This window comes from Rhododendron vialii, chromosome 2a (genome assembly GCF_030253575.1).
Source record: "Rhododendron vialii isolate Sample 1 chromosome 2a, ASM3025357v1".
Lineage (NCBI taxonomy): Eukaryota > Viridiplantae > Streptophyta > Magnoliopsida > Ericales > Ericaceae > Rhododendron > Rhododendron vialii.
The window spans coordinates 36634268-36777817 of record NC_080558.1 but is presented as its reverse complement, the minus strand read 5'-3'; the positions used below and the strand labels follow the sequence as shown (position 1 = coordinate 36777817).

The 143550-nt window shown below is 40.0% G+C and overlaps 9 protein-coding genes, 2 long non-coding RNA genes and 1 pseudogene across 16 annotated transcripts; 5 read left to right on the top strand and 7 right to left on the bottom strand.

Moving 5' to 3' along the window:
- The first annotated feature begins 9738 nt into the window (after positions 1–9738).
- On the top strand, positions 9739–11059 carry LOC131317495 (receptor-like protein 9DC3). The gene is made up of 4 exons (XM_058347043.1): positions 9739–9785; positions 9991–10188; positions 10257–10703; positions 10786–11059. Exons 1-4 carry the CDS (start codon positions 9739–9741, stop codon positions 11057–11059), a joined length of 966 nt encoding a protein of 321 aa, XP_058203026.1.
- Positions 10658–13214, top strand: LOC131316440 (receptor-like protein 9DC3). The gene is made up of 2 exons (XM_058345801.1): positions 10658–11925; positions 13047–13214. Exon 1 carries the CDS (start codon positions 11222–11224, stop codon positions 11831–11833), a length of 612 nt encoding a protein of 203 aa, XP_058201784.1. The 5' UTR covers positions 10658–11221; the 3' UTR covers positions 11834–11925; positions 13047–13214.
- A 5893-nt stretch (positions 13215–19107) lies between these two features.
- LOC131317494 (uncharacterized) lies at positions 19108–19827 on the bottom strand. Its single transcript, XM_058347042.1, has 2 exons — positions 19649–19827; positions 19108–19549 (listed from the first exon to the last, which is right to left on the bottom strand). Exons 1-2 carry the CDS (start codon positions 19825–19827, stop codon positions 19108–19110), a joined length of 621 nt encoding a protein of 206 aa, XP_058203025.1.
- A 10517-nt stretch (positions 19828–30344) lies between these two features.
- On the top strand, positions 30345–31007 carry LOC131317493 (uncharacterized). Its single transcript, XM_058347040.1, has one exon. The coding sequence runs from the start codon at positions 30345–30347 to the stop codon at positions 31005–31007; it is 663 nt and encodes a 220-aa protein (XP_058203023.1).
- A 24485-nt stretch (positions 31008–55492) lies between these two features.
- On the top strand, positions 55493–61982 carry LOC131312266 (protein PEROXIN-4). 2 transcript variants are annotated; one of them, XM_058339935.1, is made up of 6 exons: positions 55493–55649; positions 56056–56128; positions 59325–59444; positions 59513–59641; positions 60745–60874; positions 61668–61982. In XM_058339935.1, the coding sequence occupies exons 2-6, from the start codon at positions 56123–56125 to the stop codon at positions 61754–61756; spliced, it is 474 nt and encodes a 157-aa protein (XP_058195918.1). In that variant the 5' UTR covers positions 55493–55649; positions 56056–56122; the 3' UTR covers positions 61757–61982. The 2 variants fall into 2 exon arrangements, with proteins under 2 accessions (XP_058195918.1, XP_058195920.1); XM_058339937.1 differs by lacking the exons at positions 55493–55649; positions 56056–56128 and having other exon boundaries at positions 59319–59444.
- Positions 61983–70570: 8588 nt separating this feature from the next.
- LOC131312240 (26S proteasome non-ATPase regulatory subunit 11 homolog) lies at positions 70571–75207 on the bottom strand. 2 transcript variants are annotated; one of them, XM_058339934.1, is made up of 2 exons: positions 75017–75207; positions 70571–72024 (listed from the first exon to the last, which is right to left on the bottom strand). In XM_058339934.1, the coding sequence occupies exon 2, from the start codon at positions 72003–72005 to the stop codon at positions 70734–70736; it is 1272 nt and encodes a 423-aa protein (XP_058195917.1). In that variant the 5' UTR covers positions 72006–72024; positions 75017–75207; the 3' UTR covers positions 70571–70733. The 2 variants fall into 2 exon arrangements, with proteins under 2 accessions (XP_058195917.1, XP_058195916.1); XM_058339933.1 differs by lacking the exon at positions 75017–75207 and adding an exon at positions 74875–75012.
- Positions 75208–76862: 1655 nt separating this feature from the next.
- LOC131316733 (uncharacterized) lies at positions 76863–83209 on the bottom strand. 2 transcript variants are annotated; one of them, XM_058346163.1, is made up of 14 exons: positions 82837–82975; positions 81473–81530; positions 81294–81370; positions 81134–81211; positions 79369–79497; positions 79198–79284; positions 79058–79111; positions 78820–78910; positions 78675–78745; positions 78480–78549; positions 78045–78097; positions 77811–77904; positions 77561–77658; positions 76863–77204 (listed from the first exon to the last, which is right to left on the bottom strand). In XM_058346163.1, exons 2-14 carry the CDS (start codon positions 81486–81488, stop codon positions 77118–77120), a joined length of 1005 nt encoding a protein of 334 aa, XP_058202146.1. In that variant the 5' UTR covers positions 81489–81530; positions 82837–82975; the 3' UTR covers positions 76863–77117. The 2 variants fall into 2 exon arrangements, with proteins under 2 accessions (XP_058202146.1, XP_058202145.1); XM_058346162.1 differs by lacking the exon at positions 81473–81530 and having other exon boundaries at positions 82837–83209.
- Positions 83210–94903: 11694 nt separating this feature from the next.
- Positions 94904–96313, bottom strand: LOC131316737 (uncharacterized). Its single transcript, XR_009197256.1, has 2 exons — positions 96056–96313; positions 94904–95394 (listed from the first exon to the last, which is right to left on the bottom strand). It is a non-coding gene; the product is annotated as an uncharacterized LOC131316737 (long non-coding RNA).
- Positions 96314–96510: 197 nt separating this feature from the next.
- LOC131316738 (uncharacterized) lies at positions 96511–97854 on the top strand. The gene is made up of 2 exons (XR_009197257.1): positions 96511–96624; positions 97074–97854. It is a non-coding gene; the product is annotated as an uncharacterized LOC131316738 (long non-coding RNA).
- A 4256-nt stretch (positions 97855–102110) lies between these two features.
- LOC131316734 (3-dehydrosphinganine reductase TSC10A-like) lies at positions 102111–111221 on the bottom strand. 3 transcript variants are annotated; one of them, XM_058346164.1, is made up of 5 exons: positions 111153–111220; positions 110334–110908; positions 108823–108970; positions 105963–106254; positions 102111–102608 (listed from the first exon to the last, which is right to left on the bottom strand). In XM_058346164.1, coding segments are annotated over exons 2-5 (972 nt in total). In that variant the 5' UTR covers positions 110865–110908; positions 111153–111220; the 3' UTR covers positions 102111–102607. The 3 variants fall into 3 exon arrangements, with proteins under 3 accessions (XP_058202147.1, XP_058202149.1, XP_058202148.1); XM_058346166.1 differs by having other exon boundaries at positions 110334–110915; positions 111153–111168; XM_058346165.1 differs by lacking the exon at positions 102111–102608 and having other exon boundaries at positions 103246–106254; positions 111153–111221.
- A 4772-nt stretch (positions 111222–115993) lies between these two features.
- LOC131317492 (uncharacterized) lies at positions 115994–122150 on the bottom strand (annotated as a pseudogene).
- Positions 122151–124666: 2516 nt separating this feature from the next.
- Positions 124667–129649, bottom strand: LOC131316732 (L-gulonolactone oxidase 3). Its single transcript, XM_058346161.1, has 3 exons — positions 128880–129649; positions 126516–126771; positions 124667–125854 (listed from the first exon to the last, which is right to left on the bottom strand). Exons 1-3 carry the CDS (start codon positions 129573–129575, stop codon positions 125028–125030), a joined length of 1779 nt encoding a protein of 592 aa, XP_058202144.1. The 5' UTR covers positions 129576–129649; the 3' UTR covers positions 124667–125027.
- Between the last annotated feature and the right edge of the window lie 13901 nt (positions 129650–143550).

Genomic DNA, 143550 nt, shown 5'->3' with positions numbered 1-143550 from the left:
CCTTTCCTAAGTGCGCTTTGAATTCCAAAATGATTGAAAATCGACATTCAAACACAATTAGAGATGGACATGCGATTATTCACCTACACTACAAGTACGTTTATTGAATGGTGGGGATATGGGCCAAAACTTGCTCAAAAACTTACTCAACACTTAAACCATTCAATTTTCAACTAAGCATGCAAATTAAGAAGCACAAAATTATTAAGATTGCTACGAATTCTTGCTAACTAACAACGATTGAGCATGCAACAAGTCATGAACAAAACTAAAAACTATGACAAAAGGAAGGAATTGCAAGTAAAAAGCTTTATTTATTTTTTTTAAAATTTTCAATTTTCTCATGTTTTTGGATTTTCAATTTTCAAATGTTTTTGAATTTTCAAAAATTTTCGCAAAATCAAACAAATAGCACATAAGCTAACCTCTCCCCCCAACTTAAAGCGATGCTATGCCCTCATAGCATTAAGAACAAGAGCGAAAAGAGGAAGAGTGCGCGAATGTACCGTCCAAGGGGAATGTCATCCCCTAAATACCTCAACCAAGTAGGAGGATTTCATGTCAATGCCTTGATCTAGCCAGATTAGATGCTTCCAGGGTTTACTCCTTTGGTTCTACCAACTCGGAACCATAGCTAGTCACACTGGGCCATATCCAAAGCTTTATCGGACTAACAACCGCGGCACTTAGCCGCACCCATGCTTAGGGCTCCTGAATGCCTCACTCACTCCGGCTTTAGACCCAATCCACCAAGGCTGGTGTGGTAGCAAATAAACCCTGCAGAAGACTTGAGAGAACGACTTTCCACAAAATAAATAACATTAGAACCATTGGCCCATGTTATCCGGCTTCAAACCAAACCAAAATTAAAAGACAGAACACAAAGAAAATGCAAAGAACAAATTAAAACATGCAACACATAATGAGCACCACCCGATCATACGAGTCATACTTTTCTTCCCATTCCCTATCGGTGGGGTAAAAAATGGATGGCTATACTAGACCGCTGAGAGAGAAACAGAAAAGAGAGAAAGAAAAAGAGCGTTCAGCCACACAAGAACTACGAACATTTAGCATGCCATTAATAACTATTAGAAGAAACAGAGCACTCCAAGCTACACACTTTGCCAAAAATTGAACTCGACCATGCCACAAGATAAGGTACTTTGAGTAAAGCAATTGCCGAATTCGTTTTAAAAACTTAAGTTCCATCAAGTGCATAGCCCAAACAAAATCAATTTTCAATTTGTTGACCAGATCTACAATATAAGGATGATAAACCACAAGAAAATTGTCAACACCAAGAAAATCAATTGGTTCTATGATTGGTAACTTCTCAAGAATAGGCTCACTTGCATCTTGCTTTTCTAACAAAGAGTGTGAGAAATCTACCTCGCCATCCATTTCTTTAGTAGTGAGAGGATCAAGGCACGAAGAATTCAAAGGGACAGTTGTAGCTTCCATGGGCTCTAACTTTTCAAAGATTGGTCCATAAGCATCTTGTTTAGCCAACAACGAATACAAGTAATCCACTTCGGCATCCATTTCCTTAGCGGTGAGAGGTTTTTCCAATGGATCTTCATAGTAGATGTCCAACGTTTCAAGCATGTTCATCTCGTGAGCAAGGAGTAAGTCCTCCGGGGAAGAATCAAGATACGGGAGATCGAAAGAGACAACTTTAGCGGTGAGGTGTTTTCCTCCCGGATCATCATATAAAGGGGCATCCACAAGAGAGGGAAGAACCTTCTTCTCTATTGGGGGTAGTTCTTCAAACTCTTCAAATTTTGGAGTCCAAAAGGTCATGGGACACGCTTCATCCTCCTCATTGAGCAACGCATGCAAATACCTCACTTCGGAAGATTCAAGAAATTCGGCCTCCTTGGCTGTAAGAGCAACTTCCAAAGGATCACTATAGAGCAACTCGTCCACGTGTTCTTCTACAAGAGTATCAATAAGACTCACTTCATTCACGTTCTCGTCATCTCCCATTTGACTACCTACATTAAAAACATTGACCTCCATCTTCATGTTACCGAAGGTCATATTGAGAAGTCCATTTCGACAGTTGATAACTGCATCCGCCGTGGCTAAGAAGGGTCTTCTAAGAATCACTGGAGTAGAAGCAGCAGAAAAGTCAGTCGGATTTGTATCGAGAATCACAAAATCCACCAGATAGACAAACTGATCAATTTGGACTAGAACATCTTCCACTACTCCCCTTGGTATACGAACGCTTCGATCGGCCAATTGTAGTGTGACACGAGTAGGCTTCATCTCCCCTAAACCAAGCTCTTGATAAACAGAGTACGGAAGTAGATTAACGCTAGCACCAAGATCAAGTAAGGCTTGTTCGATACGCTTTCCTCCAATTGTGATAGCAATAGTAGGGCTCCCGGGATCCTTGTACTTTGGAGCGATATTCGTTTGAATAATAGAACTCACTTGCTCAGTAAGGAATATCTTCTTTTGAACATTAAGCTTGCGCTTCCGAGTGCATAGATCTTTAAGAAACTTGGCATATGACGGAATCTGCTTAATTGCATCCATAAGAGGAATGTTAATCTTCACTTGATTGAATAACTCATGCAACTCCGCATTGTAATTTGATTTCGCCAAAGCCTTCAAACGATTACGGAACGGAGCCGGTGTTGGAATAACTTGAGGGTCCAATACACTTTCCTTTGCTTTGCCTTTATCCTTTTCTTCTTCTTCAAGAGTCTCATTGCTTGCTTCCTTGGGAGATTCCCCAAGGATTGGAATTGAACGTTCGATAGGAGAAGGTAACAAGGTAGGTTCCGGAGGCATCACTACTTGGTTATCCACCGTCTTGCCACTTCGAAGAGAAATAATAGCCTTTGCTTGCTCGGGGAAAGTCACCGAAGAGCTAGCAAAGTGAAGACCTTGAGAAGTCGGATTAGAATTCGGTTGCGGATTAGGTTGAGGTTGAGTAGGAAATTTCCCTTTCTCTTGTTGTAACAAACCCACCGTAGTTGTCAACTTGCCCAACTGATTTCTAATGTCATTCATCATCTGAGTTTGTTGCTCATTAATAGCAGTTTAACCTTGCAAGAGAGCACTGAATTGATCTTCCCAAGAACGCTTTGGTGGTTGTTGGTGGAACTGAGCAGGTTGTTGTTGAAATTGGTTTGCATGTGGAAATGGAGCAGAAGGAGCAAAACCAGGCGGACCTTGAGCTTGAGGGAAACGGAAAGCATTCTAAGGTTGCTTCCAAGGCATTTGAGGAGCTTGCGGTGGAGCTTGAGAAGAACCCCCCTCAACAAGTTGACTCCAACGGAAAGCCAGATGTTGCCTTGTCCCCGGATTATACGATTGAGAATAAGGGTCAAAACGTTGCACGACATGTACTTCTTCTGGAGCAATTCCATTAATCACATTCTTAAGAGCAGGAATATTGGGGCACGCTTCGATAGAATGGCCCACAATCTCACAAATAACACAAACTTCCTCCACTTGACGCACTGCTTTCACTTCTTGAGATTGAGCACTCTTTAATTCCAACTTGTCAAGTTTTTGGGCTATTTCTTCCAATCGGGTTTCAAAAGTTGTATGCTCTGCAATAGAGAATTTCCCTGAACCTGAAGGACCTTGATTGAACATCGCTCTATCTCCTGGATCTGCAAATTGCCAAGACTGGATCTTCTCAGCTAGTGACTCATAGTAATCCCAAGCATCCTCCGGTGTCTTTCCCATAAAATCATCTCCACCCATAGTATCCAAAAGCTGTTTACTCTCTTGAGAACACCCTGTGTAGAAATAGTTAACTCTGAGATACAACGGAAGGTTGTGATGAGGAACCGACATAAGCAAGTCCTTGTAACGCTCCCAATACTTGTGGTAAGTCTCTCCATCCCTTTCCTTGAAACATTGAATCTGATCGATAAGTAACTTTGTCCTACTGGCGGGAAAGAACTTAGTAGTGAAAGCATATCCTGAACTTCTCCCCAGTTGCGCAAAGATTGAGGCTTCAAAGAATTGAACCATTGTTTCACCTTATCTTTGAGAGTGAATGGGAACAACTTCAGGCGGGCTTGATCAAGTTGCCCTGGAACTGTAACAAAAGAGTGTAGAATATTCTCGAACTCCCGGATATGCAAATAAGGATCCTTCAATTCTCGCCCCCGAAACTCTGAAATTATCCGAAGATACTCAGCCTTGAATTCAAATGTATTCCCAGTGGTTGGAGTCGGAATAACGATAGGAGATACTTGAGGAGCTCTTTCTGGATTCAGATAATCACGTAGAGTACGAACTGGAACTTCTTCGGCCATTAAGCCTTTGCGATTGCAATTTAATTTGCGAGGCGGAGAGTGGGCAGGATACGCCCTGGCAATGCTACGGATTCTTGGCGGCGAAGAAGAACGGTGAATCCGATTGGAAATTGGGCTTCGGTAAACACGCATACACAGGCAAAAATACTAACTAACTACCAACAAACTACCTTACAGAAGGGGCCATCCCGCCACCTCAACTCAGTAAACAGAATATGCGAGGGGTTATGCCACCACGTCGGCTAAGCAATGCAATCAAATTTAAGCTAACCAACTAAATTAATTACGCTAAACTAACTAAGAAACAAATTCGATATTTAGCCTGGCTTCGTTACACCTCAAGTTTAGATGAACTAGGTTAGAGGTATCCACCAAACGAAATACGAACTACTAACACATGAACTACTAAACTACTACTACTAGACGAAAGCGGGATACTTACAGTGGTTTGTCGAACCTCCAAGAAAGCCATAATAAGAAATCCCCGGCAACGGCACCAAAAATGCTTCGTTTTCCAAGATAATGTGGAATAATACCCCAAGCGTAGGGCTTAACGCGTCGGTTGAAGCATAATAAACCGGAAATCCGGGATCGTACCCAAGGGAATAATTATATGACTTGGTCGGATTTGTAGATGCAAGTAAGGGCTTTCAGCTTTTAGACAGCCAACTTTGTTTTACTTTAAACGGTGGAAATAAAAGGCTAAATTAAAAAAAATGAATTAACTAGAGAAAAGATAGGCTAGGTCTAGGAATTATTAACACCCAAGACCCGAGCTAAATCACACTCTTCACCCAATTACACAATTTAAGATACTTGATTATAGTTCTCAAATCGGCAGATAAAATGATTTGAGAACCAAGCTAGCTCTAGAATTCATTTGGCAAATACCTCGAGCGACAGAGCTCTAAGCATCATGTGTGGTGGGTAGGCGATGCTCCCACCTACACATGATCAAAGAGGTTAACACCTCGGTAATTTGTCAAACAAACCCGAACCCCACATCAATTTTCAAATCAAAGTTTAAAGCTTTATTGGGTGCAAAATGCAATTTTCGCCCGAGCCATGAGATGCTAATCATCCCATGACCTAACCCTTGAAACTAGTCACCCATATCTAGAGAGATAGGAACAAGCAAAAATCTAGCTAACATAATGAAATAACAAGACTTGAAATAAACTAGAGATTAAGATAGATCGGGAGAAAATAAACAACTTTAATTAAAGCGACAATATCAAAAACTAACAACTAAAGGCAGAAATTGAAATATTTAAAACTGAAAATGAAGAACACACAAGAACAATTTGAATTGCAATGAAATCTAATCCTAGATCTAGAAAATTGTACTATTGAATCTATCCTACTTGTTTGTACAAAATGATGTCAAAAGCTTTTATACTCCGGGGATCCGCGCCTGGAATATTCCCAAGATGCTCTGAAAATCCACCTCTAAGCCCCTCGGCATCGATGGCAACGGCCTTAGAGTGCTCTACTATGGGGCTCGGCATCGATGTAACACAATACATCCCATCGATGCCAAGATGGTTAAGGGATTGGACCACTAAGGGGCTCGGCATCGATGGACTATAAAACTTGACATCGATGCCGAGCTCAATAGCTCGATGCTTGGCCGTCATCCTCTGCCTTGCTGCCTGCCTCTTGCTCGGGCAAATCGGCTTCTGCTCGGGCAATTCAGCTTCTGCTCGGGCAAATCTACTTCTGCTCGGGCAAATCAGCTTCTGCTCGGGCAATGACATGCCTTACGCCTCGAAAACCCCCCTGTTTGGCGATTCACCTATAAAATAGAACTAGAACACTCTACAAGCAAACAACGTTAACAATAACTAATTAGTAATTAAATTAAACTAAAACTAAACACTAGCGCACCCTCCATTACATTCTCGGGTGCTTATCACCTAGTTTCAATCAAGAACAATCAAATCATACCCAGTCCTTTTTGAGTGAAAACCGAGGGTTGCTGGAGTGAAAGCAAGGATCCCTGAAGGTTGGAAAGTGCTCTGAGGTGGCTGTCGGTGGTCAGCAAGTGCTCTAAAAGAACTGTTGGCAGTTGTCCGGTGGTGTACGAGGTTTTCCGGTAGTAGGCGATGGCTAGATGAGAGTGCAGGGTTAACTTACTTCGAACGTTAAGATTGAAACATAGAAAGAAAGCCAACGAGTTGTACGGTGTCGGAAAAAAAAAAGATCGTCGGAGGACGTATAGCGTCAAACGCGAGTTGTACGGCGTCGGAAATCCATGAGGATCAATGGGTGCAAGCGAATAGAGTGATCGATGTTGATTGATGAAAGCCGACCAGTCAATGACGATGAACGAGGATGAACGGAACAGTCCCTAGGTTTATCGTCTTGCTCTGATACCATGTACACTTGTAAGGAAGAGAGAGACGTGGATTGGGAACCCAAATAATTAGGGTTATTTTTCTCATTACGTTAGAGTTACACTAGATTAAGAGAATAATTACACTGAGACCCTTAACTCCTAATCTAATTACACAAGGGTTCAATTACACGCTAATTACATATACGCTCATAACTTAACAAAGTTAGATGCAGTTTTTTGGTAAGTGCCTTGATGTTTTGATGATTGCTTTTCAAGTGTTCATCCATAAAATTGTCGCAAAGTCATTCTTATTTCAACATTTTAGTTGGGTTCAAATCATTTGCTTGCTATTTATAGGATAAGTAAGAGGTTCACAACAAACAAATGAGTTTTCGTTTGTATTCAATCCAAATTATAACTAGGGTAAAAATCACTTACACCCCTCATCTATCGCTCTTTATTACTTATAAGTTATACCCCCTCATCTATCCAAAAACAGGGAAAGGGGTAACTCTGTTAATGATAATAATAATATTACATATTTACTATCAAACTTCATCACAACTCCACCTAAAACTAAAACTACTTTATTAACAGTTCAAGTTAGAATACTACATCTGTAAAGGAAGAGTTAGATCACTAATACCACTACGCCGGATTTTGGCTGGAAATTAAATTTCATCCAGAATCACTGGTTCCTATTCTGCATTCCAACCTTTTCCATTGTCCTATATGCCCTTAAAAGACTAAATTTCTCTTCCCTAAACCTCACATCATAGACCGCTTTTGCACTGAGTTTACTGCACTTTTGCCCGAAGATATTCTCAGAATTTCAAAGCCATGAGGGATTGGCATCGAAGTAAAATGGACTTGAAATATATTAACATGATACATAAATTCAATGAAAACCATGGTTCACATGCAGTACGGATGGGGAAAAAAAAATCAGTAACAATAGCTCGACATTAACAGCCCCTTTGGCTGCCCAGGTGAGAAAGGGGAAGAAAGGGGAGTGGTCTCCCTTAGTAGTGAGAGAAGAAAAGAAAGGGGTGTGGTTTCTCACCAATCCATCCAAACACACGTGAGAAATCAAACTCTCACTCCCATCTCCGGCGACTGGTCTCTTTTCCCGCGACTCTCTGGCGACTTTGAACTCTCCTCTCTCTTCCCCGGCAACTTGAAACTCTCTTCCCTCTTCTCTGGCGACCGCACAGCCACTGGTCCGACAACGAAAAGACGCCGGCGTAGCCGGCACGCGCTGCCGGAAGTTGAGCAAGTGAGATTTACCCTCACTCACGCTCCCTAGTCGCCTGTCTCTTCTCTTTTCTCACGGAATCGCACCAAAAGTGACGAGAAACAGAAACGGGCAACGATGAGACTCTAGTCTCCCACCCTTCCTCATCCTCTCTCGCCTTGTGGATCATCCAAACGTAGGAGAGATTGAGTTCTCCCTCCTTCCCCTTTCTTTTCTCCCGAAATCGCTCGATCCAAACGAGCTGTAATAGAAAGAGCGAGAAACGGAGAAATTAAATCAGACACAAAAAAGGAGAAAAGGAAGTAAAACAGGGACGCGGAATGTATAAATCCAAAAAAAAAATTTAAATAAAGACCAAAAAAAAAACCAATTGGCTTATATAGCCGAAAGATCCCGCGGGTTTTGCCCATTTGTGAACATGTTTTAACCCATATCGGGGAAAGACAGTGGAGAAGAAAAAGGAGGAGGGAGGGGGGGAAAGGAAAGGAAAACGGGTCGGGTTGGGCGTGTTTGGGTTTGGCTTGACCCATATTCGACCCGACCCGTTTCAACCCGTTTATTATTTGACCCACATTTGACCCACGACCAGTTTCAACCAGCCCAGACCCGCCAATTTGCCTCCTTTAATCAAGGGGATGATGATTGAATAAATGTATACTTTAAAGTCTAAACCTTCTTCCCGACAATGGAATGAATTACACGTAGTATAACCAGGTAATGCCTAACTAATAAGAAAAAACTTTAACTACCCAAGAAAACAACAACAATCAATGGAGTGAAGGTTAAGTGATGTACCATCGCCTACCTCAGTATTGTCACCTCCGTAGTATTTGATTGTCTTTCAATTCTTTGTGGTTCTCCTTGAGTCAACCTGAACATTGTTTAAACTCGTTTTCATCTTTCTTTTCTGTACTTCAGGGTGTCTGGACCAGTTTACGCATGCCTCGATTAATCCGTGAGACAAAGTACCGAATGGACTGGCACCATAGGAGTTGATAGCACCTGAGAGATTTCTAACCGGAGACCTTAAAAGAGAGCAAATTCTAAGTCTACATTCACCACAAGGCCAGCCCTTTGTTGTTTTTAAACTCGTCTTCGTTACTAATGGCAATTACGAACACCGGTGATTTTGTGAAATGAAGGAATAAACTAAATGAGGAGTAATTATATCTGCTTCTTCTATGGATTATTCTAAAGGGCTCACTTAATGGTTTCCACTGTGGTTTTTTATCAAACAGGTAGTGGCTAGTGAGGTATTGGACCCCTGTTCTGAAACAAACACTTCTCGTTAGTACTCATTTTATAGAAAACTGTGACCTTCCATTCAAATCTGTACTTGCAGAAGATTCGAATAAAGCATACCTTTTTTTTTTGTGACGAATGACCAGCCCACAAGAGGGCCACTAATTGGACCGATCTGTACAGTGTAAACCTCCAGACAACCCGAAGCAACCACCGCCCCGACTCGCTAGGTAAATCTTTGTTGTGAGAGGAGTCGAATCTTGCCCACTTCTAGGCAAGGGTCTTCCCCTGGGCTAGTGTAGCTCAACTTATCATTTTCAGGTAAAAAGCAAGAAAGTTGGCTTGGCGTGCATCTCGTGCTTGTTGACCATATGTCTCGAAGGTATAAAGGAGGAATTAAATTTGCTTTTGAAATGAAAATAGTAATCGGGAGAATGATTCATGAAAACTGTAATATTATTTTAGCATTTGTACAACTTGGGCTTCGAGCCAAAATTGTAACTTTTGAATGTGACCTGAAAACGGAAAAAGATATGCCTTTTCGGTATTATCGGTACTACAGTAGTGATATCATTTATTGTAAACGATTATTATTTATGTTGAAAATCGAAGGCATGACATCTTTAACAGCTCTAGACCTATCATCGACAAGGTTGCAGGGGTACTTACCTAATAGCGTTTTCGACCTACCAAACTTGTAGAGGCTCGTTTTATTTGACAACAGTGATCTTGATATCAACTTGCCAAAATCAATTTGGTGTAGTGGTAATTCTTTAAGGGATTTGAATCTCTCTTACAAATTTGTCTGGAGAACTACATGAGTCAATTGGTTATCTCAAGTCTTTGAATTACTTGAATCTTGCTAGGTGCAAATTACGGGGTTCCATTCCTAAATCTCTTGGGAACCTTATGCAAATCAGTAAACTAGATTTATCAGGAAATGGTTTCACCGGTGAAGTCCCATATACTCTCTCAAATCTCGAGGAACTCACTATGTTAGATCTTTCTTTCAACAACTTCCCAGGGATAATCCCGGTTCTTGCTAAGCTCATAAAGCTGGAGCGGTTGGATCTAGGGTTTAACAATTTTATGGTAGATTTCCACTCTGGGTAGCAAACTTGAAATCACTTAGTTATCTAGATATATCTGGTAATCAACTCACAGGTCCCATCCCCTTCAATTTAAGTGGTCTTCAAAATCTACGTGAGCTCTACTCAGCTTACAACTCTCTTAATGGGGAAATACCTGCATGGTTGTTTACTCTTCCGTCATTGATAAAATTACACTTGGGATCCAATCATTTAACTGGTCAAATTCCTGAGTTTCAGCATCATTTACCATTGGCATTTATTGTCTTGAGTGACAATAAACTTTGTGGCCCCATTCCACAGTCAATTTCAACTCTTGTAAATTTGACCAAGCTCTTTCTTGAATCAAATGGTCTTACTGGAGAGATTCCTTCATTGATTTGCAATGCGAGTTCCCTTGATACTCTTGATCTTCATCCCAATTTGCTTCAAGGACAACTTCCCATTCCACCACCCTTCCTAGAAAACTTTTTCATCTCAAACAATAGCTAGTCTTACCGGAGAGATTCCTTCATTGATTTGCAATGCGAGTTCCCTTGAGATTCTTGATTTGTCTCACAACAAATTGAGCAGTACGATTTCACATTGTTTGGGTAATTTTAGTAGTTTTCTCACGGTGTTAAATCTGCGCTCCAATGAACTTAAGGGAACCCTTCCCTTGGCATTTATGAAGCCCAACCAATTACGAAGTCTCGATTTGAGTGGAAATCATTTTGAAGGACAACTGCCAAGATCTTTGACAAATTGTAGAAGCCTGGAGGTTCTAAACGTCGGAAACAACAAGATTAATGACACATTTCCATATTGGTTGGGAACCCTTCCTGAGTTGCAGGTTCTTGTCGTGTGATCCAACCGATTTCATGGTCCTATAAACATTATGATGAGGGAATTTTATTTTCCTAAGGTTCGAATTCTTGACCTTTCTTGCAATGAGTTCATAGGCCATTTGCCAGGGAGGTATTTCAAATTTCGAGCAATGAAGAACAATACCAGGCCTAACGAACAATAAATGGGTGATTATAATTATCACTATTCTCTGACAGTGACAATGAAGGGGAATGAGATTGAATTGGTGAGAATTTTGACTATCTTCACAACAATTGACCTTTCATCCAACAATTTCAGTGGAGAAATTCCAAAAGCCATAGGAAAGCTAAATTCCCTCATTGTGCTTAATTTTTCTCATAATAGTCTTACAGGCTATATTCCAGAATCTTTGGGAGGCTTGACAAGCATTGAATCATTAGACATCTCTTCTAACCACCTTACCGGGAGAATTCCAAGCCAATTAACAAGTTTGACATTTCTCGTGGTCTTCAATCTTTCATGGAACCGTCTCCATGGACCCATACCCCATGGTCCACAATTTAATACATTTGAGAATAGTTCATATGCTGGGAACATAGGATTATGTGGGTTTCCCTTGTCGAAGGATTGTGAAGATAATCAAACAGAAGTACAACCACCGATGTTACAACAGGATGAAGATGATTCAGATGTTGATGGATTTACTTGGAAAATTGTGGTGATAGGATATGCATGTGGAATGACACTAGGAATCTTTCTGGGATCTCTCATGTTTTTAATTGGAAGACCTAAAATTCTTTGTGAGATTTGCTGAAATAAAAATGCCTAAAAAGGTGACAAGATTGAGGAGAATGGTTGGAGACACAACGGGTAGGAGAAAGTAGCAAACATTGGTGGCATTTTCAGGTATGAGCTGCTAATGCTTTTACATCTCGTGATTGTTGGATTAGTTAATAACTATATTGCCTAAACTTTTGTGTGTAGTCAAGTCTGTTACATCGAAATGGTCCTCCTATATGGACTAGTATTTTTTCTGGCATTACCTTTTGTAGATATATTCATGTCTTTTTCGAATTAGACCTAATTTCTTCCAAGTTGCAACCAAGTAGAGGGTTCGAACGATACTTTGAGTTCTCACACTCACTGCAATCATAACCAAAATAAAAACCATTTTTGTGAATCATTTGAGAACCAGTTAACAATTAAATATGTTCATTCAACTAGTTTGTAACCCGCTTTTGTATGTAAGTGAACTAGGAACAGAAGTGAACTAGAAACAATGATTTCGCTGGAAGTGCAATACGAATCACATATGAGCTCTCTCGGCTTTCTTTGTTTAGCGCAGAAGGAAAGTATGTTTCGTATTTTATATTGTCAGTGGGTTTGAACTCATCGGTGTATCCATTTTTGAGCTTCAGTAGTTAGATTTTGGGTCTCATAATCTTGATATGTTAAGGGCATGTTTTCGGGAGTAAATTATTTTTAATTCCTGGATTGTAGATTATAGAATTGTTGATAATGTGTTTTGGAGGTGATTTTTAACTTCTACGTTCTCATGTTTAATTTGGATAATGATTTTTGACAGAATGAATTAAACAACACTCAAGATTAAAAAGTTCATAATTATTTGTAAATGGAATTACGCCCCCAAGCAGTCCCTGATTAACTTAAAATTCCCTTACAAAAAATTTCAATATAGCATCCGATATGTTTATTGTGCTGTTTGAATTGTTTCCTCTGTTTCGCGTGGTACATTGATCAAATTCTTGTTTCTCTCATTAGATACCCGTAAGACTTGGTAGTTGTTCACTTAGGACATTGCTATGCCAATAAGATATATGATTGGATCACAAAGCTCATAAACTTCCATTGTACGTACTACCTATCGCACAGAATGTGAGAATGCAAAAAGTTGGATGGGTGGTAATAGTAAACCAAATGGGCCTGTAAGTCTATTGAATTATGGGAATTTTGTGATTGAACTAGCTAACATGTTTTTCTTTCTCTCTCTAATATTCCCGTGGCAGTGAAATATGGAGAGAACTCTTGTGGCTACTTGAGATAATGTTGGAGTAATGGACAAGAAGATGAGCAAGAAAATGACGAGTTTGAGCCACATTTCAAAGAATCGTTGTAAAACTTCTCGTAGTATCAAGTGGGTGTTAGTTTAGGTGACTAGCTAGTGGTTGTTTTTTATTTTGTATTGCATCATTATGGTCAGATGATGCTCGTGCTTTGCCCTTTTTGTTATCCCATCCTTTTTCGAAGTAATCCAACTGTGCTTTGGTCTTGGAACAATTTAGCAGACTGTATTCCTTTGTATGCTCTTTCTACAGTTTTGTGGATTTTACTTTTGATAATTTAACAAGTTGTGGGGCAGGGATGGAGGGAAATAATAACTCGCCATCAGCGATCGGGTTGAGTACAGGGATGGGAGATAGATTCCAGGATTTAGGACGGAGATTTTGATACTCATCCCTGTCTCACCGTTCCCAACCCTAGTTGTGTTATGTTCATTTTTTTCATCCTATTCTGTTCACCATTTATTGCTAGCATAGTACTCCATGGGCAATCATAGAGAGCCACTTGTGTATGGTTTCCATGACATACAGATCCAACGCTTGAGCTATGCACGATTGAGAAACCGACATCTCCCTCCTCGACTCCTTGGCTACTCAGAGAAAACACGCTGCAGCTAGCGTCGAGTGACATGAGTTGAACATGGACCGAGCTCTCTATGACGCTCTGTTTGTATTACTGAATTGCATCCATTTTATCTCGCGATTACCAGATATCTTGACCATTTTGCACTTGCCACCTAAGGCCTTTGGAGAGGAGATCTCTGCCATGTAGATTGCTCGTCCCATCTGGGCTCCAGCTATGATGCTCCCGAGTAGTTTGGGAGTATCATTCTCCCAAATCATTTTTTCCTTATTCTATGGTAAGTATTGTCAGTAATGTGGTAAGTGTTGCCAACAAGTATAGTAAGTACTGTTTCTTAAGGAAGTGTAGCCTGCCATGCAACATAGTAACTGTGGCCTTAATGAATGGTATATAAAACTTGTTTCTGTGATAAGTAATATTATGTTTTTTTGTTCAAAATTTCTTAAAATCATTTCATTTTTAGCAAGGCCAGTGATTTCGGCGCTCCTGTTTTCCACACTGATGCTCCTCTTTTTGGCCTTATTAGGGAAAATTTCTAAACTATCCTTGTACTTTCTTCTGGGTGTCCAAATTACCCTTTTTGATTTTATTTACTCCCAGTCAGAACATCATCTTCTTCAGCAACACTTTTTGGGTTAAAAGTGAAAACCCATTTCACTGATACCCATATTCTTCATCTACACACCGTCCACTCCGATGAGGGCGGAGTTCAGTCGTTTCAAGCAACTATGGGATTTACGGATGAAGATTTTTCAACAGTGGAGGGTGAGAATCAAGATATTGGTGGCTTTCAAGCAACCATGGGATTTACGGATGAAGATTTTTCAGAGCTAAATGATATCGTAAATCTCACAGCCACAAACAACATTGAAGAAATTTCGGAGTTCTACAAATCAATCTACTCTACAAATGATTCTGGTAATTTCCTTTCCTAATATGCCTGAGATACTAAATCTAGGGTTTATTTTCTATAAATGATTTTGGTAATTTTCTTTCCTAATATGCTTGAGATTCTAAATCTAGGGTTTATTTGTATACTATGGAAATGGTAAAATAGAAAATGTAACATGTGGTAGTCATTTGTGGCATGGTACGTAACAGGGAGTGTAGAAGAAAAAATGCCAGTTTTGGAGAATGGTGAGTCTAGAGAACTATCATCACTGTTAGTGGAGAATTTTTTAACTTGAGAAGAGCTCCTAGATAGGGTTCGCAAAGTGACATTAAAAGAAGGTTATGTCACAACAATTAAAAAATAAAAACAGGGCTGTTATGTTATTATTGGTTGCGATAGAGGTGGGAAATATTGAGGCACTAGTGTTCCATTGAACGAATGGAAAAAGATATCGGGCTCTCGCCTTATCAACTGTCCTTTTGAGTTGCGGGGAAAAAAGAAAGGCGGTGAGTGTTGGAAGGTGGAGATAAAAAATGCCTATCATAATCATGAACCGTCAAAAGATATGTCCGGACATCCGTATTGCCGTCGTTTTTCAAATGAAGAGGTAGTAAGTGTAGGGAGGTATTCCCGAACAGGTAAAATTGGGTCCCAAACACGTGGTATGTGGGATCACGGAATAAATACGATAAGATGAACCACTGTATAGAACGGTAATCGGCGATATGGGCTAATGGCATGAAAAGTCATTGGTCCAAGCAGTTTGTTCGGCAAATAAAGACAAGACATGAGACGATGTTGGTCCAAGTTGTGAATAAAAGACCAATTACATGTGAGGTAACTGGTCCATGCAATCTGTTCGGCAACGAGATAGCCGAACAAGGAAAGAACTCCAATCAAGAGCTAGAGCAGAGGGAACACTCTAGAAGGGTCCAGAAACAGTGGTATTCCGTTAAGGAATAAGATCCCAAATATATAGGATCTAGCAATAGCTACCTTTCGTTTGAATTCAGTTGGAACAGCTATGGCCAACCAAGCCAAAGAATCTGCATGAGAATTCTTTCCAGAACTTATCTGCTCGATGTATACTTTCTCGAAAGTATCAAGCAAGTCCTTGGCTGCTTCCACATTAGCTGCCATTTTCTCATTTCAGGCTTCGTATTCCCCGGACAATTGATTTACCACCAGTTGTGAATCACAATATACCCTAATTCTTGTTACCTTCAGGGTCTTCGCACTTTTGAGGCTAATTAGGAAAGCCTCATACTCTGCCACGTTGTTCGATGCACTGAAACCCAACCGAACAGACAGCTTAATCATTAGTCCCTCTGGGGCAAAAAGTACAATTCCCACCCCTGAACCGGTATTACACGCTGAACCATCAACAAACATCTTCCATTCTGGGGGATCCTATTAGGCTAAGACTTTATTGCCCTTCTTGGCTAGCGGCCCAGTCACCTGCTTTTTTTCGTAGGAGGCAAGGGTGCTACCGCTAGCGAGAACTCTGCCACAAAATCAGTCAACACCTGACCTTTGATTGTCGTACGTGGTTGATAGTCAATTTCATATTGGCTTAACTCTACGGACCAAGTTGAGATCCGCCCTGAGAAGTCTGCCTTTCGTAGCAATGACCTCAATAAGAACTCTGTATAGACCACGACCTTGTGGCTCTGGAAGTAATGAGGTAACTTTCTTGTGGCTGTCATTAATGCTAGGACCAGCTTCTCAAGGGGGTAGATATCTCGTTTCTGCGTCTAGCAATGTTTTACTCACATAGTATATTCTGGGATTTGTTTGGATCCCTTATCTCTTAACAGAACCGCACTAATAGCATGTTCAGAAACTGCTAAATATAAAACCAAAGACTCACTTGGTTCTGGGGTTGACAAAAGGGGGGCAGAAGCCAAATATTTCTTCAAATCCTGAAAAGTTTGCTCACACTCTACTCCCTATTTAAATCCTTCCATTTTCTTTAACAGTCGGAAAAAGGGCGTACACTTGTCACTGGACCAGCTAATGAATCTGTTGAGGGCCGCAACCATTCTACTTAGCCTTTGGACCTCCTTCGTTGTCCCTGGGCTCTGTAGCGTTTGTAAAGCTATTATCTGATTAGGATTTGCCTTAATCCCTCTTATGGTCACAAGGTGGCCTAGAAATTTTCCAGAACCAACCTCGAACGCACATTTCAAGGCGTTGAGTTTTAACTTGTACTTCCTCAGGATTTCGAAGGCTTCCTTCAAATCTATGATATGTCCTTGTCTGGTTTTACTCTTTACCACCATATCGTCTATGTAAACCTCCATAGTCTTGCCTAGAAGCTTTTTGAACATGATGGTTGCCAACCTCTGATATGTTGCCCCTGCGTTCCTCAGTCAAAAGGCCATGACTTTATAATAGTACAACCTTCGTGGTGTAATGAAATAAGTCTTCTCCTAATCAGGACCAAAACATAGCTATCTGATGATATCCTCGATATGCATCGAGGAAACTCATTCGCTCGTATCCAGCAATTGCATCAACCAACTGGTCTATTCTCGGGAGAGGGAAGCTGTCCTTTGGGCATGCCTTATTCAAGTCTGTGAAATCCACGGAAACACACCATTTCCCATTCTTCTTTTTTACAACCACAGTGTTGGATAGCCACTCCGGATAGTAAACCTCTCGTATCGCCTTGGCTTCTAATAAACGATCGACTTCTTGGATAACAACATCCACATGTTGCACGGTTGCCCTTCTCTTCTTCTGAATGATTGGCTTATGTTGAGGATCAACGTTTAAGTGGTGGCAGATCACATCTGCGTCAACTCCGTTCATCTCTTCGGGTACCCATGCGAACACATCAACATGTTCTTTTAAGAAATCTACCAATTCAGCCTCCTTGCTGGCTGACAATGATTCTCCAATTAGAAAACACTTTTCAGGATTAGTCTCGTTGATCTGTACTTACTTCAGGCCTTCCACTACTCTTGCAGCTGGATTTCTTCCGACATCCTCGATAGTTGGTCGTTTCGGTGCTTCTACCGTATGCACCTGGTGAGCCTTTTGGATTTTCTTAACTACGGAAATCAAGCACTGTTGAGCCACCTTCTAGTTACCTTTGATTTTTTCAATCCCATTGGATCCCAGAAATTTCACCATTTAATGATAAGTTGAGGAAACTGCTCTCATTTTATACAGCCAAGTCCTCCCTATAATCGCGTTATAGGAGGATGGAACATCCACAACCAGAAAATCAATTCTTAGTACCACTGACCCTGCCCAAACAGGCAGTGTCACCTTTCCTAAGGGCCAAACTGCTCTTGCACCAAACCCAACCAAGGGTGTCATTGATTGTTCTGGGTCCGTCTAGGCTAGCCCCAACTTCATAAACGCATCGTAGTACAACACCTCTGTACAACTCCCCGAATCTACCAAGATTCTTTCAATGTCATATTCCCCAATTCGTAGGGTTATGACCAAAGCATCATTATGGAGCACCTGAACTTCTTCCAGATTCTCATCTGTAAAAACTATGCCCTCGTTGCATATGTTGCTCTCTTGCCCTCTCTTGTTTTCCAATCGCATAACATGCTGGTCGTGCTTGACTTGCCTCTGGAGCAATCTAACCTCATTCTCGTATAACGCGTGGCCAACCCATGTATCATAAGGATTACCCCTTTAGGATTTTGCTCGTAATCCATCTCCATGGCTTTCCTTTTATCTTTAGGGTCCTCCTGGATAAATTCCTTGAGATAGCCCCGAGAGACTAAGTCATCCAGGTGTCTTTTGTACATCTCACAGTCTTCGGTCATGTGGCCCCAATCCTTATGGTAGCTACGGTGCTAATTCGTAGCACGTTTTGCATATTTATCTCCTCCTAAACTTAGGGGCCATTTGAAGTACGGCCGATTCTTTATTCGATAAAGAACCCTGTAGATGGGTTCCTTCCAAACCGTGGTAATAGAAAAGAAAGACCTAGGGTCAGGAGCTTGCTTATCTTTGTATGGCTCTCTTTTTGCCTGCCTGTACTCTTTCCTCTCCCTGTAAGTTTTGGGTTCTGGCTTATCCACCTTTTTCACGGGCGCCTTCGGCTGTTCAGCTACGATCTTACCGTCCTCCCGGAGTATGTCATCCTCCATCCTAGCATGTTGCTCTATTCGTTCCATCAGCTTAGCCAATGTTGCTCCCAGATGCATATTCAACGACCGACGTAACTCTCCCCAAACAGGTAAGCCAATTTTGAAGGTTGCTATGGCATACTCTTCACTGCAACTTTCAATCTTGTTGAAAGTCTCTCGGTACTTCTTAGCGTAATCCCTGATCGGCTTGCTTTCCGCCTGCTTCATGGTGGAAAGGCTTTTGAATGTCTTTGGGGCTCTTCTGCTTGTCAAGAACCGGGCAGTGAATTCCTCGATCAACTGGCTCCATCCACGTATGGAGCGCGGGGCCAATTTATGGAACCAAGACAAGGCCACCTTCCCGAGGCTTGAAGGGAACATCTTGCACAAGATGGCATCATCCCCATCATGCATGAACATAGCCTGCTGATAGTGCTATATGTGAGCTACGGGATCCGCGTTTGTCTCGTAAAGAATGAATGTACTGTGCTTCACTCTGCTCGGCAACCTGGCCTCTTGTAGCCTCCTTGCAAAGGGGGAAGCTGCTATGTTGCTTAAGGCCTTCCATGCTGCTTCTCGTGCAGTCATCGTTCTGTCTTCAAGTTTCTTGGTTTTTCGAGACGTAACCTTGGCCCAATTGGCATCAGACCTCTCGTACCTATCCCGGTGATGTTTTCTGGTCTCCTCCTCCTTGGTGGGACTTCGGCTTCTACTTCTCCTTTTTCGTGAAAAAGCCCTTCGCCTCTCTGGTGTTTGGCTTTTACTTCTGCTCCTCCTTTTTCGTGGAGAAGCTTCATATCGCCTTGGGGTGGGACTTCTGCTTCTTCTTCCTCGTGAGGGAACTTTTTTGTGGACTACCAGAGCCTGCCTGTCTCCCCTGGAATTCCATCGTGAAAGTCCAGAATCTTCTAGGTGTTCTTATACCCATTGTAGCTCTTGAATCTCATACTCTCGTTTTTTGATTAAACGAGCGTACTCCTCGATTTCTTTCATCCTTTTATCGAGGATATCTTCACTGTTGTGTATACTCTGTGAATGTGCAACCGACTCTCCTCTTCGGTGGGACTTGCTTCTTCTCGTAGAGCCTGTGGTTGTCCTTCCCTCTCTGTCTTTGGAGTTATCTGGGAATATCAGAGGGTCATCTCTGCTTGTCATTTTCCTGCCATGTCTACCGGTGAGCTTTTTTGGAGCGCCTAGTGGGAACTTATCTCCTCCCTCGCCTAACTAGTCTTTCGAAATAAACGGCGTGACTGGATCTTCTTTTACTATGGTCGTTTTTCAACAGGGAATTCTTTCATTTCCCATAAACGGCGCTAATTATAGGGGGATGAAAATAGTTGGTGCTTAGAACAACACTAGATTGCAGTAGCTACTCAAGCCTATTCATCGGAACCCTAATCTGCAAAACAGACAAGGGGTGAGCGCACCTTTGCCTCTCGTGGCAAAGGCCCTCCAATGCCTAAATTAGTATCACGTACTAGCAATAAACCCCAATTATCAGTAGGAAAGTAAAGGACAAGAGCAATTCTCTATGTAATGCGTACCTTTTACCTCTAGGTTAACCTCGTTTATATAGGCATACGTATGCTTGCTGCCCAAGTATCCGTGTTGCCGTATGACTCCTATCTCGTATAGGAACCCATGATATTTTGGATTCTCGTTCCCTTATCAGCTCATTACCTTAGTCTTTTCAAGACTCTTTTCCATAACTGGCCGAACATCCCATTCATGTTGGGTGTCTTTTTACGAGATGAAATGCTCTCCACTGATAAGAAAGAGGCTCATAAAATTAAAACCAAATCTGTAAGGTTTTGGCTGTCTCCAGAAGGGAAATTGTACAGACAATCCTTTACTGGACTGTATTTACTTTGTGTACACCACGAGATGGTGCAAAAATTCCTTCATGAGATTCATGAAAGGACCTGTGGGAGTCACGCAGGGGGTAGGTCCATTGCCCACTGAGCAATAACCCAAGGTTACTGGAGGCCACACATGCAGGAGGATGCGAAGGTATATGTAAAGATTTGTGAAAAGTGTCAAAAATTCTCACCAGCTGAGGATCTGGTGCCATTGACTAGCCCCTGGCCGTTCACTCAATGGGGAATGAACATCGTGGGTTCAATCCACAAAGCAACTGGGAATAGGAAATTTCTGCTGGTAGCAACGGATTATTTCACGAAGTGGATCGAGGCAGAGCCTCTGGCCACAATAACAGAATCTATGATAGAAAGGTTTGTTTGGAAAAGTAAAATTACTCATTTTAGGGTACCCTATTCTTTGATTACAGATAACGTAGCGCAGTTCCAAAAGAAATTCAAAGCTTTCTGTTCCCAGTATGGGATAAGAAACTACTATTCGACTCCAGCTTATCCCCAAAGCAATGGACAAGCAGAGGCATCCTTTAAAACCATTTTTGATGGGATCAAGAAAAGGTTGGATAAAGCTAAGGGAAAGTGGTCTGACGAGTTACCACTGGTACTGTGGGCCCACCGTACAACACCTAGGAGGTCTACGGGAGAAACCCCCTATTCATTGGCGTACGGAACAGAGGCAGTTATACCCCTAGAAGTTGGTCTTCCAACCAACAGGACTGCATTGGTTGAGAGTGGAGGCAATGACAGGGCCCTCGAAATTGAGCTTGTTCTCGCCGAGCAAAGGAGGGAAAGGGCCTTGGTGCATCTAGCTTCGTACTAGGAACAACTAATGAAGAGCTACAACAAACACGTTCACCCTCGAGAGTTTGGTGTTGGGGACCTTGTACTACGAAAAGTGCTCGACAATACCCAGGTGGCCAATGAGGGCAAGTTGGGGGCCAATTGGGAAGGCCCATGTCGAGTAACAGAGATAGTGGGCATTGGGGCTTATAAGTTGGCGGACCTGGACAGGAACCCGGTGCCGAGGCCTTGGAATGTTCATAATCTGAGAAAATTCTTTGTTTAAAAGAATTTAGTTTTATTTCATCATGTTTTAGAGTACACTATGTGACTGTGTGGGAGCTACAAATAAAGCTCCTTTATTTTTTATTATTAGTTGCAAAGGGTACGAGTAACACCTCCTTGAGTTTCAAAGATTATGAATAAAATCCCGTATTTTAGTAATTCTATTTTTTGTTTCTCTTTTATTTCAATACGAAATTGATCTACTTTGTCCCTCTGTCATATTGGGGAGCAGGGACTGGGTACGAATGCCTTAGCTAAGTATGAATAAACTTGGGGTGCATACGAAAACATGCACTATTATCTAAGTACGAATAAACTTGGAGGACATATGAAAAATATGCTAGATTGAGTAACTGGTCTAAGAACAAGAATACTTAGCCTTTGTTTAAGTATGAGATACTTAAAGTAGTTACCAAGTATGAAACACTTGGGCGTATACATGATGAGATTTGTTTAAAGTATGAGATGCTTGGATACTTGTATACATTTGAAATACGTGCATATTCACCAGATTGAACTGTACGGCAATCATGTAATGCATAACGCTGAGTATGAGAAACTATGCCCTTGTTTCTGTCTGAGTACGAAAAACTTAGAAACATTTTTCCTAAGTACGACATACTTGGGGTCAATAGACAACGAGGTCTGTCTTAAAAATATTAGACTAAGTATGAGAGATTTAGGTTAAGTATGAGAACATTCAATTACACGAGTATGAAATATATGCAAACTGCTAAAGTACGAGAATATTTGGGCTTCTGTCAAAGTACGTGAAACTTAGGATCAAACAGAGTAAGAGAAACTTAGACATGCATACGTACATATGCATGGATTACTAAGTACGACAAAAACTTAAACTTTTTTGATCAAATTGCGGAGCACTTATAAACAGTGGGATAAATAAACAACTATGCTGAGGCATGAGATACCCAGTGGATTGAAAAACTAAAACACAAATGTATGGCCACGAAAGGCCAAGCAAAACGAAATAGCCACGAACGGCTACACAAAAGAAATGTTACGCCACAAGGGGCCGAATACCTATATTATACAAACAGTATAAAACTACAGGTGTCACGCAAGACCTGCAAATTGTTCTGAGAAGCTAGAAGGAGTATTCACACTTACCAAACTAGTCCAAATCTTTGACCTCTAGAACAGGCTCGTTCATAGCTTCTGCGGTAACCTCAGTGTTGGTACCATCACCGTTAGCATTCTCCTCAAGGTTGATGGGATCATTGGTCCCCTCCCGAACAGGTGAAAGTTCAGCAATGGCTCCAAGAGATTCATAAGGTGAACCTTCATCAGCTTCAGCAAACTCGTCAATCTGTTGTTCGACATCGTCAGTTTGTTGTTCCATAGGACCATGAGATGCGAGAGTGCGGTTGCTCGGAAGGTCATTTTCAATCCACATAAGAGAATATTCTGGGACACCAACCTTTGTCAGGCATGCCGCCCAGATTTGATCTTGAATGGTTGGCATCTGTTCGACATAACTAGAGGTTGTAGCATCAAACCCTTTTTGGTACCCGTCGTCATAAGCCGCCTTCTTAGTACCGTCAATTTCGGACAGTGCTTGGTTGAGGCTTTCCTCAGCGATTTCAAGCTTTGCTTTAGTTTCATCCGCTTCCAGTTTCGCTTTATCTCTCTCTTTCTGTGTCTCCAGCCTTGTTATTGTTTAAAGCAGCCTTGTGTTATCCCTTAGAAGCCTGTTTAATTCAAGTTCGATCTCCTGTAACTTTTGGCCCTGTGCCACCATCTTTTGGATAAACTGAGAAAGTCCAAGTAGGATGGGAAACATTAATATGATAGCACGAGATGTTATGACTTGACTGCAGGTATCAAGAATACTTTACCTTTATCCCACTGACAAGACCAGTGGAGACAAGCCGATCAGGTGGAGATCCGGATTCCTTTTGCATGTCCATTGGAAGAAGCAGCCCTTGAGCAAGTGCAAGTGCCATCTCTGAGGAGCTGATGATCCTCAACATGCACAGGACGATCTCCCCTAATGAGAAAGGGAGCCCATGTTTGGGGAAGGACTTGAGTAAATGGTGATTGGGGCTGATCGGTGTCAGCATTAGCCTGTGCGGTGGAAGTGGTTGGGTTATCGGTCCTAGAACGCTTGTCTCGGTGGGCATCTCTGGCCTCGAGAATGGTATCGGACCCACGAGGAGATGAGGTAGACCGATTAGAGCCCCCCTGTTGCGACGAGGTGGCGGGGGGGGCGTGACCAGTTGAAGCCGCACGACCAGTACCATGCCCCCGTGCGGAAACAGTAAGGAGCGAACTTAGGTTCATAGGTTGACGAGTTATTGTACCTGATAAAGGAGGCGATGGTGAATATCCAGATGAAGAGGACTGGCTGGTATCACTGTTAGGGACCAAATGTTCTATTTGTTGGTGTGTGGATCTTCTCAGTCTCAAACGTGGTAATGGTACACCTTCGAAAATTGGTACCTCACCTGGTTGCCCAGCGACAGTTACGCTGGCGCTTGACCTAAGGTTTCTTGTTTGGGGAGTAGTCGAAGTTGAGGCAGCACTAGTACTTGGGTTGGCAAGCCGCCTGTCGATGAAACCTTTGTAAGCAGGATCGTAGCCCAACAGCATGTTCGCGTCACGACCCCGACCAGTTGTCAATGATCTAGGTTCTCTTGTGTACTTGAGAATCCTGTTGATTTCTGCTATTCGGACATAACTGGGCTCGCGTCTTGGACGCCTGTTAGAGTTGTCCGCTACAGATTAAAAACATGAAGTGTGAGTCAGAAACATATAGAAGCCATGGGAAAACAGTAAACGAGAATTACGAAGTGAATTAGGAGTATACGTGGGTAGCCCCATATATGGGGGCAATGAAAGCCCACCACTTGACTGTCCTCCCCTGTTGGCTCGAAACCTCCAGTGACGTAGAGGAAGTCAATCTCATGATCACGAGCAGAATCTGGCAGGTTTAGCACGAAATGTTTTTCTGCCTTCCTAACTTTGAAGTAATAAGTGTCGTACTCAGGATTTAGCACTATGCTATACCACCATTGGATATCCCAAATTCCTAATTGGGTCCCTAGGATTCTGTTTGGAGCTACAACACCCATTACGAGTCGAAAGAAATTGGTAGACACTTGCATGGGTGTAAGTCAATACCAGTTTAGGATGTGACGAAGTAATGGATCAAGGGGGAAACAAACTCCACCCTCGACGATGGCTATGATGGGGATACACATTCTATCCCATGAACCACCATCCCTATCCGCACCTAGGGGGGCAAGTTCGAGCCCTACATTATCAGGAACGCTATAATCAGCCCTAAAGGCCGTTATAGTAGCGGGAGTTTCGCAAAGCTTTCTAAATTTACTGGGTTTAAGGGCATTTTCATTTTCATCTACCATGAGTGTTGTAGAAACTCCGAAATAGAACACAATCTGAAAATGGGTACAACTGAAACCCTAGAAGCAACAAAGCCTCAGATTGAAACACGAAAAGAAGAAGGAATGAAAGGGCTTACGATATTGATTATGACGATTTTTGAATCTACAAAACAGAAAGTTGCAGACGGCGGTGATGGCGGTTGAAGCTTTCGCCAAGTTTCTTAGAGAGAGAAGAAAGGGATTGGAGTTTTGGGTGGAAAACCCAAAAAGACCCCTTTTGGAGTTTAAAGTGAAAGAGACAGAGGTGAAACATCGGCCCCTACACTGTTACGAGAAAAGTAACGAAAAGAGGGCTTCGAAGGATGCCGTTCTAATGTCGTTTGGCTGGAACGTCAGTTCGAAATAAATGCAAGGCGTACGAAAATACGCCACGTAAGGTCACTACTTCGAGAAAATGATGACTAAACAACCAAAACATCAAAAGATGTAGGTACTATATCTGCAAGGGACCAAGGAGCTCGGCTCAAGGTCTACTTCTAGCTTTACCTGTAGCACCCAAACCGTGGCAACCAGCAAAGCTGGGGAGCAATTATAGGGAGGTATTCCCGAACAGGTAAAATTGGGTCCCAAACACTTGGTACGTGGGATCATGGAATAAATACGATAAGATGAACCACCGTATGGAAAGGTAATCGGCGATATGGACTAATGGCATGAAAAGCCATTGGTCCAAGCAGTCTGTTTGGCAGATAAAGACAGAAGACATGAGACGACGTTGGTCCAAGTTATGAATAAAGGACCAGTTACATGTGAGGTAATTGGTCCATGCAGTCTGTTCGGCAACGAGATAGCCGAACAAGGAAAGAACTCCAATCAAGAGCTGAAGTAGAAAGAACACTCTAGAAGGGTCCAGAAACAGTGGTATTCCGTTAAGGAATAAGATCTCAAATATATAGGATCTAGGAAAGACACCCAACATGAATGGGATGTTCGGCCAGTTATGGAAAAGAGTCCTGAAAAGACTAAGGTAATGAACTAATAAGGGAACGAGAATCCAAAATATCCTGGGTTCCTATACGAGATAGGAGTCCTAGGGCAACACGGATACTTAGGCAGCAAGCATACGTATGCCTATATAAACAAGGTTAACCTAGAGGTAAAAGGTACGCATTACATAGAGAATTACTCTTGTCCTTTACTTTCCTATTGATAATTAGGGTTTATTGCTAGTACGTGATACTAATTTAGGCATCGGAGGGCCTTTGCCATGAGAGGCAAAGATGCGCTCACCCCTTATCTGTTTTGCAGATTAGGGTTCCGACGACGAACTAGGGTTCCAGTGAAGCTCGAGTAGCTGTTGCAATCTAGTGTTATTCTAAGCACCAATAAGTTTCATCCCCCTACACTAAGTATAAAACGAATGACCACAGCTAGTATACCTCCTTGACAAATTCTTACTTTATTGCGGCAAAGTAATCCCAATCGCAAAGCAATAGCAAGGACAGTTTATAATGCAAAAGGCTAGCATCACAAAAGTTGTATTAGCGGGTCGTACAATGATTCAAGCATTATTTGATTAATTGGGTCAAGGGGACTACACTTTTGATATAAAATGTGATGGAAATAGTCATTTGACTCATTTTTTCTTTGCACATCCTTCTTCAATTGCGTTAACCAAGAGTTATCCTTATGTCTTTGTGATGGATTGTACTTATAAGACAAACAAATATAAGATGACATTATTTGATATAATGGGAGTTTCAAGTTTCAATGGATCATTTCATTCTTGTTTTGCTTTCATGCAAAAAGAGGAAGAAGGAGACTATGTGTGGGCATTGGAAAGACTCAGTTAAATTTGGGCCATGACTAGCAACCTTATGTGATTCTATCAGATAGGGAATTAGCATTGATGAATGCCATTAAAGTTGTTTTTCTGGAAACTGCAAATATTCTATGTGTGTGGCACATTGAGAAAAACGTTCTCTCAAAGTGTAAGTCTCAATTTGAAAGAGGAGAAGATTGGGAGACTTCTTTATGGGCTTGGACTAATTTAATTGAATCTCCGGATGAAATTTCCTTTGATGAAGCTAGCTTGGCGTCTTCTTGAATTTGAATACAAAGAGAGAGAATATGTTCTTAATTACATCAAGAATAATTGGCTCCCTTTCAAAGAGAGATTTGTACATGCATGGACAGGAAAACATCTACACTTTGGGAATCGTGTCACTTCTAGGGCTGAAGGTGCACATAGAATGCTCAAGAAATATCTCACCATTTCCACGGAAAATTTCAATGAAGCGAGGGAAAAGATTTGTCTTGCAATTAGGAACCAATACAATGAGATCCAGGCGAAGATTGCTAGTGAAAAGCTTCGAGTTACATATAAATTTCGAATTCCCATTTTGAAGAAACTTGTTAGTCATGTTTCCAACTTTGCTCTTGGAGAGCTTTTCAAACAACATGAGTTGGCGACATCTTCTATATTGGGTCCTTGTAGAGGTCATTTTTCAAAGACCATGGGTCTACCTTGTGCACACATGATAACTAACAAGAAAGGTGAAAGCTTGCTACCTAGAGATATACATCCGCAATGGAGAATTGATATAAGGTCATTCACCAATGTGGATGGTGGAGTAAATGGAAATGGAAGCAAAATTGAATGTCTTCTCAAAAATTGTCAAGATAAATACAAATGCATGCCTCTTGTTGAAAAGGAAGATAGCCTCAAGCAAATTGCTCAACTTATTGATGCTCCAATGCCATTGACTCTTGAACCGAGCATTCAACCCCATAAAAGACGACCATCGGGTTCTGTAGGGGGCCGAAATATTCGAAGGTTCACAGGGTTCACAAGGTCCGATGGGGGCGAACAGGTTCACACATTATTTAACCCGTCGTCCAGTTGTCTCAGTTCATCTATGGATTAAGATGAGCTTAGTCGTGATGTATCGTTAATCTTCCGAGGGATAGACGGATCCCCAGGTGCTTCACCGAACGTTGTACGTCCATCCGAGCGTACATAAGCTCGAGTTCGCTCGGTGATCTTATCTTCTGCCTGGGGACGTTCTCTTGTTTGGCGAAGTTGTTCTTCGGTGAGCATATCAGGTGCTCGGAGCAACTTCGTCCGTTACAGAGAGAGTTCCTCCGGGTACCGTCGTTTATGGAACCTTCCAGAGGTCCCTATGGATAAGCAAGCTATCTTTTCTGATATTCGAAATGACATCTCTAAGCGATGTAACCTTTCTGACACCGACCCATGTGACTCTGCAAGTTCTGGGGAGCGGCGCACATTAAATGGCTCTGCAACATGACGTCATCCAAGCATGGCTCGACATGTGGAAAGCAAAACTAGCTTGTTCAGCACTCAACCTTCTGCCTATAAATAGAAGGACACTATCTCTAAGATGATAATCAGAACTTCTTCTCAACTGCACTTTCTCCTCTCTAGTAGCATATTTCTTACCAAACTTCTTTTCTTCTCCACTTACTGACAAGTTCGTCGGGGCTTCTTCCCGGAGGAACATCCTCCTTCGGTTCTGCAGGTACTCCTAAATCAACGCCATATCCCATGGTCCAGCAAACGAAGAAAGGTTCATCGGAAGGATCATGAAGAAAGCGACCCCCACAATTGGCGACTCTGCTGGGGAGTATTTACATTCTTCGTGTTTTTCATTATATCAGTTAGAGGGCCTGATTCGATCCCAGTTCAAATTCTGTCCTCCCCTCTCATTTGAGAGGAACAAATGGCGCAGCGCCTCCCACCTCCGGGTCCAGAGAACTTCACCCTTGGGTTGGAGGGTTATGGGTCTATCAACCTCGAGCCCCATCTGGCAACTAGGACGGTTCCCCTCGTGGCACCCCAACTTTCTTTCCCACCCACAGAATTAGACATCGCCTTGGCGAAGCAGAAACATCAAGCGGCGGTCATTGCCTTGCTTCAACAACGGCTGGAGAAGAGGGACGGAGGGATGGCCATTACACCTACTCATGGCATCCCGCCGAACCCAGCCGATCGAAGAAGCCGCGCAAATGAAGCAGAGCATCTCGCCCAGCCCAAACGACCGAACTCGCCACTTCGGAGCGTCGAATTGTCTTCGAGCGCCTTGACCAAGGATATCAACCCCCAACGGCTTCACGTCCTCAGCTGACGAGCATTATTCGTGCTGAGAACTCACAATCTTCGGCTACAGGCTCCATAGCCGGCACCAATAAGGGAGGCGCGTCAGCCCAAGCACAACCTCGTTCTGAACGGTATCCCAGCCCAATAGGTGGGAAAAGGCCCATGGATTTAAACGATCCACCTCGGCGCATCCACACCAGCAGCAACCGAGAATACTCGGCGCGATCCAAACACGATTTCGAACGCCAAGAAGGGCGGCACTCGGCTAGCTCAAGCAGACGCCAACGAACAGCCGACCGAGGAAACCATTCGGAACATGATAACATGATTGTCCTGTACAATCAATTTACGGGCTTGCCAACCGTGTATCAACCCGTCGACGCGGGTTTCCAGCCTCGTCATACTCACTTGGCAGGTTCGAGGAGAGAAGCGCGTGGCCCTTCAAAAAAAGGAACCCAGAAATCGACGGAAGGAGACTGGCATCACCGGCACCACCACCGAGAACACAGGAAGACCCACGAGTCACACGTTGTAGTTCCGCCTCTTATCGTTCCGTCAACCCCAGGTCAAGAAGACCATTCGAAGCTCGGGAAGGCAAAAGCTTCCCCCTTCGTGGATGCAATACAACGGGAGCAGCCTCTGGACCTATTCGTTATGCCGAAGCTTAAACGTTATGAGGCAAAGGAGGACGCAGTCGCGTTCGTTTGTCATTTCAGACAAACTATGAGCCTCCATAACTTTTTCGACGCCCTCATGTGCAAGATCTTCCCTCTCACATTAAGCGAGCCAATCATGTTATGGTATAATCAATTGAAGCCTAAGTCTATCACTTGCTTCAACGAGCTGGAGTTGGAGTTTACTAAACGCTTTGTAACCAGCAACATTCAACCGAAGACATTGTCTATGTTGGTGAACATGCGAAGAACGGCAGGAGAAACCTTACGGCTTTACACCGAGCATTATTGGGAAGTTTATAATCTTATCCCAGATTGTGATCAAGGAGTTGTGGCTGAGTCGTTTATGAATGGATTAGATCCAGCCTCGGCCATGTTTCGTGACCTTTCCCATAACCCACCGAAGACAATGGGGGAGCTCATGACCATAATCGAGAAGGATTGTGTTCATGAAGAGGCCATGGCCTAGCGACATGCACCAAAGGCTCCCGAACCTGCCAAAACACCAACTGCTCCGAAGAAACAAGTATTGAACGTTCGCTTGGGGCAAGGAGGCCAGGGCAGTTCAGGACAAATGACCAACGAGCCGAACAACAAGGGTCGACCTCCGCAACATCCTCAGCCACAGTCGTGGCAACGAACGAAGAGAGAACCACGGCCAGACGAGTATGTGGCCGAACACACAGCATTCACCGAACCTATCTACAAACTCCTCAACATCATCGGTAAACTACCATTCTTTGTGTGGCCAACGGTACTCTTAGGCACCGTCGGAAGCGGACCTGGGATGTGTACGTATCACAAAGAGCAAGGCCACTACACTACACAGTGCCAACCTTTTAAGCGGTACCTAGAAGAGCTCGCAGCAGCAGGGCATCTAAATCAGTGGATTGATGTTCGGCGAAATCCACTTCCTCCACCTCCGCCGATCATCGGCAATATCGTAAGCGTTATACAAGGACTAGTTTCCAAAGAAAGAGCAGCCGAGCTTCGTTCAGAACTTGATAAAGCCATCGCCTCATTTCCCGTTTGCAACGTTGGCACCTCGGGAAAGCAAAAATTGGAAGATCCGAGCCTCGGCAACCCTATTACTTTTACCTCTGACGACTTGAAAGGTGTGCAACTCCCTCACATGGATGCCCTCATTGTTACTGTTACTATCAATAGGTCCACCGTTCAGCGGGTGTTGATAGATCAAGGAAGCTCGGTGGACGTAATGTTTTATTCAACATTTTAGAGCCTCGGATTATCACCCACTCAACTTCGGACAGCGTCCACTCCTCTTGTCAGTTTTACTAGAGCCCCGGTTTGGCCACTCGGTCTAATCTCGCTCCCTGTGCGGGCGGGATCACGGGCTCTTGAGATCGAGTTTGTGGTGGTCGCTTCTCCCAGTCCATACAATGTAATACTCAGCTGAACCTGGCTGCACGAGATGAAAGCAGTCGCTTCTACTTTCCATCAGGTGGTCAAGTTTGTTGGGTGGAGTGGTCGTCAGGAAAGCCTCCGAGGGGATCAGATCCAGTCGAAGAAGTGTCACATTAGCTCCGTAACAAACAAACAGAGCTTCATGGAAGTACAATGCGTGGCAGCCGCTGTTGTCCCACCAATTGAAGATATTGGTGTGCCAGCCGAGCAAAGATCTACGAAGGAGTTAATACGATTTCCAATCACCGAAGATGGAGGAAGATATTTTCTTATTGGGAGTTCTTTGAGCGAGGCCGAATGCAAGGAGATGTTTGACTTCCTAATGCGAAACATAAAAGTATTTGCTTGGACCCCGCAAGAAATGCCGGGTGTGGATCCCTCGTTCACCGAGCACGCATTGAATGTCGATCCAAGTAGGCGGCCGGTGGTGCAGAAAGTCCGACGCTCGTCCACCGCACACGTCGAAGCCGTGATGACAGAGGTGGATCAACTGTTAAAGGCTGGCGCCATCCTGGAAGTTTTATATCCCACCTGGCTTGCCAACCCCGTGGTCGTGCCGAAGAAGAATGGGAAACTGTGGGTTTGTGTTGATTACACAAACCTCAATGACGCCTGTCCTATGGATCGATTCCCCCTCCCTTAGATTGAGCAAATGGTGGACGCAACAGCAGGATGCGAACACCTAAGCTTTATGGATGCATACCGGGGCTACCATCAGATAGCTTTGGCTCCAGAAGATCAGGAGAAGATGGCCTTTATTTCTCCTCAAGGAACTTACTGCTACAAGGTCGTGCCATTCGGCTTGAAGAATGCAGGTGCTACCTTCCAACATTCCATCACAAAGATGTTTCCTGGTATGCTCGGCAGATTACTAGAAGCTTATATTGATGATCTGGTTTGCAAGAGCACATTCGCTCGGGACCATCTTCAGGATCTGGGTGAGGTCTTTGCTGTTTTGAAGCGGCGGCAGTTGCGCCTCAATGCTGAGAAGTGTGCGTTTGGAGTGAGCTCGGGGAAATTCCTTGGTTACTAGTAAGCCGCTGAGGAATCGAAGCTGATCCCACACAGCTCTTGGCGGTACAAAATCTTCGAGCTCCAACTACGATTAAGGAGGTCCAACGACTTACTGGAATGGTGGCTGCTCTGAATCGTTTCATCCGTCATTCGGGCGATCTTTGCCGTCCGTTCTTTCGAGCAATCAAGACTAGCCGACGCCAATTTGTATGGACCGAAGAGTGTGAACAGGCTCTGCAATCCTTAAAACAATACCTGTCCCACGCTCCTCTACTCGTCAAGCCCCTTCCCGACGAAGATTTATATCTTTACCTTGCCGTTTCGGATCATGCTACCAGCGCAGTGCTTGTTCGGAAAGAAGGGATGGAGCATCAACCAATCTTCTACTCGAGCAAAACGATGACGGATTCTCAGACGAGGTATCTGCCAATAGAGAAATTGGCATTGGCCCTCGTTTCAGCCAAAACGAGCCTCTTGCCTTACTTTCAATCCCATAGGATTGTGGTCCTCACTGAGTTTCCTCTCAAAGCTGTCCTTCGGAAGACGGACACGTCAAGCCGGATCCTGAAGTTCTCTCAAGACCTAGCCAATTTTGACATCCAGTTTGAGCCTCGGACGGCCATCAAGGGTCAGGCCTTAGCCGACTTCTTGGCCGAGCTCACTCCTGGATTGTAAGATGAAGCCAACGCTTTGGCCATTGTCTCGGAAGAAGCTCGGATTCAGGACGAAAAAGTTTTGGAAAAACCATGTAGCCATCCCACGGAGCCCCTCCGCGATCGGTACATCCTGGGACAAAAGAAACCAAAGCGGCAATGGAGGCTCTTCTCTGGCGACGCTTGGCGAATGACCGTCGATGGAGCCTCGAATGTTCATGGGGCTGGTGCGGGCATCGTCCTTGTATCTCCGAGCGGGACTGTGCATGAAAGCGTGGTTTCGATTGGGTATCCGGCGATGAACAACGAAGCGGAATATGAAGCTCTGATTGCAGGCCTCAAACTGGCTCTTCAGCTTGATGCAGATTCGGTTCACATCTTTTGCGACTCTCAGCTCATCATGGGTCACTTAAACGATGATTATCAAGCCAAAGACCAGCGTATGAATGCTTACGTCAGCCATGTGCTGACCTTGTTCCGAAGATTTGGCCGAGTGGAAGTGGAATGGATCGCTCGGGAACACAATGCGCATGCTGACGCCCTTGCAGGTCTTGCTTCGGTTTACCAGACCTTGGGCAGTCGCACTATTGTCTTTGATGAAGTCGCAATACCGAGCTTCGAGCAGTCATGCCACTTGGTAATGGCAATTTCCCCTAGACCGAGTCAACTAGATCAAGTAATTGATTATCTGAAGAACCAGGTGTTACCGCCAAACAAACGCGACGCACACAAACTCCATTACTGAGCAGCCAATTACTTCCTGGATCCAAACGATAACCTCTATCGACGGACTTTCACTGGCCCAGATTTTCGAGTCATTCATGAAGATCAAGTGGAGACCGTGTTGGAGGAACTTCACTCGGGAAGCTGTGGGGCGCATTCCGGAGGACAGTCCCTTGCACAGCACACGCTGACGCAGGGCTATTGGTGGCCAAAGATGGTCAAACAGTTGGAGGGGTACGTAAAGTGATGTGTTCGGTGCCAACAGCAGGCGTCTCTCATCCACCAGCCTGCATTCCCCCCTTAAAATGATCACTAGTCCATGGCCGTTCGCGGTTTGGGCTTTTGACATAGTTGGCAAGATGCCGAAGGCACCTAAAGGATTTTAGTATAGGCTCACAGCCACAGATTTATTCACTAAATGGGTTGAAGCTTCCCCCTTGATCAAGACAACTGCAGGCGACATGGAGCGCTTCATTTGGAAGCATATCATCTCACGGTTCGGCGTACCTTATGCCATCATTTCTGACAATGGCTCCCAGTTCGTCGCGTCAGCCATCAAAGCTTTTTATACTAAGCGCCACATTGCGATCCATAATTCCTCCGTGGCCTATCCTCAGGGCAATGGACAAGCTGAAGCTTCTAACAAGACGATCACTCGGGGGCTTAAGCGCCGTTTGTACCGAAAGCTCGGCTTATGGGTGGAAGAGCTTCCACACGTTTTATGGGCCTATCGTACTACCCCTCGGCGGTCTACCGGCCGTACTCCGTTTGCTATGGCCTACGGCATGAAAGTTGTCCTCCCCTTGTCTATTATGATTCCAACAGCCCGAACGGAAAATTTTAACCCTGTGGATAACAATGCTATTGTGGGGGCCGAGTTAGACTTTGCCGAAGAACTACGTGACAATGCTAACCTTCGGCATGCAGCATATAAGCAAGAAGTAGCCAGGGGCTACAACAAAAATGTCTGCGCTCGTCCGTTTAACGTTGGAGACTTAGTCCTTCGGATGGTCACCAAAGCATCAAAGTTGACCAAACTGAAGGATTCGTATGAAGGACCCTACCGAGTGGTGGAGAAGATTGGACATGGCGTCTATAAACTCGCTGAGATGGATGGAACGCCAATTGCTAATCCATGGAATGCTCAAAAACTTCAAAAATTCCATGGCTAGTACTGGCATCCTCCTTTTCCCGTTTTATTCTCTTGTACTTTTAATTTTTGTTCGGAATGTACGCCTTTGCATGTCATTTATTCAATGAAAGCTTCCTTATTTATTCAGTTTTTCTTTTTCACCTGGGTATCTTATCTAGCCCCGGGTTCGTGCTCTCGTCGCGTAGGTACTTCCTCCCCGTGACCGATACACTCGGTATGGATTTCATTTGTTTGGGCGAAATTCTCGTAGCCCTTGGTCATTTCTTCGTTTGGGCGAAATTCTCGCAGCCCTGGGTAATTTCGTTCGAGCGACATTATCGTAGCCCTCGGTACATCACTCGTTTGCACGTCCTACGTTCGGCTTTGTTTACCCATTCTACTGCCTTATCATATTCCCACGGCAATACAATACGGCAGGGGGCTACTATATGGGTAAACCCGAATACATTTATTGAAACTCCTATTCATATTCTTATTCACCAAGTGAAAAGACTTGGCAAGTATATGATGTGTTTTCATTCAACAAGCATTGGTTAAGTTTAAGTGTTGACACAGAAAAACACTCATAACTAAGACTTCCACCGAACAAGGAAACATGTAGATTTTTTCCATAAAACGTAAAAGAACTATCATTCAACAAGGTGTGGCAATGGTAAATCGTCCGGTGCCACCCTCAAAACTGCATCATTATGTCGGTGGACAAATTCAAGTAGTGCTTTGATCAGCACCAGACTGTAATGGCTTCTCGTGCCTCTTGATCGGATCCCTAATTCGTCGTCGGAACCCCTAATCTGCAAAACAGACAAGGAGTGAGCGCACCTTTACCTCTCGTGGCAAAGGCCCTCTGATGCCTAAGTTAGTATCACGTACTGGTAATAAACCCTAAATATTAATAGGAAGTTATGTATGAGTGCAATGTATTGCGTACCTTTTACCTTTAGGTTTACCTTATATTTATAGATTCATGGATGCTTGCTGCCCAAGTATCCGTGTTGCCCTAGGTTTCCTACCTCGTATAGGAAACCCATGATATCTAGGATTCTCGTTCCCTTATCAATTCATTACCTTAATCCTTGTAGGACTCTTTTCCATTACAAGCCAAACATCTCATTCCCGTTGGGTATCTTTTCCAGATCCTACATTCTCGGGATCTCATTCTTTAACGGAATACCACTGTTTCTGGACCCTTCCAGAGTGTTCCCTTTACTCCAACATCTGATTGGATTTCTTTCCTTGTTCGGCTATCTCATGGCCGAACAGACGGCCTGGACCAGTCACTTCACATGTAACTGGTCCTTTATCAATTATTTGGACCATTGCCTTTTTAGGAGCTCTCCTCCTGTTCGGCTTTCTTATTGCCTAACAAACTACTTGAATAGTGGCTTCACATGTCACTGCCCTTTTATTTGGTCCAATAACTTCTCATGTTTACTGAACCAAGACTCGTACAACTTTCCTGGACCAGTGAGGATCAATGACTTCTCATGTCACTGGTCCATGTTTCCGAACTATATAGCGTGATGACTTCCCTTCACAACGTGTTCGGACCCTCCTTGGACCTGTTCGGGAATACCTCCCTACAATTGCTCCCCAGCTTTACTTGTTACTTTTTTCTCAGATGACGAGTAAAGCTCTTTAACTACCGAGCAAATCTATTCTGTCCCTGCACTTTATTTCATAAATTTGGTACAATTTTCATCATTTAGTCAAGGCAAAAACTTCTCTTTGCTCGGCATGGACAGGCTTTTAGCCCTACGCTTTACACGCGGCGTGTGTTTGTATTGCTTACATTAAATGAGGATGGATGTTTTTTGGGGAACGATACATCCAAACGGCGTCTGAGGTGACGTTTCGCATACGCCATCCCACTTTTTAGGGTATTTTTGGGTTTTCGTCCCATTTTCAAAACCCCATTCTCTCTCTAAACTCCTTCTGCAGAAAGAAAGTTCAAGCATAGCCATTGGAGCTCTACACACCATCTCGAGGCTTCTTCTTTTCTGCTTTTAGGGATTCTATTCACTAATTCGTAAGTCACCATTTCCTCTCTCTGCTCCATTTCTCTCGATGATTTCGAATTGTTACAATCGTTTTTAGGGTTTCTTCGTCCCTCCCTTCTTTTTATTCGTAGAAACCAAATTTTGGCGGTTATGGGGAGGTTTCAGAGACATTGTAACACTCCTCAGACCATGTCGAGTTTCAGATCTCGCTACGAGATTCCTGATGACGTGGCTACTGCTTTGGCTCCTGAGGATGCCATTCGTGAAAGTTTTGACTTTGACACCCTTCACATTCCTGTAGTTGCCGTCGTTGAGGGCGGAGTTAGGTTCCCTTTGGCTCCCCTACTTCATCAGGTCCTGGCCTACTATAGGCTTTCCCCAATGCAGGTTTCAGCCAATTTCTTTCGAGTGGTTATGGGTATAAATGCGATAAATCAAATGTTAGGGACTTCTTTAGGTCTATATGACATCCACCACTTATACAGCATCTCCAGAACCAGGGACGCTCTCATATACTATTTAAAAGGGAAATTTTTAAAAATGATCCCTCTAGTTTGCACGAGTTCTCATTTTCGTCCCTCTACTATTAATTGTATCAATTTTAACCCTATAGTTTTCATTCCATCTCAATTTCGTCCTTCTCCCTGACGCCGTCCATGAAACAAACGGAATTGAAGGGCAAAATTGTCATTTTCTCTCACAGAGGGACCAAATTGAAATTTTATGCAAACCAGAGGGATTATTTTTAAAATTTTACATTTTACTTTCGTTTTTTGCAAATAAAATAAAAAAGACCATAAGTAATGTATTTGACAACTGAATTATTTTTTATTGGGTAATCAAACTATATTGAAAAATTTATATTTCATTACACATTACAAAAATATTAGAAAATGCACAAATCAACCCCTTAGCTAATGTCTTTGTATCATGTTCTTATAATCTTCTTATTTTTTCACCCAAAAAAATATTAAAAATCTGTGTTTATTTGTTATATGAGTGATCTTATGAGTAAGTCCTAAAATGAATACACTTATACTCATATTTTAATGTATTTGATCTCTTAATATTTAATAGTGTTTCATTACTTAATTAAACACAATTACAAGATTTCTAAATACTACTGAACAACTTTTTCTTTTTAATCATGTGACAAAAAAAATAACGATAGTGAAAATTCAATTGAAAAAAAAATACAAGACCAAGACAATTAACATAAGGGTTGTTTTTCGAATTTTCTCATATTTTTTGTGATGTATATAATAAAAACTTTACAAAATTTTAATATATTTTTTATTATTCAATATAAAATGAGATGAGAAATATATTATATATGATGTATTTTAAATTTATTTACAAAAACAAAGTAAAAAATAAAATTATAGAAATAGTCCCTCTAGTTTACATGAAATCTCAATTTAGTCCCTCTGTGAGGAGAAATGACAATTTTGTCCTCCAATTCCGTTTGTTTCATTAACGCCGTAAGTGAGAGGGACGAAATTGAGACAGAATGCAAATTATAGGACTAAAAGTAACACAATTGATACTAGAGGGACGAAAATGAAAATTCATGCAAACTAGAGGGACCATTTATAAAAATTTCTCTATTTAAAAAGTAGGGATTCTAGAAAGAAACTTGTCCTTGAACTCCCTGATTCTGCTCGAGGGGATGACGATGATTTTCTGATTGTTACGGGCAACTTCGAACCCAGAGATGAGGACGGCCAAGTGATTGGTTTTCATGCTCCTCATATATTCGGGAGCCCACGTTAGTGCTTTCCTCCTAATCCATATGTTTTATTTTTCAGAAAAAGCCTTTTCATGCTTCTACTTATTGTGCATTGTGTTATGTTACAGCTCCAAACATCAATCAAGGCCATAACATCATAACCCCACAGGTCCATGTAGTGGATAAGACGTGCACTTGCTTTCAATGGTGAAGGAACATACCTTTCGGGCCGAGCAAGAGCAGCTCAAATTCTTCTTAGTTATAAAGCTTCATATGGTGGTTTCATTGATCGGCGTACCCGTGCAGCCGACAATCCTATTTTAGCTGGTCCATCAAGACCGCTCCCCGAGCAAGAAGAAAGGCGTTCTCAAACACCTCCAATTCCTAACGAGTCAATTCCTCTCGCCGAAGAAACTTCCAGTTCCTCATCTAGCGGCTACACCCCTTCTCCTCCAGAAATGAACCAGCCAATTGACCTAGGGAGCCTTCTTACCATTCCCGGTCGGGGTCGTAATGTTGCTCGGAGCCAAAGTGGTTCTCAAGGTCATGGTCGTCGTGCCCAGATCCAGACTGATGCTCCTCCAGGGTTCTCCCCAGAAGAAATTGAGGCCCTCCACCGAGACAAACGCCAACGAGTGGAGGAATCTCAGGAAAGGCCCCCACAATCCTCTTCATCTCTAGCTTCTATATGGGCTCCTTCGTTTACTCACGGAAATTCGAGTTGTCACTGCTCGAGATAGTGTTGAGTCTGAAGGTACTGCTCTTGCTTTGTCCCAAGCCTTTCTGCTGCCTGAAGATATGCAGAAAGAAGTGGCATGCTCTCCTGACAACCTTCTGAGTTCATTCATGTCCCATAATGCCAAGGTAAAATTTCCCGCTGTGAACCATATCCTTTGGTATTTGTGTTTGAATGTTTGGGTGTTTCAGGTAATGCAAAAGATGGTGGCAATGGCCCACAAGCTCAGCCAGTCCGAACCCCTATGTGCCAAGCTTGTGAGTGAAAACACCAAACTTCAACGTACTATTATTAGGCTCGAAGGGGAGAGGAACCAAGCCCTGGGGGTAGCTGATGAGCTGAAAAACAAGCTGAAGGGGGCCGAAGATAGCTTGAACCAATCTCTGAAGGAACTAGAGGCAAGTCAGAACGAAGCCAAAGCTGCATTTGAGCGGGGGTATAGTGAAGGAATTAAAGTAGCTACTGAGAGCTACAAGAATCAAATGCCTGGGATACAAGATCAGATATGGGTCGCCTCATGGACAGCGTGTCATGCTAAAGCTGGGGTACCTAAATCGTCACCTCTCTGGACCAATATTGAGCTACCAAGTTCAGCTGCTGGGCCTGAGGAAGACATTCCTCAGGAGGAAGATAGGGAGCAAGATGCTCTCTCGTCGGAACAACCTGCTGCCGATGTCGAACCAGGTGATGACGTGACCAACCCTGGCCAGAAGGAAGTCAGTGGTGGTCACCTTGGGGGAGAAAATGTTACGAAGGACACTACTGCACCAGCGTCTCTTGCAACCGTTCAAGATCTTACTGAAGATGAATGAGTACAATCTCCTTTCTTTGACAGACAATCCTAGTCGTCCAAATAGTTGAACTTACCCTGTGTGGCACAAGTTTCATACTTGTTTTAACATAGGTGTTTTGGCCATTTGTGGCCCTGTATGGCTTTTGAATACTGTTTGTTTGACACTTTTGTCTCCTTTCTTGGGTGCATATTTAGCTAAGTGTTTCGTACTTATTTAAGTTTTTCGTACTTATGCATGTATTCGTATGCAACCCCAAGCTAGTTCTTGTTTGGACATATCCGTATGTCTAAGTTTATTCATACTTAGTTCGGTGCCAAAGTGTATTCGTATGTAGGCCAAGTGTTTCGTACTTGAACTACATTTGCATGTTCTCGTATGCATCCCAAGTTTTAATTTGTGCTTGGATATATGCCTAAGTTTACTCGTACTTTAAGCAATCAACTACATATCTTGTATGTATGCAAAGAAAACGTTTGGGCCCATTCTCTGCTCTCCAATATGAAGGAAGTTTGAAAAATAAGTGGCATACTTCATATTCTAGTACCCAGAATAAAAATTTGCTAAAGAAGAATATTCCATTTATTCAAAATTGGAGTTCATAACTCAAAACTCAAGGGGGCGTTACTCGTACCCCTTGCAACTCATAAAATATAAGAGAGTTTTGTTCGGAACCCCCACACAATCACGATGTGCATCATAAAATATACTTGATTCATATTCAAATAAAGAATTTTCTCAAATTGTGGACATTCCAAGGTCTTGGTACCGGGTTCCCGTCCAGGTCGGCCAATCGATAAGCCCCAATGCCCACAATCTCAGTGACTTGATATGGGCCTTCCCAATTGGCTCCTAGCTTACCCTCATTGGCCACCTTTGTGTTGCCGAGCACCTTTCGAAGCACAAGGTCTCCAACATCAAATTCTCGTGGGTGGACATTCTTGTTGTAGCTTTTCATTAGCTGCTCTTGGTATGAGGCCAAATGCACCAGGGCCCGCTCTCTTCGTTCCTCGGCAAGATCTAATTCAATCTCTAAAGCTCTGTCATTACCTCCACTTTCAACCAAAGTGGTCCTGTTCGTCGGCAGACCTACTTCTAATGGAATGACGGCTTCCGTTCCATATGCCAATAAATAGGGGGTCTCACCCGTAGACCTCCTAGGCGTTGTTCGGTATGCCCATAAAACTAATGGCAATTTGTCAGGCCACTTCCCTTTTGCTTTATCCAACCTTTTCTTGATCCCATCAAGAATGGTTTTGTTGGAAACTTCTGTCTGTCCGTTACTTTGAGGGTAGACTGGGGTCGAGTAGTAGTTCCTTATTCCGTACTGGGCACAGAATGCTTTGAACTTTTTCTGAAATTGGGATCCATTATCTGTAATCAATGAATAAGGGACCCCATACCGAGTAATTATGCTTTTCCATACGAACCTCTCTATCATAGGTTCAGTTATTTTAGCCAAAGGTTCCGCCTCAATCCATTTGGTGAAATAATCCGTTGCTATCAACAAAAATCTCCTATTTCATGTTGCTTTGTGGAGCGGACCTACGATGTCCATGCCCCATTGGGCAAATGGCCAAGGACTCGTTAGTGGCACCAAATCTTCTGCTAGCATTCGTATCATTGGTGAGAACTTTTGACATTTCTCACAAATTTTTACGTAAACCTTAGCATCTTCTTGCATGTACTGCCACCAGTAACCTTGGGTGATTGCTCGATGGGCTAAGGACCTGCCCCCAGCATAGCTTCCACATGTTCCCTCGTGAATCTCGTGGAGGAATTTTTGCACCATTTAGGGTAGAGACACAAGAACGACACGTGAGTGATTACCTTGGAGTTTTGTCTCGAATGCATAATAGTCTTTAAAAAAATTTCAAGACAAAACATGGTGTGTTCCTTTTCCATTTTCCAGGTATCTGTAATCAAATAATACGACATGGAAATGCACACTTAAAAATCATAATTGAAAACACCAACCTCCCGGATTAAAAAATGGAAGAAGAAGCAACCTTGGTTATCCATAAGGAACAAACAAATAAAAAATTTGAAAAAAAAAACAGAAACAGAGAATTACCTTTTTCGAAATGTAGGGGGCTAAAGAAGTGAAAACTTTAAAAAAAAAAAAAAAAGAGTTTCTTTTTCCAGAAGAGGAAACCAACCTCAGACCGCGTATTCCATGCTTGTCTATGAACATAAGGTGTATTAGTTTGTTTCTTTTTCGATATTTTATTGTCGGACAATGGTTTTAGTGTCTTTGAACCTATGGTTTAATAGTGTTTCCCTCGAAAAAAACCGAACAAACGGGCGCCTTGACCGTGTGATTGAGATGCGCAGACATTTCAGGATCGTGATGTGATCCAAACATGAATTAGGCTAGATAGCCTAATTCCGACATCTTAACAGATGAGTTGTGTACAGTACATAAAATCCACCGCCTGTTCTTTTTTGCCTTAGCAGAAGAGGACTTTACCATTTTCTCTAAGTGATGTAGAGAGAGGAACGAGCACGGTACTTGAACCTTGTAAACGCCGTACGAATGGAAAATGCTTGGGCTTTTCCATTATTGAAGAGATGAGCGCGGTGCTGAAACGTAGAGAACGTCATTGAAATGGAAATGCTCGGGATCTCCTTTGCCAAAAATAATAAATGTTATAAGAAGCAGCTACGAAGTTGCCGAAATTGAAATGTGTAGAAAATAAACATAGTGTGGCCGGAGCCGAAAGAAAGATAATTAAAGCAAGAGCTTGAAGTTGTGTGTTGATTGAACCTTTTTCACTTCTCTGTTTCTTGCTTTTATAGACGTTGGCCATGGTGCACAACCTCCATAGTGCTTGAAATCATGCAACATATTTGTAACCAATTATTGCCGAGCGTTTTCACATTCTGGAAAGCAATTCACTCATTTCACTGCAACCTTGGCAGGCAAAAATTCATGCTCTACTCCCCTTTTGTTACCAAGTATCCACATTGGGGCACGTTTTATTGGACGGTCATTTTTGGGTACAAATAAATAGTGCATTAGCTTGTTGGCATTTTTTTTGGATATTTTGTTGCAGGATATATACAATTTTGCTTCTTTAACTCTAGTAATAAACTTGACCACCGGTTTCGGGAAAAAATTGTACCGAACCAGTAACCGTGGTTTTGGTTATGGTTTAGATAAAATGAAAACCGCCGCCGATTTTGGTTAGTGTTTTGGTTTTGGTTTTGATTATGGTTTAGATAAAATGAAAACCACCGACGATTTTGGTTAGTGTTTTGGTTTTAGATATATGTTTCGGTTGTCTCAATAATCGAACTAAATCGTTGCCATCCTATTTATACCCGTTTTGGCACCATGGATCGGGCTAGTCGTGATTGGGTTTCGATAACTTCCTTAATTAATTTGGACCGAAAATTGAGTAATTGATTGGGCAAATCTTGGGCCACGGGTTTTTTTTCATTCGGGCCCAAGAATGCAGCTCACGGCTGGGCCCACAATGAAGAAACTGTTGATCTGGTTCAGGAGGCAAGGCTCACGGGTTTTTAGGCCTATGAGAAGGTGATAATCTAATTTAAGGGTCAAGGCCCAAGAATATAAGGGAATTGGTTATGCTGGAGGTAGTTGCTTTTCTTCCACATTTAAAGGCCAATTGACTTAATCAATTGGCCATGTGTCAAGCTAGCACAAAGAGAGGGATAGTGGGAGAGTGGCCACGTCACCCATGACCTTGGTAACTGCCCTTAACTTCTGAAAACTACCCATGATCACACAAGCATGAAAGGTGGAGCATCATGGGACACATGGCAGCTTGTGGTGCAAAGCTGAATTCGGATTCAGGCCTGAATCAGCAACTGCTGTGCTTATAAATAGCAGAATGAAAGATGAAAAACGGGTCCAACACCAATCAAAGCTCAACGCTCAACCCAAAGCCTTCCCAGCGAAGCACAACACTTTACTACTCTCAGCAAAGTAGATTATCGAGTACCTCGTACTCAAACCCCATTCAAACTCACTTCATCAAGTGGTTTGGATTTTTACTTTTTCTTGTAACTTTATTATCCCGGTGTAATAAAGTCCACGTTTTTACATCTCCTTTCCTATACGACTAGGAAATTTTAAGTCCACAACCGTGTGGCAAACCACGAACCTCATTGTGATCTTTAACCTTCGGGTCACACGCAATCGTTCATACGTTAGAAGTCATGATTCACGAGAATCTTCACCAAAAGTTAGGCGCTACAAGTCTTGGCACGTCTGCGCTCAACGCATTCACGGCCCCTTGCCAAAAACGAGAGTTTTCATTGGCACGCCCGGTGGGACCCTAGTCATTTGAAGGTTTCAATCATGCCGGCAAAGAAAGCATCTCAACTGCAACAGCAAGCTGATCCACCACAACCAGATCCGCCACTGCTCAATCCTCCAGGTAGCCCTGAAGGAGTTGCTATTGACGTTCCACTGCTCGAGGAGGCCCCTCCTCAAATCAGTGCACAAGATTTCAACGACGCCACGGATAGCGTCAAGAATTACATGTTTTTTGCAGGACGGGAAATATCACACAATGTGACGCAATCCGTTTCTCAGTCCTTAGAGCCTTTAACTCAATCAATCAATAACTTGGTTGCCATGATGACAGAAAGGCTGCCACTCGTCCCTCACCAACAAGTTCTACCACAGTTCGGAGTTTATGGCAACGGTCATGAACAGACAGGTCTGAAGGACTCAATACCACCACCACCACAAGTGTTCTATCAAGCTTCTTCGTCAAACAGTCCTACACCGGCAGGAGAAAAGGCTAAATGAGTGATTAATGGAAGAGAACCGACTCCTCCAATGAATAAGGAACAAAGGGCCATTTTGGTGGAGCACCAAAACAGGCCTGAAAAGGCAGATAAGAGGCCTCCTCAAGGAGGACAGGGAACTGCTAAGGACAAAAACTTGTCTTATGCTCATTCAGTCCCAGAGACTCGGGGCACAGGCCCAGGTGTGAATCTGCTGGCACAAGAGGCAGGTCCACGGCTGCCTCCGATGCCAAACATGATTGGAAAAGATCAAGTCCTGGATTTGCTTCAAGAACAGTTAGGGCCTGGATTTAGGCCTGTGGGCAGACCCATGTACAGGAAGCCCCACACAGAAGAAGTTGATGGAGAGCCTTTTCCCAAGGGTTATCATGTTCCTGAGTTTCAGACCTTCACAGGGGAGAATATGCAGTCCACGGTGGAACACATTGCCCGATTTCAGGTGCAATGTGGGGAAGTTGAAACCAATGACAAACTCAAGTTAAGGCTTTTCCCGAATTCCTTGACAGCAACGGTCTTTACTTGGTATATCAATCTGTCACCCAATTCTGTTCAGACCTGGGCTCAGCTCGAGGAAATGTTCCACCAGCAGTTTTACAGGGTTGAACCAGAGATAACGATGGCGGATTTGTCACGCTATCGTCAACTCCCACATGAAGGCGTGGAATCCTACCTTTCTCAGTTCAAGACAGTGCGCTTCAAGTGCAAAATCCCCTTGCCCGAGGCCGAATATGTGCGTTTAGCACTAAACGGCCTGGACTTTGAATTCAAAAAGAAGTATCATGGTACAGAATTTCGAGACCTGTTTGAGTTATCTGCAAAGGCCTCGCGGTATGAGAAGCTTCTAGAAGAAGAGAATGACAGAAAAGCAGCTTCCAAGGGAACGTACTATCAAGACCCTAATTATGACGTTGCCACGGTTGAGACAGAGGCTAATGTTGATGTTGACGTCGCTGAAATCATCAATAAAAAGCCTTATGTCTGCAAGGCCTTCGTGAAGACAGAACCAGCAAAGCAAACAGTCCAAGAAGCCTCAAATAGGCCTACCAGGGCCTATACTTTTGACATCAGCAAGGCGGAGGCCATTTTTGATCAGCTCTTGGCGGACAAGTTGCTGAAATTGCCCTTTGGCCACAAGATCCCAACATTGGAGGAGCTAAAGGGCAAGGAATATTGTAAGTACCATAACTCTTGGAGTCATTCAACGAATAATTGTTTTGTGTTTAGGAATGACATTCAAGACAAGATCGACCGGGGGGAATTCAAGTTTCCCGAGAAGGACAAGCAAGCCATGGGAGTCGATGGTAACCCATTTCCTTCAAGCCTAAGCGCAAATATGGTGTCGGTGAATATGAGGTCCATGCCCAGAGCTGCACCTAGGCCTAAAATAAGACTGGGGGCACCTGCTAGAGCAGCATTCAGGCCTGAATCAGACAACTACTGGGATCCGTATTACGAGCAAGACTTCACGCCCGAGAGGGGGAGGAGGTTTGAAAAGAAGAAGTCCTGGTGGTTAAGGCCGGAAGGAGTCAGAAAGCCAAAGAAACCAAGTTGCTCGTTAGTTTGCACCGAATGTAGGCGTCATGCAGTTCCCTCCAGACTTGTGTTGAAAAGCATAGTTGTGGGCAGGACTGAAGTCAGACCTGAAGTGATACACAGGCTTAAACAGAAACAGCCCCAGTTTAGGCGGGAATCAGTCCTCAACAGAATCCAGCCAGATGTGATGGAAACAGAGGATGAGCTCACCAATCTCAGAATTTCAGCCCCATCCAGAGGGAAGCCTAGGGCTGTTAAACCTCCTGTCATTCTTCCAAATGAATGGCATAAGGTTGAACATCCTAAGTTCCCTTCTTCACAACCTCTTTTGTCTCGTTCTCAGAAAAGACGCCGCCAACGGTTTAGGCAGACGGAGAGAAGGGCTCAAGAGGAAGAGGATGATTCGCTTGAGGACTTGATGGAAGAAGATGATTCCAATAAGGACAAGATGATGGAGTCGCCTACAGAAAAGGAGCAAACGGAAGCAGTCAAGCCTAAGAAAGAACGCAAACCCCTGGAGAGAACGTATAAAGAAGTTGCTGCCGGTTCATCTTCAGAAATTGTTCCTCGGTTTGAAAATAAGGTTTTGTTGGAGAAAACCCTTGAAGAGGCTAGGATTCAGCCTCCTTCAAGGCAGGTTACTTAATTGAAGAAGGAAGCTTCTGAGTCAAAGAAACAGGACTCGGGGGGCAAGTCACGTTTGAATCCACAGGCCAAAGAATTCAGGCCTGGACAAATCTCAAGGATGCAATGCAACATGGTGGTTTTTCTTCCATCCGAGTTAGAAGCGAAGGACGACAGCCTCACTGCTATGGAAGGTGACACGGTGGAGATGGGTCAGACAGCAGAAATACTGAAGGAATCACTCGACTCAAGTCTGAATGGAAGCGGACCTTCGGTGGTAATATTGAAGGATGATGATGGGAATAATACGGAAGGCCGAGCAGTAAGCGTGGTATTTGAAAAGCCAACTCCCAAGATGATAAAGCATATCAAGCCTTTGTATATCTCAGGATGTGTGGATGGAATGCCAATCAATCGACTTCTTGTTGATAATGGTTCGGCGTCTAACCTCATGCCTAGATCTACCATGATCAAGCTAGGCAAAACAGATCAACACTTGGTTTCAACAACGGCTACTTTGACTGATTTCACAGGACATGAAATGAGCTGTCATGGGATTTTGATCATGAATCTGACGGTTGGGTCAAAAACGCTCACCACTCCCTTCTTCGTTGCGAATTCACGGTCTTCATTCAACATTTTGCTAGGAAGGGATTGGATTCACGCCTACTTAGCTGTGCCATCAACCTTGCACCAGTGTTTGGTTTTTTGGAGTCAAGAAGACGTGGAGGTAGTATGGGCAGATCGCAGACCTTTTCTTGCCTCAACCAATCATGCTGAGGCGAGATTGTACGATGAAGATGTCGGCCCAATGAAGGTGGCAGGCCTAGATAAGTTTGGCTGCCACAGGATTGTACCTGTCTCTGCTCACAAGTCAGTGGAAGAGGTGAAGGCATTATACCAAGAGTTAATCGGCCCAATAATCACGGAGTCAAATAGGCCGATTACAGCTTCAACCAAACGAACGTTTAAATGTCAATAAGGCCTTCAGGAAAAGAGAAAGACGTGGCTTTGTTGGCTATGTTGACAAAGTTTGAGGCCTATTTGCTCGATAAAAGGCTTAGGGAAGAACAAGAGCAAGAAAAAGGTTAACGGCTCATGTAGCCGAAGTAATCAATGAAGACCTGGATTCGGTTGAAGATTTGGATGAAATTCGTTAGAAGACCTTGAAGCAGCCCCGGCCAAATTGGATGACTTAAAGGCCGATGTTTAAGACCCTTTGGAAGAAGTTAACCTAGGAGATTCAGAAAATCCTAGGCCTATATATATTAGTCAGCTTCTGCCAGAGAACGTGAAACAAAAGCTCATTCAGCTCTTAACAGAATTCAAGTCTTGTTTTACCTGGAATTATGACGAACTTCCAGGCTTGTCCAGGGATTTGGTGGAACATAAATTACCTATCCAGCCAGGGTTTAGACCTTTTAAGCAACCACCAAGGAGGATGTCGAATGAGGTCTACTTGCAAGTGAATGATGAGATCGAACGCCTCTTCAACGCTGGGTTTATACGCATGGCTAGGTATGTCACTTGGTTTTCTAATGTTGTGTCAGTCCTTAAGAAGAATGACAAGATCAGAGTGTGTGTGGACTTCAGAAATCTAAACTTGGCTTCCCCAAAGGATGAGTATCCAATGCCAGTTGCAGATTTGTTGGTGGATGGAGCATCCGGTCATAAGGTTTTGTCCTTTATGGATGGCCATTCCGGCTATAATCAGATTTTTATCGACGAGGCCGACACGGCTAAGACCGCTTTTAGGTGTCCCGGAGCCTTGGGAACGTTTGAGTGGGTGGTAATGCCCTTCGGCATAAAGAATGCTGGTGCTTCATTCCAACGAGCAATGAACGCCATATTCCATGATTTTATTGGCCGGTTCATGGAGATCTACATCGATGATATCGTGGTCAAGTCTCAGTCCTATGATGATCACTTGGAACATTTGAGGAGGTCATTCATGAGAATGCAATAATTTGATTTGAAGGTCAATCCCTTGAAATGTGCCTTTGGAGTTTCCGCAGACAAGTTCTTAGGATTTTTAGTCCACAACAGAGGGATTGAGATTGATCAAAATAAGGCCAAGGCAACCATGGAAGCAAAGCCTCCTACTACAAAGAAGGAATTGCAGATGCTCTTGAGGTCACTCAACTTTTTGAGAAGGTTCATCTCAAACCTAGCGGGAAAGGTTCAGGTTTTTTCCCAACTTTTGAAGCTGAAGAATCAAGGCACTTTTGTTTGGGAGGCAGACCATCAGAAGGCCTTTGACGAGATCAAAGGCTACTTAGCAAAAGCTCCAGTTCTTATGCCTCCCATCAAGAACAAGCCTTTGAAGCTCTACATTTCAACTGCTGAGGGCTCTATTGGATGCCTTTTAGCACAAGACAATGAGCAAGGGAAAGAGCAAGCTGTGTATTATTTAAGTAGGCTGTTAACTTCTTGTGAAAGGAGATATACTCCTATTGAAAAGTTATGACTTGCTTTGTACTTTGCAGCAATAAAATTGACGCACTACATGCTTCCCGTTGTGGTTTACATTATGAGTCAAATAGACCTAATTAAGTACTTGCTTTCTCGGCCAATCATGCGAGGCCGAATACTCTTTTGCCTATTATTGTTTTACTTCCTTTTACATGTACAAAATCTTATGTGACTCTTCTTTCTTTTTTTTGACAAAAGTGAGAAGATTGTATTGATAAACGTCCATCGGCACTTACAAAACGGAGATTATTACAAAGAACTTGGACAAAGCCAAACTAATCGTCTAACAAATAGAAAACAAGTAAATCACAAGGCAATCGATGTCTTTTCATCCTAACCCAGACATGGCCTGACGCAATAACGACACTTTTAAACTACCTAACAACTAATTAGGAGTCTCAAACGAGAAAAAGTGCAAAGTTAAGGCCAAAAGACACCAAATACCCAGACGATCAGATGCACTCCAGCCAAGTATGAACGCAACAATGAACTCCCAAGAACTACAAATCTGTCAAGCCCCCACTGGTTGCCTCGCCAAAGACATCATGTAGGGATAGAACGCTAAAATATAGATATCGTTGTGAAACAATCTCGATTGAGAGAACCTGATCTGTAGACAAAATTCGTCCGAAGACGAAACTAATAACTCTCGTAGAACGAGAGACAAAACTCTCACAGATCAGACAACAAGTCGTAGATCTGGAGAGACATAATGAAAAAAAAACAAAAACAAAGAAATGGAGTCGGTTGTGCCATGGCCTCCCCCTCCTGCCACCGCACACGGGTATGGAACCCACGGGGGAGGGGAAGGGAGAAGATCGAGAAGATGTGGTGGCTAGGGTTGAGAGAGAGGAAGAGAGAGATAGGGTTGAGAGCAAATTTTTTTGGTTGAGCCGAGGTTATATGACTCTTCAAACTAGTGAATTATGCATTGTAAGATTCACTTTGCTGGAAATAATTAATATAGAGCTTTGTATATGTATTTTGAAACACGAAAATATAATTAGCATCAACGTTGTACATACATCAAACACGGTCATGAATACGGGTTGGGTATGCCCATGAACCCGCTTTGACCCAAAAAAAAGATTACATTTGGGTAAAAAAGAAAGGGATTTTGACTAGCAGGCCCCATTTTGTCAAAGCCTGCCCATTTAAGCTCACAGCTTGTAAAGTTCATCCCATGTAAACCCTATTTTAAGTGAACTACTTGTGGGCACACGCCTCGATTTTTCGATCGCGATAAGCGGGTGCACCCATTTTTTTTTACTAGCAGGCCCCATTTTGTCAAAGCCTACCCATCTAAGCCCACAACTTGTAAAGTTCATCCCACGTAAACCCTGTTTTAAGTGAACTACTTGTGGGCACACGCCTCAATTTTTCGATCGCGATAAGCGAGTGCGCCCATTTTTAAAGTGCTGTGAAACACTCAATTCGGAGTCGCCACTTGGGTTTAAAGGTCCGCCACCCAAGGAACCGAACTTGAAATGTTTGCCACGTTGTTTGATTTGAAAAAGGCTTGCAAACTGGTTCGTCGTCACCTTGATATCTTAGGTTCGAGAGCTATGTTACGAAAGGGGGAGGGTTTTAAGGCATCCCTCTCGCCCAATTCGGAGATCGGTCTTTACTCGGGCATTTGTAACACGTTTGTGATTCTTTCTCATTAATCAATTTTAAACCAATTAGGGCGAGGGAATAGTTTAAAGGGATTTAAAACTATAACATGTTTGCAGGATGTGATAGATGGTATGTTCGCTTATTGAAATAGTTAGTTTAGGATGAAAATAGACTCTTGTGAAAGTTTTAAACAGACTAGAAATCATTGTTTTGGAGTGTCGTGCGCAGGAAGAAATCAGTATGCACTGAATAAGTTACTACATGTTGATACAACCTGCGCGCGCTACAATTTAACCTGCGTACGCTAGTAAGCTTAAGCCCACAACTCCTATTTTCAACCCTCTGGGCTCTGAAAATAACCAGTGCACACCCAGGACAAACCACGCAGTTCATATAGCAGTTAATACACAGTTATGGATAGTTTGAATGGGCTCAAAGACCACCAAAAGAATAAGCACCCCATAAACAGTGTAGGAATAAAATAAAGGCCAAAGCCAGGTTACCCATGCAAAGGCCACTCACTGGTCAGGGAGGGGCCTGAACGCACAGGTCACCCATTGCTGCGTGCAGGTTTGAGTCCTCGAACCAGTGCTTGGTTTTACATGTTTCTGGGTTCTGGGACATATCCAGAATGGCCCCATGGGTATTCCATTGCAGCATGTATGAATATTGAAATAAAACTAGTAGTTTTAACAAAAGAAAGCAGTAAACTGGTTTTTATCATACTTGCAGTGATCTATATACATTTGAAAGTATAGAACACAAGATTTCCAATCCCTATGCAAGATATGTGCGTGCTGCCACAGAGTGGCGCGTGCATACTGAGGACCGGCGCGCTCTAGTCACCTACAACACAGTTTTTGAAACCTTACTAGCTTTAAGGCCAGGGCTTGGTATTGATTACTAGCCTTGATCCTGTCAGCCCCCCTCAGGGATCAGAACAGAATGTAGTACAAAAATGTGTTATACCTTTGGTTTTAGGATTTGAAAATGATTGAGCTTTGAGGAATAGATAGGTTGATTGGATGATGCTTGGAGGATGGTTGTGGTGCTTGTCAAGGACTTTCTTATGCAAGAAAATGAGCAACAAGGAGTTAGGGATGGAACTTTGTGCTAAGGAATTTTTGTAACCCTTTGGAAGAATAATGGTGGGGTGTATATATAGAAGGAGAGGGTGAGAAAGGGGTTAAAACCAGTCAAGGGGCTGGTGGTTTTGCCTCAAAGCCTTCCCTCTCATTGGATGAGAGGCAAAAGGAAGTCAAAGGGGGATAGTGACACCTCCTGTCCGAAGACTGCTTTTCTAGCAAAATGGAAGCTTCTTATGTACTGTACGACCCTAATAATGGCTTCTGCATGCTGAATAAAACAAGTTTGACAAGTGCTTTGGTCAGCGCGCACGGGTTTTAAACTAGCGCGCACAGGTCAACGAGAAGGGTTGACCAGTGAGCGCATGTTGGGAACTTGCGCTCCAGTCAAAGCTACCATGCCCTGGTCAATGATCAAACCTAACAGTTTGATCAACACCTGGCACTTTGACTAGCGCGCGCTGGGTCTGAACCAGCACGTGATGGTAGGGTAAAGGTTAGGCTTGGTTAGGGTTAAAAGAGTATCAAATACTCAAAGCTCAACCACTCGACATTCCTGAGGTGTTCTTGATCCGTCATTATTGGGGAATCAAAAATCGAAAGTAAACTAATTTGGAAGAAAAAGCGTGGCGGTTGTTTTGGGGTTAGAGAAAGGTGCTCCTAGTTTTAGGGTTAGAGAGAGAGAGAAAAAAAAAATATGGATATTGCCTCACAATAAGGAGAGATTATTTTAAGAGGAGTGATTAAAATTTACTTGATTTGTTAGAAAATGATATGATGTGTGGATAATGAACAATTGTGTGATATTCGTTATCTCAGGCAAATTAAAATATGGTCTCTCCATCTCATCTAAAACTCGTCCCTACGGCCGTAAACGAGTCAAGCTTTGTCGAGTTTGAGCTCGGCTCAAGCTTTAATGAGTTGAGCTTAGTTATCTACTAAACAAGTCTCCGAGCTTTTGTCGAACGAGCTGAGCTCCACTAGACTCATTTACTGAACAAGCCGATAACTCGAGCTTGAGCTCGACTCATTTAGGTCGAACGTTAACGAGTCGAGTCAAGCCGAGCATGCGAGCTGCTCGGGTCATTTACTAAACGAGTCGTCCCTCCCCCCTCTCTCTTCTGAAATCGTCAAACACCATTAACAACGTGGAACTAAAGTTTCGGTGTTTCTCTCTTAACAAGCCGAGCTTTTGTCGAACGAGCCGAGTGAAGCAGATAACTCGAGCCCAAACTCGACTCGTTTTAACTAAATGAATTGAGTCATGCCAAAAGTTAACGAGTCAAGCAGAGCTGAGCGTGCAAGCTGCTCTGCTCATTTACTAAGGGAGTTTATAAATGCAACTGCGAATTTACTGCATACGACCCGTTTTTAAGTAAGAAATATTTAGACAAAAATGCCCTCAATAAAATTGACAAAAATGCCCTTAAATGTACTACATATAACCACATTCATACAACCCCACCATTACAACACAACCCTCCAATTCCATCTGATCTTCCTCCCTTCCTCCCTCTCACCATAGCTGAAACTTTGAAAAACCAGGAGCTCCCACCTCGACCTCCCACCATTGACTCAGTCCACTTTCCACCTTCTAAATCTGACCTCCCAACTCTCAATGAAAATCTCAATTTCTTCATCTCCCTCCATTGCTAGAGAAGAAGTATTTTGACCCAAAAATTGAAAGCAATATGCATTTCGAACTTGGTCTTTGGGATTAGATTAATTTGCAACCAACATATTGGTTGACAAGGAAAAGGTAGCCACGGATGTTGTAGCTTTGGAGCTAAAACCGCAGCAAGAGAAAAACTCTTCCAATTTCTGTTTTTCTGTCCCGACATTATCAGATTCTAGAGCTTGATTATATTCAAAAATTTCAAATTCTAGAATCCAAATTTTTTAGAAAATATCATATTCTAGAATCCGAAATTTATAGTGAATATCAAATTGTAGAATCTGAAAAATATATCATATTTCATACATAAAAATCCGAACTAATATACGTCCCAAAGGTTTTAAATGGTTCAGATATATAAGTACGAAACTAGTAAACAGTTTCAGATTCTAGTAATTGAATGTTGGTCAATGTAGTGTTTGATTTTTTGTGGATATAATACATGGAGAAAATTCATATTGTAATACCTGAAATTTATGTAATGTTTCGACTTCTATAATCCGAAACTTTTGTAGCATTTCAAATTTTGGAATTCGAAAATTTTGTATCATTTCGAGTTCTTGTGTTTGAAATATTTATGAAATTTCAGATTCTAGTAATTGATGGTGGGTCTACCGTGGTGCTGTTGTTTCCGGTTCCTTACACCAATAGCATTTCAAATTTTGGAATTCGAAAATTTTGTATCATTTCGAGTTCTTGTGTTCGAAATATTTATGAAATTTCAGATTCTAATAATTGATGGTGGGTCTACCGTGGTGCTGTTGTTTCCGGTTCCTTCCACCCGGTGTTCTTCGGATTATAGAAGTCGAAACATTACATATATTTCAAGTATTACAATATGAATTTTCTCCATGTATTATATCTACAAAAAATCAAACACTACATTGACCAACATTCGATTACAAGAATCTGAAACTGTTTACTAATTTCGTACTTATATCTGAACCATTTAAAACCTTTGGGATGTATATTAGTTCATTTTTTTATTTACAACATATGATATATTTTTCAGATTCTACAATTTGATATTCGCTATAAATTTCGGATTCTAGAATATGATATTTTCTAAAAAATTTGGATTCTAGAGTTTGAAATTTTTGAATATAATCAAGCTCTAGAATCTGATAATGTCGGGACAAAGAAACAGAAATTGAAAGAGTTTTTCTCTTGCTGCGGTTTTGGCTCCAAAGCTATAACATCCGTGGCTACCTTTTCCTTGTTAACCACCATGTTGGTTGCAAATGAATCTAATCCCAAAGACCAAGTTCGAAATGCATATTGCTTTCATTTGTTGGGTCAAAATACTTCTTTTCTAGCAATGGAGGTGGTGGTCTGCAATGCGGCGATGCTGTGGTGTGGTGGTGGCGCTTGGGTTGGGGAGGGGGTGTTCGAACAACGGGTAAGGAGGGAGGATAACGGGGCGAAAGGGAGTGGTGGTGGGGTGTTGAGTTTCAAAACTAGGAATGTCTGAGTAAAGAATGGGGAAAGAGAGAAGGGGAATGGAGGGAGGGTGGGTGGGTTGTGGTAGGTGTAGGGAAGGATAATTTTGGAAGATCATGTGTATTTTGAGGTTGTATGTAACAAATTCTAATAAGATTTATAGTTTTAGTTAGCAAAAGGTTACAAATTCTAATAAGATTTATAGTTTTAGTTAGCAAAAGGTTACGTGGAGTAAATTTGCAGTTGCATTTATAATCTTCCTTTAGTAAACAGACCCCTCCCTCTTCTGAAATCGTCAAACGCCGTCGCCAACGTGGAAAAGCTTGGGTGTCCCTCTTATAAGCATCTAAAGCTTCGGTGTCCCTCTTCTGATCTCGAGGGAAGAGAGATTTGAGGTTCCTGACGGTGTAATCGGAAGAGAGAGAAACAGGTATGGATCGTCCGCCGAACTTGATGTTTACGGTGATATCATCGCCATTTGTCTCAACCTTCTCCGTTTGTTCTTTGCCCTGGGTTCTTTACTGGCGTTAATTCCAATTTTGTTTCTATCTTTGAAGAGGTCTTCATTCTAGTGATTGAATCTGAGTTTTGTTGCCATTTTTTTGGTTGCTTGGTATCCATTGAATCTGAGATTTGTTTTGTTCTATTTTGTTCTCATAATGAAATTTCTGATCGACTGCGAAAGGGAACTTGAGAACCCCAATATTTATTGTTCCCTGTGCATGAAAACCGTTTGATTTTGTGGACAAATGTTTCTTGTTCCGAAATTTTGCAAGTACTCGTTTTTCCTCTCTCTAAACCAGTCCAGTTGATTTCTTTGGTCTTTATTTATGCAGATATTGAGTGGCTTCTTCTGATTTTCTGATCTTTTGAGGATATTTGAACCATTAAGAAGCATTCAAAATGCAGGTTAGTATTTCTACTTAAAATAGGTTTTGCAATATTTTTTTTCTGATTGTTCTTATGTACAATCGGGGTTGCTAATTAGTTCTTCCCATTCTTTCATTTCTAGATCAGATTCTACCATCCTAGGGGCCCGCCTAGGTATTCGATCGAAACCTCCTAGGTGTTAGGGGTGCAAACGAGCCTTGTCGATCTTTAATTGTTCGAGCTTGGCTCGTTTGTAAACCAGCCTAGCCCCTAACGAGCGGAGCCGGGGTAATTTACTTAACCAGCCTCTTTAAACAAGGTGAACCTATTGTACGAGCTGATCTTTTGCGAGCTGAGCCAAGCTTTTGAGTGTTGAGCTCAGCTTATTTAGTAAACGAGCCTAAAACTCGAACTCAAGCGCGGCATAATTACTAAACGTGCTGAGCCACACTAGCTGCTTGCGAGCAGTTCGGCTCATTTGCTTCCCTGGACTGTAATCAGTCTATACTCTATCATGTCTTTGTTCGAACTTTAACTGGGATTTCCTTTAGGGATTGGCGGAGGGGCGTGCAGTGCAGAGCTATGTTGGGGCCCGGGAGGCCCCAACTCCAGCTCCCTGAGCGTCCGAGTTTTAAAAATTTTATTTTGTATATACCTGATTTTGAATATTATTGATAATTATTTGTGTATAGCTATTTATAATCGCAATAATTTTCGTTCGATTTGATATGGTTATTTTACATTCTCAATTTCTTTCATAAATAAAAAAAAAAAATAAGCATGTAATAGTTGATGTAGCCTAAAGAATCATTTTAATGTACAAATGTAATGAATTGAAAAGCAAAAACCTTATGATATAATAAGTATACGTTCAGCCACTGGGTGCGCATTACCCGTAGCTATCGAAAACTTCACTTGTTGAACTGAAATGCGGATGGGGTTTTATAGTAGGACAATTTTTAATTTATCGTTACCAAACTAGCAGATCATCGGGACCTTTTTGTTCAATGTATTGACCCTATTGGTACCAAACTAAAATCCAGTTAAATTGTACTTTGATTGTTTGGAACATGGATTTGCAGTGGATGTATGGAAGAAAAGGAATAGGTAAAGGAAAGATAAGGAGATAATAAAATGAAAAAGTAAATAAACATATATTTTCTCCTTATGATTTTCATTTTCTCTTGGTATGTCCCTCCGGAGACAACCTGAACTTTATGTCTTAGAGCATCTGCAGTGCCAGTGCTCACCCCGTTTTTAAGTTCAAACTCAAAATTTGAGTCAACCCCCTTTATGTCTCCCTCCTTGACTCCAATCTGTACCAAATTGGTTTTACTCATATTAGAAGAGACTCAAATTCAAATCTTTACTCAATCTTTGGAAGGATAATTTGTAGGTGAAATTACATGGAGACCCCCTCATCTATACGTTTTGGACACAAACACCCCCTAACTTTTAAAAACGCCCACAGACACCCCCTCATGTATTACCGTTACCCAAGTTAACCCCTTCCGTTGGATTGCCGTTTGTTTCAAGGGCATGTGCCAATGCTTTTGGCCTTTTTGAGACAAAAATACCCGTGAAAGAATCTGTATACCCCCCCCCTCTCTCTCTCTCTCTCTTCTACGGCAGCCATGGTAGTTGCCAATAGCAGTACCAAGGGCGCTTGCAACGGCGATTCAAGCGCGGAAGAAGAGGCCTCTTCCTCCTCCCCCCGGGCTCCCCTCTCCCGCCCCACTGTTCTCCGATAGCCAGATGAGAGTCGCCTATCATCCTTCTCTCTAGGGTTCAAGCACTGTCCCTTCACATCTCCTCTTTGCTCCGACCATCTGACGGCCTAACGGCGTGGGTGGTAGGGGGTCTTTGAAGGGTTGTTCGTGCGGCCTCCAATCGATTCAATCCTGAAGTGAACCCGGTTCGACCCAACGGTGGTGGGCTTGCGACTGGTGAGGTGGGTGACCACGGATCTGGTGCAGTGGTGTGCAGCGGTGCTTCGTGTCTAGGTTGCGGGGTTCAAGGAACTACGGTGACTGCGGCTAAAGGGCAGCGTACATCTTGCTCTCTGGCGTTTGGTGGTTCTTGGGGGTTCTGTCCGAATTGGTGGTTGGGGATGGTTGTGCCTGGGTCAAGGTGGTCGGCGGGTTCTAATGGTGGTCTTCGATGATTGGTGCACCTCCGGCGTCGGCTCACCGCTCATTTCACTGCTCATCTCGTCCAGAGAATAACCCACACCTTGGAACGGATTGGCAGGTCTCAATTGTATTAGAGGGTTTCAACTCTGATTGACGGTAAGGACAATCATCTAAGGGTCTCTATTGTTGCCAGACCTCCCAACGGCAGGTATCATTCCTTTACATGTAGATCATATTGAGAAACCCAAATGGGCAGCCATCTGTTTGGGCTAAGATTGGGTTAATCTTTTGGATCTATTTCATTAATCCTTGCTATAGCTAGTTTTTACGGTGTGTCGCCGTTTATGGGTAAATGCAGTAGGCTGGCTTTAAGGGTAACTTGTTGGCTGCATATATTCAATTCAATGGGCCTCGAAATGTGCCAGTTGACGTGCGGAGTGAAGAAGGGAGGGAGGTAAGGAGAGAGTTGAGGTGTGAGATAGAGGGGAGACAGTGCAAGGAGGAGAGGGAGACAAAATTAGGTGTTTGCAATTTTTTTATCTGTGAGTGTTATTATAACAAGGGTATATTTGTGTGAGTGTTATTATGACAAGAGTATCTTTGTCATTTCAGCCATTCAGTTAACAGAGTTTGTGATTTTTTAGTTTCAAGTAGATGAGGGGGTTTCTGTGGGCGTTTTTAAAGCTTAGGGGGTGTTCGTGTCCAAAACGTATAGATGAGGGGGTCTTTGTGTAATTTCACCTAATTTGTATTTCAAGTTTACAACTATGATCTGTTTAACGAAAAAGAAGAGTACAACTAGGCCAATGAAACTTAAACTCAAATTTATGCTTAATTTTGATATTTTCCCAGAGTGATTCATATCAATAAAGTTTCACTAAAATGTTTACTCAAAATTTTCATAAAAGAACCAACATTGGAGATGGTTTTCCCAGCGCTTAGGTGAAATTTGACTTCTTGTCATTCAGGTGCTGAATGCATTGGACATCTGCATTTAGCACTAATACTTAGAACTGCAGACATTTGTTCCTTAGTTTTGTTATAGTGTTGTGCGTAGCATTCACTTTATCTGGGTAAGCTTTGTGGCTTGTTGCCGAATGCAGGCATCAAGGGCAAGGCTGTTCAAGGAATACAAAGAGGTGCAACGAGAGAAAACAGCTGACCCAGATATTCAGTTAGTTTGTGATGATTCCAACATATTTAAGTGGAATGCTCTTGTCAAGGTAGATTTTGTTATGAAGGTGACAGACCAATGTTACTATGCTGTTGCTTGACTTCATTCTTTATCCAGGGTCCATCTGAAACTCCTTATGAAGGTGGCATTTTCCAGCTTGCTTTTTCTGTCCCTGAGCAATATCCTCTGCAGCCTCCTCAAGTGCGGTTCTTAACCAAAATATTTCACCCAAATGTGCATTTTAAAGTGAGTATATTCATAACCTTTTTGGTAAATATTTATTAGTGCAATATCCACCCCCTGTATTGGAAAATGGAAAAGGTGAATATTGCTATTGTTTTGATGTGTTCATAAATATCACATTGCATTTGTGGATGGTATTTTGAATTTGGTCTCATTGTGTCATGGAATGATCATTGTGGAATTCTAGTTATTGAGATGAGTTGATAAGTTTGGAGAAATTTGCTAACTAAGCTAGCCGTCTGGAGGGTGAACAATGTTGTTCTTATTTTACTTTTTCTGAGAACCTTCTCAAATCAATGAGATCTTGATTCTCCTCCTCCTTTGAGTGGTCTTGTTGAAGGAGTAGGACTTGGGTGGAAAGGTTGAAGGCAGTTTAAAGATTTGGAATAGCCTTCGGTGAAGCAATTTTTAGAATCGGATGAAAATTTGGCAGTAAAACAGTATGTCTTCCTTCGTAGCGCCCCCCCCCCCCCCCCCCCCCCCCAACCCAATCTTTCCATCTTTTAGGGGGAAAAAAGATTAGGGGAGTTGGGGTTGGTTGTAATTTTGAGGTTTGAAACTTGGGGAAGCTGAGAAAGAATTCTCATATGGGACAGGCGTTATATGTAAACAATATGGGAATAAGCATCCATACAAATCCTTCAGCATCTGGTTTCCTTATCCAACTGAAATAATCTTGCGTTTTCAATATGCAAATTCTCATCGTGCTTTGGCACCATGGAATGCATGCTTCAACTTGGGGATCTCCTTAGTTTCTACTTTAATCTAAGGGGGTCTCCAAATCCGGTTTTACATCTTGAGTTATGGGGTTCTAAATTCTCTTTTCGTATTAGTTATTGAGTGTTCAATTAATAGCTGAGAGTGGACTAAGACTTATTTCATATGATACTATGAACACTTCATCGTTGGAGCTCAATTTGGACAAAGCGACTTTGTACTTGCGCTTCAATTTCATTATTCGGTCGTAAAACAAATTAAGCTCGTTTTGTAGTAGCCTTTATTTGTAATGAAATGGAACAAAACTAACAATGAAAGGTGCATGATGAATCCAGGAGTGCCAAAATGATTAATGAGTTGTTCATTCATTTTTGTCTTTCTCCTTTCAGACAGGAGAGATATGTCTTGATATATTGAAGAATGCATGGAGTCCAGCTTGGACACTCCAATCTGTTTGTAGGGCTATCATTGCCTTGATGGCCCATCCTGAACCTGATAGCCCTCTAAATTGCGATTCAGGTAGAGTTACTGCAATGCTTTTATGTCCTTATATTCAGTAACACAAACACAAACACAGACACATCTTTTTTCTCTTTTTGGGGGCATTTGGGGAGGAGGCTAGGGTAATGGTAGATGAAGAGTTTAATGATGTGATGGAAGTTTTTTAGTGTGATTTTCATCCCTGCGCAGTGTAGATGAAGAAAAGAGTCTGTAAAGCTCAAAAAGAGTTGAAAATAATTTTCCTCCTTTTGGTTACCTTGCTACTGGCCCACTGGGTTAGCTGCTGCTATTGTTTTTAGAACCAGTGATCAGTCATTAGAATCATGCAGTTTGATTCAGTTCAAAACCTCTTAATATGAACTCCCAGGTTGAAACTGTATCATTAGAAATTTGTAACGAAAAGGATAATGATGATTGGAAAATGATTTGTGCAGTTGAATTGTTGAGGTCAACAACCAACCTCAAACCAATCACCCCCAGGGCTTTCAGTTTCCTCCAAACCTAGATTCTATAAGCAGTTTTTGAGGGACTTAGGGTTAAGTTTTAGGTTTGCAAGTCCTTGTTGCTGGGCTTGTTTTTTGTAGACAGAATTTTTAAGGCTTTGAAGAGGTTTTTGTTTTCTGTTTTGAGATAGAAATCTTTTTAGTATTTGGGGTCCTCCCATTCCAGTGGCACTAACTCCCTGCTGCCAAAGGTGGCCTGAGAATTCCTTTTCAGTTGTATTATAGTGAAATTTTCTCACGTTGGTTTTTGGTTTGCATTTTCCTTAATAGCATCTACATGCTAATTGGTCACACTTGCTCTTCCATAGGCAATCTACTTCGTTCCGGTGATATCCGAGGATTCCAGTCTATGGCAAGGATGTACACGAAGCTCGCGGCTATGCCCAAGAAGAGCTGAACTCGTGACTTGCTTTGTTGATTCACACTTTTGCCCTGGCATTGTGCTGCCTCAATTATCGTAATGAAAAATACCTGCACGCTAAGCAGAAATAAATTCAAAATAAATCTGCAATTCTAAAGTTCTCTCTCTCTCTCTCTCTCTCTCTCTCTCTCTCTCGTGATTGTTATGTACTACTAACACTGGGAAGCAAATTTTTGCCAAGGGAGTAACATTTGTGTACTAATTTCTTTGTTTGGTTAAGTTTGTCCAACTTCATAAGACAACTCTCAGCCAGAGAACGAGGGTAGTTACTGCTTTTGGGGTGAATAACACAGCAACTACATGGTGTTATGAATTGGGTTGGGAAACCTAAAACTCCACTAGCACTGATAATGGACTAATGCATTCCTAGATCAAACTATATTAATATACTCCCTCCGTCCCAAATTGGATGACAATTTTTTATATCAATGTCAATTTCAATTCTTTATATCTTTCAATATGCATATCAAAAAATATGCAATATGAATCTTATTTGATAATTTTCGATTAGTTCTATTATACAAAGTTTTCAAATTTGTGAAAAATATTATATATTAAAAGATATAAGCAATGAAAAATAACATAAATTTCAAAAATTGTCATTCAATTTGGGACGGAGGGAGTATCTAAAAACAACACAAAACAAGTATGTAAGAGATAAGATGCCATCTATTTTCAGGTGTTGCCCTTCCCCTTATTTTTCCTTATCCATGAAAGACACATTTGAGAGAGGAATCTGATTCAATTGCCGGATGATGAACAGAAAATCAGGATGCTTCCATGATGACCTAATTTAATGGACGAAATTCAACAATAATGAACTAAAAGATACTGATATTTTTTGTCCGTAAACCCTACCCGTTACACAAGGTAAAAACACTTAGCAAACACTCATCAATCATACGAAGGATTCAAATTTGAACCTAATGTGAGACAGTTGTAACAAATGACCAAAAGAACACCCCACCCAATGACGGACCGAGAGGCAGATGAGATTAGGCGATCGGCTTACCCAAGGTTTAAAATTTCTTTAGAATCATAGTAGTAGTTATTGTCGTAAAAATGTTAAAATTATAATTAGTTCGTCCGTCCAACATTTTAAAAAGAAAATCTAAAATCCCCTCATTTAAGATGTTTTTCAAAAGTTTCATAAACACCCTCTTAAAATTTGTATATATCTAGAAAAAAAAATATATATGTTTCATATTTTATCTTTTGAAATAATTATTGGGTACAATATTTATATGCATCTACAATTATACACGTCCACATTTTTATAGTTGCATAGGTTGATCAAAAATATCTTCTTGATGCGTTTTTTGTGATATGTATCTCTTGTCGAAAGTTAACATCCAATTTCCATAAATCTAGAGTCATCTATAATAGGCTTGGGCCCGTTTCCGCTAAGAGCATCCCCATTGTAAGGTCACCCACAGTGGTATAATCAAAAAAGGATAACTAAAAGTTGACACATCAGCTTTTGATTATTCACTTAAGAGGTTGTTAAGCTTAACAATGTTGAGCTTCACAATGGTCACTTTTAGTCCATAACCAAAATAAGGGTCCACTACAATTTCACTCTCTCTCCCTCTCTGTTTCCTGCGATTTACTTCCCTCCATTTATGTTTTTTTTTTTTGGGCAAAAATATATCGATCCCCTCTCTTAATTTTGGAGAAAAATCGGTGACTTTCTTCCCTCCTATTATGAATTTTTTTAGGGAAAAAAAAAAGAAACGGGAAAGAAGAGTGAAATACCTTAAATCGGCAATGATGGGTTCAATTGCATATAATCGAGAGACATGAGCTTCACTTTTTGAGGGAAAGAAAGAGAAATAGTTTGTGCAGAAAACCTATAGGGACCGACGGGGTCCCTATCAAAATCGTACCGACAATCGCTCCGGGCCGTCTCTGACCGCCGAACAGCCGATCCGAGCCGTCCAAAAATTCTATTAAAAAAAATGAGGGGGATCAAGCGAGAATCAATGGCATCCGATTTGTTTAGGGTGTTTGATCCAAACACCCTATTTTTTCGTGTATATATGTATATACATGTATATATGAAAAAATTGGGTACTTGGATCGAGCACTTACACACGTCAGATGCCATTGATTCCTACGTGGCCCACTTGGTTTTTTTTAAAAGAATTTTTGGACGACTCAGATCGGCCGTCTGGTGGCCGGAGACGGCTCGGCGAGGCTTTCGATCCATTTTCGGTACGGTACCTGTCGATACCAATAACAAGACTCATAGTTTGTGGGTGAAGTGAAGAAGATATAGAGTAGGCGGCGAAGAAGAAAAGAAAAAAATACCAATTGAAACACGCGTGTATACAAATTTTGGAACTAGTTAACTGATGTAATGTGGAGTCCACAAATTTTGATTATTGAAAAAGGTTGCTAGTTTTGGTTATTCAAAATCCAAAATTTGATTATTTCTAAGGATGTTGCTAAGTTTTATTATACCATGTGAGCCATTTTTTGTACCAACATTGTTAACTTTAAAAATAATTAGCTTTTGATTATATCACTGTGGATGGCCTAATAAACAAATGAGTGTGGATAAACAAACTTAACAACAATACTCAAAAAACACTCCACATTATAATAAACAAAGTTACAAGTCTTTTAGCAAATAACCAAATTCCACCCATTCTATAACCAAACTTAACAACTTTTACCACTAATCAAAACTCAATAACCAAACTCAAAACTCAAAAACACCCCACATTTGAATCGTCTCATCGAGACGAATAATTTGGTGTGGTCGGGTGCGTGATTGGAACTCATTTACGATTGGATAGATGTGCATTGTGTATTGTGGGGTTTTTTTGGGTTAGAAATGCAAAAATAACCAATGTGGAGGTAGAAGTTAAGTTTAATTATGGACTAAATGGATAATCAAATGCTGATGTGGCACATTTTGGTTATTGATTTTGATTATTACCATTGCGGATGCTCTAATGTCCAATCATTCTCTCACAATACATCACATTTAATTCAAAAATAAGTACTTATTTTAGTTAGTGAAATACACGATAATCCTAGAAAACTTTGAAAGGTTTAAGAGTTTTATAGAGTATTCTAGAATGGTGAACTCTCTAGAAGAAAAGAAAATAATCTATACTATTCTAAAATGGTCTAAAATATTAGGGAATGTTTTATATCTTTTTAAAAGGTTTTAAAAGGAAGTTAGAGAGTTTCGAAAAATTATAGAGGATTCCGGAATGTTATACACGATTCTAGAAAACTCTACTTTATGCTAGACTTGTGTGGATTCTAGAATATTATGGAGATGTGAAGAATGCAAAATATTTTCTGAGAGGATTCTAGAAGGAGAATATGAGTCATTGGATGAAAATAATTGTAATCATTTATTGAGGGGTACTGGATGACTATAAAAAGAAAGAATGTGCTCCTTTCTATCTCGTTGTGTCACAAAAGTGATTCCCTCTTTTGTCCCCATAAAAATTAAGTTTTAACACTGCTTTAATAGTTTGAGGTTGATGAGCATAAAATGTAGTACTTAAAGACGCTCATACTTGCATTGTTAGTGTTGACTTTATAATTATTTATGTTATATTATCATCTATTTATGTTTTGTAGGTATTTTGGGCTTTATCACGCAAAAACATTTCTTCCGAGACTTATGAAATGGAGTCTGATTCAAGTGGGCTCAACCCAACCCAATCTAAAATAGAAAATTCAAAAGAGCAAAATCCAAAATCCAAGATCACGAAATTTTCTCTATGATGGAATTGAAATAAGAATATTGAATTGCAAGGATTTTGTTCTTTGCACGTGGCTTGCACATCTAATACTAGAACTCTTAAGGTAAGTATTGTTTAAGGAAAAGAAATACTATACAATCGGTGATTACCAAATTGACGAGAAGTTGATGGGAAAATATATTATATTCCAAAGGGATCTGGGGCCTTATAAATAGGAAGCATCAGAGGTTTTGAAGGCGATGACTTTTTTCCACGCAGCAGCTCACCAGACCACCACGCCTTAGCAGTATTTCGGCCTACCATGGAGCAGCATCACCACGAGGCAGGGAATTCTCACGGCTGGCTCGAGCAGAAGAAACCAAGTCTAAAACTTGTTTTCATTTGTCGTAAGCTTAGTTTCATGGAGTTCTTTTATTATTTGAAGATGTTTTTGTACTCCATGAGCGGCTAAATTCTTAAATTAGGGTTGAGGATGAAGCCTCATTAATGACTATTATTTATATATTCATGAGATTTGTTTTTACCCGAATATGTGGTTTTGATTATGATTAAAATGTTCTTACTCCAAATCAATTGTTAGAGGTAAATTCTGGATATGAATTCAATCATGATTTGGAATAGTCTTTAACATTGAACATTAGATTTTCATTGTTAACTATAAAATTGGATATTTATTGTGATTTGTTAAAAACGGATACAATTAATGATTCGGTTTTATACTTGCGAGCGGAGAAGAACAAACATCGATGATATTTTCCATGGTAACAAAATTAGCTTTCAGATTATCATGAAGAAATTTTGGGGTAAAGTCAATGATCATCTCTATTATAAAATAGAATGGTGTGGGGACAAGTTGTTAGAACGGCTTAGATTTATTTGATCCAAAGGCTATAGTGCATCCTCCTACTTTCCAGTTAAGTGCCCATAGTTTTCACCTAAATCACACAACTGCTGCCATGCCCTTCTAACTGGATGCGTAGTGCCGTAAGCACGGGCTAACACTAGTAAATATATAATGATACGAGTTAATGGGTGTGGATTCCGAAACCTTATTATTTTTTCATTGATTAAAGAGAAACTTCAATTTCCCCGTCCTTGCTAGTTTAGTTCATTGTTTACTTATTATTGCTATTTACTTCAATTTTAGTTCCATTAATCAATCACAATTTTGTCAACTAGGTTAGGGTTAATCGATTTAAGTTTATTTAGATTTTCTACAAAAAAATCATCAAGTCCCTGTGAGTTCGACCTCGCTCTTGCATTACTATACTTCAGTACGATTCGTGAGCTTGCGAGTACATTAAAATTTCACATCAGAGGTCATTGTATAAAGCCAAGTGTTAGGGATAAAGATGGAAATCTAATAATTCCCCTTTCTTTAACTGCACATGATGGTAAATGCCGTGAAAACTACTAATCAAGAAAAAATTGTTGTGAAACGTATTGGGGTTCTGATTGAGATTGTTATGAAATTGGGGTCTAATTGTAATAACTCTTGTAATTAGGAGATTAGTGCAAATTAGTAGATATCTTGTTTTGTTAGCAACAGTGCTACTTGCACATATTTTTGCGTAAGGGTGTTCAAAAAAATCGCTCGAACCGTAAAATCGGTCCGATCCGGACCGAACCGTCATATTTAGTCCGGTTCTGCGGTTCTACGGTCAGGTTATGGTTCCAAAAAAATAAGAAGCGTTAATTTTGGTTCAATTACTGGTTTTCAATTAATGAACCGTGGTTAGAACCGAACCGGACTATTTAAAACTAAGATAAATATAGAAATACATGTGTGTGTAATTAAATATGTATTTGAATTTGGTAGGTTAATATTTTCCTTCTAAACTTAATTTATTTAGAGATGAAATCTCATTTGTTAGGAAAGCTTTTATTTTCTTCTTTCCTTTCCTATTCCAGCAGATTATCTTCCTATTTCTTTAATTTTATGAGTTCAGATTTTGTAAATAAATGTTTGGATGCTTATTGGATAGAACCGGAACCGAACCAAAATCGAACCAGTCTTGCGATTTGGTTTTGGTTAGGTTCCATGCATATATTGGTTAGGTTCTAGTTCCCAATTTTCTAGAACCATTTGAAATGGTCCGGTTACTGATTTTTTAGAGAACCGGATCAATCCGGACCGTGTACACATCTATTTTTGTGCACATATCATGCACATACATTTTTGTGGGGCGCATATCGGGGTCCTATAAAATGATCCGAACCGCTCATCTTTTTTAAAATATTTTTTGGAGGGTTCCTGTAAAAAATCAACTCCAACGGATATCGGTGAGGGCTTTCTCAGAAATCTTACGGCAAAACAAAATGATTCGCCCTACAATTTCTGAGAAAGCCCTTACCGATATCCGTTGGAGTTGATTTTTTACGGAAATCCTCCAAAAAATATTTTAAAAAATATGAGCAGTTTGAATCATTTTGTGGGACCCCGACATGGGCCCCACAAAAATGTATGTGCATGATATGTGCACAAAAATTTGTGTGGGCATCATAACTGTTTTGTTAGTTAGTGCGGAAAAGTTTGTTAGGGATTGTAACCAGCTCTATAGAGCTGAACCAAAGAGGATGTAAGGATTTGTTGTTTGTTCTTGTTCTTTTGGTTTGAGAAATAAAAGCTCAAAAATTCTTTCTTGTTCTATTTCTCTGGTGTAATTTTCTTCTACAGTCATAACATTGATATCAGAGCAAGCCTTCCTCGATTTGTCATCAATGGCAGATGGAACTAGGTTACAAGAACTCAAGAAAATTGAAGATGCCCTTCGTTTCTTAAAGGATAGTTATGATAAACAGGCTATCGAGATATGATGCCCTTCGTTTAGTTATGATGCCCTTCGTTTCTTGAGGTCAAGGCAATTTTTCAAGAAGAAGGGAATGTTATGAATTTGGGGTCTAATTGTAATAACTCTTGTAATTAGGATATTAGTGCAAATTAGTAGATATCCTGTTTTGTTAGTTAGTGCGGGAAAGTTTGTTAGGGATTGTAACCAGCTATATAGAGCTGAACCAAAGAGGATTACGGGTCTGTTGTTTGTTCTTGTTCTATTTCTCTAGTGTAATTTTCTTCTGTAGTCATAACAGAGATAAAGAGAGAGGAAAAAAAATTATTGTGATCCGTGCGCAAAAATAAAGTCCAAAATCCAAATCCTAAAACAACTAGGCCTCAGAGTGTCTCCCACTCTCTCTTATGGATAGATATGTACGACCAAAGGTTAGTTCTCTACTAATTGATTTGATTTTTCTCTGCACTTGAAATCCTATTTTTCTACTCATTATTCTCAGTCATTCCTTTGGTTACAGTACTAATCATTTTCAGTATTGGATTTTTCATTTTTGATAGGATTATGTCTCTATAATGAGTTCCTCTATCGGTAAAATACCTCTTCGGTAATCTGAAAGACTGGAGGAGTTTTTTTTACAATTTTGTTGATATTGTACTGTAAAATACGGAGTTTTTTTACATTTTTGTTGATAATGTACTTGAATGCTTTTTTTTTTTTAGGGTCGCCCTAATGCCACAGAACTTTTTTATTGTGCCACGACACTTATCTTGATCTGACCATTTTGCCCTCGTTTACATATCGAGACACACCTTAATCTCTAATATCACCTCTCTTTTGGTTTTGACCAGAGTCATTACGGAAAACAACTCCAGCCACCTCCTCTCCCTCCTCCTCCCCCACCTCTGCTGTAAGATCCACTATGTTTCCCATCACTGCCAAATAACCAAGCCGTATCTCAACTCTATCTGATCTCCCTCCTCATATTTAACCCATATAAAACAATCCCATTCAACAATCCATGAGAGGGCAAATAAGCTAATTCTGTTTTTCAGTTCATTGACCCATCTCTCCCAAAGGAAAAAAAATTGGGGGAAGAGAGATACCTACAAAAACCAGTTTTAACATTTTCCTCTGTTTTCTCCTTCTATGCTCTGCAAGACGTGTAAAGTTATGTAGAATACAAAGTGAGTGATGGTCTCGATGCTGATGAGTGTGAAGGTTTTTCTCGATTCCTAGACTGGTGGTGGCAAATAAGTAATTGGTTTAGCAGAATCAAAATCAAAATACGAATAATAGGGTTTTCTTTGTTGGCAGCGGATAATTTTATTTTCATCTTCTTTTTCCAATACTAGAATGACCAGGAACAGAATTTATGGGTATTTTGGTATCCATATATTTTTTTCATAATAATTCAATTTATATTCTGTTTACTAAATAACATTAATCTGTTTACTGAATCACATAAAATTTTCCCCAACTCTCTATATATACAAGATATACAGAGAGTTGGGCAGTGGAAAGAAATCTGTTAAATAAGATATTCAATCAATTTAAATTGATTATTAAAGTAAGAAAGATAAAATGGAAGATAAAATGCGAGCTTGTTTTCTACCAGAGGTGAAAACAGATCCACCGACCAAAAGAATCAATGAATTCGGCCACCTTCAGTAAATTTTCTGATGTCAATACTACCAGCTAAGTTGAACACAAAGACAGAAATTTCAGTGGCACAGAAAGGGAAAGTTATCACCTCAGGAAGACCTTGTCCCAAAATCACTGTCACAGTTGCACAATGTGTTCAGAATCTTGCAATACCACAAATGTAAGTATATCAAGACAAAGAAATAGAAACACCTTACGGACAGAACAATCCGCCCACCAATTTTGACTAGAGCGATCACCATCCACCCAAATTCAGAGTTACCCGAGATAAGCTGGGAATGGAGCAAATTCAGTTTGAACAAAGCCACATTCAATATCAATTGAACTAAAACAAATCTGATATCCCCAGTTCAAACTACTCTTTTGAATCCTAGCCCCAATGAACATCTCCACAATTCACCAACAGAACTTTTCCGATGGTTTCAAAGCAAGTAGAATGTGAAGCCACATCTTAACCACATAAATTGTTGAGAACTGTAATACCCATGATGGTTTCAAAGCAAGTAGAATGTGAAGCCACATCTTAACCACATAAATTGTTGAGAACTGTAATACCCATGAGACGATAGTTTATAAGCTCATCAAAGAGAAATCCGTACCAAAGCATCTTAGTTCAAAAAGCACATCAAAGATAAATTAGTTGTTCAACATATTAGTTCGATATAATAGAATCCATCCCTGAAAAACAAAGTACAAGCGCTTCCATCAAGCATATAAAAGATATCGCACCAAGCAAACAAGTCATAGAAATGGCAGCTATTAGCTTGAACCTTATGCCATTATCTTTGCAGATCTAACGTAAAGGCTATCCACAACCTTACCGATATTAGAAATAGTCTCCAGTGTCGCGGGGTAGATAGCATCTGTCTTGGGATCATCAAAGATGATGAGGCATCCAGCACCTTGATCTAAGGTCCCAGCAAACTTCTTATCAAGGATCATCTGAGACAGCTTCTTCTCCACATGGTCCACCGGCAGTTCAATCAGCTCAGCAATATGCGCAATCTCCACCCTAGAAAAAGGCTCAATCAACCTGCAAAGGTTCTGCTCCAGCAGCGTATCATAAAGGGAAGACAGGTGGCGGTGAACAATTGGGTCCTCCTCCAGCTGCGCCTTGAAATCCCTAAGCGCAGTCTCAAACAGTCTCAGAGACCGTTGCGAATGCGCATGGGCCACTGCCTTCATCGCATCGACTTCCGGACCCTGATACTGCAAACCCACCTTCGCGGAAGATAATATCCCCGCCACATCATCAGCTTGACTCACCATGATTTTGCACAATAACATATATTTGAGACTGTATATGGCCCTAGGATCTTCAAGAGCATTGAAAGCTTCAAATGCTTCATAGAAATAGCTGTAACCAGTTTTATAGTCCTTTTCTTCTGCGTGAAGAATTCCGCTCTGTAAATCTATTGTTCCCTGCTGATCTGGTGGCACATAAATAGCATTGGCTGCAGTTCTAGCAGCAGTTAGAGACGCCTTGGCTTTAGGAAGGTTTCTCAGAGAAAAATGGAGCTTACTCTCCAATAATTCTATGTCCACAAGAAGTAACTTGTCGTCTAATCTCCTCACTTCCTTGATTAAGCTAGAGAGAAGGGCTAGCGCCTCTGAATACTCCTTGCTCTCCATCAAAAGAGAGGCAAGCCTCGCCTCCACTCTCTGACGGAGGAACGTCCGCTTCTCCGTGCGGGTCCACTGCACCATCTCTTTGCAAAGAGAGATTTGGAGATCTGACGTGTTGGGTATCTTTGCTACTGCATCGATTATGCTTCGGACGATTTTGGCAGTTTTTGCCTTGGGGATCAAGGAAAAGAAAGGCCTTAGTTGGGTCAGGAGGCTTCTGAGTTCCTCCGCCCTGTTCTCTTCTCTGAGAAGGTCTGCGAGATTCGAGATGGCCTTTTCTTTTATCCGCAGTGCTTCAGCAGAAGAAGAAGGATTCTCAAGTATGCGGTATAAGATGGAGATTGCCTCCGATGGCTTTTTTGCTTCTTGAGCCTGATCGAGTGATTCAGTGGTTGCTGGGAGGAATGATGAAGACATGGTCACTGCCTTGAGGTTCCTGGAAATCAGAAATAAGTGAACAATTAGGTACAGTATACATAACTAGCCACACAAACTAACCAAAATGAAAAACACACAAAACTCAGATGATAGTCACAGTTCCCACTTCCCAGTTTTCCAACCAAAATAGAAGACATTCGCTGGTTTTGTTCTTCATATACGAATTCATGATACAATTTGCTATCAGAAACAAGTCAATGCATTATCTTGTCCCTACTGTTTTAATGATACAAGAGTTGGGAGCAACTCTTACTATCGTCATTTCCCAATGATCAATCCCACTTCTGCATTAAAAGTTGATCAAACCAATCTTGAAAGAATCATACTAACAGCCAAAGCAGAAATATCTACCTAATAATTATCAATCATCCACAATATAGGCATCATCATGCAAATACAACCAGAGAGATAAAGAACACGGAAACTAATGTAGCAGCAACAACAAACCAAATACATCATATAGACATTTGGATACAGATTGGATGTCCCCGAAGCATTATGGGAAAAAATAACCTCCAAATTTCTTCTATTCTCTTTCCTTTAATTCCTCCTACTTTCTTCCATTCTTTCCTCTGATTTGTCAGCCATAAAATACAACATCGACAGTTATGGGTGAATAACACAAACAAAAGCCTAGAAGAGCCACTGCTTCAGGCTCCTAAATGGTCAACACTTCTGTTTACTAGAGTACACAAATACAATGTTTAAACAACTAAGGGGGCGTTTGGTAACACTTGCTCTTGGAGTGTCAAGTATCAGTGTTTCAAGTTTGCGTTGACTCTCTACGCCTCACAAAAGCCAATGAATACTTGTGGGGTCATTCTAAAGTTTCGATGACACCTCTTCGTGGACATTGAGGCTTTTAAGACATGTTCATGGGCCCTTAACATTGACATTCGACTGTGTCTATGGTGTGTCACTGTATCTACATGTTATTCTATCCATATAATGCCAAACTTAGCAAAACCACCACCTCTTCCATCCTTGGTATCATTGTCAGAGTCAACAACAGGATACATAATATGTTCCGCTAAGGATTGTAACTCAAAATAGCAATTTCAGCAACAGAACTGCAGTTCAACAATACAAACAACAGTTTCAGCACAGTTTCAACACAAAAACATCAGTTCCAGGACGATTTCAGCCAAAAATACCAGTTCCAGCACGATTTCAGCCCCAAAACTGTAGATCCAGCAGACCGTCCGTGCAAAAACAGCAGTTCCAGCACAAAAACAGTAGTTCCAGCGTAATTTCCACATAAAAACAGCAGTTCGAGAAAAAGAAAAAAAAAAGTGTTCCATCATCGAAACATTAACCTTACAGGAGCATACAACACAATAACAAAGAACCTAGGAAAAACCTAACAAAAAAAGGTCATGAAAGCAAGACAATTCAGTTCAAGTCCCTTTCAGGAGACAAAATTGTCTAAAGCTTTGCTCATGAGTTTATAACAACCACAGACGAACCTCAAATTCAAATATCTTTATCGATTCCACTAACTACAAGAAACTCATTAAGGTATAGACATTTAGGTACAAGTGAACCAATCAGAACTGGATAGATGAAATCAAAATAGCTACCCCATGTGTGCCACTACATGAACAATCAAAACTATAATCGATCTGTAACGTGGCAGAGATCCCACCACCATAAACATGTGGGGGCTGGGAAGGAAAGATAACAAAGCAGCTGTCCCTCTTAGACTCTTCTAACGACATTCAGACTAAAATTGGTCAAAATCAACAGATATAGGAGTCTACAATTACCCAAATACAGCTACTTGACTCGAACCGAAAGGACTGATAAACCAAATAAAGACAACTCGCAGGTTCTTGTCGAAAAAACTTTGACCTGACAATACCATATAAAGTAAGTAGTACTGTAGTAGGTTTAAGCAATGCTTTTAAAATCACTAGGCACTAGTCGGGCAGAAAAGGGGTGCCTAGCGCCTAGACACCGACTAGTTGGCAACCAAGCACCTAGGCGGGAACTAGGCGACGACTAGTAGGCTGCCTAATCTAGGCATTGGACCACTGCCTAGCGCCTAGGCAGCCGACTTTTAGAACAATGGGTCTAAGTCTAGATTGGCCACTCAAGGTTTAGCCATGACTTACCGCCCAACACCGAGTCCCTCCCTCTCAACCAAATCATCACCCTCATCAACTCCTCCGTCGTCCTCGAATCCCCCTCACACCGCCTTGTTGCCAACATGACTGCCGACGAAGGCCACCCCGATTTGGGTAGTCAGACATCACTTCAGATTTTGCGGCGAGACAGATTCCAGCAAAGAGTGAGTGGCCGATTGGATGATTTCAAGCGGTAATGTGGTGTTTGGGGTGGTGGCTGGGACGAAATCAGCAGTAGCAATACGGTAGCTATTTTTGCCCTAGAGAGAGAGAAGCGAGAAAACAACTAGTATATCCTTAGGGTATTTTTGCATGATGAAGGACTTTATACTATAACAGTTTTAAATCGATGGATCCTAAACCTTTCAAAAACCTAACCTGGGCTAAACATCCATATAAGCCGCTACATTTGGAGTTTAGACCAATTTTCTGTAGACTTATTAGACCTCATATTTTGTTTTGGACTCCGTTTCACATTGGGTTCATTATCATCTACTATGATGGGTTTAAACACATTATCAAACATTGTTAGATCCTATAACAGTAACCCCAGAATCATCCATCTACAAAGAACAAACATACAATCTATTCCAACAATGTTCAATTAAAGCAACAACAGCAGCCCCAACAACAACAACGTTTAACAACAACAACAGCAGCAGCCCCAAAGCAAAGCAAAGCAAACAGTAGCCCAAATCTGAGACAGAGATAGATAAACTCACCACTACAATTAAGGGCAGAACTGGTACGATAGTAGCTCAAAAACATATACGATGATTAGGATCCAATCAAAGCCCTACTCTGAAACCCGCACGCACACAAAGAGAGAGAGAGAGAGAGAGAGAGAGAGAGAGAGAGAGGAACCTTGGTTGTGCGGCTGGTGGAGTGCGGTGGTCACTAGGGAGTAGTTCGCGTCGCCCGGTGGTTGTCGAATGACTCGAAACTAGTAAGAGAACGAAGATGGAGAGATTATCTGTGTCAATAGCAAGCACCGCTGTTCGTTTGGATGAGGAGCCTACAAGTACTACTCGCACTAGAAGTATGTATATGAATCTTATTCGGAAAAAAATTCAATACATCCGGGTGCGTTTCGTAACTTCTTCAGTTTTTAGTTTTTTATTTTTATTTTCACTTTTTTTAAAACTAATATAAAAAATTTGTTTGGTAACATATTTTTACTTTTTTATTTTTCATAAAACCTTTTAAGAATTTCTGGAAATTATGAAAATTAGAAAATGGAGTTTTACCCAATTTTGAAAACAGAAGTTCAACCCGTTCGTTTATTTTCTTTTCTTTTCTTCTTTTTTTTATCAGACTAGACATGTCTCTTTCGAAATTCAGTAATTACTTAAAGTTGAAACAAAAATTGTATTGGAGACGAAAAATTTGTAAAAGCGCATTTTACTTTCTAACCTTGCTAATCTGTGCACAGATTTTATTGTGGGGCCTATTACGGGTCTCACACACATGATCCCAACCGTTCATTATGTTTAAAACATTTTTTCAAATGCCCTAGCAAAAAATCAGCTCAATCCGATATTACAATATTATAAAGAAATGTTGTCGGAGTAACAAATCAATAGAAAGTAAAAAATTTGGTGAGTTAATAAGTGCAACCGTGCTACTAAGTGTTGTACAGACGGCGCGTATAACGCGCTTTCGGGCCCGTCTCGGGTTCAACAAAGATAATCAAAATCGCTCATTTTTTTCAAAATATTTATTGCTAGCCTAAATTCTCAAGCAAAATTAGACGTTTGCAAATATGAAATCCAACATGTTTAACTTGGAAGGCCATCATGGAATATCAAAGTGAATGCTCTGTATCTTGAAGGCCATTAGTTTCCATGCTTTTCCACTTGCTTGGTATCTTAAAGGCCATTAGTTAGTTTCCACTGACTGCACTTTTTGTTGACATACAATTTGTTAACTTTCATTTTGCACATCCTTTTGCCAGCTCTATATCCCTTACCTACTGGAGTCTTATTGTCTGCTGATGTTTTGGTGCTTTTATCATGTTTTGTATAATCCGTTTGTGATATTCTATCAGTATGTCTCGATATACTTATTTTCCAAATCCAATTCCTAGTGCTTTTCCCCAGTTATTAGGACTTTCGAAGTCAAACCCTGTTAGGTCTCTTGACCACCATTGCTTTGTGCTTTATATGGGCACATGTAATTTTCAAGGTAATTCTCTTAGTTTCTCAACACATATTTCTTTTACATATATTTATGCATGATTGAATCATATTGGTTTTGGAATGTTAGGTGATTCTCATCATAACATATACAGCAAGGTGAAGGTCCCAAATCTGATCGAGTTTTGGAGAACGGAATGCCAAAGTCGAGGATATACATGAAGCTTGCGGCTATGTCCCAGAAGAGCTGAACTCATGATTCCTTTGGCTCTGTTGCTTTGCATTTTTTGCACGGTCATACCGTGCGCCTATATAATTGTAATGAAAAATACCCATATAAAGAAAACTCTTTCTTTTTTCTTTGCCGTTCAAAAAAAAGGGAAACTCTTTCTTCCCCAAATAATGCCGCAATTCTGAAGTTCTGCTTGTGTCCTCTCTCCGGTCATTGTTATGTAGTACTACGATAATAGTGGAAATCTAAATTTCGGCCAAGGCAGTAATATTTTCGTGCTTATTTCTTTGTTTGGTCTATTTTCTGTGATTCCAGAAGAGGACAGCCCGGGAACATAGGATAATTAAGAACAAAGAATAATTACTGCTTTTAGGGAGAGTCACACAACAAAAGTCCTGCACTTGTTACATCAAACATTACAAAGGAACAATGAGTGCACAATTTTATGAACGGATTTCACATTTATTTATTTATGCAAAGCCTTTAGATATCCTTGCACAGAGATATAAGACCAGAATAATATATGACCTGGCAAATCGACATACAACACACAACCTACAACATACCTAGATTCGATCTACACATGATGAGACATTTCTTACTTGAGGAACCTATCAAACCAATCACTGGCTTCTTTTACCATAAATGTGGTCAGTTCGTGTCCGATTCCAGGCTGTGCTATCAGCTGTGAATCAAGGGGAAAAATACCATCTGTTAGGTCGAAGAATTTTGGAGAGGTAGAATTAAGCGGAACTACAAGATTCAAAAGCAGAGAGACCTAGCCTTGACTATGCATTTTCGACAAGAAGTAATTTCTGATAGTCAGAAATTGTTGTATTGGTATGATAAACTAGTTGCTTGCTTCAAATGCAGAGAGGATGACTCTTATTCTGGGAGGAACCATAACAGTCTAGAGATTCAGCATAGAAATGGACATTGTTCATAATGATACTTGCAGCCGTACAGTAATTGTAAGCTTGATGCACACTATCAAATCGTAACTACTAACACAATCAACTTTAACAGATGAACGATTCATACCTTGAACTTATCAGGACAATGGGCTTCCTCATAAGCCTTGTGTGCTCTTGATTTGGGAATTTCCAGTCCTTCGAGTGGGCATCGAGGATCCTTTTCACCTGTTTGTCAAAACCAATATTTCATGAGGCACCAATCATGCTCAACTTACCGCTTGGCTAAGCCCTTGTTGGGGTACCAAATACTACATGTGTTTTTGCAACAAGAACCTTGTTCATACAGATTGATGATCGGAGTGCAGAAAAGGACATACCATTTAAGATCAGCAGAGGGCGTGGTGCAATTATTGGTATTGTATAAGGTGAATCAAACTCGGAGGCTAAACCAGGAGCAATTCTGTCCCACACCTGTAGGAAAATTAAACCACCATAATATATGATCGATCATGCAATATGAATTATGCATCACCAATAGAGGACGGCGCATTAGAAAATTTTTACAAATCTACAACCGATTCGACATACACAAAAAGGTAAATGCGACTGACCTTCTCCACCACTTCCTTGTCAATGACACTCTTGCCTAAATCAACCTGTGCTTCTGAAACCAAAAAACAAATTTAATGGAGTTTGCACAAATCAACCTGTGCTTCTGAGAGAAAAAAAATGCTTGCACTGAGCTGATAAAATATGCATCTTGGAAAATAGAGATGACATGCTACACATATTCCATAGAACTCCTACTTAATACAACAAATTTAGCAGGCAAGTGCTCTTTCCCGCGTAAACCATCGCATAAAAGGTAATCAAGGATCCTTGAAATATTAACAGAGAGTACTCTACTTATAAAAGAATTTTGAGGTAAAATTTGCTGATGCTAGACCAAATAAGTAGTGCAAGAAAATTTCACATTGGTGTCAATAAACACTACTAGCTAAGTACCAATTATCTTCAATTTTCTAATTTACTTTTCTTGGCCTCACCTTCAAATACATCCTTAATACTGTCAACCCGACTCTGCCACTTATTGTGGTCAATAGCCCATCGAAATCCCTGTGACATAATGCATGAACAGCAAAATATTCCATTACAGTTAGCAATACCAACTAAGGAATGCAAGAAGTACTCAGTCATATGTTATTCATGAGAACAAAAAAAAAAACTTAGATAACCAGAACCTGAACCCCAATTATAGGGACAGCCACCGCATAGCGCGTGTCAGCAGCGGCAGCAAACCATGCATGCATTCCTGCATTGCAGTATCTGAATGTTATAGAAACTATGCAGCCTATTTTTACATTATTCAAATATTATTTATTCAACCTCCAAGCGATTCCCCGGTGATGCCAATTTTAGATGGGTCTATATCGGCCCTTTGTGTAAGATAATCTGCCAGCTTTATTAAGTCCCAGACCTGCAGAATTAACAAGTATTCCATGGAATTACTCTACGAGGAAGAATTAAATCCAGATACTAATCTTGGCTGACTCATCAAATTCTGTTAAATAAAATGTAAGAACGCAGTATTAAATGTTTCAAACAAAATGAATAGAGGAGTTACCGTATCAAATATGAATGGCATTGTATCCCCTTTTCTCCATGATGATACAAGAGCCTGCACAAGTACATAAAATTCATATTACGGGCAGTATGGATCTCAGTAAGTGGTTATACTGAGAAATATGAGAGCAAAATACACACATCTTGGTAAGTGGTCACACTGCTTGCACGTTCCCCATGGTAACGAGAATCAATGGCAACAGCAACATATCCCCGTGAAGCATATGCCTGAAACAAATCAAATTACAAGACAGTCCCTAGTGATCTTTAAGTCAAACTGGTGATGATCAAGGGCTCTATCCAAATATCTACCTCGAGCAATGGCCGTAACCACTCTTTGCACTTCTTGGTGCTATGCAGAAAGACAACAGCTGGCCTTCTATGATGACTATTTTCTTTCATGCTCAAAATCAGCACAGGCAAGCGCCCTTGCTCTCCTGACTATTCATGAGTATACCAAGTCCCTTTTATGCTCAAAATCAGCAGATATGCATGTAAAAGGAACTAAGAAACTATTAAAGTTACTGGAGAAACTTCCTTCTTGAAAACAACATCTAGTGCTTTTAGCTAGACTTCTATACTACAAAAGTACTAATATATAGGAGGTAAAGTCAGCATTTTCATTAACATTGCTTGTGTGCTGTTTTGTATTGTGGACTCGTGAATGCGTTATACGATTACATAGTTTTAGATGGGCTCTGAAAGAACTTGTGGATGAGGTATTCTGCACCCTAACAGATTTTCCTGTTAACAAATAGTCCTCCTGCAGTCTCCTTAAAGGAAAATGAGGAACACAAGGTTTAGTGGGACGAAAGTTACGAGGGGAAGCATGGTGTCGTATTGATAGTAGATTGTCACAGCCCCATCCTCCATGGACAAAGGCAATTTCAGATTAAAACTTTCCAACATTGAGCTTGTGGCGTTGTGCAACAATTTACAGTTCTTAACCTACTTCAATGCGGCCTTTAACTGGAAAAACAAAAAGGATTTGCACAAGTGCAAGGGTAAAAGGCTCATTAGGACTTCAAGACGATGCCCATAAATCACAGCACATCAAAATAAAACCTTTTCATGGAGCTGTCTTAGTATCCAAACCTACAATCAAATTGAGAGTTCACTGGTGCAGCTAATACCAACTGTGTCATTCTTACAAACTGTGCAGCGATCAAGAAATTGGATGCCTGTGATGTGAGCTGTATTGCATGGAGCTCGGTCTGTGCATTGGTTGCAGATATGTATTTTAAACATTGGGACTCTTCAAGAAACTCATTTATACATGATTAGTCTCCCCTTCACTCTAGTAAAATCTCAATCTGGAATATATTATCTGGGTGATTGTCTAGTTTGACCCATTGGTGGCAATTCCATACACTTATCTTGCTATCTTTCAGAAGAACCCACACAACACTAAAATGTGGAATATATTATGAGAAAGATGTGAGAAGCTTTCTACTCCCACTTGCAAATGAAGATCAATAAGAGACCAACTACGAACAGGTAATTTCTAATCTCTCAAAAAAACAAATTAGACAAGATTAAATGAAAACTTGGAGCAGTTGTCCGTCCATGTAATAAAGAAGACCACGCTAGTGTACAGTCAAGATTGCAAAGGAAGATGCTGCAAGAACGAGATGAAGGTCTGGAGAAAAGAGCATCCATATATGATCTGGTATGACGGTCTATGATCCAAAATAAAACCACATGAGGGAAAAAGGTTCGAGATGCCAAACTCGAAGTAAGGGATAAGGCATTATACATTAGAAGCATTAGATGATCAACCCAAGTGACGGCAATATTTATGACATTATAGACTTTCATGTTTGAACCACTACAAACCAACTTAGGCAGGAATATAACTACATTAAATGTTAACAGAAAATTTCCTAATTTTAGACCAATGTTTAGCATCAAATAAGATGTTTGTTTCCAAATGGGAATCCAGAATCACAAAAATGTATTCAATTTGTTGTAATTCACTAACTTCCTTTTACTTGTCCTTGCTTAATGTTTTCTATATCTCGAGTCAGTAACGAAAATAAGATAAACGCCACAGCAGAGAAATATGATCAGCACACACCTCGGTCCTCAAGTACAAGTTTTCCTCTTTCAGATCCTTAAGATTGGGAATGTCTAACTTTGGACAAGATTCCATTGCCTGTCAAAATATAAGAGATTAGAATGCCACCATCCACAAATGTCCAACAGGTCAAATAAAAGATCCTCGAAGAGATTTTAACCTCACTAAACTTCGGATGGGGAGTTTCCTGGTACATAGGATCCAACACAGGATGTCCAAGTTCCACAGACAGCGGAACTGAAAAAAGTCCACTCATTAAAACAACAAGAAAAAGAAACTAATCACACATATTGTAGGAAAATGTTCAGCGAGAGAGAGAGAGACATAGTTATGCTTTACCTCCGAGTGGAGACATTCTATGTTATTTCCAACACTTAGAAATCACCAAACACCATTCCTAGTATTCCCAGAATAATTCAACATATAAATGCAGCACTTAGTGCTTCGAAACAACAAAAAGTCCCTCCGTTTCTATAATTAATTTGATAGATGGAATCACTGGGAAGTCTTTTATTCGGTCAAAACAAACATAAAACACATAACCATACAATATAAAATTACAATGCAATGAGAACAGAGTCCATGGGCAATAAAGAATTGGTTTTCACCCCATTACATGTCACTACAGAATCTATAACATCAATCTACATACAATTCATTACGTATACCATGGAGTTTTGCTCATCACTTCACCCTAGACAAACCGTCATTCATATTCCTCCCCAGTATAAATTTCAATTACATTCATTCTGTTCCACCTGCTCTCTAAAAATCAGTGGTGCTGGGAACGATTCTTTATGATCCATTGGAGTGGTTTGGACTTCCTACAATCTCATCATTCAAAATTGATTTGGTTCTTGGTCTTACCCAAAACCGGAAGAGTGCCGCAAGCCTTCCACTACACACTTTGTCTTGGACTTCACACTAATGTGCGACAGAAAAAGAACTGCGGGCACTGCCACGTGGTGAATTTTTCTAAACCCGGACCTATCAAACCACGAAAATGTTAAGATACATGAAAAACGGCCCATGAACCTGTCTAGAATAGAAAAGGGTCCATTCATGGACAATTTCATGGACCGTTTTTAATGTATCCTAACATTTTTGTGGTTCGATAGGTCCATCAAACCATACTCAGTTCTCAACCCTTAAAAATACTAAAAAACAGTGATATTATAATAATTTATTACAAGGAGATTTTAACTAATTCAAAGTGCATGCTATTGACTAATAAGGCCCAGCTTTGAAGTTGGCTTCCGGCTCTATATGTTAGGCCCGCCCTGCTTCAGAAGTCCAAAAAGTCTAGAAACACAACATTGGAAAACAATTCAGACACGATTATGTCCCGAGCCGTTCAACATATCTGGGCCCAGGTACATCCAACGTTTCTGGACACAGCGGCATCTCAAATTGTGTCTTAAAGTTGCGCTTGGTCCTACCGGAGACTGATACATGGCAAATTCGGACTCAACACCGTCAAATGCATGTATCCGCACAGGTACATACAACAAAGCACTTAAAATGCACCAGAGAAAATCCACGTACACAACTCTTGACCACGACTCCGGACACAACTGCGTCCGGAACTGGTTGATGCCTGAGAACTCATGATCGAACAGCTCCGGACACTGTTGTATATATACTCATGCATCACAATTCAATTCAATTCAAGAGAGAGAGAGAGAGAGTTTCGCCGTACAGACCTTGAGGGGATCGTCGGGTACGGAGAAGATGAAGGAATTGGGAACGAAGCTTCGAGGCATTGGTCTCTTCCATAATTTGGTTTCCGGAGGCAACGAGCTGTTGCGCAGATCCTCCTCCGTATTTATAGGCTGGTGATGGAGATGGAGATGATGACGTGTGATGACAATGGGTGAGGGCTGCCACGTGTGCCACGTGCGGCATAATCGCCGTCACGTACAGGAGCATTGCCTGCAGCAGCTGTGGGGGGCGCCTCTCCAATTTTTTCCATTGTTTGTTTCAGGCGGGAGGGAGTAAAAAGTGGGTGGCAGCCGTAGGTGATAATTTTTTCTTGTGACGTGGGAGGCTTGGCCACGTTTCTATTCTCGTCCTTTGTTTTTTCTCCTCTCAAAAAGATAACGTTCGGCGTTTTTATTTCGACAGCACGGCATCATCGGCTTCTGTCTACCAACCCCCAGTACTACACGTCCAATCCCTTTTACTTCTGTCGTAGTCATGCCATCATGCTGTGGGAGCGTGTGGGCCATTTCCGCCCTTTACGGTGGCGAACGCAGGAATCTTACTGCGGAGGGATCAAATCACTGATATTTACTCCCTCCGTCCCAATTTAATTGTCATTTTTGGGAGTTCGTGCCATTTTTCGATTGATTATATCTTATAATTTATAATATTTTAGGTAATTTTGAAAACATTGTATTATAGAACAAATCGAGATCTATCAAACAAGATCCATATTGGATATAAAATTCATTACCAATTTAAAGATATAACGAGTTTTTTAATCCAGTTAGAATAGAATTGGAACAAGTAAATTGGGACGGATGGAGTATATATTAACAATAAAATATTATCGTTCTTATGTACTCTTTCCGTATCAAATTTTTTATCTGGTTCGTAAAACGAAGTGATAAAAATAATACTATAATTTTTGCAAGAAAAAATCAAAAGTTTTCAACAACTTACTACTAAATATCAATGAGTATTTTTAATTTGTGAAAAAAGTTTAAATTTTTTCTTGAAAAAATTACATTATTTTTAACACTCCGTTTTACGGACCGGACAAAAAATTTGGGACGAAAGGAGTAATAACAACCCGATTTTGAGAGGACCATTCTTCATAAATTTTAGCAACAAAACCTAAAAATGTAACAAAAATAACAAAATAATTGAGAGATGTGCAAGAACCTAGCCCCCGCTTGCACGCCAACTCCTAGCCCTATATATAATCATTCCAATTATTTATCTCACAAAACACGCTAAAGAAAAGAATGTCTAGGTAAAATTCAATTTGAATGAGTAAGTGAACAAGTTACTACTTTTTATCAATAAATTGTACTTATTTCGTCCCATTTTTATTATCTATTATACATTTGTTTTTTTTTTGTGTGTGTATATTGTCTATATCTTTCGATGTGGATCTCGAAAAGTATATAATAAAAATTTTATTTAATAGATTTTAATTTGTTTTATATATAATACAGAGTTGCCGAAATAATGAAAAACATTATCGATTAAAACATATAGAAAACAGACACGTACAAAAGAGACAAAAAAAAATGAACAATGAAAATGGAACTGAGAAAATAATGCTCTAAGTGAAGTTTAAATTAAACATATTTGCTATTCATTGTAAAATAGTACTTCTACCACCTTATTCATGTGTTAATTGATCTTTGACTTGTGTGTTTACGTAGTAGATTAATATGAGTGTGATTCTCACTTGTAAAATGACAGGAGAGAGGCCTATAATAAATAAATGTTAATCATGGCAGCTGAATATCGGAGCATATAAATAATGCATGCTAACTGTAGCCTGTACGCTTTCAAATGATTTGACGCCAAGGGTCCTAAAACACATCATTAACAAAAGAAACAATAGCCTTGTTGGTTTCACATTTTACTTGTTTTAGTAGTTTTATTTTTTAATTATTATTTTATTTTTCTTTTCAATTATTACTATATTTTTTCAATTATTGCCTTCATTTTTCTCTCTATCTCTCTCTACTTAGTACCCATTTCTCTAATTATTATCCTGTTTCTTTCTCCACCTAGTACCAAAACTAAAATATCCAAAAATGCAAAACGAACAAAGCCAATAATGTCTGATCTTAAGGGAGATGTTGGAATATCATTATCACTTCTAATAACTATTATTAATAGGAGTTAGAGGTTGGCTTATTCACGAAGACTTCTCGAAAATCTCTTGTTCACGAGTCGCGTGATCTCGGTCGTCCATTTCGGTTTTAGACGGTCTGGACTTAAATTAAATTTTGCAGAGTTTAAACTCTTTTCGGAAAAATATCAATAACATCTAGACCGTCCAAAACACTTTTGGTTTTTCCGTTAAAAATATTTTCTCAATTTAATTAGTAATAAAGGATATATGGAATCCTATTTGCTTTCCTCCAGGTATGGGGGGCGGATCCTGTCCATTTTCCCCGGACAAGTTCGGTCCATTTGATACATCCGAGCCGTCCAAAAGTGTTTTGGACAGCTCATATTTAAATGGGTGTTTTTAAAAAAAATATAAAATAAAAAAACACTCATTTAAAATCCAAGCTCGGATGCATCCAAATGGACCAAACTAGTCCGAGGAAAATGGAGAGGATCCGAGTCCCAAGTATGATGGGTCCTATGACTCGAAACTACCCAAGTAAGTATGCACACTACCGAATGTGTTTTTTTATGTAGTGACTGTATGATTGTAGTGAAAATATGTATGAGAACATTGAGGAGTTAAAAAAAGAAAATGTGAATCAAATACAAAATTAATATATAATTAGTGAAATAATATCAGGGCGTTTGGAGCCGAATTTTCACATTATGAATCCTTCATTTTGGGAATCTGGCGTTTGAGGGAAAATTTGTAAACTACATTATCCCATAATACTTTCTTAAAAGGAAAAATAACGGTCAATGACGTATTTTGATAATTAATATCCATCAAAGACATTTTCAGTATTAACAAATGTTCTTAGCATATTATTGATGAGTATTAATTATCAAAATATGTCTTGAATCGTCATTTTCCCTTTTTGAAATTGAAAGATAAATCGAGCCACAATCTTAGAATCAACGAAAAACTATTTTACCTCAAGCACTTTCAAAATACTATTATGTTGCATGTGATCGATTATTACCAAGTCATGATAGGAAATGATTCAAAAACACATCATAATCTATTTCCCCCATAACTACTTCATTTGGAACTCGATCTATTCTCCACACAACCAAACTCTTTCCCTAATTGTGTACATACTGACCTCACTTGCAGATAACTACTCCATTTTCACATATATATTTGTTCAAATTAAAACTTGAAGGACCAAAGTAAATTGTCACTGAAAATAAAAGGTATATAACATAAATTTTCCCGAATAAAAAAAGGTACGGAGAATTACGGTTCAGTGACCATTAGGGCAAATAAGTCTCGTGTCATGGACTAGTTTTTATGGAATTCCTCTAGATATGAAAAGAAGAAAACTAATTCGTAATACATGAAAAAGGGGCATGGAAAAAGACTAATATACCCCTACCAGATATATTGTATAGAGAAGAGCTGAATGTCGGAGCATGTATAAATTAATCATGCTAGTTGTAGCCTGTAGGCAGGCTTTCAAATGATTTGACACAAAGGCTTCAAAAACACATATTCTCATCATTAGTACTATGTCTCACGGGAGATGTTGGAATATCATTAGCACTTTTATATATCTTTTCCGTCATGGAACACTTGATAGGGCCGAAACACCATTTATTAATAAGGGGTTTGGCTTATTTAGAAAGGCTTCCATAAATCTCTTATTTATTGAGTTACACGTTCTCGGACTATTCATTTTGATTTTAGATGGTTCGGATTTAAATTAAATTTTCTTAGAGAAGAATTCTTAGAGAAGCTTTACTAACATTCGAATCATCCGAAATATGATCGCGATTCATCTTCGTAAACAGCTGTATGTTCAAGGAACCATTATGGAAATATGGAATCCTATTTGCTTCCTCCTCGTGTATGGTGGGTCCTATGACTTGAAAGTTGAGACTACCCGAGTACATACACAGTACGTACACACACTGCATGATTGTAGTGAATTAATTACAAATTAATATACAATTAGTGAATAATATCAGGGCGGTTGGAGAAGAATTTTCACATTATGAAGGAATCTCTCATTTTGGGAATCTGGTGTTTGAGGGAAAATTTGTGAACTACATTGTGCTATAATACTTGCTTGAAATTGAAAGACAATCTTATAATCAATGGAAAACTATTTTGAACTTTAAAATAGTTTTTCATTAATTCTAAGATTGAAAGATAAATCGAGCCACAATCTTAGAATCATAAATAGTCGTAGTAAATTTTTGGCTCTAAGACCTTTCCACGAGCACCCTAAGACTTTTTATTTAGTTTTAGAGTTTTCTTAGAGTGCCAATTGAAAGGGTCTTAGGGTGCCCATTGAAAAGCTTTAGAGCCAAAAATTTATTACGACCATTTATGATGAAATGGTCAGAAAAATAACATTTTTGCACCGGTTCAAACAGATTAAAAATTGAAAGACTTATTTATTTTACACCGTTTATAAATTAAAAAATATAGTTAAAAATTAATCTGACTGTTTTTTTTTTCCTTTTTTTCCTGTTTTAACCCCAACACCTCCCCCCCTCCTTCTTTCCAGTTTTAATCTTTCTTTCTTTTTTTTCTTTTATTCTTTTTTTTCTAATTTTCAATTCTTTTCTTTAGTTGTTTCCTTTCAACGAACACCCTAAGACTTATTATTTAGTTTCAGGGTTCTCTTAGGGTATCCATTGAAAGGCCTTGGAGCAAAAAATTTATTACGACCATTTAGGATGAAATGATCAGAAAAATAACATCTTTGCACTGATTCAAACGGATTGAAAATTGAAAGACTTATTATTTTATATATATATATATATATATATATATAAGAAAAAATAATAGTCGGATTAATTTTTAACTATATTTTTTAATATATAAACGGAGTAAAAAATAAGTATTTCAATTTTCAATCCATTTGAACCGGTACAAAGATGTTATTTTTCTGATCATTTCATCCTAAATTTTTTTTGACTCTAAGACTTTTCAATGGGCACCCTAAGAGAGCCCTGAAACTAAATAATGAGTTTTCGTTGAAAGGCCTCAGAGCAAAAAATTCATTATGACCATTTAGAATAAAATGATAAAAAAATACAATTTTTTCCGCGGTTCAAGTGAATTAAAAGTCTGAGCACTTAATTTTTGAATTATATTTTTTAATATAGAAAGGGTGTATTTATAGAAATTAAATAAATTAAATAAAAATAATTAAATAAAGAAAGAAATTAAAAAATCAGGGTATTTCGGGGGGGGGGGGGGGGGGGGGGGGGGGGTGGTTGGCGGGGGTTGTGGTGGATCTATTCTGCACACATCCAAACTCTTTCACTAATTGTGTACGTACTGACCCTACTTGCAGATGAGGATTTCTTAGCCCTGATCGTTTTTGTGTCCGTTATGTCGAAAGATGGTGTTTGGGTGTTGACCCCACCTGTTGACAGATGTTTGGGCATTATTATAGTAAATGCAATCTTGTTGACCCTTCTTAAAAGTGTGAACATTATCCTCCATCTTTTTAGTTGAAATGGTGCAGGTCTCACCTCCTGTAATACACTTTTGGTAAGCATGACAACACTTTGTAGTGAGATACACACTATTTTAACCAATAGAAATGAAGGTAATGTTCACCATATTAAGTGAAGGGTGAACAAAACTCAACTCATAGTGTCGTAGTTGGGTGGTTTTTGTGTTTTCATTCAACCTTTGGTTGGATTCCCCTCTCCTTCCTCCGATTTGATGTATCTTTTGTCAAGTTTCTTAATTAATTTTTTGCTAAAAAAGAAGAAGCTAGAAATGTGTACGCACTAAAAAATGGATTCTTGTGGGCATGTGGTAAGGTAGCAAACCTAACAAAGTAGTACTACAAAATGGAGTTATTAGTGAGTTTAAAATCTTTGATGGAGGGAGGAAAATCCAAGCAGCGAAAGTGGAGGGAAGCTCCATTTCTCGGACATATTCTAATGGTACCGGAAGAATAAAGTCCATAGCTTCCACATGCATCTCACTAGCAGTCGAGAAGAGTAGCTTCTTCAATATAAACAATTTAAGTGTCATGATTTGTTCAAAAGAAGTACGGTTCAGTTTCGGCTTGTTGTGGTTTTTTTTTTTTTTGGGTGCATGTCATCTTGATAATTGGAATCGTTTATTTTTTAGCGCTCAACAAGAATGTTGATAAGACCAAAAATCACAGTAATCGGATATGGATTGATATGATTTTAGGACACATTCGTCTTGAGAAAAAAAAAAATCATCTGCAACTTATTCACTACCGGAAATATAGTGTGCACGGGGTCGGACGGGTCGGGGTCGGCTCCGACCTCGACCTGACATGTTGGGTATCAATTTTTTTGGGCCCCGAACCCGAACAAGTGGGAATAACCGTCCACGTGCCCGATTTTTTGGGTTGGGTCGGGTCCGACCAAAACCGAAGTGATCTATATGAATTTGTCGGTTTTGATCGGGTCGGGTCGGATAAGAAAAACAGCACCCCGAGCCCCGAACTGAAAACTGATTTTTTACAAAAAAATAAACCTGTACCCGACCGAACCCACATGTTCGGCCCCGCCCCGAAACCCTTCGGGTCGGGTCGGGTCGGGTCTCGGGTTTTTTGCACACCCCTAACCGGAAACACCTAATAACATTATTGCTATAAATTTTTTCTCACAACTTATTTACTACCGGAAACACCGATTACTAAGATAGTTGCAATAAAGTCTATATTTTATGTGTTCTGTCCAAATAGACGGTTTCTATCACATGCATATTTGAACTGTCAAAGTTAAGGGCAAAATCGACTTTTTCCTTACCATTAATTCTCTCACAGAAAAAATAGACGAAATGTGCGCAAGCTGGCCCGAAGATCTGATTATGATAAAAATAGATGAGCAAGAAGAAGAAAGAGAGCAGAAAACAAAGTGGAAAAAACGAAAGCACATAGCTAGGGAGTGTACTATAAACTATACGAGGATTATGCCGACCCCTAGTTTCGTAGCTTGATCCATCTAAGAAAAATCTTTTCAGTTGCTAGCCCGACAAACCTAGATTATGGATCTCTAATATGCCGAAACTTAGTATAATAAACTAAGTTACATAATGCGTGCATGAGCAAGATGCGAATGAAAAATGTTTTTCAAAAATATTTCAAACTATTAAGCTTCGCAAGAGCAAGGGTCGAGAGCGAAAGTTAAGGGTCCTACACTCCTACTGGAAGCATCTCAGCCATGAGGGTGAGAAGCTGATTTTGTCTCCAGACTCCCAGAGTCAGTCTTTGAGAGCAAACGTCAAATGGACTCGATTGCAACCTTCTCAATAGTTGGAGATGAATTAGTTTGGTTCAAAAGTTTAGAAACGACATAAATACATTTGCTATAGTTTGGAGGATATAAAGTAAAAGGGTCGGTTTGGCACACACAACATTTGACACTACATCTCAACTATGGAAATCAATGGAGTGGGTTCCGCACACATAACATTTGACACTACATCTCAACCATTGGCTAAGGCTTCCTCTAAACTTTTTGAGAGTTGTCCTTATTTAAAAAAAAAAAATCATGTTCGTCAATTTTGCGCTAAATTTTTGTGAATTATTGATTCGTCTCAACAAGAAAAATCAGAAAAATAAATTTTTTACACTTTTACTCAAATATTTCTAGAAATATCAAGATAAAACTCCAAAAATCGGCTTTTTGAAAGTACAATAATTGACATTATTTTGTTTTTGTTATAAAACTAGCGCAAAATAAATAAGATTGCAGAAACTAAATTAAGAGGTGGACACAAATATATAGAAGGATAGTTTCTCCAGGAACTATCAAGAGCAAAGTAGATCTTCAGGATCTAATATATTATACTCAGTGTTTCTCTTTTTTGCTCTATGCCTTTTCTTTCTCATTGATATTCATACTCTACATATCTCTCAATTACATCTACATTTATAGGAAAATGGGGGAGATGATGATTAATGAGAGAGAGACCCCACAGAATTAACTATGTTCCCTAACTAACAACGTGTACTACTATTCCACCCATTTCCTTTAATGTGATCATCCAACTTAGCAAGACTTTTCTAACACTCCCCCTTGGATGATCACATGCTAAAAATATGCCTCATTAAAACCTTGCCAAGGAAAACCCTATGGGAAAAACCTTTGATGAAGGAAAAAGAGTGCAACATATATTCTTGTATCTCTTGCAATATGACTTTAGTCTTTAAATTGCCTCATTAAAACCTTTGCTAAGGAAAACCCAGTGGGATAAAACCTTAGACTAAGGAAAAAGAGTGTAATCATTTTCAAGTTATTGACTCCCCCTCAATGCTGCAAGATAAATCTTTGAGTCGACACATTCCAATACTGTTTACTAACTTCTTGAATGTTGTGGCTGGTAATGCCTTAATGAATAAGTCTGCCAGATTGTCACTAGACCATATCTGCTAAACATCAATATCACCATTTTTTTTGAAGGTCATGAGTGTAGAAGAATTTTGGTGATTTGTGCTTAGTTCTGTCTCCTTTGATATAACCTCCCTTGATCTGTGTGATACATGCAGCATTATCTTCATACAATAATATCGGATGATCTTTGATTGACGACAATCCACATTTTTCCTGAATGTGTTGAATCATAGACGTCAACCAAATACATTCGCGACTTATTTCATAAATTGTGATAATCTCAGAGTGATTAGAAGAAGTAGCAGTCAACGTTTGCTTTACAGAACGCCACGAAATAGCAGTACCACCGCAAGTGAACACATATCCTGTTTGTGATCGGGCTTTATGTGAATCTGATAAATAATGTCGAATGATCTTTGATTGACGACAATCCACATTTTTTCCGAATGTGTTGAATCATAGACCTCAACCAAATACATTCGCAACTTATTTCATGAATTGCGATAATCTCAGAGTGATTAGAAGAAGTAGCAATCAACGTTTGCTTTATAGAACGCCACGAAATAGCAGTACCACTGCAAGTGAACACATATCCTGTTTGTGATTGGACTTTATGTGGATTTGATAAATAATCAGCATCTGCATATCCGATTAATTGTGATGTTGATACATTTGAATAGAATAAGCCCAAATCAGTCGTTCCTTGGGGATAACGTAATATGTGTTTAACTCCTTTCCAATGCCTCTGAGTTGGAGCAAAACTGTATCAAGCCAACAAATTGACCGAAAATGCAATATCCGATCTTGTACAATTTGCCAGATACATAAGTGCATCGATTGCACTCATATATGGTACTTCGGGGCCAAGTATATCTTCTCCCTCTTCTAGAGGTCAAAACAGATCTTTGTTCACATCAAGTAATCTAACAATCATTGGCGTACTCAAAAGATGTACCTTATCCATATAAAATTGCTTCAGGACTTTTTCCGTGTATGTCGGCTGATGTACTAGAATCTCATTTGGCAAATGCTCGATCTGCAGGCCGAAACAATACTTTGTTTTGCCAAGATCTTTCATTTTAAACTCTTTCTTTAAATATTCTGCGATTTTTATAAGCTCTTTCAGAGTTCCAACGAGATTTAAATCATCAACATAAACCGCAATAATCGCAAATTCAGAGTTTGATTTATTAATAAAAATACATGAACAAATAGGATCATTTTCATATCCTTTCTTTAGCAAATAATCACTAAGCCATTTATACCACATACGATCAAATTGTTTCAATCCATTGTAGCTTAAGAGAATAAACACTTCAAGGTTTTGATTTGTATGTTCAGGCATAGTATATCCTTCAAGGACCTTCATGTATATGTCAGCATCTAGTGATTGATATAAGTATGCAGTCACTACATCCATCAGGCGCATATCTAGATATTCCATGACTACTAAGCTGATTAAAAATCTAAATGTGATTGCATCTATTATGGGAGAGTATGTCTCCTCGTAATCAATTCCAAGTCTCTATGAGGAACCTTGTGCAACAAGCCATGCTTTATAGCGCACAACTTCATTCTTCTCATTGCCATTTCGAACAAACACCCAATTGTATCCTACAAGCTGTATCCCTTCAGGGGTTTGGACTACAAGTCCAAATACTTCCCTTTTGCAAGAGAATTTAGTGCGGCTTGAATTGCTCATTTCCACATCGGTCAATCATTTCTATGTTGACATTCCTCAACAGTTTGTGATTCACTTTCTTTATTACTTCTAGTAATGTTCTCATTACTTTTGGTAATGTCAAGAGCAACTTTAAACGAAAATACGTTGTCGACAACAGTTTTGTTTCTATTCGTATTCATATAATGTATTGAGATCTCATTACTTTCAGGTACCTAATCCTCTTCAGGAAATAACTCTTCGGAAGACTTCTCTTCAGGAGATTTATACTTACAGGAAAATATTGAATGATTCATTCTTTCATTTACCTATTTTGTGGGTTTAGCCTCTCCAGAAGCACTTGAATTTATTAGCTTGGTCTCTTCGAGAGTACTGGCTACTTCAGCCTCTTTGTCTTGGTTTTTCCTCTTTTGGAGAAATTTATCTCTTGCACCGACAGGTCTCCCACGCTTCTGGTGTGCCTTAGACTCATCACCTACTATGCCAGTGGTTTTGTTCTGCAGGAACTTCAATGCGTGCTGGAATGTTAGCAGCTGGTATATGAGACTTAGTTACCTTCTTTGTGTTGGTGAATACATCCAGTAGTTTTTTTGATTTGCAATACCTTGCAAATGAATAATCCTTTGAACTTCTGGGTCACATTGATTAGTACACGGATCAAGATGAGATAATGTCAAAGCATTCCAAGTAATTTCACCTCGAGCTTCTGGCTGCAATTTATCTCCCCCTAATGGTGGGAACACTGATTCATCAAAATGACAATCCTCAAAACGTGCCTTAAAAAGATCACATGTTAAGGGTTCAAGGTATCTAATGATATATGGAGAGTCAAAACCTATTTAGATTCCAAGTCTACGTTAATGACCTATTTTAGTGCGTTGGGGAGGTGCAATAGGTACATACACAGCACAACCAAAAACTCTTAAGTGAGAGATATTCGGTTGTTGACCAAATACAAGTTGTGTAGGTGAGTATTTGTGATATGCAGTTGGCCTGACACAAATTAGAGAAGCAGCATGTAAAATAGCATGACCCCAAGTAGAGACTGATAATTTTGTTTTCATGAGCAACAGACGAGCAATCAGTTGATGTAACACCCCGACTTTTAAAAATAAATAAGGTGATAAAATATATATATTCAATGCTAATAATAATAAGCAGTATAACATTTAGTGGTCGCTTGCCGTTAGGATTTAAAAAGTATACTAGTTGTGACGTAACATCTAAAAAAAAAAAAAAATTAGAATATTTTTTTGCTTATGTGTCAATTTTTATTAAGCTCTACCGATATTGCCCCACCATGTTAAGATCATTACGACACGAGAATAAGGCACGAATTTCTGCGAGGTGGAGAACCGTGGGTTTCGAGCAGAATAATCCGGAAAAGAGTCGGTGTCTTATTATAGGACAAAACCGGATAGAAATCCCTAAAGAATATTCTAGATTTTGGAGGATACACCTAGATTCTATTAATTATGTTTTGTTAGATTTTATTAGATTTTGTTAGATTTTATTAGATTATTTTAGAGATTAGATAATCCTAGATTATTCTAGATAATATTAGATATGATTGGATAAGATGAGATCTTTCTAGATGTACCCTAGATCTTACTAGTTTATTATAAACTAGTGTTTGCCCGTGCTTACGGCACTACGCATCCCGATTGAAATTGCCCGTGCCTACGGTATTTGCTAGCTAGTGGCTCAAACACTAAATCGATTCATTAGTGTGTAGTATGTGATCCTCTTCTTAGTGGCATGAAATAGAATTACCCGTGCTTATGACACTCCCCCAACTAAACCTTTAAGCTAGCTACAAAGAATTATCAATTTGCTTATGGAATTCCAATAAATACCAGGTAAAAAGTTAAAACTAAGCAGCAACAAACATAAACATATTTCCAATAGAGAGATGGGATTTCGTCAAATATGGGTAGAAACACCATCATATCATAGAGAAGCAAATTAGTAGTAGAAAAACACTCAATATAGAGCAGAAATGTACACCATCAGCATCAAAGATCTTCACAGCACCCTGACAAATTCACTCATTTTATATATAGTGAAGTAACAAATTCAATCTCTTTAAAATTGGTTCTTGAATACAGTCAATCTGATCATAGATTCTGCCATCTTACTTTTTCATATGTAGAGAAAAAATGCAAATCGATAAGGACCCACCAGATATAATGATGCTAACAAAATATAAATTTAGTGGTCCCTCTCTAGCACCACTAAGGTAGTTTAGGACCTTCTATCGATCAAGGTTCGATTTCTTGGAGTCAAGCCACAGGAAAGTAATTCATTGTGAATACCATAGTTCTGGCGCCGTAGATGGTTTGCCTTTGTTTGGATAAAAAAGTTGGCCCGAACATCCCTGACTGTCGAACTAAAAACATAAAGGAGTGAAGCAAGAACTTATTCAAAGAGAAGTTACCAAAAAACGAAAAAAAAAAAAGTTGTTTAAAGGGAAAGAAATGCAAAATGGCCTTTGCTCCCTAAGCTACACTGCTCACATTTGGACCTCTTGTTGTAGCATTCTTGCTTTGTTTTTTCTTTCTTTAAGACAGGTAGATGCAAATTTTTTTGAAAGTCAAAACTTTGCAAAAATTGTGAATCACAGCCCCCTTTAAGTGGTTAGGTCCTCCTGTAAAGAGAACATGCGCAACCCACAGGGACCAAGGCTCATGCCCTTCATTAAAAAGGAGAAGAGAAGCGAACACATGTCTCTGGTGTTTCAGATTTTTGGAAAAAAAGATTGGGCAAAGGCAAAGTACAGCCCTGCCCTGCACAAAGGCCCTTGTATATGCATGTCTCGTTTCAAAGTCAAAACCTTGCAATAACCCCCTTCACCATTTACCATTCTAGAGTTCTACAGTACTTTCCCAATTGATAGACAACAGAATGTCAAAATAAAATCAAAGCAGGAAAGTAAAAAAAAATATTGGCAGAATACAGAAATTATCGATCAAGCACAATTGAGAAAGGAGCACATCAATCAATTTATATCCAAGTACCCATTAAAAAAAAGGACTTACCTTGCTATTTGATAATACTTATCAAAACCAGAGAATCAGAGATGTTAGGCAAATCAAAAAACATGAATGGGGTTTCAAAATTTGAGTCTTGGGACTGCCTTTTGCTGAGAGAGAAAGTGAGTGGGATTTCAAACATGGACTGGTGTGGCGATATGGTGGCGATCCGAAGTTCCAGCGTGCACGGCGATGGGAACAGAAGAAAACGGAGAAGACGGAGGTTTGGAATTTGAAATAAATGTGAAACCCCTAGAAATAAGCGTGAAAGGTGGAAGGGGATGGCAGTTGTGTGATTTAGGTGAAAACCGTGGACACTTAACCGAGAAATAGGAGGATGCACTATAACCTTTGGATCAAATGAATCTGAACCGTTCCAACAATTTGTCCTCACACCCTTCTGTTTTATAATAGAGATAGCTAGCACCTCTTCCACACAAACACACACCACCCCACCCCACACGACACACACAAACACAACCAAAGAAAAGAAGAAAATATAAGAGAGAGGGAAGGGTGGGGAAAGAGGAAAATAAGGAAGAAGAAAAAAAAAGGAAGAAAAGAGAATTTAAGAGGTGAGTACTGATACATCTCTTCCTCACACTCAACACACACACACAGTAATATATATATCTCACACGGGCACACACAATTGTAATAACAACAAAATTAGCTTTGTTTTTAGCATAAGTCATGCTTGCCGAAAATTGGCTCATGGCATTTGTAACTGAGACATGTCATGGTATTAATCATAGTAAAACAAAAAACAAAAAAAGAAGGGGGGGGGGGGGGGGGGGGGGGGGGGGGGGGGGGGGGGGGGTGTGGGGCATGTAGTCTACTGCCGATTAATTGAACGATGTATTGCCAATGGAATATCACTTAGCAATAAATCAAGAAAGTTTTCCCGTATACACACACTCCTCACGCCACATAGGAATCAACACAATTTATGATGAAGTTCTCGTTTGGAGTTAATAACTCAACCTCAATTTTAGTATTTCTAATTGTTTATGTACTGTTCTAGGACCCGATTTGACACGGTAAAATTCGGATGCAGAAAGGTGAGTTATGAATTATCCCTGTTACATGAATTTTTCGTAGAAGTTTTATTTTTGGCTTACTAAAGTATGGTTATTTAACACTCGAATTCTTTTGTAGCAAATATACCATGGAATTATGATATTTTGAACAAATTATGGAAAAAGTATTATCGATACATCCGAACGATGTCTCTGAATCTAGGGAACGTTAAAGATACTAGTGTGAACGGTGTGATAAGGGCGGAATGGAAAGGGGCACAGCCGGGTGTCCAATTTAATTGATCAATTCAAGTTATGCGCATTGGGGGTCACTCCCTCAGTACCGGCGGTAATCGTTGGATGGTATCATATTATTATGTTATGATATGTTATGTTATACACAGAAATGTTTTGGTTACAGCTCAAGCCATAAAAAGCTGAAGTTATGGTATTGGTTACAGTTCAAGCCATGAAAAACTGAGGTTATGATTCTTGCTTTTCTCTGATAAAAAGGATTTTAAAAATTCCATGGTAGGTCGTGTAACTCCGATAATTCATAATCTCACACAAGCAGTGGCTTATGTTTGTTGAAATCTTTCTTTTCAGATAATCAGAAATAGTAGAAGGACGGGCCGAGTAACTATACCATTAAGCTTATGTCGAGGTTATGTAGTGGAAGGGAAACGAGAAAAAAAAATGTAGCTCATGTCTCCGTAATTAAAAGGAAAATCTAGTGACTTTTATTTTTTTATAGATCGCTTCCGCAAATGTTAAGTATATTTCTTTCTTTAAAAAAAGAAGAAGCAATAGAGGCCTTTGGTGAGGCAGACTCACTGGCCGGCCATGATATTCAAATCAGCTGGATTTGGGTCGTGACAGTTGAAATCTTTTAATAAAAGACTCAGCTAAACCATTTTGGGTATGTGTGTGCGCAACAGTATGTTCAACATCAATACCTATTGACATACAGTAATCATTAAATGCCTGAGATGTGAATTCTCCAACATTGTCCAAACGAATTGTCTTGATTGGGTGATCCGAAAATTGTGCTCGTAATCTGATTATCTGGGCAAGAAATCTAGCAAATGCAACATTTCGTGTAGATAATAAACAAGTATGTGCCATCTCGTTGAGACATCAACTAAAATCATGAAATAGCGAAATGATCCATAAAATGGGTGTATTGGACCACAAATATCCCATTGAACTCTTTGTAAAAAGGATGGAGACTCAACGATTTTAGAGATAGATGGTCTAGTTATCAGTTTCCCTTGCGAACAAGCATTACAGGGGTAATTGCTAGGCAAAAAAATCTTTCGGCTCTTTAACGGATGTCCATGTGAATTTTCGACAATACAATGCATCATTATTGAACCTGGATGCCCAAGGCGATCATGCCATAGCATGAAAAGTTTTGGATTAGAGCACTTCTGGTGCATAACCGCATATGATTCAATTGTTCTAATCGTTGTATAATATAGCCCAAAAGAGAATGCATAATTTTTTTCTAATACTAGCTTCTGGCCAGATACATTAGAAGTGATATATAAATACTCTTCTTGACCTTGGCTGATGGTTTCAATATGGTAACCATTACAACGTATATCTTTGAAACTTAGAAGATTTCTTCTGGATCTGGTAGAATACAGAGCATTATCAATACTTAAATTTGTCCCATTTGTTAACACAATATTCACTCTTCCAAAGCCCTCAATTAGGTTTGTGGATCCTGATATTATATTGACATTTGCTTGTATTTTTGTCAATTGTTTAAATTATTTGTTATCCCGAAGAATGGTATGTGTTGTACCACTGTCTACCAAACAAATATCTTCACCGGTTATCTTTCTTTTTGACAACGCATTGTTAGTATCCATGCCCCTATTATATGCAAAAATGTAAATTCAAAATCCATAAATTGATACTTTCAAATGATAAAAACAACCTAAGATACTTTCAAATTAATTACATGCAATATAAATAGGAAAATACAATTTAATCTAACTACTGGGATCATTCAAGGTAGTCATTTTCATTATCATAGAAATCATTTTTCGTTTCATTTGGTTCAGTAAGATATTCAGAGATATCAAAAGATTCAAAAAGTTCAGATTGATCATTATTAATCTGACTAGTGAAACTTGTTTCAATTTCTTTTCCCTTTTCCTTGTTAGATGACTGGTAAAGTTTCACTAAATGCCTTGATGTACGATAGGTACGTGACCAATGCCCTTTTGCTCCATATCTGTAGCAAAAGTCATCATAATCCTTGGGAGGCTAATTTTTCAAGTTCTTCCCCTTTTCTTTAGACACTCCTGGTCTAATCCATTTATTGCACTTCTGGGTAAAATATGGTTTCGTGCTTAATTTCTGAATATATCCTCCACGAACTTAGTAGCTTCACGCACATACCCATGTCCATGACCACAGTCTCGTCCCTGACTTGAAAAATGGGCTCTATTTGCTTCTGGGAATGGTACAGAACAAACTGGATGAGACTTGTGATTTCTCATTACTATTCTGTTCAGCAACCAGTATACAGAAAATTAAATGAGTACATACGAACACTCTTTGTATTGTTGCTGCAGGAGCATATTTGAGGCGTGAAAAATGAAGGATGTCTTTTTCAGCATATCCTTTTCAATAATGATATCTCCACTTTGAGATAGGATATTTCAATTTAGATAAGAATCTAAATTAGGGATAATTAAATGAGCGAGCCAAATTTAATTGACTTATATTATGCAATAATAATCTCATGGATCATGATATAATAATCAGACCTATATGAGCTAAATAATATTTACATAAACTTGCAGGGTTAGAATATAACATTAACAAAGATGTGGGATAAACCATGTTTATCTAAAACTTTGAGAAAACAAGGGTTATAAAATCAATTCAATTCCAACTTCTACTTTTTGTCTTTTTCAAGATACTGACTTGCAATATACATATGCATTTATTCTCTCTCTCTCTCTCTCTCTCTCTCTCTCTCTCTCTCTCTCTCTCTCTCTCTATATATATATATATATATATATACATATTTTGTAAGAGTCATGCATGTTCAGACAACAATAATCCGAAGGAAATTTACTATTTAAATTTTGACTCAAGCTATCGAAATTTATACCAAAGACTGTTTGTGCTTCTTGTTATCAATTGCAAAATAAATGTTCAGTCCTTTCCCATGACAAGTTGACAAGGGTGAACAAATAGTAATGTAGATGACAAATTTAAACATTTATCTAGAAAAATAACAGAGGGGATGAAATAAATAAATAAATTTGCTGCTATATGGTTAACCACTAGGGTTAGCTCAGTAGCCAAACTCGTGGTTTCCCTTATGGAGGTCACGGGTTCGAAGCGGTGTGGTGGATTCAATATTGAAGACCCGCCCACTTTGTTGCAAAAAATACTTCGGGTGTTCTCATTTTTTTCATATTGTGCAAAATAATTCAAGTATTCTACCCTTTTTTTCATATATCTCTATTATAAAACAGAAAGGTGTTGGGACAAGTTGTTGGAACGGCCTAGATTCATTTGATCCAATGGCTGTAGTATATCTTCTCACTTCCCGGTTAAGTGCACATGGTTTTCACCTAAATCACACAACTGCCATGCCCTTCCAACAGGGATGCGTAGTGCCGTAGGCACGGGATAACACTAGTATATATATATGGGACGGTTCAAGAGACACCCAAAAAAACACTTAAAAAAAACACCCCAAATCTCAATCTTATAGTTCCCGATCAAATTTTTATGATTCGAACCGTTCAATATGTGCAGAATGTGATTTTAAGGATGCCCGCGAGAAATTAGCAAAAAAAATGACCAGAAAATGCTTGATTTAAGCAGTTTTTATTTGAACTGTTCAATAAAAAACTGTTCGAAACTATTCGGATCAAGCCCTTTTTGGTCATTTTTTTTGCTGATTTCTAACGAGTACTCTTAAAATCACGTTCTGATCACATTGAGCGACTCGGATCATCAAAATTTGATTGGAAACTATGAGGTGTTTTTTTAAGTGTCCCCGGAACCGCCCTAATATATATATATATATAAGTATTTACTAGTAGAATACTTCAGGTATTCCTTTTCTTTTATTGTAAATAGAATTCTTCAGGATTTATAATTGGTAAATACTTCATGTACCCTTTTTTTTAGCATATACTACTTACGTATATTATGCAGGAGAAAGATATAGTAAGCAGAGCATATGAACAAGTGAGTTACATGAAATATAAAGCATTTACCTTTCTTAGTATGGTAGAGACTCGTGTTGATAACGTGTTATAAAACTAACGCAAAATAAATAAGATTGCATAAACTAAATTAAAAGGTAGACACAAATATATAGAAGGATAGTTTCTCCAAGAACTATCAAGAGCAAAGTAGATCTTCAGGACCTATTATATTATACTCAGTGTTTCTCTTTTCTGCTCTATGCCTTTTCTTTCTCATTGATATTCATACTCTACATATCTCTCCAATTACACCTACATTTATAGGAAAATGGGGGAGAGGACAATTAATGAGAGAGAGACCCCATAGAATTAACTATGTGCCCTAACTAACAACATGTACTACTATCCCACCCATTTCCTTTAATGCAATCAGCCAACTTAGCAAGACTTTTCTTACAGTTTTCACAATTCTAGTGTGCTGTGGCCATTTATGGTTGAGATCATGTCATCTACGTGGTGTGCATGGACCCCCAGATGTTTGTGTTCGTATATGCTATACTTGTAAGACGTAGAAATTCATGTTTTGTCAAGACCATTGTTTTGGAGGAAAAGAATGTATACATTGCAAGTGTATATAATTTAATTCGACACACACACACACACACACACACAGTTGCACTCCAAAAGAGGACAGGCCCCTTTCCCTCCCAAGGGCAGGTTCTTACAGGTGAGTCTCACCCATCTGCAACTGGAAACACTACTTCCCGTCCGACTCTCTATGTGTCAAGCATGCCGCCGCCAGCGTTCTACACATCCATCAGGAAGTGGGGATGAATAATTCACAGAGCATGAATGTGGTGGAAATGGAGGTGGAGCCTCCCCTGCAATCAAGGCATACATGATATACCTCACATTCCAATTGTTTCTTACAAATAGCATACACAAGAAACACAATACGGCTTCACTACATATGCAGAAGAAAAACAACCTACACAATAAAGAACTGACAAAGTCCCTGAGAAATACATGGGATTTATTGGACAACTATGAAACTACAAAATTTACCAACAACAGCAGCAGCAGAAAACTATGAAACTGCAAAAAAAATGTTTTTTTTCCCCCCTTTTTGGTTTCCATATATTTAACAAACATAAAGCCGTGTGCATAGTGGAGAAGGCAGTTTGCAATCCATTGACCCATACCGAGGAATTGTGAAAAATGATAGCTGGCTTCAAGTCCGACTTCAGTTTCTACCACCTCTTGAAGACCTTAAAAGTCATCAAAACGTAATAGCTGATAACTCCAGAATAGGAAATTTCCCACTTGCCAAACACCCCAACGTGGTCCAGAGTTCTGAAATCAAAGAACAGAAGGAGAATATGGATCATCAATTGTCCAACAAACTCGTAGTTGAGCACAATTTACGGTGCTCGTAAGATCGTACTCACGAATGTGAATCGCGAGTTAACTTCAAAGATATAATTCTGAATTCCAAAACTCAGATAATGCAACATAAGGATACTACAATTCATGGCAAACAAGGCCAAAATAATAAGGGAGAATTTTTGGGAGGTCCACTATAGCATGTTTCTAACCTCACTAATCCACTTTTAAAGTTCTTAACCCTATGTAAAGAAACAAGGGCCTTGTTTGGCTAACACAAAAAATGTATTTTTCCATTTTTTTCGATCTTGTTGCAACCATGTAACCACCACCACCTCCACCTCCGCCGCCACCACCACCACTCCACCACCACCACCACCACCACTCCAACATATAACGTTATCTGTGTAACAAAAATTTCTCTTTTTTTTGTACCACCCCCACCACCACGCCACCTCCATCACCACCACGCCAACATATAACGTTATATGTGTGACAAAAAAAATTATTTTCTTTTTTATTTCTATTTTGAGCCATTTCCTTCCTGAACCCGCCAACCCTTAACATATAACGCCATATGTGTGACAAAAAAATTTCTTTTCTTTTCTTTTCTTTTCTTTTTATCATCTATTTTGAGTCATTTCCTTCTTGAACGTGCCTCACCTTAATATATAATGTTATCTGTCTCAATCTGCGTTCTTGTCTTATGTTTGGTACTACATTAACAAAAGTGTACATATAATCTTATATGTCCCAATCTGTCTTCTATATGTTATAAAAAACAAAGATAGATTTGAGACATATAAGGTTATCTATTGATATCTGGAACATATTTTTTGCCAACACAAGCACATATAATATTAGATGTGTATATTTGAACAGACTGGACTTTGTACTATGCCAAAAATGTTCTCCGTATGTTGAAAAAATGCACATATAAATTTATATGTCACAATCTGTGTTCTTGTCTTATGTTTGATAATACATTAACAAAAGCGCACATATAATCTTATATCTCCCAATTTGTTCTCTGTACGTTATCAAAAAACGAAGATAGATCTGAAACATATAAAGTTATCTGTGGATGTTTGGAATGTGTTTTATGCCAACACAATCATATATAATATGATCAACAATATTTCATAATGCTATCAAAATTTCGTTCGAAGTTAATCGATATCCAATGGAATACATCATTTTGCAAAAAACAAAACATAGAAGAAACAGATACCGATACTTTATATACGTATGTACTAATAAATATAAGAAACAGAGAAGAAAACATGAGAAAATGATATCATAATAAATAAATAAATAATTCATCATAAATAAACACGACCAATATTACTCATCCGATCCATCGTCGCCGTGGAAAATGAAGACCCGGTTGAAAAGGAGAAAAAGGATCAGAACTAGAAACAGGGCGACTCCAATGGGTGATGACACGGTGGATGGAGTCGGGTTCGCCGGTGGAGAAGAGGCCGGAGAAGGCGGAGCCAGCGTCGGAGGAGAGGAATACGATGACAAGGAGGAGGCCGATGGGGAGGAGTAGTAGGCCCACCGATCTTAAAAGCTCGGCAATGAAGTGGTCAGGACTTGCCCCTGGTCATCGCCGAGAGAGAGAGAGGGAGAGAGGAGGCTGTGCTCTAGATTTCTTCGTGGTCTAGGGTTTCTCTCTATATGACAGCTTATATAAGAGGGGCATTTTTGTCTTGGTTTAATTTCTTTTTAAAAAAAACTGGACTTAAAGCCTTACTAAATTACATTAGTGGACTAGAGGGTCTATAAACATTAGAAGTGGACTAACTGGGTTACAAGTTTTCTACAGTGGACCCTAGACTAATTTTTTAAAATAATTACTGTTACAAATATGACTTCTAATTCTTGGGAATGCTACACTCAACTGTTACTAGGTACCTCATACCAACTACTTGTAGTGGCGTAGCCAAGAATTTTGTCTAGCGGGGACAATTTTTTACCTCTAACCAAACAAAATACCTTTTTCTAGTTCAGCAATTCAAGTAACTAAACTGAAGTGCAAATATATTTTGTGAGGAGGAAAGTTTGATGGCCATCGTGACATAGAGACAAGAGATATGAATGTGCTGGAGAGAGATTTGGAGACAAAAAAGGAAGTGGCGTAGATGAGAAATTAGGGCAGTACAAATCGAGGATTTAATGGTGGAATAAATATCAATAGGAGGGAATTTCTAAATCTAAATGCTCCAAAAATGCTGTGGCTCAAGTGTTTTTCCCAAAAGGAAGCGGGCCAATTGCCCCAACTCGCCCCTTAATACTTCCGTCCTGGATTACTTAGATGTGGGCTTTCCAAATGACATGCATGTAGTGAGGAAGCTAAACAAAATTTCTAGCAATGTATGAGATCTCAATGTTACTCTAAGAGGTGTACCAAAACAAAAAATATTACTCTAAGAGAATTGCACCTTCCCAAACGGATTGTTTCATTAGTATGCTTTCTAAATCCCTCGGTACACCATGTTAGATCACAGACATACAATTCAGCACATAGCACATTCAACTGCGTGCCTGGAAGGAAATAGCGGGGAACCTGCAACTGCTACTAATAAATCTTTTTCTTTTTCTCTTGTACAAGAAAGCAAATCTATCAGACTACTTCAATTAGTGTCCTTCAAGAATCTAACAGAACCTCAGCTCAAAGAAGTTCTACATTGAGGATTACAATGTATGTGAAACAGTTTCCAAGTTCAAAAGAGAAACAAAGCTTCCAGAATTATTTTGGGAAGCACAAGAGAAAAATCTTAGGTCAGTACAAAAATGAAGCCTGTAACAAAAAGGCTTGTATAAAATACCATAATGTTTGGACAATGTTCCCCTTGAACTCTCGATGAAGAAGGGGTCGAGTCGAGCTATATTGCTACTGTTATCGGAAACTCGGGTGTACCTTGATGAGTTCAAAATTGACACAATCACATATCTGACGAGCTTTTGCTTGAATTAGTATCAACACTAAAATAAATAGCAGCGACTAAGGAGATCACTAAAACTTTCTGCTTAACTTGGGTAGTGGTGCTTATGAGTTCAAATACGGAGGTTCCACAATAAAAATGTGGAGGTTCCTTACACACATAATAACCAATAAAAAAGGAATGGCACATAATATAAAGCTAATTTAGCATATCATTATCATCCCTTTTAGAAAGTTCCCAACTAAACTTCTTTTGTTTGTTTTTTCCACAAGTACTTGAATGAAACTAATTATACTGGAGGAAATTCGGAGAATCAATGAAGCTATTGGGGAATGTGTATCTTCCAAACAAGAGAGCAACTTTAAAAGATACTTACTATTTCTTATGTGCATGCCACTTTTCTATGCTTCCATACCAACTCCATTGGAAGTATAGAGCTGCAATACGTGCGATCCCAGCAGCAATCACCTCAACAAACGCCATCCACAATGATCTCTGAGGGGATAGACCAGCAGTTGCAATGGCCAGTAGGATTCCCTCGAAGTTGCATGGCACAAAAAAACTACCAGACTTGATTCCATCCAAAGCTTTCTTAGCAACTTCATCAGCTTTCATGGCACCCGAGGAAGCTGCTATGATACTGGTCAACTGTGGTTTTTTCTTCTCCTCTGCAATAATTGGAATCTTTTAAAAAGGAGGAAAAAGTTGTACACATAAAAGACATCAATACGACAAAACTTTTGCAACTTAATTCAATGAAGACGAAGTATACAGAAACATTGTCCATGCAGAAATTACTAATGTGATTGAGACTACCCCCTTGTTCCATCAACTAATCTTAATCTTATTCTTGGATCTTGTTCAGGATATTGAAAAAAGAAATCTTTTTCATAGATTCTTCGATCTTTTATGTATACTAAACAACTACCGTACCAGAATTTGATTAACTAAAGCTCAGAATATCAGAAAATGCACAAAGTCTTAGCACATACAATATGAACAGTATAGAAGGCAGAGATACTGCAGAGACTTGGCGAGAATGGTCTCTCTTTTAGGTCTTAGACTCGGCCATAAAATGGTATATCAAAGCCAAAGGAACTGATGGTACATCTCTTTTCCAGCTCCAGGTTAGCGTTTTTATGTGTTTTCACATCTCTATGAGACCTGAAAAGTGGGCAAAATTCATCTCCCTGGAACGCAAGGCCACATTGACGGGTTGGATACAGGCCTTAGGGCAGTCTTTCCGATATCCAAATTAGTTTTACACTTCCATCTAAGCCCCCAAACAGTGGACAACCCACTTTCTCTTGGGCCAATTTCTAAGCATTTTCCAACAGTCTTCATTAACATCCCACCACTTCATTTCCGCCCACCTCTCCGGGTGCTACAACCACCGTTCTCCGGAAAGCATCCCTCTGCCAACTCTCTGGGTGTCTGCTACTGTCAGCTGTATGGGTAACGCTCTCAAGATGTCCTTCCTCCCACTTCTGCCCTCTCTCTCTCTCGTCCCGGCGATCAACAATACCGTTGACTACCGCTTCCCTTTCCCTTTCTCTTTCTCATCTCTTTGACCTGCTTCCTCACTCCAAGTTTCTAAGGTTAATGACAAACATCTGTTTCTTGCACTTTTTGTGTCTTCCCAAACATATTCTCATCTCAAATTTATATGCACACGAGTGTGTAACAAACAGATGGAAGGGGATAATATATATATATATATATATATATATATATATATATATATATAGAGGTCCGTTATGGAGGGTAGGTGCATTTTGTAAGTAGTGAAGTAGTAGAATAGCCTGGGGTATGAAATATGACTATACCCTATGATGTACATGCATGTATTTATCCGCAAAGCAACATGTGTGATAATCCAAGGTAGAATTGTAGGGTGACGCTTTAAGATCTGAAGGTTTGGGAGTAGGACCAAGGGGAAATAATTGGAGTCATAATTAGTGTAAAAGAAGAAATAGGATGAAGATTTGCCAAAATTTCGCAAGCAAAGAAAGTGGCATCTAGTGCAAGGAAGCGTTTTAGACTGCTATAAAGCCTAACAGCCCACTATAACGCATGCCATGAAATTTTGGGTGATAAAGAAACAACATGCTTAAGAATCAAGGAACTTGCAATGAGAATGCAGGAGTGGTACTCTGAAAAAAGATACTATAAGAAAAGTATATAACAAAGGTCTGTTAGAAGTGGCACCAAATGAAGCAAAAATAAGGCAAAGCCCTTTGAGATGGTATGATAATACTTCGACTAACTTGATTGAGGTTTGAGGCACTAAAAGAAATAGAGCAAAATCGAGGAAGACTATGAAGGTTTGAGATCCATAGGAAACTAGTTGAGCTATAAGCGGTGGTAACAAAGGCATATTGAGTCGAGTAGAGAAGTACTTGATTCAGAGGTTCATATTTATTTTGCCATTGGGGCCTAATCATTTTCCAAATCCAGAAGGCTTATTTAAAGTCCTTGATAGTGACACTTCCCCACTTCCCTAGAACAACCTTTTGAAAAGCACCCTAAGAAACAATTCACTCAAAATTGTAAGGCATGAAGGCCTTAAAATATCATTCCCATTTGTCAATAACCTGAACTTCTGATAAGGGAAGCCACATCACATATTCTAAAGTTGAGAGATATCACGAAGAATAGTTGGTAGGGTCACATGGTTTACCAGTATTTAGTTGAGCAAGGGCTAGCTAGCTAGGTAATCTACTTCAAAAACCATTAGATTGCTTGATATACAATGTTGGACCCATAGCTAAACTCATGCATTATGGGGACAAAAGGTGATCGGACATGATATCTCATCTTAGAAATCAGGGAGGTCTTTGGTTCCAATGTCTTTGTAAGCATCTTTTCCAGCTTTAGTTAGACCTGTTGTCTTCTTCATGGACATGACTATTCTTCTCCAACAATGTTGATCTTTGCATCTCCACTTACAAAGAGAGCTGCATATGAGGGAGGGTGTTGGATGGCTAGATATACATGGTTGGGTTCAGTTTCAAACAACTCAAGTTTTTGGGCAATTAGTGACCATCAAAATGTTTGAGTGAATCAAGAACCAAAATTTTACCAACTAAATAAAATGTTTATACGGAGGAGCCAGATCTGTATACTTATAAACAATATATTAGAGGCTTGTGTTGCATGATTGCATCACAACCTAACAACAAATTGCATTTGCAAAAACTATGCAGCCACTAATAAAACAGGATCAAATCCCAAACCTTCTGCCAAACCAGGGGTTTCGGTGTCCGGGGGAAATATTAGGGAGACGTGAATATTATCTGCAATAACTTCCTGTTGCAATGATTCTGCCATGCCCCTGAGGCCAAATTTACTAGCTGAATAAGCAGTGTAGCCATATATACCTACCTGTAAGTGAAACCAATTTTAAATAATGAGATAAACAGTACTAGTAAAGAGTTCTATTCGTGTAACAATTGATACCCGCAAAGTCTAACGTAATGCTCAAAAGTATCTAACACGCTGGTTACTTGGTACCAACATTACTAGAACAATAGGAAGGATATATTAGTGTTTCAACAACATTCCAAACTAAAAGACAGGAAAAGCAATAAAGCTATTAAGGAGGAGGCGCCTGAAAGCGTGTTTCAAAAACATTCCCAACTATTGAAGACCAGAAAAGCAATAAAGCTAGTAAAAGATGACTCTTCTGATGTTAGAGCATTTTGTAAGCCCCCCATGAGAGTGGGCCTTACTTGCATCTATGTCAAGAGGAGTACAAACTTTCCAAGTCAACACCTATAACATAAACAGTCGACCAATAGCTGAAAAGAATAAAAGGCAAAAGCTACTATTAAGGCCCTGTTCTTGCTGAATTATTGTTTTGGTATTTCTGTTTGTCCTTTCTGAATCTTTATTAGATTCACCATCAATTATTGTTATTTCTTTCTCCACGAGGGTAGTTAAAAAAAAAAAAAACTCACAAAAAAGAAAAAAGTTTGAAACAACCATCTTTTTTGTCCATACTGCTAAAACTTTTTGACGAAAAATATAACAAAAGATCACTCAGAAGTAGATGATGTAATTAAAAAAAGATAACTTAGGCATAAGTGTTGCCCAATCATGATGTTAATGTAAATAATAAAGCTCTCAAAATCAATTTCCAACTCCTCATCAAATAGCTATTTCAAATCTCTGGATATGAAACCTACAGTTAAACCAAACAGATCCTAATAGCAAAACAAAAGAATGCATCACTGGCCGGCCTGCAACGAAAGAATTTAAACTCGTTGGGCCTGACAAGATGGACGGTCCATATTACACAAAAGTGCTACACACACAACGGTCGTGTAAAACACAACACACAACGGGGTCCACAGTAGTGGTGGCGGAAAACCCACGGTCTGCAATGCTGACAGAAAGAATTTAAACTCGTTTTCGAAACATGCTTTTAGGCTCGCGATCCCGCTTTTACTCACACACGTATTTTATAAATGCATGGTGGCGCCACAATGAGGGCAGCGGAAAACCCATTGTTTACATTGCTGGCAGAAAGAATTTAAACTCGTTTTCGAAAACATGCTTTCGGGCTCACGCTCCCGCTTTTACTCCCGCACGCCGTGTTTTATAGTAACTCAGCAAGCTACCAAATCTTACATTGGAGCTATCTTCATTGCAGAACAATGTCAAATCTATTGACCTAAAAAATTCATAAACATCCAGACCCCAACAGTAAATCAAAAGAATGCATCCCAGTCTGAGTCTTTTATACCTGGCCGGCCTGCGACGACATAAACGCAATCGAACCCGGTCCACGTTCCCTCCGGTTCTTCTTCATCCCATCCAGAGCCGCCTTGACCAAATGAAACGTCCCGATCAAATTCACGTCGATCATAAACTTCACCTCCTCCATCGCCTGCTTCTCTAGCTCCGACGGCACGAAGACCCCCTGGTTGCACACCAGCACGTCGATCGGCCCGGCCTCCTCGACTGCGGCCTTGACGGCCACAAAGTCGCGCGCGTCGGCGCTGAAGACAGCGACGTCGATGCCGGTGGCGAGGCGGATTTCGCGCTGGGCCTCCTCGAGCTTGTCGCGGCCGCGGGCGAGGATGGAGACGCGGGCGCCCTGGGAGGCGGCCTGGTGGGCCATGGCGAGGCCGATGCCGCTCGATCCGCCGGTGATGAAGACGTGGCGGTCCTTGATGGGGATCTTGACGGGGCGGGGGCGAAGGATGAGGAGTAGGAGGAAGAGGAGAGAGAGGGGGAGGAGGAGGAGGAGAGAGAGGAGGGATAGAGTTGCCATTGGTGAGAGAGAGTGAGCTTCGATTCAGGCCTCTGAGACGACGACTACGGACTACCTTAGGCTCCGTTCCAGTATTCAAAAAAAACATTTTTTAAGGAGGTAATTTCAAGTTAAAAAATGAAAAGCTTATTGAAATTTAAAAATATGTATTATGAATCTTATTTGAAAAATTTCATTGAGATCTTTTATATGATGCAAAAAAAATTTAAAAATTATTTTTTATTTACATTATTTTTGAGTTTGAAAATGTGAAATAAGCTGCTTATTTTTTAAGAAAGTTTCTGGAACGGGGCCTTACTCCCTCGGTCCCGTCCCAGACTCCCAGCTCCCTACGTAAAGCGTACCGAATTTAAACTCATTTTTTTAATCTAATTTTGGTTGCCTTTCAAAAAAATAAAAAATCCTAATTTTGGTTTAAAACTGTAACCCTTCTCCGATACTAAACTCTTCTTTTTACCAAAATTTATTGTTTTCTTATCCCCCGATGGCATATTTTAAAAAGAAGAAGAAAAACCATTGTTGAGAAAAAGAGTTTGGACTCGAGTTTCCACTCGTTTGGGTACTAGAAAGGATAAAATTCAGGAAAATAAAAAAGTATATGCAAGAGGTCTGTGCATTGGAGATGAATTTTGGTATGCACGAAGGTAGTCTTTAGCCTAAATTTTTGGCGCTTATTGATAGAGTCTTTGTTTTTTCTTAATTTTCACTAAATTCGTATCACATTTTTATGTCGCATCGTTTGTCGACGAGAGAAATCGAAAAAATATAAAAGTGTAGTCCAACATTCAAAGAAAATTGTTGAAGATGAAAAAAAATGAAAAATACAGTCTTTCTTCAATTTTGTCCTATAATAAAAAAACAAATTTTCTAATCAAAGCAAACAATGTGATGCAAAAATTATGACGAGAAGCTAATAAAAAATATAACTGAAAGTATAACAGTCTTTAACAAAAAATTACCTAAAGCGAATTTAACTTTTTGATTGAAAAACGAGTTTGACGGAGTTTTCACAGAGGACAAAACAATGGCATCTTAAATGAAACGGATTTTTTTGAACTCTATTGTTTTCTAGAATTTATTCTTGATTACGTGACGTGTTGGAAGATATTCAACATTGCCTTTTGTTTAGGCCGCTGATTTTGTCACTTCTTTTTTTGTTAATGTCATTCCTCTGCAAGTACGGAATATATTTTTGGTGCAAAAATACACTTGCAGAGGAGTGACGTTAACAAAAAAGAGAATGACTAAATCATTTTCCTTAGTTTATGTTCTTTTTCTTTGCACTTTTACCAATTTGCCCCTTCCTCGAGCTTGTTGAAGGTTGCAAGCGAGGATGGAAACGCGAACGCCATGCGATATGGCCTTGTGGGCCATCTTTGATTTGGATCTTGATTGTGCCAGGGAGGCAGATGGGGAGAGGGAACGCCAAGTTTGCGTCCGTCATTAGTGAATGAGAGAGTTTCGACTCGGAGTCTCTGAAATAACAAATGTAGGAAAGGGAGCGCCAAGTTTTCGTGGTCATTAGTAGGAGTGATTTTGATTCGGTTCAGTTCAGTTTGTTTTGGAGTGAAATTTTCGAAGACTGATCAGTTTGGTCCAAATACTTCCAAGACCGATCTCGACCGGAGTTGAGTTCGGTTCGATTCGGTTCAGTCGGCCCGAAATATAAAATTTCCATTTAATTTAAAGTATATGTATGTAAAATATATATAAAAATATATTTATATAAATATTATATATATTTTTAATGTAAAATCTATAAAAATATATAAAATATATACTTGTCGGCCCGGTGAAAATTTCAGAAAATTGAAACCGAACCGATTTGGTTCGGTTTGGTTTGTTCCGAAAAAATTCCGTCATCACCCTGATAGAAAACCAAACCGATCGATCGATTTTTTCGATCCGTCGAATTTTGCAACAAATCTAATCATTAGTGAATGAGAGAGCTTCGACTCAGAGTGTCTGAAACAACAATGTAAACTATACGAGTTTGACTTTTTGATCCAATGAAACGAGTTTGACCTCGTGCTTTGGAGTTTTCACAGAGGACAAAACGCCGGCCGCACCCAATCTCCTGTGAGTAAGCCCATCTAATAATACTTGGGCTTGGGCTTTTACATAAGCTTATAATGCTTAGGCCCAACCCAATAATTTATGAGGCTTTTTGGGATTGTTGGGTTTGTAATGCTTAGGTCCAAACCAAGAGTTTTCACAGATTGTTGGGCTTGTAATGCTTAGGCCCAAACCAAGAGTTTTCACATGGGCTTTTTTTTTTTTTTTTTTCCGGGAAAATGACAGCCAATGACATGTTTTGATAATTAATATCCATCAAGAATATGCTGAGAATATTTGTTAATGCTGAAAATGTCCTTGGTAGGTATTAATTATCATAACACGTCATAGGCCGTCATTTTCCTTTTTTTCTTGACTGAAACGGCCTCTCGGCAATTGGGCTTCTAGACTACACTGTCGTACTTGAACTCAACAAGGAATTAGAGGGTTTGTGTTGACTACTTTTTTTGACACGAATACGAATGTGACACTACTCGACAACACGAAATTAAATGGTACGAGTGTATGTTGGAGACAACACGTCACGATGCGGAGATGCTAATGATATGCCATCATTTGGTTATTTGTGGTTAATTATTTTTGTTGGTTTTATAGTTTCTATAATTGTGATAGTATAAAGAATTTGTTCATTTTTGTTGTGAATTAAGCAGATTCTTCGAGTACATTACTATATGCATAATTTCATGTAAATCTTTAAAAGAATTTCAAATGAAGAGACCAACAGTTTCATCCCGAGCAAGACATGATTTTAAACAAGTTAGATTAGTTTCAATATACGTTTAAGTTAGCAAATGTTTTGCCACAAAACACAAAACAACAAGACTCGAACACGACACGCATGATGTCCACCCATATTTTAAATACTTGATCTGATCGATTACATTTATCTTGAAAAAATGAAAGGTTATGATTTCCTTAAAACCATCAACTCCATCTTATAAGCCAATCATTTTATGTTTTTAGGGAACTACCACTTGACCCATAAGAAGTCATCAATTGTCATTAGAGTGTTTGTCTGATTGTTAACTTGAGGGTCCTGAATTAGTTGAGGTGCTCGCACAAGGTAGCCTAGACATCTTTTTGTACATATGAAAAAGGGGTGGAGCTTTATCTCTTTTGTTTCTGTAAAGCTCAATTGCCGCATATTTATAGTAACTTTTTAGAACTTGTCCCACTCAATCGATCACCTTCAAAATTAGTATATGAGTCGTATTGAAATACCTTCTTGGTCGAAAAGTCCTTGCTAGTAAGAGCAACTCCAATGGAGATGTAAAATGCATCCGGATGGATAGTTATTTTAGATGAAAAAAGTGGTTAAAAGTTAGTTGGATGTATAATAAAACCCACCCCTCTCTAATGGTGAGATGTAAAATAGGGATAGATAATTAACTAACTTTTCCTCCACCTTATTTTTTCCCAACTTTCTCAACCCTAATTCAAATATTACTTCCGTTAAAAATAATTATGATATCCAGTAATCGAGGACTTTTAAAAAAAATTTAATTCTGCAAAATTTTTTTTTTTTACTTCCGTCCAAAAACAGGAGCAATTTGGACACCAACTCCCACCCACTTCAATTTCACAATTTACTTCATCCATTTACTCCCATCAACTCTCAACCACACCATTTACTTCAGTCATTTACTCTTATCCACTCTCAACTACACCATTTACTTAAGTCATATATATATAGACAAATCCTCCTCATTATCCATTCTCACACTCAATTTGTGCCATTTTACATCCCCACACTCGATTTGTGCCATTTTACATCCCCATTGGAGAGTATTTTTTCCATCCGGGTTGTATTTTATAGGTATACAACCTGGTTTCCATCCCCATTGGGGATGCTCTATGTCTTAAATTGAATGTTTTAATATAGTGTCAAAGCTAAATTTGTTCGGAGCATCTCTTTTTTGCTACTAGTCCAGCTATGCATCCTCTAGTCATCTTATCAAGTGATGATCAATTAATCAAAGTCAACACTTGTTTAACATCAATTAGGTATAAAATTCAATACATCAATATTGAGTTTTACTAGTTCAGGGATTGTCGTCAAAACAGTGAAGAACTCACTCGAACTTAATTGAAGGTGAGTTTTTTCCAAAATTTTTGGCCTAGAATTCATTTTTTGTTTACCTTTTTGCCGTAATTTTTTGATTTAATAATTTGTCTCGATGAGATGAATGAAAAAAGTATGATAATGTGGACTGAAGTTTAATTTTTTTATATAAGACGACACTAAAGACAAAAAATACCAGCTATTTGGTAGTATTTTTTTGACTTTAGTTGGAAAGGAGAGAATGATATAGTTTTTAGGTTCTTTTTTTTACTTTCAGTCATGATTTTTTTGTTCTTTAGACTCCCCTCATCAATCTAAAAAATAAAACGTGAATCTATCAAAAAAATTTAAAAAGACGAACATAAATACCAGAAATTGAGGGAAAGTAGTATGAAAAGACCTACTAAGGAAAGCTAATGGAGGCGTGGCTTGATTTTGGTAATTTCGTAGATGTGGCTTCTCAACCCGTAGGTTAACACAATGGTGCTCACCTAACAATTAAGCGATCACGAAACTTTTGGTCTAGGGTTGAACTCTCACCTTCACGTCGAATGCATAAGCGACACTCGGAGGTGTGAGCGGTTATCGTGGGCTGCATTGCAATCCAATGTTTAAGTAGGCATGAGTGCCTCGATCTGACTTCTTTTTCTGCCTTTGTTCTTGCGAGCCTTTGTTCTCGCTTCATTTTAATCTTTGTAACTCCATTCCAACATTAAAGATTTTCTTTTGTCGAACAAAAGAAAATCTTTCATGGAATACTACAAAGATCTATTTAAGAGGTCTTGTTTCTGTGATTCCAGAAGATGACAGCCAGAGAACAAAGGATAATTAAGAACAAAGAATAATTACTGCTGTTGGGGAGAGTTACTACACAACATAAGTCCTGCACTTGGTTACATAACTTACATCAAACATTAGAGAGAAACAATGGATGCATAATTTTCTGCACGGTTTATTTACGCGTAGCCTTTAGATATGCTTGAATAGAGATATAAGAGCAGAATGATAGTATATGTCCTGACAAATCAACATAAAACACACAACATACACGATACCTAGAGTCGATCTACACATGTTGAGGCATTTCTTACTTGAGGAACCTATCAAACCAATCACTGGCTTCTTTTACCATGAATGTGGTCAGTTTGTGTCCGATTCCAGGTTGTGCTATCAGCTGTGAATCAAGGGGGAAAATACCATCTGTTAGGACGACAAATTTTGGCGAGGTAGAATTAAGCGGAACTGCAAGATTCAAGAGCAGAGAGACCTAGCCATGACTATGCATTTTCGACAACAAGCAATTGCCTTTTGATGGTCAGAAATTGTTGTATTGGTATGGTAAACTGGTTGCTTGCTTCAAATGCAGAGCAGGAACCATAACAGTCTAGAGATTCAGCATAGAAATGGACATTGTCTATAATGATACTTGCAGCCGGACAGTAATTGTAAGGGATGCGCACTACCAAATAGTAACTACTACCACAATCAACTTTGACAGATGAACGATTAATACCTTGAACTTGTCAGGACAATGGGCTTCCTCACAAGCCTTGCGTGCTCTTGATTTGGGAATTTCCAGTCCTTTGAGTGGGCATCGAGGATCCTTTTCACCTGTTTGTCAAAAACAATATTTCATGAGTTACCAATCAAGTTCAACTCACCACTTGGCTAATCCCATGTTGGGGTTTCAAATATGTATTTTTGCGACAAGAACCTTGTCCATACAATTGATGATCGGAGTGCAGAAAAGGATATACCATTTAAGATCAGCAGAGGGCATGGTGCAATTATTGGAATCGTGTAAGGTGAATCAAACTGGGAGGCTAAACCAGGAGCAATTCTGTCCCACACCTGTAAGAAAATTGAATCATAATACATGATCGATCATCAAATATTAAATATCATTATGCATCACCAACATAGGACGCCACAATAGAAAAAAATTTAATCTACAACCAATTCGATATACACGATGGTAAATGCAACTGACATTCTCCACCACTTCCTTGTCAATGATACTCTTGCCCAAATCAACCGGTGCTTCTGAAACCAAAAAACAAATTCAAAGGAGTATGCCCAAATCAACCTGTGATTCGGATAAAAAATGCATGCACTGAGTTGACAAAATATGCTTCTAGGAAAAGAGAGATGATATGCAGGTAACAAATGATCCTTGCAATATTAACACAGAGTACTCTACTTACTTGATGGAGTTTGCATCAAGTACTCCGATCAACAACAGATTAGGTTTCTGCGAGCTCTATAAGTAGGAGGGTTTTGGTCCCTTCGAGACTATCTCAGTGCAGGGCCTCTTTTGTTGTATGTTTCTACAAAATTTCTTGCTATCTATGATAAGGGAATCTTCTTTTGCAAATAATAAAAAAAAAAGTCATAGATTTGAGGCTTTATTTAGTGAAAGTCTCCATATAAAAGAAATTTGTGGTAAAATTTGCTGATGCTAGGCCAAACAAGTAGTGTGAGAAAATTTCACACTGATGTCAATAAATACTCCTAGTTAAGTACCAACTATCTTCAATTTTCTATAAAGTTTTCGTGGCCTCACCTTCAAATACATCCTTAATGCTGTCAACCCGACTCTGCCACTTATCATGATCAATAGCCTATCGAAATCCCTGTGACATAATGCATGAACAGAAAAATATTCCATTACAGTTAGCAATACCAACTAAGGGATGTAAGAAGTACTCAGTCATATGTTATTCATGAAAACAAAACAAAACTTAGATAACTCGAACCTGAACCCCAATTATTGGGACAGCCACCGCATAGCGCGTGTCAGCAGCAGCAGCAAACCATGCATGCATTCCTGCATTGCATTATCTGCATGTTATAACAGCTATGCAGCTTATTTTTACATCATTTAAATGTTATTTATCCAACCTCCAAGCGATTCCCCAGTGATGCCAATTTTAGATGGGTCTATATCCTCCCTTTGTGTAAGATAATCTGCCAGCTTTATTTAAGTCCCAGACCTGCAGAATTGACAAGCAATCCATGGAATTACTCTACGAGCCAACCAAGCTGAAGAATTAAATCCAGATAGTCAAATTCTGTTAAAAAAAAATCTAAGAACGCAGTATTACATGTTTCTGAAACAAAATGAATGGAGGAATTACCGTATCAAATACGAATGGCATTGTATCCCCTTTTCGCCATGATGATACAAGTGCCTGCACAAGTAAATCAAAATCGTATTACGGGCAATAAGGATATTGGTAAGTGGTTATACAGAGAAATATGAGAAGTTCAGAACAAAATACACACCTCTCGGTAAGTGGTCATACTGCTTGCACGTTCCCCTTGGTAATGAGAATCAATGGCAACAGCAATATACCCCCGTGAAGCATATGCCTGAAAAAAAAAAAATCAAATTACAAGGCAAGTCCCTAGTATGATCAAGGGCTCTATTCAAAATATCTACCTCGAGCAATGGCCGTAACCACTCTTTGCACTTCTTGTTGCCATGCAGAAAGACAACAGCTGGCCTTCTATGATGACTACTTTCTTTCATGCTTAAAATCGGCACGGGCAAGCGCCCTTGCTCTCCTGACTATTCATGAATATACCAAGTCCCTTTTTATGCTCAAAATTGGCAGATATGCATGTGAAATGGATTTGCTAGTATTCCTATGGGGCTTAGTATTGCGATGTTTCGGTCTTCAAAAAAGAGCTCGGGGGAATTAAGAAACTGTAAGGCCTATCAAGTGCATAGTTACTGAAAAAATTCCTTCTTGAAAGCTCACTATGTCTAGTGCTTTTAGCTAGACTTCTATACTACAAAAGTACTAATATATATGAGGTAAAGTCAGCGTTTTTCATTAACATTGCTTGTGTGCTGTTTTGTATTGTGGGCTCGTGAATGCATTATACGATTACATAGTTTTAGACTTTCAGTAGAGGGCTCCGAAAGAACTTGTGGATGAGTTATACTGCTCCCTAACACATTTAGCTGTTAACAAATAGTCCTCCTGCAGTCTCCTTACAGGAAAACGAGGAACACAAGGTTTAATGGGAGGACAGTAACGAGGGTAAGCATGGTGTCATATTGATAGTAGATTGTCATATCCTCCTTCTCCATGGCCATATGCAATTTCAAGATAAAACTTTCCAACATCGAGCTGTTGGTGTTGTGTAACAAATCACAGTTCGTAACCAACTTCAATGCGGCCTTTAACTGGAAAAACAAAAAGGATTTGCACAGGTGCAAGGGAAGATAATGCTTTAGCAGATAAGAATTGTAAAAGCCGAAGGTCAAAGCAAATAATGCAAACTATGGAAGACACATAAAAGGCCCATTTCTGCTGAGTAAATCTTCAATGAGTACACGGGGACTTCAAGACCCATAAATCACTCCACAATTAAAACCTTTTCATGGAGCTCAAGAGTTGTCTTAATATCCAAAACATAAAATCAAATTGAGAGTTCACTGGCGCAGCTAATACCAACCATGTCATTGTTACAAAATGTGAAGCGATCAAGAAATTTGATGCCCGTGATGTGAGCTGTATTGCCTGGAGCTCAGTCTGTGCATTGGTTGCTGATATGTATTTTAAACATAGGATTCTTCACGGAACTCATTTATATATGATTAGTCTCCCCTTTGCTCTAGTAAAATGGTGTTCTGGATATATATTATCGGGGTGATTGTCTAGTTTGACACATAGGTGCTCAGGAGTTGCCAAACTCAAAGAAATGGATTACGCATTGAACATTAGAGGCATCAGATGAGCAACCCAAGAGGTGGATATATTTATGACATTACAGAACTTTCATTTTTGAACCACTAAAAACATAGGAAAGATAATAAATACCTTAAAGTTATTCATGTAGAAAATTTCCTAATTCAAAACCATAGTTTAGCTTCAAATAAGATTTGTTTCCAAAACTGAATCTCAAAGCTTATCACTTTGTTGTACTTCACAAACTTCATTTTACTTGTCCTTGCCTAATGTTTTCTATATCCCGAATCAGTAACGAAAATAAGCTAACGGCCACAGCAGAAAAATATGATCTGTATGCAAAAGCCCACACACCTCGGTCCTCAAGCACAAGTTTTCCTCTTTCAGATCCTTACGATTGGGAATGTCTTCCTTTGGACAAGACTCCATTGCCTGTCAAAATATAAGAGAAGGTAAGTTTGATTAGAATGGCGCCATCAACAAATGTCCAACAGGTAAGACAAAAGATCCTCGAAGAGATTTCAACCTCACTAAACTTCGGATGGGGAGTTTCCTGGTACACAGGATCCAACACAGGATGTCCAAATTCCACTGATAGCGGAACTGAAAAATGTCAATCACACGTATTGTAGGTAAATGCTCAGAGAGAGAGAGAGAGAGAGAGAGAGAGAGAGAGAGAGAGAGAGAGAGAGAGAGAGAGATTCATGCTTTACCTCCGAGTGGAGACATTCTATGTTATTTTCAAGACTTAGAAAATCACCAAACACCATATTCCTAGTATTCCCAGAACAAATTAAACATGCAAACGCAGTACTTAGTGCTTCGCAAAACCGCAAAAATTCCCTCCGTTTCTATAACTGATGTGATACATTGAATCACTGGAAGTCTTTTAATTCGGTCAAAACTAACATAAAACACAGAACCATACAAGATTAAATTACAATGCAATGAGAACAGAGTCCATTGCTTCCCTCATCACATGTCACTACAGAATCTATAAACGTCAATATATACGCAATTCATTACGTATACCATGAAGTTTTGCTCCTCGCTTCACCATAAAACAAATCACCATTCACATTCTTCCTCAGTATAAATTTCAATTACCTTCATTCTGTTCTACCGGCTCTCCGAAAATCAGTTGGTGCCGGGAATAGTTCTTTTATTGCCCGCTGGATTGGTTTGCACTTCCTAGAATCTCTAATGGTTCAGAATTGATTTGGTTCTTGGTTTTACCTAAAACCGGAAGAGTGCCATGTGCCCATTTTTCACCACACATTGCGACGAGGCTTACACACTTTGTCTTGGACTCCACACTAATAGCAATTTATTGCCATTTCTGAGAAATGGTAAAAGAACTGGCAATCACCACCCCACACCCACAAACTCAAAAAATTTTCAAAATGAAAAATGCCATTTTATTTTCCAAATTTGAGCGGCAAAGTTGCCATTTTTTACTGGGAGAGGGAGGAAAATGAGAATGACAAAATGGCGCCACTGGTCTTACTTTAAATCTGCCACTGGGGATACAACACCAACCGTATCCGCCTATGTATTATTACATGATTGATTGTTGCAAAATAGTTGCAAAGCAGTCGTTCCCCTGTTACAAACCTGCAGTGCCATACTTATTATGCATATCACAATTCAAGTGAGAGAGAGAGAGAGAGAGAGAGAGAGAGAGAGAGAGAGAGAGAGAGAGAGAGAGAGAGAGAGAGAGAGAGAGCTTTTTGCCGTACAGACCTTGAGCGGATCGTCGAGTACGAAGAAGATGAAGGAACTGGAAACGAAGCTTCGAGGCATTGATTTGCTTCCATTTGCTCTTTGGAGACTATTATGTATGAGCTGTGATGATACTTCTAATGAAGATGTGACGATTATGGAGTGAGATGATTATTGGGGAGCATTGCACTAATCCTCTCGGGACGTCTCTCCATTTTTTGTTCCGGAAATGTTAGATGCATCGACTAGTACTCATGAAATGGTTCACGAAAGGACTATGAACAATGAACGGCTCACTGTGAATATGAGCCACAGTGATGTGAATTTGAGCTGTTCATTGTCTTTCTGTAAACAAATTCATGAATATTTTTCATGTATCATACCAAACCCGAGGAAGCTCCATTTTTCGGATCATATTCTAATGGGAGCGGAAGAATAAAGCCTAACCAAGTTAAGAATAGTGAAAGGCGTCCAAAGACTCCAAACTACCACATGCATCACACTACCAACGCAGAAAAGTTTAAGATTAGCGAGTTTCCTTTTCGTGGGTCCGCCTGGAACTTGAGAGTTTACTTTCTTAAGATTTCAAGTTTAGATTTCCTCAAGTGCTATTACTCCTTTGGGGCTACTTTGCACGGAGCATTTGTTTTAACTTTAACTGAGCTTCCCGCAAATAGCCGGTAGGGTCCCTAAAATTAATCGAAATGCACGTAAACTAGCCCACATCTATCTAATTATTAGAAAAAGTTAGGAATAGTTAAGGTATCCAAACTACCACATGAATCACACTAAACGAGTGCCTTAATTAATTCAGTATAACACGTTTTGTAATTTATTCAAAGTTTCAATTAGGAGCTGGGTCCTCCCCAGTTTTATGGACTTTTAGATGCTCTAGTTTCGGCTCATTATTGATTTATACTGTGTTCGATTTGATGATCACAGTCGTTCATTTTTCTTCATAGTTCGCAGATAATTTTAGTCACATCAAAATTACGCGGATCAAATATATATATATCAGTAAGGGTGTGGACCGTAAGAGTGTGAACTTGATCCGGACTGTATATATATATATATATATATATATATATATAGGGGATGGTTCAAGGAACACTCAAAAAAATACCTAAAAAAACACCCAAAATCTCAATCTCATAGTTCCCGATCAAATTTTGATGATCCGAGCCGCTCAATGTGTGCAGAATGTGATTTTAAGGGTGCCCGCGAGAAATCGGAAAAAAAAAAAACCTGAAAGTGCATGTTTTGAGCAGTTTTTAATTGAACCGTTCATTAAATCTAAGCTAAAAACTGCTCAGATCAAGTCTTTCCCGGTCATTTTTTTTGCTAATTTCTAGCGAGTACCCTTAAAATCACATTTTGATCATATTGAGCGGCTCGGATCATCAAAATTTGATCGGAAACTATGAGGTGTTTTTTTAGGTGTTTTTTTGGGTGTCCATTGAACCGCCCCCATATATATATATAAACTGATATTTATACACTCCGTTTCCCCTGAGGAGATCCCAACTGTATATTCGGAACACACTTGTCTTAAAAAAAAGGGGTTCTTACCAGGGGTCATTCGGTCCGGTTTCCACTGATTTTTGGGACTGAACAGGTTATTCGGTTTGGAATTTTGAATAAACCGGAACCGGTCAAAATAATTCGGTCCGGTTTCAATCGGTTCGATCGGTTCCGATCCGGTTTTTCCTAGATCTGACTTATGATCGATGATTTAATGTTAAATCATATTTTTTTTCAAGATAAATGTGTTCCGAAATCATATCAAACAATATTCAATTGCAACATGATTCTTAATGTGGATCATGTTGTTGACAAGATCTAAAAAGTTAAGAAATCCATAATTAAAATGGGCCTGAAAAGAGTCCACAATGAGCCGAAACTGTCCATCAAGTGTACTTAAAGTATGAAGGTGGAAAGTACTGCAATTTTTCTGAATTAAATTAGATAGAGTCTAACGGTTTTCACACTCAAAATAATTGGGTTTTCTTTTCCTCTTGATAATGCAAAGTAGACTGGTAATATTTCTCTTCTCTAGAGAAAACAAAACGTCTCGCACAAGGTATTTACCTCTTGATCTCACCAAATATTTACGTGTGTATCTGCACCATTGGATCTACAGTATAGATAGTGGTAGCCAGAGATAAAAATTGTGAAGATGGTCACAATAAAATGATACTTTTTCCGTCCCAATTTTTTATTTGTTAATAATACATGGTGTTCCGGGTCAGTTTGTGCGGATCTTGAATTAATCCTTACAGCCCTTCCACAGCCTTTCACAAGCTTATATATGGGGTGAGGTGATCCCAAAAGTTCCTGACAACTTGAACGACCCTTCGTCCCATATTATTTGTTCACTATTTCATTTTGATCATTTGTTTGAATAATCAATGAAAAAAGTGTCTACGAGTTCCGTAAGCTGACCTCCATAAATCTTAGCAATTGCCTGATGCTGTGTGCAAAAAAGAAGAAGAAGAATAATAAACAGATTCCTCGGATAACTAATCGAATCCTAACTGCAAACAAAAGTGTCATAATCGTACATTTCAATCATTTTTTTTGTCGTCAAGATAATTGAGTACTCACTCAAGCTACTACGTTCAGTGGTATTCCTTGGATGTGGCTTCTCAACCGCTATGGGTTGACGCAATGGTGCTCATCTGACAATCAAGGAACTCGCGAAACATTATTTGGTCTGGGGTTGAACTCTCACGTGTGCGCTGTTCTGGGACAGTTCATATGAGCTTTGTCTGGGCTTTAAGTGTCCCCTTGTAGGCAGGGGAATCAGTCTCGTGAGCCCGCGAGATTAATGGGTTGGGCCGTATACCCACATATGAAGATGGCCTTGTCTCTCTTGCATTCTATTTTAGACTAGTATAATACTTCTGTTTCTTGTTTTGGTGCTGGGGGGTTGTTACTTTGTCTCTTCCTCTAGTAGCTAGGCTCCAAAGAGAAATTTTTCAAGTGCCCGGTGGGTACCACGTGGTTCCTAAGCAGTTCATTCGGGTCATTTAAAAGTGTGTTGGACGATTCAAATTGAAACCATCTTTCTTCTCTCATCCCACCACTCTCTTCTCTTTCTCTCTCCAAATCTGAGCCGCCCAAAACCGAAATGGACGGCCCGGATGCGCCGAGCGGCACCACGTGGTACCCTCCCGGCACTGAAAAATTTCTTGTCATTTGGTATAGAAGTACAAATTATCAAAAAAAAAATTGAGCAGATATTGAATAAATCAATCGCAGCTTCACTATTTTCTGATTAAATACAATAGGAAATGCATTCCTTCTAAATAGGATCCTAAATCACTAAAATATGAGAGAAACTTTTTCACGGAAGCTCCGTGGGGTTGTTTACGGAGCTGCGCAATCAAAGCTGTTCGTTTCAGCATTGGACGATCCGGTTTTGTTAAAAAAACTATTCGCCGGAAGAGTTTAACTCCTCTCGCAAATAATTTTTTTACGATCCGAACCGTCTAATACACTTTGGACGCATGCAATTGGCCTCCGTAAATGCAAATACACGTCTGTAAATAAGTTTTTCCGTAAGAATATTGCAGTACATTCAACTTTTCTGTATTTGTAGCATCACAATGCAAGAAGTCGTTGGGCTGTAGAGTATCGACAGACTCGAGCTTCTTGATAAACAAGCCCTTTTTGACAGAAGTATCCTTTGCCAGGGCTGCAATGCCTATCCTCTGAACAAACACATTGCCCTTCCAAGGCACACCCATCATATCTCTCACCTCCCTTCCCAAACAATATCTCATCAGACCATTCACTAGAAAACATGCTCATAGGATCCAATTTCTTCTTTGCTGCAATGAACTTTTGAAAATTTGGATATTTCTTGCCCACATCCGTAAAGGCCACAATCCTATTCTTAGCCCAATGTGGCTTGGCCCCATACTTGAAAAACGCCATTTGCTCCACCTCTTCCCACACGTCTTGGTTTAGTCTAGGCGTTGAAGCCTCATCCGCGCGATAATAATTGAAGTCCACCACTACGGAGTCCTCGGGTTGCCCTAGATACGCGCTAGAAGCCTTAATGAAACGGATCAAGAACCCGTTGTAGATATCTGCTCCGCAGAAGTTCTCAGGTTTTAAGTCTCTCAATCTCTTCACATCGAGTATGAAATTTGCGAACTTTTGGGCAGGGAATATGGCCGTCGATTCGTAGAAGAACAAGCCGTTGATTCTTGGATCCCAAGCACAAGAAACGTCAATTCTTGATGCTGGAGAGTATAAACAGGATCCAGAGGTTTGCATTTTTCCCTGGCGACCCACGACCGGATATCCGGTGAAGATAAGGTTGTTGTTCTTTAATCCATTGGCAATTAGTTTCTTGTAACTTATAAATGATGATGCCATTGCGCATTTTCCATCAACGTTTCGTGCATTGTCCAGTGCTTTCTCTGATCATTGATAGGAAAATTGTGATCTTTGGAGAACTGTTAACGAATAAATCAAAGGGTAAATTAAGCTTTGCACCCTTTAATTTAGTACACATTTCTTGTAACTTTGTACCCTTAAAGTATAACAAATTGAGTGCTTCTAATTTTATGGGTGAGTTTTTGGACAAACCTTTTACGGGTGCTAATTTTGAAAATATTGACTTTGGGTAAAAGAGAAGTTATTTGGACTCAATTATTATTATTACTATTATTTTTTGTCTTTACGTTAAAGAATAATGGTTTGCTTCCTCAAAAAGTCCAAAAGTTTCCACTGTGCGTGCAGAACAGTTTGACTTTTCGAGGCAGAAGAAAAGGAAAAGTTATGGACATAATGAAAAATGTCATGAAATGTGACAACATTCTCTAGAAAATAAGATTTTCTCGTGTTTTTGGCAAGAAAGTGGAAGCCATGTACTAATGCTTTAATGAGTTGTACATTAAAATTCACTTTCCAGTATTTTCATGCTAATCAAACACTTGAAAAGTGTTATTATTTTATCTTTCTTACATTTTCTATCACTTTCACTGTATTCAAACATTTCAAACGGACCCAACGGAATTGCCTATGGGATCACATTACGAAAGTATAATCCATCCTTAATTAAATGAAGCAGAGACATACCTGCTGCTCTAGTTGATTTGGAGACCAGAATAGAAGTGGACTGAAAGCCTAAGAAGTCATTTACTCCATCTCCACTTGTGTTCAAAGGAACTCTATCATCAATCCTATACACAGCTTCATGTCTTGATGGATACCATGTTATGTCTGCAAATTCATGATCCTTGGCATGTTCTGCATATTTATCCTCAATCCCCACATCATTTGTGAAACTATAGGTTATGCTTCTCTTGAATCCTTGCTCCAATGAGAATGTCACCTGTATGATTCATTTCGGATACAGATGGGAAAAATTAAGAGGGAGCAAAATAGACTAGATTCATGTTAGAAGTTCAACTTCATCTAATCCCCACTATCCCACTAACATACTATATCGTATGATGTGTTTGTCTTTGTGCGGCGAAGGCGTGAGCGACACTCGGAGGTGTGAGCAGTTAGCGCGGGCTGGATTGCAATCCAATGGGCGTGAGTGCCTCGATCTGACTTTCGATTGAGCGAAAGTGTGTGGCCTAGCTGTTAGACCACAAGAGGTTCTTTAAATCCCTGTGAAATTACTCCATGCTCACATCCACATGGCAACTGCCAAATTCGAGAATAAACATTATGTCCCATGAGAAGAAGCTGTAGACGATCAAGTTGACTTAGGATGAGTTTGTCTTTGTTTGGGTATACCGACATATGGGCTGTAAGCTAAGTCATATAGTTTGCATCAGGGTACGTGAGCGGGAACGCGAGCATGAGCGTGAAAGTATTTTTGAATCACATCTCAAACTAAAAAATTCGCAAGAACAAGAAGAGAGCACAAGCGCAATTGAAAGTGGAAGATTGTGAGTCCCATAGATATTAAGTCCCATCTGATGAACTTGCCTAGGGGCCCGAAAACTCAGGGAGCCATGATAATAAATCTTGACATCTCGAAAGAAGTGGCAGTAGGTGTGGCACAATTAAGCTTCTGTTTTTTTGGGAACGTTTCCATTTTTTTTGTTCTCATCTAAAGTTGTTCTCATCCAAAGAAAAGAAATTATTAATCTTTAATGGAAGACTGCCTTTATTCTCGCTTCGTTCTAATCTTTGTAACTCCGTTTCAAGATTAATAAAATTTTCTTTTGTCGAACAAAAAGTAATCTTTAGTGAAAGACTACAAAGATCAATTAAAGAGGTCATCGACAAGACAACATTACAACTGAGGATAGACATCTCAATAAAGTTGACACCATTGCCTCGGCAATTCAAATGTGATCCACAATCCAATAGAAACGGGGTTGGCAAGGAGGAAACCCAACTAAGGAGGAAAAGAAAGGGAAATGATATTGACACTTAAAGAATGGATGCAGACACTCCAAAAAACAAAGGAAAGTGGCTTTAGAGTTACACTGATTTTGGAGTGCTTGCATCAATTTTTAGAATGCTAATATCATTTTCCAAAAGAAAACATTCAACATAATCTGAAAAATTAAATATTTTTGGAGTGCTAATATCATTTCCCAAAAGAAAACATTCAACATAATCTGAAAAATTAAATTAGATTGCCAAGCACCTAAACGTACCCAACTTCATTGAGGACTACTAGTTTCGGTATGAACTGCGTGAAATTATACAATAGGCCGGAAGTACCGTCACGTAGTATTCTTTGCACGTATAGGCTTGAGCAAAGTAGTTTTGGAAAGGGTCTTTGATTTACAGTGCAGCCACAATAAATAATACAAGAAAGAGAGAAAAAATGACATTTTCTGGTGTTTGATTACAATTAAAAAAAAATGCCAGAAAAGTAATTTTTTTTAACAACTCATTTAAGCATTGCTAGATAGATTTACTTTCTTGCTAAAAACATAAAAAATATACTCCATATTTTTTCATGCGCACGTCGCCACCTCTTATGACATTTTTCCGTTGTGCCTATAAATTTTTTTTTTCCTTTCCTACCATAATCCATATTGTTAAATAAAAGAAAATAAATGTTTTATTGAATTCGATATAACATGTACATAGGCTCTTGTATTTATACACGAGTGGAATCTTAAAATATGGAAACAAAATCAAATCCTATACGGTGGAAAGATAATCAAATCATTGATCCTAATCAATTACAATCGATTCTATCAATTATAATCAATCAGAATATTGTCATTATTCTAACACAAATTGCACATTAAAGAGTAAGTTAGTAACAATAACTATTTTTTCTTGAAACGATTCTTACAAAACTTTTAATTTAATAAATAAAATTTCTTTTCTCTTTTACTTCATTTTCTCCCATCCTTACTTTCCGGCATAAATTTCTTTCTAACAAAACGAACCCGGGTAATGTTTGGTGGAATCAGTTCCAGATTACAAACAGAAAGAGATTCATATGCAGAAAGAACTGACCTTAGAGATAACACCCAACAATCCCAGAGAAACTCTTGCGGCATCAAAACTTGGGTCTTTTTCTCCCAATCTCAATATCTTAGCATACCCTTGAGACCCACTTGCAGGAACAACGAGGCTTATCCCAATAACATGATCTTGAACTGCCCCTCCTTTCCCCCACCAAGAACTCCCATGCGCCCCTGTGCTAATTAACCCACCCACGCTAACGCCTTCCCAGTACGGCGCCGCCGCCAAACTCAGCCCCTCCGCCTCCACCGCGTCGATAAGGGCCCGGAGGCCCACGCCTGAATCCGCTGTGACCGCCATCTTCGACCTGTCGACGACGATCTGGGTGTTGTAGTTCTCGGTACTAATGAGAACTGAGTTCCCTGCAGGCTTTGTTGAGGGGCATGCCAGTTTTGGTATGGTGTGGGAAAACTTGGTGGTCGCTTTTACCTTTAGGTTGTTTTTGACGGCGTCGGCAACGGCTAGGCGGAGCTCCTCGTCGGTTGTGGGGTAAAGTACGGTGGGGACGCGGCAGTCCTCCCGGTCGCCCCACACGCCGTAGGAGTTGGAAAGGGTGCAACCGGAACCGGTTCGGGCGCATTGGACCGGTGGTGGTGGGGGCATGGCACGGACGTCCGTGGGCGCAAAGGTTGCACCCCATGCGGCAAAGAGTAGGGTGTGAATTAGGAACGACCAAAGAGAAATCATGATCAAGTATTGCGTTTGGTTGAGGGATTGTCTTTGTGGATATTTATAGGGAAGTCTGGTTACACAGATTTACGGCGCAGATCTTATTAAATACAGAATCGTCTTATACACGTTGACTTCCAAAGGAAATTAAGGGAAATCTAATCTTTCTTCTTTTTCTTTTTGCGAAATGATTTTGTCACATCATTTTTTGATAATGCCACATTCTGTAAGTGTATTTTTGCACCAAAAAATACATTTACAGGATGTTATGACATTATCAAAAAAAGGTGTGGCAAAATCACTACCCTTTTTTTTCTCCTTTTTTGGGTCTTTGCTTTTTGATCTTGGGTAGCTAAATAAATACTACATGTTATTTTTTGCCTTTTAATTCAAGTTCATCATTTCGTTTGTATTGGGCATGCTCTTTGGCATGATGATGTGTACTTTTCTTTTTTGACCCTGAAAAAGCAAACTCTACTCATAGAACGTGTTAACGAGATTTATTATGGGTGGGTGCTGCTATAGGGACCGACGGGTCCGACATCGAAATTGTACCGACGGCCTCGTTTGATCATCTCCGACTATCGGACAGCAGATCTGAGCTGTTCAAAAATTAAAAAAAAAAAAATCGAGTGGGCCGTAGCGGGAATCAACGGCATCCGACGTACGTAGGTACTCGATCCAAACACCTCATTTTTTCATATATACATGTATATATATATATATATATATATACACGAAAAATAGAGTGTTTAGATCAAGCACCCTACACGGATGTCATTGATTCCCGCGAGGCCCTCTCGTTTTTTTTATAAAATTTTTGGATGGCTCAAATTGGCTGTCCAGTGACCGAAGACAGTACGGTACTGTCATCGGTACGATTTCGGTGCCGGACCCGTCGGTCCCTATAGGTTTTCTGTTTATTACGCAACCCTCCTAACTAAAAATATTTGAAGAGGCCCATTAGTCACCTAAGTGATTAGTGATATTCCATCACATGTCCATTCATATGATTTAAGTGGAAGTTTCGTGTCGGATCTATCCACAACCCATTCCATTATAGAAGGAGACTAACAAGGTTATGTTCCGCTAAAGGCTTTTTCATATTTTTGGATTTTTTTTTGTTTTGTTTTTATTCAATTTTTTTTTTTGCGTTTATTAGTTTTGCTCCTAATTTGTGTGGATTATTGATTCGTCTCATTAAGATGATCGGAAAAGTAAAAAAATTAGGTGCAAAACTAACAAACGCAAAAAAAAAAAAAATTGAATATAGACAACCAAAAAAAAAAAGTCCAAAATCTTAGCGAAACATAGCGTAAAAGATTTTTTAAAGAAGGATTAAAGATCTCTAGCCTATCATCTATATAGTTCATGATATCCACTATTACCAAATCAACGCAGTCAAGTCATTCATAAGTTAGAAGAAGCTTAAATCACATGCTTTAAGTATATAACAATTGGTGAAGTATTTCATGATGTTCAATTTGAATAACAACAGTAGAGGTGCCAGAAAGCATTTTGGTCTAATAGCATTAGGGGGTGCAGTACTTCGGATGTTTAGGAGAAAAGACGTCAGAACTTCAACTCTTTCTCAAGAAGTTAATCTAACTATTGTAACAATTATAACATTAGCAATCACGATCGATCGACCACACATCCATGTAAAACTCAGCCATAGAAATTTTACATGGGCGGCCCATATATATATGCATGATTACGTCCCATGTGAATAGTGATGTCACAGTTAACTAAAGGCATGAGCAGTTTTCAGAACAATAATATTAGTTGTTGGCGTACATGTACATTATTAGGTTATTGTTATTGAACGGTGACAAAAGATGTTAGCAATGACTTCCCATTTCAATACATACCAGTGAGGCTGTGACGCACAAGGTGTGAGGGCACCATACCTGACAAATGCTTTTCAGACAACCCAATGACTTCACAACATGTAGATGCATCTATAGGTGGATGGCACTTGTAGTGGGCCGAACCTGCGAGGCCTCTTGGCCCTTCGGCTAGAGCCGGTCCAATGTATTTGGGCACTAAGCAAAATTGTGGAGTGGGGTCTTAATTATTTTTATTATCAAAATTAATATTAAAAAATTAATATTTATTAATTATTTTAGTATTTATTGAACGTAGTAAATGCTTTGGTTCCAGTTGTTTTAGGTGGTGCCCAAAGTTATCTTTGTCGCAAGTTCAAACCCTTTATTTGGGTGTGTATCATATGCTTTCTTATTGAAACACACTAAAATGTTATGATTTTCAAAATGTTATGAATCTATTGCTAAAAAGTTACGAATCATATTGATGAAAAGTTACGAATTTTTAGTATAAAAGTTACGATACGAAATAAAATGTTATGAATGACTGGTTCCGACAAGTAATTTTTAGTAAGGTGACACAATATGAACCACACAATAGGTGCATATGGTACACACGTTAAAAAGGTGTGTATTGAAGACTTTCTCTAGTTTCAATTGCCTTATTTGAATATTTTTTGGCAAATAAACACACTTCAAAAGAAAAGAGCGCTGCCTAGTGCCGAAATTCGAAATCAGGTGTTACCTGAGGGAAAGAATCAATTTATCACTGAACTACTAAATGCATTTAACAAACAATTAATATATATAGTTACTTTGAAAGGGGCCCCTACTTTTGGGCCCAAAACTTTAGGGCGCTAGGCTCAGATTAGAGCTGTAAACGAATCGAGCAGTTCGCGAACTTGACTTGGCTCGTTAAGGCAATGCTCGGTTTATTTACTAAACAAGCTGAGCTCGAGCGCACCTCGTTCGACAAAAACTTGGCTCGTTAAAGGTGGCTCGACTTGATTAAAGAAGCTCGTTTAATAATAAATTAAGCTCGGCTCGTTAAGGCTCGAACCAAGCTCGAATTCGACAAAACTTGGCTCGACTTGTTTATAGTCCTAGCCCAGACCTCTCAATCCTTACCATTGGGTCGGGTCTGACTGGGCCAAACCGGTTGTGACAGACTTACTCGAACCGGTATCATTTCATAACCAGCCCACGTGCTCTCATAACTAAAAGTCTAAAAGGTAGGAAAATTATGCCAAAACAAGTTGCATATTAAAGGAAAGAAAATTCCAAAAATAAAAACCTAATTCTTGTAGGTCAAGAATCATAATAAAATAGAAAAACAAAATGAACTCGAATAAAGAACGCAATATTCCTAAGTTAATAAAACTTTCCTACGAAAATCTAATTCTAGAATGGTTCGTTTCATTTGTATAAAAATGATAAAAAAAATGAGAAAGATTTTTTTTTAAAATAACACTTTTTTGGTGTATGATTTGCATGAAAAAGGTAAAAAGTGCTAGAAAATAAATTTTCTTGCACAGGTCATTTAAGCATAGTTACATCAAGTCTTATAACACTCACCATTATGCCTTTAATTTTTTTTTTCTTTTCTACCATGATCCATATTATGTATTAAGAGTAAAGCCAGTAACTACAAGCATTTTCGTACAAGATTCTTACAAAATTTTTCATTTTAAACAAACACAAGATTACCACTTTCTTTTCTTTTACTTCACTTTATCAAACAAAGAGGCCTAGCTACCCAATATTACCACCAGATCCTTGCACCAGGTTTTGCCAGCAAGTCGGTCATGACTGACCTCCAAACAGAGAGAGCAACAAACCCTCAACTACGGCAAAAACAACCACACGGTCCAAGACCAGAAATCCTACCCAAAAACTCTCATAAAAGGGAGAGAAATCAAACCAATAAATCTCAAACCAAATCAATATAATCTAAAAACAACCGAACCAAAAAAGAAACAAGAAAATAAGAATCCGCCCGAGAACTCTGTCGTTGGAAGCCCCCGCACTGGATCTGTCGGCTTATTCGCCAGATGTGCAAAGCCAAACCATATTTTCTTCAAATATGCACCAGATCAGCCCCAGGAAGCATCGAATGGAGGGTGGTGGTGGTGGTGACGTGGGGGTGGGGGAGAAGATGGACGCGGATGGAGGTGGAAGGTGGATGGGGGGAGGCGCAAATGGAGTACGAAGAGGCTAAGAAGTGAAGAAGAGGAAGGCCGGAAGGAGGAGGGGAGGTGGAGGTGAGAAGTTGCGGCCACCTCCACCCCCCAAAGAAGCAACCCTAGAAGGAGGAAAAGTTTAGAGAGAGAGGGTTCATTTCTTGACCAACATAGATGTATAACATAATATTAATAGTATTTTGTAGACACCCCAATCTGGGTCTCTCGATCGTTTTACTTCATTTTTCGGTTTCTTGTTTCCCCGATGATGAATCAGATCAAAAATAGTCTTGAGAATGGAAAGGCTTGAACTTGGAGTGATTGGAACCTATTCTAAACCCCAAAACCCTAAAGTCAAAACCCTAACCTTGGGTTTGACTAGCGTGCGTTGATCTGGCTCTCACGCGCGTCAGTCAACTTGCCAGGTGTTGGTCAAAGGTCAAACTTTGACTGTTGACCAGCGCGGAAGTGGGTGACTCACGCGCGCGCTGGTTAACACCTATCCCCATCACTTTTTTCCAACCGGATTTTGTGATGATCAGGGGGTCTACAGGGTTGTAGAACCCCGGTTTTTGCGCCAACACAGCTGTTGCAGGTGCATGGGTAGCACCACCCTCACAACCATTCTCATCACCTTGGTGGAACCCTTCTCCACCAAGTAAGGCCAACCAGCCTTGTTGGCTGGTTGCATAGCCAAGTTAACCACCAACCTAGCACTCTCCCACCTCCTATAAATACCCCATTGGTCTTTTAAGTCCAAGGTTACCAAAAATCAAGCAAAAAAGACTATATAACCCCTAATACTCTTGCGATCTCATCACTCTTGTTATCTTTATACACTTATTTCATAAGCTCTACCACCTTGTCCAATCCATTTCCAAACCACTCAAGCAAAGGTATAACATACATACTGCTTACTATTTTGATCCCTGAGGGGGGCTAGTAGGGCCAAGACTGGTAATCAATACTAGTCCTAGCCTTAAGGTAAGCAAGGTTACAAGAACCGTGCAGTGGCCTTTTCACGCGCGTTGGACGCATATGCCTGTCATGGGTAGCGTGCGACAGTCCACGTGGGGATGGGAAAGTGAGTTATTTCCTGTTTTCATTGTGTACAGATCACGGTGATGCATGTTAAAACCTAATTTATTGCTTTACATGTGAAAAATGTTAATTTAGCTTAGCATGCTGTTTTAATTACTTTGGAATGCTTCTGCGTTGCTTCTGAGTATGTTTCAGAGCCCATGCATACAAGAGCAATTCCTGGAAGTCCAGTCATGATCCACGTGCGCCCGTGTCACTCTGCCGCGCGATGGTCATCTGATTTCTAGTGACTACCTTTGCATGGGCAACTTGGCCCCTGGCCCTTATTTTGGTACCCCCACTGTTTAGGGGTTGTGTTTTAAATTAATTAGTTATGTTTGTAATTTCAAATTGCTCTCAATACATATAAACTGCTTGGTTTGCCCCTAGGTGAGCACTGGTTCTTCCAGAGCCCAGAAAGGGATAAAATTCAACCGTTGGTAGGATGTCAACACACGCGTACGTGAATGGGTCTGGCGCGCGCTGGAGGACTTGCATGCACGTAGATCCATGCATGCAAGTTGGCCACTGTTCACGTCAAATTCATACAAGGCACTGTTTTGGTATCTGTTCACAGTGTTGGGTTTTATCCCATTTATTATTATCATTCCATCCATCCATGCTATTTCTGATCACATCCTGCAAAGTGTTACAATCTCAATCCCCGATTAACTGTTCCCTCGCCCTAATTGGCTAAAAACTAATTAATAAAAGAAGAATCACAAATATTTTCACAAAATGCCTAAGTAGAGACCGATCTCCGGATTGGGCGAGAGGGTGCCTTAAAACCCTTCCCCTCTTGTAACCTGGCTCCCGAACCCACATATGATTATAATGGACTGGTTCTTTCACTTTTTCAAATCAAACAGCGCGGCAGGTGCTTCGAAATATGGTTCTTGGGGTGTTGGACTTTCGAACTCGAGTGGCGACTCTGTAGTCCGAGTGTTTGTCATCCGCGCTCGTGCTCCCTCGATTCCGGGGCCCTTGCTTTGGGAAGGAACGGAATCCTTCCTAAGGGCATGCATGCTGTCCACATATTTCAATCTCTCCCCATGGGGTCAGTCGACCCCACTATGTTGGCTATGGTGTCGCTAGTGGATGCACAGGATAAAAAAAATCACATTGGTAGTTTTTGGTCTCCATGTATCAAATGGGCACAACGCTAGTTTTTTTAGTGGAAGAGTAAGAAATTCATTGATGAATACGATGATTACAATCTACCGAGTACAACTAATACAACTGTTACAAAGACCTATTACATACAGGGAGACAGATAACACGTCTAAACCAAATGAAGGATTCGAGTCTAGCGATAACTTGATCAGACGGCCAGGAGCCAGAGCCGCGCATGCAATTTATCGATGTCCAGCTGTCACAGTAATTCCACAATTGATGAGGCTTTCCACATAGACCGATCGATGCCAACCTAGCGCGACTGATGCCACTATAGTGGTTTTTTTTGCACTTTTGGTAGAGAGCACTGCATGCATGGAAAAGCCGTATGCAACTAGATGGCCGATAAGCCAACTATAATGCAGAATCGATAGAGAAAAAGCAGAACTACACTGTAACCATGGTTATTGAAAGATGAACTACTGTAAACAGATTAACCACCACCGAAAGCATATACTAACCACCGAAAACTACAGCTAAACATAGGAAACCTAAACTAATGCATCGCAAAGGAACCGTAGTCGAGATTAGCGTAAGCCACAACAACGAGTAAACTAAAACAGATGTGAGTCCAACAAGCCCCACCGCACCAAGCATGACACCTGGGCAAAATGAAACACCAAAACCTCTGCCAAAAACAACAACCAAAAGCCTGCCAAACTGTTGGCCGGATTGCGCCCATTTTTAACGACGGTCGACACAAATCAGTTGGCCATCAACCCCAGCATCAAACCTGCAAAAACAAGAGAAAATAAACAAATTCAAAATAGAATCGAGGCCGAGCAAAATAGAAGCGCATTAAGCCTGTCGGATCGGACGGGGAACAGGAAAAGGGGAGACGAATTCGACCGGAGAAAGGAGAAAAAAGAAGAAAGAGAGGGGGTCCAATCGAACGGAGAGGGGGAAGGCCGGAATAGGGGAGCCGATCGAAACCAGAGAAGGACAACCAATCAATGGGGAATGGGGAAATCGAAGGGGGAAGTTGATCGGCTGGGGAAGAAGGGATGCCGCCGCTCGAGGGGGAGGGAGCTAACGGAGAGGGAGGTCGAGCGGCAGGAAGGAGATAGTTTTTTTTATAATAAAAACAGATGCACGTTGGGCGTAACACGATAGATTTTAAAGGGGAGGTCACCGGGGCAGTATTAATCACAGGCTGGAGATTAGATCCACGAATCGGTGGAGAAGAGGAGGGGCTGTACTTGATCGGGGTTGTGGCACACCTGAGCCAGTGACTAGGCTATGCTACACATCAGACCGCGGCATAGGAGATGCTTATTGGGGGGGAGGGGTGAGCGGTGGGCGGTGGGGGAGGAGGCGGTAGCCGCATCCCTGTGAACCAGAGCAATGGGTTTTTAGCTTCTTTTGTATGCAAGATTCTAGAGAGAGGGAGAGAGAATGAAGTGGTGTTGTTCCTGCACAACGCTCGTTGATAAAAAAAGATAATTTCATATTTTTTCTGGTCCCGTGTTCAATGCACGCTAGTACTGGCCTCAATCTACGCACTGAAAAGACACATGTGTGTGAAAAATAAATTTGGAGTACCACTTGACGGTATTCCAGAAGCATAGAATAATTTTTCTTCCATATTCAACCCAGGAGTCTCTCTCCCTCCCTCTTCACGTTCTCCCTCTCTCACTCTCCCCCACTTCCCCACATCTCTCTCTCTATTTTTTATAAGAAATCAAAAATTTAGAAAATTAAGGATTAGGAGTTGGAGGCTTGTGAGACTTCAACACATTCCTATAGTAGATAGAGATAGCATAGAATAGAATAGGATAGATAGATTATGATTCCAAGATATTGGCACTCCTGCCCCACAAGGTCTTTAACCCCATTTTAAAATTATCATTAAACAAAACATTTTATTAGGTTATACTTAGCCTTTGTAGTCTAACCCAATAAGTTGAGATTTTGATCTTTTTTACATATATTAATTAAAAGAAAAGAGTCAAAGAAATTGGAAAACTGGCTCTATAATATTGGAGGAAGTGTGAATCACTAATGCTTATATTCTTTTGCGTGGAATTGTAGTCCACTTTTGTTTAATTTATTTTTTGCATTTTAACTTTTTAAATTTCAACATCTTCTATATGCAAATCCTGGTTTCACCACTGGTTCCCAAAGATAGGAGGTCAGAAGTTCAATTTATTTTTCAAAATGTTAATCTAACTATTCTAATAATGCTTACTTTTGCCGATAAGTGAACAAAAAAATTGCTAAGAGATTTTGGAGGTTTTCAAAATCACGTTGACTTGCAGGCCCACTCCAATCAGACGGAGTTGGGTTGCGACATAGTGGATGCGAAGGATTGCCATCCTTGAGCTTGATAAACTTGATAGCAAGGTGCTGTTCCAGTTTTCCTCAAAAAATAAGTATTAATTTGTAATTTTCAAGCATAAAAATAATAGGCTTATTCAATTAAAAAAATTATGCAATATGGATCTTGTTTGATAGATCTCACCATGCAAGAAAAATTAAAAAATTATTTTCGTAAACCCATTATTTTTAAACTTGAAAATAGATTCTTATTTTTTAAGTACTTATTTGAGAAAGTGGAACGAGGTCTAACTCTCTTTTTTTATTTTTCCAAACGAAGCCTAATAGTAATTGAATACCTGAACATAGTGTGTTGAGGCCCGCTATCGAGCTTGTGTCTACCCTATAAAGCATCTCAACTAAGCGGTAGACGCCATCAAACTCTACTACCTACAACTAACAATGCCGAATTTTGCCCAGAAAAAAATTCAAAATACTCTATTATATTAAGAAAGGAATTCTTATGCAGTTTACTATGGAAAGTTGCCTTTTTTTTTTTTCATGAAGGGTCCGTAAAGAGGTTTCCGCGCCGCTCTATCTCGCTGTTCATCTCGGTAATCGACGGTTCGGATTTTAAATAAACCATTCGCGCGAATAGTTTAACTATTTAAACTATTCACGCAAATAGTTTTATTTTAAATCTGGACCGCCCAAAATACTATTAGACATGTGAGATTATTCACCTCTGTGAAAACATTCTTTACGGAGCCTCCATAAAGAAATTTTTGTCTTTCTATGGATACCACTTTTCAACTTATACGGTACTCTATTTCTACCTTCATGCATTTTTAAGCAACTCACTCCAACACTCAAACATTCATAACTTTCCCTCGATAAGTGAAACCAACTGTTTTCCAACCCTTTATGTACCAATAAATATCAGCATCCTTTTAAAGATGTCATGAATATTGTGGGCAGCATGCCCTTAGGAAGGATTCCGTTCCTTTCCAAAGCAGGGCCCATAATCGAGGGAGCGCGAGCGTAGATGGCAAGCGCTCGGAATACAGAGTTGCCACTCGGGTTTGAAGGTCTGACACCCAAGGAACCGTTTTTCGAAGCACCTGCCGCGCTGTTTGATTTAAAAAAGTGAAAGCACCAGTCCATCATAACCATATCTGGGTTCAGGAGCCAGGTTATGAGAGGGGAAGGGTTTTAAGGCACCCCTCTCGCTGAATCCGGAGATCGGTCACTACTTAGGCATTTGCGAAAACATTTACGATTCTGTTTGATTAATCAATTCTTTAGCCAATTAAGGGGGGAACAGTTTAATGAGGATTAAAGCTGTAACATGTTTGCATGATGTGATAGCTAGCATGCTCGCTTATTGAAATAGTATAGGATGAAAACAGACTGGAACGCTGCTGTTTTGGAGTGACGTGCGCAAGAAGAAACCAGCATGCACTGAACAAGTCACTGCATGCTGTTCACACCTGCACGAGCCACTACAAAACCTGCACGCGCCAATAAGCCTAAGCCCACAGCTCTTATTCTCAAACCCTCTGGGCTCTGGAAGGACCAGTGCACACACAGAACAAACCAAGCAGTTTACAGGCAATTAATATACACAGTTCTAAGCAGTTTAAAGGCTAACAGGCCCTAAAAACTAACAAAGCACCCCATAAACAGTGTGGGGACAAAATAATGGCCTAAGGCTAAGTTACCCATGCAAGGCCACTCATTGGTCAGAGATAGACTGGCGCACGCGTATGGCGCTCCGGCCCGCGCGTCTGGCGCACGTGTGTTGCGCCCTGGTCTAAACCATTTAACCAGTGTTTGGTTTACATGTTTCTGGGTTCAGGAATATATCCAGTATGATTCCAGAGGTACTCCCTAGCAGCAGGTATGAATATTGAACTAAAGCTAGCGGTTTTAACTAAGGAAAGCAGTAAACTAGTTTATTTTAGCATGCTTAACAATGATCTATATACAAAGAAATGCATAAAATAGCAAGACACTAATCCCCACGCAGATCAGCGTGTGTAGCCACAGAATGGCGTGCACAGATATGGGACCGACGCGCGCTGGTTCTTACCTCTACGATTTTTGAAACTTTGCCAGCTTTAGGGCCAGGACTAGTATTGATTACCAGCCTTGACCCTGCCAGCCCCCCTCAGGGATCAGAACAGAGAGTAGAACAAAGGCAAGCTATACCTTTGGTTTTTGAGTTTTGAAAGGTGTTTGAGCTTTGAATTGAGGTTGAGGTTGTTTGAGGTGTTTATGTTGTTTTTGAGTAATGGAGGAGAAAGAACAAGCTATGCTCTTAGATGCTTAGGGTGTAACCCTTTCACAAAACTTGAACCCTTTGAAAGAGAAACAAAGAGGGATATATATAGGAGGAGATGAAGGTGAATTTGGTAGGTGCAAGGAGAGGAGCTGAGGGTTACTTGGTGGTTAAGCTTACCTACCCATAAAGGTGATGGGGACAGGTTTCGACCGGCGCACGCGGGAGCCAGTCTGGCGCACGCGGGTTGCGCCCTGGTGCGCATGGGTCAACATTCAAACTTTGACTGTTGACCACCACCTGTCTGGTTGACCTGCGCGTGCGGGTTTGAGACCAGCGCGTGCTAGTGAAGGCTTTTGAAGTGGCTCAGGCTAGGTTCAAGGGTTTAAAAAGGGTGTCAAACACTCAAAGCTCAAGCATTTATCATTCTCGTGGTGTTCTTGATCCGTTTCATCATCGGGGAATCAAATACCGTAAGTAAACTAATCTGGAAGCCCAGATTGGGGTGTCTACAGTAGTCCCTCTTTGACGGCACTTGAAGCACCATCGACTTGGTATAAGTAACGTCAAAGAATTCTAGACACCCCTCAAGGCAATCCAGAACGAAGCATACTAGCAAAGTAGACTTGTAAACTTAAGGAACCTGATTGGTGGAATGGATGGGCGGTCCATTGCCGGGGATGGAAGTAGAAGTGGATGAGTTAATCGCCGCTTGTTGATCGAATTTGGATAGGATAGGCTGTCATTGCATATTCGATGATTGGCCGGATGGATCGTCACTGATTTGATAGTTGGACAGATGGATCATCGCTGATTGATAGTTGGACGGATGGATCGTCGCTGATTTGAGATCGGACGGATGGATCGTCGCTGATTGATGATTGGACGGATAGATCGTCGCTGATTGATGATTGGACGGATGAATTGTCGCTGATTGATGATTGGACGGATAGATTGTCGTTGATTTGATGATTGGACGGATGAATCGTCGTTGATTGAAAATCGGACGGATAGATCGTCACTGCTGAGGATCAAGTTATCATCGGCACGAAGCATTCCAACAAACACGGATAGGTTGTGTCAAGTAGGTTGAATTCCGTCTGTTGAGAATCAGAGCCAATCTCCTTATCAAAGACCATCCGAGACAGAGCAATAAGGCTGCTGGAAGATACGTTTGAAGCTAGACTAAAGTAGAGGTAGTCATTTGGGGCAGGCCGAGGCGGACTCTCCTGGGGAACAATTAGTTGCAGATGGGTGGACCATCGAACGATATTTTGATCGTTGAATGACCGAGATGGATGATATGGCTGACCGTCGTTGATGATATGGCTGACCATCACTGAATGATTGAGATGGACGATATGGCTGACCATCGCTGATGATATGGCTGACCATCGTTGAATGACTGAGTCGGACGATATGGCTGACCATCACTGAAAGACTGAGATGGACAATATGGCTGACCGTCATTGAGTTGGACAAGACCGACTGTCGTTGATTTGTTCCGCAGAAGATTTTATTGCATCCTGCTATGAGAACAATGCCGTAGAAGATTTTCAATCGCATCGTCGGCAAACAAATCGAGGATTAGGGCGATTTCCATTGCCTTCGCTAAACAACGATAACAAAACCGCAGGAGATTTTTCAATCGCATCCGTCGGCAAACAAAGACTTGATGGAAACCATTCGGGCATAAATTCCCACAAACTGATCACCTTCTTATTTTCAACAGTTGATATACACAATATGCAAAGATGTATGCTATATGAATACATAAACTGAAAATGTAGACCCTAGCTAAGGGCGGCTCCTAGGAGGACAACAATGCTTAAGACTATCACTGAGCCCCAGTACTTTACTGTCTTTGCTTCTGAGATGCGCACCCAGACAAAGAGACATTAAGTGGGCTGGCTTGCCCAATTGATTTAGTAACGGCATTGGGCTTGCGCGCCCTTTCTTCGATGCTTGGGTAGACGTGCCCCAAAGATATGCTTTGCTTGGCGTTAGGCTGACATGCCTTTACCGTCCACGAGATTCGCAGCTTGTGGGTTACAGATACTAGGGTAGCAATGTAACAATTGCATTTTCCAGTTTGTTGACTCTCTTTTGCAAGTCTTTAAGAGGAGACAAAAACTAACCACTAATATCCAATTTGCATTGACAAATGAACTGAGTCGACACACAGACACACATATATGTAAAGACTCGCCTAGCTCAATCGAAAAGGGAGAAAGAGCCATAGGATACAACGTGGATCCTTAGACACATGGAAAATAATGAAAATTTGGGCATTAACATGCCAAAACTCAAAATATCCCATAACAGGTGAAACTGACATTTGCAAACAACTGTACAATGACCTAACAAGAATCGAGAAAAGCATCTCGATACGACAAATGATTGAAAAACTGGAAGAATGTCACAAAGACGGACATAAGACACAAAGAATGACTCGTATAGGCCCAGACTGGAACCGACACCCCCGTGCAGTCTCATTAGGTCCACATGACCTGCATGACATGACAAAACTTGGTAAAAGCCCCTTGAATGACAGTCAAGGCAGTAGTTGACTGCTATTGATTGTTGCTCGAATTGAAGCAGCGAGCGCAGGTTTGAGACCAACGCGCATCATATTGAATGAGCACGCATGAGTATCGAAATAGTGCGCATGACTATAAAGCTGTTGCAGCTACTCAAACTAGACTTCGCTGAACTTAGAACAAACTGTGAGCTGTTAGGCCTCGCAAGCATTTCGTTCTATTTTTTATGCTTAAAATCTTTTAAAGCTTTTGCTCAGCTTTGAAATTGAAGTAGTAATTTGAAATAAGATTGAAAGGTAAAAGGTTTCCCCCCCCCTTCTGCACAAATGAAGCTTGTCTTCTTCTCGACCACGGTGATGCACTAAAGCCTTGGATCAAATTGACAGATTGTGACCGAGTCTTAAAGAGAGACTGCCTACATATCCCATTCTGGGGAATCAAGTCAAAATGTAGTTCAGGCTAAGGTTCACTCATGGGTTTTACCTCACCTTTTACGCTCTAACTTTTGCCTAGAGCCGCCCATTCGAGTTTTCAGTCTAGCGAGCTTTCAAATGTTGCCTATTTACTTTTGCCTAAACCTCTTTCATAGGTTCTTGGTCTAGCAGGCTACTCTCTCGGTCTAGCAGGCTATTCTAACTTTTGCTTGGAACTGCCCAC

Bases quoted from the DNA above. Each gene is read 5' to 3' on its own strand.
- LOC131317495 (XM_058347043.1), top strand. From the start codon at position 9,739: ATGACATCTTTAACAGCTCTAGACCTATCATCGACAAGGTTGCAGGG. The intron at 9,786-9,990 runs GTACTTACCTAA...GAATCTTGCTAG, and splicing joins TCATCGACAAGGTTGCAGGG to GTGCAAATTACGGGGTTCCA. The intron at 10,704-10,785 runs GTCTTACCGGAG...CAAATTGAGCAG, and splicing joins TTCATCTCAAACAATAGCTA to TACGATTTCACATTGTTTGG.
- LOC131316440 (XM_058345801.1), top strand. From the start codon at position 11,222: ATGGGTGATTATAATTATCACTATTCTCTGACAGTGACAATGAAGGGG.
- LOC131317494 (XM_058347042.1), bottom strand. From the start codon at position 19,827: ATGACAAGCAGAGATGACCCTCTGATATTCCCAGATAACTCCAAAGAC. The intron at 19,550-19,648 runs GTACGCTCGTTT...ATGGAATTCCAG, and splicing joins AGGATGAAAGAAATCGAGGA to GGGAGACAGGCAGGCTCTGG.
- LOC131317493 (XM_058347040.1), top strand. From the start codon at position 30,345: ATGACCAACGAGCCGAACAACAAGGGTCGACCTCCGCAACATCCTCAG.
- LOC131312266 (XM_058339935.1), top strand. The intron at 59,445-59,512 runs GTAGATTTTGTT...TTCTTTATCCAG, and splicing joins AGTGGAATGCTCTTGTCAAG to GGTCCATCTGAAACTCCTTA. The intron at 59,642-60,744 runs GTGAGTATATTC...TTCTCCTTTCAG, and splicing joins ACCCAAATGTGCATTTTAAA to ACAGGAGAGATATGTCTTGA.
- LOC131312240 (XM_058339934.1), bottom strand. From the start codon at position 72,005: ATGTCTTCATCATTCCTCCCAGCAACCACTGAATCACTCGATCAGGCT.
- LOC131316733 (XM_058346162.1), bottom strand. From the start codon at position 83,062: ATGCTCCTGTACGTGACGGCGATTATGCCGCACGTGGCACACGTGGCA. The intron at 79,285-79,368 runs GTAGATATTTGG...GATTTGTTTCAG, and splicing joins GGTTACGGCCATTGCTCGAG to GCATATGCTTCACGGGGATA. The intron at 78,550-78,674 runs GTTCTGGTTATC...ATTATGTCACAG, and splicing joins TCCCTATAATTGGGGTTCAG to GGATTTCGATGGGCTATTGA.
- LOC131316734 (XM_058346165.1), bottom strand. From the start codon at position 110,864: ATGGCAACTCTATCCCTCCTCTCTCTCCTCCTCCTCCTCCCCCTCTCT. The intron at 108,971-110,333 runs GTATAAAAGACT...TTTCACTTACAG, and splicing joins TGTCGTCGCAGGCCGGCCAG to GTAGGTATATATGGCTACAC. The intron at 106,255-108,822 runs GTTTGGGATTTG...CAATTATTGCAG, and splicing joins AACCCCTGGTTTGGCAGAAG to AGGAGAAGAAAAAACCACAG.
- LOC131316732 (XM_058346161.1), bottom strand. From the start codon at position 129,575: ATGATTTCTCTTTGGTCGTTCCTAATTCACACCCTACTCTTTGCCGCA. The intron at 126,772-128,879 runs GTCAGTTCTTTC...TGAATCATACAG, and splicing joins TGTTGGGTGTTATCTCTAAG to GTGACATTCTCATTGGAGCA. The intron at 125,855-126,515 runs GTATGTCTCTGC...ATCAATGATCAG, and splicing joins CAAATCAACTAGAGCAGCAG to AGAAAGCACTGGACAATGCA.